This window comes from Lolium perenne, chromosome 5, assembly GCF_019359855.2.
Source record: "Lolium perenne isolate Kyuss_39 chromosome 5, Kyuss_2.0, whole genome shotgun sequence".
In the NCBI taxonomy this organism is placed as follows: Eukaryota; Viridiplantae; Streptophyta; class Magnoliopsida; order Poales; family Poaceae; genus Lolium; species Lolium perenne.
Window position 1 is genome coordinate 31,353,093 of NC_067248.2, and position 144,179 is coordinate 31,497,271.

General features: G+C 45.9%; 5 protein-coding genes, 3 long non-coding RNA genes and 1 pseudogene across 12 annotated transcripts; 5 read left to right on the forward strand and 4 right to left on the reverse strand.

Annotated features, from left to right (window-relative positions):
- Positions 1-1,320: 1,320 nt before the first annotated feature.
- On the forward strand, positions 1,321-2,928 carry LOC127298635 (uncharacterized). Its single transcript, XR_011744691.1, has 2 exons — positions 1,321-1,421; positions 1,673-2,928. It is a non-coding gene; the product is annotated as an uncharacterized lncRNA (long non-coding RNA).
- A 5,083-nt stretch (positions 2,929-8,011) lies between these two features.
- LOC127298630 (auxin-responsive protein SAUR36-like) lies at positions 8,012-8,885 on the reverse strand (annotated as a pseudogene).
- Positions 8,886-9,249: 364 nt separating this feature from the next.
- LOC127298628 (auxin-responsive protein SAUR36-like) lies at positions 9,250-10,184 on the forward strand. The gene has a single exon (XM_051328474.1). It carries the CDS (start codon positions 9,647-9,649, stop codon positions 10,106-10,108), a length of 462 nt encoding a protein of 153 aa, XP_051184434.1. The 5' UTR covers positions 9,250-9,646; the 3' UTR covers positions 10,109-10,184.
- A 4,165-nt stretch (positions 10,185-14,349) lies between these two features.
- Positions 14,350-16,162, reverse strand: LOC127298632 (auxin-responsive protein SAUR36-like). The gene has a single exon (XM_051328476.2). It carries the CDS (start codon positions 15,032-15,034, stop codon positions 14,609-14,611), a length of 426 nt encoding a protein of 141 aa, XP_051184436.1. The 5' UTR covers positions 15,035-16,162; the 3' UTR covers positions 14,350-14,608.
- A 10,292-nt stretch (positions 16,163-26,454) lies between these two features.
- LOC127298625 (protein WHAT'S THIS FACTOR 1, chloroplastic) lies at positions 26,455-40,400 on the reverse strand. Of its 5 annotated transcripts, XM_051328465.2 has the most exons (3): positions 38,425-40,400; positions 32,172-32,277; positions 26,455-26,815 (listed from the first exon to the last, which is right to left on the reverse strand). In XM_051328465.2, the coding sequence occupies exon 1, from the start codon at positions 40,343-40,345 to the stop codon at positions 38,891-38,893; it is 1,455 nt and encodes a 484-aa protein (XP_051184425.1). In that variant the 5' UTR covers positions 40,346-40,400; the 3' UTR covers positions 26,455-26,815; positions 32,172-32,277; positions 38,425-38,890. The 5 variants fall into 5 exon arrangements, with proteins under 5 accessions (XP_051184425.1, XP_051184428.1, XP_051184427.1 ...); XM_051328468.2 differs by lacking the exon at positions 32,172-32,277; XM_051328467.2 differs by lacking the exons at positions 26,455-26,815; positions 32,172-32,277 and adding an exon at positions 32,287-32,421.
- Positions 28,009-28,470, forward strand: LOC127298639 (uncharacterized). The gene is made up of 3 exons (XR_007849992.2): positions 28,009-28,095; positions 28,216-28,293; positions 28,439-28,470. It is a non-coding gene; the product is annotated as an uncharacterized lncRNA (long non-coding RNA).
- On the forward strand, positions 30,409-31,266 carry LOC127298638 (uncharacterized). The gene is made up of 3 exons (XR_007849991.1): positions 30,409-30,767; positions 30,846-30,953; positions 31,035-31,266. It is a non-coding gene; the product is annotated as an uncharacterized lncRNA (long non-coding RNA).
- An 18,988-nt stretch (positions 40,401-59,388) lies between the features above and the next one.
- Positions 59,389-65,606, reverse strand: LOC127298622 (auxin response factor 25). Its single transcript, XM_051328463.2, has 14 exons — positions 64,636-65,606; positions 64,096-64,208; positions 63,679-63,777; positions 63,508-63,564; positions 63,240-63,395; positions 63,045-63,129; positions 62,607-62,697; positions 62,354-62,518; positions 62,152-62,274; positions 62,009-62,084; positions 61,692-61,851; positions 60,470-61,599; positions 59,953-60,143; positions 59,389-59,849 (listed from the first exon to the last, which is right to left on the reverse strand). The coding sequence occupies exons 1-14, from the start codon at positions 64,670-64,672 to the stop codon at positions 59,651-59,653; spliced, it is 2,682 nt and encodes an 893-aa protein (XP_051184423.1). The 5' UTR covers positions 64,673-65,606; the 3' UTR covers positions 59,389-59,650.
- A 51,858-nt stretch (positions 65,607-117,464) lies between these two features.
- Positions 117,465-121,163, forward strand: LOC127298621 (hydroxyproline O-galactosyltransferase GALT2). Its single transcript, XM_051328462.2, has 7 exons — positions 117,465-118,407; positions 118,908-119,140; positions 119,248-119,538; positions 119,699-119,827; positions 119,920-120,093; positions 120,177-120,284; positions 120,383-121,163. The coding sequence occupies exons 1-7, from the start codon at positions 117,579-117,581 to the stop codon at positions 120,596-120,598; spliced, it is 1,980 nt and encodes a 659-aa protein (XP_051184422.1). The 5' UTR covers positions 117,465-117,578; the 3' UTR covers positions 120,599-121,163.
- Positions 121,164-144,179: the final 23,016 nt, after the last annotated feature.

Sequence of the window (144,179 nt, forward strand, 5' to 3'; positions counted from 1 at the left end):
TGTCGAGAACATGGCTATTGGCAACACGCGAGGATGGTACAGCGATGGTTCCAGATTCAAGGATTGAACAATGTCTGGCAGCACCAACAGATAGCTGGCATGTGATGCACATTGTTCATCCTTCTATCAGTCTATTCTTTGTGAAGATTCAGTCAGTCTAGCGCATGATCTGTTTTGATCTCCGACATCTCACATGGTGGCTTCTGCTGTTGAAATTTATTTCTTTTGTGTACATTAGTACATGACAAGGTGTACATTTTCAGCGTTACGCTATCTATGCACTTCTCCTGACAGATGCCTAACACTGTGATGTGCATTGTTCATGCTCCTTATCAGCCTATTCTTTGTGAAGAGTCCGTCAAAGCTGGTGTCGGTCCAACAGATGATCTGTTTCATTTCCGGCATATCACATGGTGACTGCTTGGTATTGCTTCTCATTTCTTCTAGGGTATGGGAGTACAGGAGGTGGTTTGGTCATATGCAACGAAAACCTCCAGAAGCACCACTGGAATTCTAAGGAGTATGGAAAATACGAGGGGCAGAGGACGACCAAAGTTGACATGGTCGGAGGCGGTAAAAAGAGACTTGAGGGACTGGAATGTCCCTAAAGATTTGGCTCTTGGTAGGACCGCATGGAAATCAGCGATCGATGTGCTCAAATCTTAGTTTACCTGTTCTTTTTTTCTCTCTCCTTGTTTTGATTTCCTTATGTTTCCATTGGGTTTCATATCTAGCCTACCCCAACTTGATTGGGAAAAGGCTTTGATGTCGTTGTTGTATGGGAGTACATGACTAGAAGCATAACTGTCCTGAAGTCACCTTTGTTTCCTTTCCTCTGGAAGTGGTAGGTATGTCATGTTTCCATGCTGAAGCTGATGACTCCGATAGTCTGATGTGTGTTGTGTTGACTGTTTTGCTCCAATGCATGTATTATATTTGCAATGCAAACTTTCCAGTTATTTTTTAATTTCTTAATTAGATTTTTATTTAGTCCAACATAAGAATAAATTGAGAACAGGAAACCTCTCTCTAATAATGACATGACACACATGTACTGAGTCCTGCTAGACTGCTTTAGATTTGTACAATCTGTGACTAAAACTTATAAACTGATGGTCCAAATGATAATCTGTTCCAATTCCTGAATTTGCAGATGATGGAAAAACACGTGTTATAAAGGAAGGTGGAGTGCATGCATGGAGCTGTCAGTGCGCAATCCAGGCAAGTGCAGGATCATCTAGTAGTAGTATCTAGTGTATTTTCGGTGCTTTGCTTGCAAATCAGCAGTGCATGCAGCTACTGCCATACTGACCAGTTGCAAATCAGGCACAGCGTGTGATGATATATCATCTCCAGTTCCATTAGCAAGCAACCCAAATGATTTTTTTATCATGCTGGCCTCTTACTTAGCCATTAAGAAGGTCAGTATGCCATCACATTGTGATCTCCAAATAACCATCCAAACATGCACTGCTATAGAAATCAAATCAAGGTTACATTTCTATATATCTTGGCTTGCTGCTTACACCTTCAGTTAGCATGTCATGTTCTCAGCGCATGACCGTATCTGTCCCTTGCCAACTTGTAATCCTATTTCCTACGCCATAGCTGCACCTAATAAAAATACCTTTTTTTCTCCTATTGCCTATATTAACTATCTTCACTATTCCAGGTAAACTACAGAAAACAGAGGCACTGCATCGGGGTGCATGTTCTTCAGGAGCTAAAAACAGCAATTTTCTGGCTGGATCCAACAGATGGCATTGTGCAGTGTAGTTACAAGACGTCACCATAGAGTTGAGCAACGCGGTCTCAACCTTGGCAGAGGCATTTCTCCTGAGCAAGCACATGACATACTACATCACTTGGGCATCACAATGCAATGCGATATTGCCATCGTTTGGGAATCCAAACGCCTCCTGGGACACCCTCAGGAGCTCACCGAAGATCATCGTGCTGAGATACACCAATGGTACCTCGAAGCGCCTCCCATTGGTTGTGTACACGATGCAGTGTCCCTTGACCGCTGAAGAGGTGCAACACTCTTCATCTTCTTTGGCTGTTGCAGTCAGCCTCTTTCCCCCAAGTGATGCCATCCTTTGCCACTTCTTTGCCAATTGAGGAAGTCTTTTGGCGCTGACCATGGTTGGTTCGTGATCTTGTTCTTCAGCTGTAAATTTGGAGAAGTGAGTAATCGATGGTGTAATGCTCAATTGGTGGTGGAACGACCTGATGCTGTTGAGCTTAGCCGTTTGCTTAATTTATAGCCGAGAGAAAGGACATCTTGATGGTGAAGTGTAGTTGTCGTTGGAAAAGATGGCAAGGGACAAGGCCATGGGATCAGCACATGCAGTGTTGTAGATTTGGATTAGATTGTGGTGGGCAAAATGTTCGGAGCCTGCCGGATCCAAATAGAGGTATCATCAAACCATTAGTTGGCTCGCATATCATGTCAAATTCCACATTTCAGATGTGGGTGGATTAGTTGAGAATTGAGATGTGATGTGTCAATGATCAGGGACAAGTGGCTCTGAATTGACTCGTTCATGGTTGTGACCGGTTGCCGATAACCTTCAGTCTCAGATTGGTTGTTGATCAGCCAGATGCACGCCTTTGCCTGAATCCACTTGCTCAACATTGGTTGCTGTTTCTTTGGTTGGTGGTTTGCTCTACGTCCAGCATCTCATGTTGTCTCCAGTTCACTATTGTTTCCTCCATTTTGATTTTTAAGTCAGTAAGAAAGAAGTATATGGTCTGTTTTGAAATCATAACCTAATCCTCACAAAACTGAGATTTTTATTTAGGAGCATTCAGTTTATTCGTAACTAGTTGTCATACAATTGCTAGATTTCCGGTGTCACTAGTTATTTAGCGGATATTGTTGTTTGATGGAAGTTTTCTTTCACCTAATTCCAAGCTGGTAACATATCTAAGACCCATTTGGCATGCGTACTTGAATGTATCGCCCATTCACCCTTTGCTTTTCTCTTCAGTAATACGAAAGCTCCTGTGACATTCTATAGTTCCAAAAATAGCATCACGAATTGTTTATAGTTCAAAGCAATGTGTTAACACAAATATAGTCGTATTACTGAAGCTTAGTCTCTATGTACTGTCTCTGAAATAAAAGGTTGAACTGCATATTTTTCCAGACCAGAAAGATTGCAAATCTCATCATGAATCTTTGTTCCATTTCAATTCTACTAACTTCACATTTCCATCTTCCATTGAACAAAAATGGTGCCTAGAACAAGGAATAGTAACTACTGCCATTCTTCAGAAACTAACAAATAGCTATATGCTGGCTAAGCTCTACAGATGACGCCATCATTGATAAACTATGTATTTAGACTAATACCTAACTTGTATGCATATGGTACGGTGATGTATAAACCTACCATATACCCCTTGTATCTACTATATATATACCATACCGGCCGGCCCTAAGGGTTACGGTCCTTACCCTAATTCAGTTTACCCCAACTTTCATGGTATCAGAGCGTAGGCAATAGTCTTGCGCACACGTCTTCCGCCTACCCACCGCCGCCGCTGCATCGTCTACTCGATCATTGGCGATGGCCAACTCCGGACTCTCCGTCACGGGCTCGCACAACTCTGCGTTCTCTACCTCGTCGACGGCTGCTACCGGGTCGATCACAACCAGGGGCGTCCTCATGGCGTCTCGAATCCCTCCAACACCGATCTGTCTTGACAACAAGATCACGATCCGGCTGAACGAGGGGAATTACCTCTACTGATGCACCAAGGTGGATCCGATCTTACGGACTAACCTCCTCTTTGGGTTCGTTGATGGCAGCTTACCCTGTCCCACCGCCGAGATCGCCAATCCTCAGGCGTCCGAAGACGGCGCTACCCCTACCATCGTCAACCCTCTCTACTCGCCATGGCACCAGCAGGACCAGGCGATCCTCGCGGCCATTGTTGCCTCTCTTACCGAGGGGGTGCTCGGCATGGTGATGCTCACACCGACGTCGCAGCAAGCGTGGGAAACCCTAGAGGCGAGCTTCGCTTCTCAATCCACGACGCGCGTCATGCACATCCGCACCGAGCTGGGCAAGCTCAAGAAGCACGACTTCCCCAACGCCACCGCCTACTTCAACAAGGTGAAATCTCTGTCGGATGTGCTGTCCTCTGTCGGACAGCCTCTGCAGCCAGATGAGTTCAACACTTTTCTGCTTAATGGCCTGGACAGCGAGTACGATGCCCTCGCAGATCGCGTCGGCGCTCGACCTATCAATGATCCTCTGCCGGTGCGTGATGTCTATGCGCAGCTGCTCAACACTGAGCAACGTATTGAAGCGCGCCGTCCCGAGATCAGCTCCGACAACCATCATGCGAACTACACCTCGCGCCCTGGTGGTGGTCGTGCTCCTTCTTACCAGCCTCGCCAGGAACAGCCAGCACCATACAATGCTCCTACTCCTGCGCCCAACGGTGGTCGCCCTCAAGGACAGCAGGGGCGCCCTATGGGTACTGGCGGTACCCGCCCTACCTGCCAGATCTGTTCCAAAGTTGGCCATGTTGCATCGTGCTGCTTCAAGCGGTATGACAAAAACTACCTGGGCGCTGGCAACGATGGACGCAACAAGGAACGGCAGCTCGCCGCCCTCTCTACCACGACTACGGGGTCTACACCGTCCTACCCTATCGACCCCACCTGGTACGCCGATACGGGGGCGACGGATCACCACACCAACGACCTCAACAACCTCACCATGAAGGAGCAATACCATGGCAAGGACAATGTCCAAACCGCTAATGGTACAGGCATGCACATTACACATATTGGTCAATCCAAAATTCCTACATCATCTCACTACCTACATCTTAGAAACATACTTCGTGTCCCCTCTGTTACTCGCAATCTCCTATCAGTCAAACGGTTTACATATGATAATAACATTTACTTTAAATTTCATCCATGGTACTTTCTTATTAAGGACCGGGCTTCCAGGGAGGTTATGCTTAGAGGGGGATGTCGCGGAGGTCTCTATAATCTCGACCTGTCAACAATAAAGCAAGTCTTCAGCAGTCTCAGGGTGTCACGTGATCAGTGGCACTCGCGTCTAGGACACCCAGCTACTCCTATAGTTCAGCATATCTTACACCGCCATGAGCTCCCATCCATGTCAGTCAATAAAGCTGTAGTTTGTGATGCCTGTCAGCAAGGCAAGAGTCATCAACTACCTTTTTCGCTATCCACTCGTGTAACCACTGCACCTCTTGAAATAATATATTCAGATGTATGGGGGCCTGCCCAAGTTTCTACTAGTGGTCATCAGTTTTATGTGAGTTTTATTGATGCATACAGTCGCTTTACATGGCTTTATCTCTTAAAACATAAATCTGATGTCTTTAAGGTTTTCCTTCAGTTTCAGCAACATGTTGAACGTTTACTTGGTAGGAAATCATCCATGTGCAGAGCGATTGGGGTGGTGAATATCATCGCTTGAATCAATTTTTCGCTGACATTGGTATATCACATCGTGTCTAATGTCCTCATACCCATCAACAAAATGGGACTGCTGAACGCAAACATCGACACATTGTCGAAACTGGCCTTACTCTGTTAGCTCATGCGAGTGCACCTTACCGATTTTGGAGTGATGCATTTACTACTGCTTGTTTTTTTTTATTAACAGACTTCCTAGTAAAGTTATAGATATGCAAACACCCCTTGAACGCTTGTTAGGGGAGACTCCTGATTACACATTCCTCAAGGTTTTTGGATGTGCTTGTTGGCCACATCTTAGACCATACAATAATCGCAAGCTCCAGTTTCGTTCCAAACAGTGTGTTTTTCTTGGCTATAGCTCCTTACACAAAGGTTACAAGTGTCTCCATATACCTACCAACAGAGTTTATATATCCCGCGATGTTGTGTTTGATGAGACGGTTTTTCCCTTCTCTCAAACCTCATCTTCTTCTTCTCCACCGTTGTCATCTCCACCTTCCACTAATCCCGACCAATTTGTTGATGTTGCATATACCCCATTGTTGTTAGCTAATCATGGTGCAGGATTGGGTCGTGGCGCTCGGCTTGAGTTACTCGATGACACGGATGATACATCTGGCACTCCATCGACGCCCCCTCCTCGCGGTGCGGCACCGGCTGCTGGTCCTCGCAGCCCGGACGTCGATTGCATGGGACATGCAGGCGAGGGCTCCACCTCACCCGGGCACGTCGATCGTTCGCCTGGCAGCGTTCGCCAGGCCGCTCATGGGCCGTCCTCTCCCGACGCAGCCCATACACCGGGGTCGGCTACGTCGACTACGGCTGCGACGAGTTCTCCGTCGCTTCCTCCCGCGGTGCCTACCAGCGATGGCTCTGATATACCACCGCCTGCTCCTAAGGGTGTAGTCACGCGCTTACAGCGTGGCATTCGTCAACAAAAGATTCGGAGCGATGGTACTGTTGCTTGGAACGTCACTCGGTCTTCTGATCCTACTATGCTACATACTGAACCGACTGACTACCGCCTTGCTCTCTCCTCGCCTCATTGGCGTACGGCTATGGAGCATGAGTTTACAGCACTTCAGCGCAACCAGACCTGACGACTTGTTCCTCCTCGGTCTGGCATCAACATTATTGACTGTAAGTGGGTCTTCAAGATTAAACGGAAAGCTGATGGTAATATTGACAGATATAAGGCACGCCTTGTGGCCAAAGGATTTAAACAGCGACATGGTCTTGACTATGAAGATACTTTTAGCCCTGTGGTCAAGCCTACTACCATTCGTCTGCTCTTGTCCATGGCTCTCTCCCAAGGGTGGCATCTCCGTCAGCTTGATATACAAAATGCATTTTTACATGGCATTCTTGAAGAAGAGGTATTCATGCGGCAACCTCCAGGCTTTGAAGATCCCACTCATACTGGTTATTTGTGTCGACTTGACAAGGCTCTCTATGGACTTAAGCAGGCTCCTCGTGCATGGCATGCTCGCCTTTGTTCTGTGCTTACTAACCTTGGGTTTACTCCTTCTACGGCTGATACTTCGTTATTCATTCTGAGGCGCCCTACCATCACAGTTTACCTTCTAGTCTATGTTGATGATATCATTGTGGTGAGTTCATCCACTATTGCAGCTGATCGTCTGGTGGTTCAGCTTGGGTCCTCTTTTGCTCTCACAGATCTTGGCCCGTTGCACTACTTCTTGGGTGTTGAGGTACACCGTCCGGGCCGTGGCAGTCTGTTGTTGAGCCAGAAGAAATATGCCTTGGATCTCTTACATCGTGCTGGGCTTCAGAAGTGTTGTCCAGTTTCTACTCCTATGACACCTTCTGATAAGCTCTCACTCATGGATGGATCTCCTCTATCACCACAGGATTCCACGCGTTACCGTAGCATCGTTGGAGGCCTTCAATACCTTACCATGACACGGCCAGACTTGTCTTTTGCTGTGAACAAAGTCTGTCAATACCTTCATGCTCCTCGCTGCACTCATTGGTCGGCGGTCAAACGTATACTTCGCTATGTGAAGGCTACTCTCTCACATGGTCTACTGTTGAGATCTTCTCCTACACCTGCTCCGCTCCTGTCTGCCTTTTCTGATGCTGACTGGGCTGGCAGTGTTGATGACCGTCGATCCACGGGGGGATATGCTATATTCTTTGGTGGTAATCTCGTTTCCTGGAGTGCTAGGAAACAGGCTACTGTCTCTCGCTCCAGCACAGAGTCTGAATACAAAGCGCTTGCAAATGCTACTGCTGAAATCATTTGGGTACTAGCTCTTCTGAGTCAACTTGGAATGTCATTGAAAAGTCCACCTATACTATGGTGCGACAATATTGGAGCCACCTATCTATGTTCTAACCCAGTATTTCACGCTCGCACTAAGCACATCGAGATTGATTTTCACTTTGTGCGTGAGAGGGTTGCTCAAAAGGAACTTCAGATACGGTTTATTTCTTCCAAGGATCAGTTAGCTGACATTTTTACCAAGCCGCTACATTTGCCATTGTTTGAACACCGCAAGCGCAATCTCAATCTTCATGGAACAGTTGAGATTGAGGGAGGGTGATAAACTATGTATTTAGACTAATACCTAACTTGTATGCATATGGTACGGTGATGTATAAACCTACCATATACCCCTTGTATCTACTCTATATATATGCCATACCGGCAGGCCCTAAGGGTTACGGTCCTTACCCTAATTCAGTTTACCCCAACTTTCAATCATGCCACTGTCAAAGCGGCACGGTCTTGCTATGGAGCTCAGGAATGCCCTCACAACTTCTGCGGACGCATTTCTCCTAAGCAAGCACGTGGCATACTCCATGACGGCAGCGTTGCAGGGCAGCATGATCCGGCCATCGTCGCCACCCGCGAACCCGAACTCCTCCTGAGACATCCTCAGGAGCTCGACGAAGACTGCGGTGCTGAGGTACGCAAGTGGCATCTCGAACCGGACCCTTTGAGGTGTATACTGCGCAGTGCCCCTTCGCCGCTACTGAGGTGGTCGTGCAGCACTCCTCGGCGGCTCTTTTCGCCGTTGTAGTCCGTGTGATCCTCTTCCTCCCCATGGCCGCCATCCTCTGCCACTTCTTTGCCAGCTGAGCAAGCCTCTTGGCGCTGACCATGGTTGCTTCTCTTTGTTGGCTCAAAGTTCAGAGAATTTGTATCAGGTGGTGGTATTCAGCTAGGTGTTGTAGTGGTTGGCATGTGGATGAACTTATGATAAGATGGCGGTGCTAAGCTGATAGATTTATAGGTGACAAGGGAGAGAAGCAACGTGCAGTTTAGGTGCAGCTGATCCATCCATCGTGACGAGTTGGCAAGGGACAGAGCCATGAACTCAGAACATGCAATGCTGCAAGGGTGCAGGGGGCAAGCAATGTGGATCTTGTATTTATTTTCCTGGGGCCATCAGTTTGCCACTTGTTGGGGACTATATCGACCGATACTAGTAGCATGGTCTTGGAGCCTTGGACATTACAATTGATTATCTAGGTCTTGATGGTATCCTGATGATAAGAAGCATATAGAGTGGCCCCTGAGATGGAGATATCTGGACTGACAGTTGTTCATGGATCCTGACAGGAGTTGTGACATGCAATTGCTCATGCTCCTTAGTCCTTACAGTCTACCCTTTTCTGCACATTCAGTTGCTGCCAGTCTTAGATGATTTTCCGTGTTGCCCCATGTACGTAGCAGTCCACCTGATCCGATGCGTGTATAAACACAAGGCCAATTAGTAGTCCGACTCTGAACTTCTAGCTGGGCGTCTGGCCTGCACAGCCGTGGTGATCGGTTTGCTGAGGAAATGGCACGTGGACCCCATGGGGATCTCTAGCCACAAGCACATTTCAGACATGTATGGTGCTTGAAAATCTCATCAAAATTATTCATCACGTTATCTGCAGCTAGTTGCAACAACATTGCATGCAGAGCACTCATGGCCTTGTCTCCTGCCCACCGCTCTTGCTGATAGCTACACACAACCTTCACGCATATGCACTGCCCTGAGCCCTCTCTCCCTGTTACTTCTACTATAAATCCATGCCTTGCTCAACACAAAACTCTTCATCCCATCTGCAAGCAACATCACGATCTACAATACATCTTCAGACTTTCAGAGCCAGAGTGAAATTTAGCCAACAAGGAACACATCAGACTCAACCATGATCCATCCAAAGAAGCTTGCTCAGCTGGCCAAGAAGGGCCGGCAGATGTTGTTGTCCACCGCCGGTGCCCGCCGCCGGCAGGCATCGGACATGAATGACGACGAATGCTGCAGCACAACGTCATCTGTGGTTGCCGATGAGGGCCACTGCGTGGTGTACACCGCCGACGGAGCACGGTTCGAGGTCCCTCTGGTGTACCTCGGGACGATGGTCTTCGCTGAGCTCCTGAGGATGTCCGAAGAGGAGTTTGGCTTCACTAGCGGCAGGGACGGAGGCAGGATCACGCTGCCCTGCGACGCCACAGTGATGGATTACGTCTTGTGCCTGGTCAGGAGAGAGGCCTCCGAGGAGGTTGAGAGGGCGTTCTTGAGCTCAATTGCGGGGCACTGCCGCAGCTACAGTGCTAGCTACATGGCGCCATCAATGAAATCCAGCCATCAATTTGCTCTTTGTACTTAGCTACTAGCTTAGAAACTGAATTTTGGTTAGGACCAAGAGGAGCTCTGTAGCGTCTGATGTAAAGATTTGGTTATCACAGGAAATGATACAAAGGAGACAACTTTTCTGTGAAAAATTCGTTTGTTACATCTAACATAGTTCATATAGAGTACTGAGGAAAGTACACCATGGGCTCGTGATCATGACTTGCGGGGACAGGAGGCAGTGGCTAAAAGGAGACCATTGAGATGGCTGGAAGGTGTCTGAACTTGGCAACAGCGTGGTGAAGGAGATGAGGATGGGGAGGATTAGATGAACAATAAATAAACTGATATTCCTACCTCTGACTAGAACTGTCAGATTGGGACTGCGGGTCTTAGATGGAGGTGGGTTCAGCAGTTCGTAGGTTCTCGTTAGAGGTAGCAATGGTTGTTTGCTGCCTAGGAAATGGATGCTTCAACTGTGTCGTTGCCAGAAGTGGCTGATTCTGGATCTCCATTCCTCGTGTGCTGGAGAATGCTATGCATGGGCTGGGCGGCCTCGCGTTGTCTCACCACACTCCGATGAGAATTGCAGACCAGAATAAGCCCCTAATCAGTAGCAGTATGTAGCAAAGCAAACTAATGTCTGATACATGTTTCTGATACTTGCTTTTTATCTTCTGTTCTGTAGACACTGCACAGAAATGAAATGAGCCTTGTAGTTGAACATATCGTACAGTGACATTTTTTTCACCGTTTTCTTCTAGAATGGGATCTATTCATTTTTTTATATACAAATTCAGCATCTTCTTTTGTGAAGAAACTGCAAGAGAATATTTGACAGCAGGTTTTGACTTTTGGGTTTCCAGGTTTCTGCTAGATTGACTACAGCCTTGCAAGATTGAAAACCTTACGTAAATATTTCTCTAGTGGCAGCAGGAAAAATGCCGAAGATTCCATTAACATGAAGAGAATGCACAATTTCCAAACTCTTTCTATACATGTCAAAACACTACTATACTAACAAGTACTAAACATAAAAACATTGGAAGCTGCAAACAGACACTTGTTGCCTTGTTGGTTGACACCCAGAGATTGTGCTATACAACTTGCATAGTGACATGGCATCGCCATGGAGCTCAAGAATGCCTTCTCAACCTCCACTGAAGCATTTCTCCCGAGCAAGTACATCATGTATTCCATCACCATGGCATCACAGGGCAACGTGATCCTGCCATCGCGCTGACGAAACCAAACTCCTGAGACATGCGGAGGAGCTCTCTGAAGATCAGTGTGCCAAGTTACGGTAACAGCACCTCAAAACGAGTCCCATCAGTTGTGTACATGACACAGTGACCCTTGCCTGGCACTGCCATTGAGCACCCTTGGGCTGGCAAGTTGCTTTCTGAGGGATGCCACCATTTGCCACTTCTCTGCTAGTTGAGAAATTCTCTAGTCACTAATCATGGTCAGTTCTTTCTTCTGAAAGGCGGGACTGGAGACTCTACCTGAGTTGCAATGCTTTGTTTGTCTTAGAAGATGGTGTTTGGAAGGCACTGGACCAATAATTTATAGCTGACGAGAAGTAGGAGGCCCATCTGGCACCGGCGCGGACTGCGGCAGGGAGATCCCCTCTCGCCGCAGCTCTTCGTGCTAGCGGTGGATACCTTGGGACGGCTCATCAAGCACGCTGCCGACGCCGGCATCCTGCGAGCGCTGCACACCTCCCGCCCCATCCCGGTGGTGTCCCTATATGCTGATGACGTTGTGCTTTTCTGCCACCCCTCCGCATCCGACATCAACGCCGTCAAAGCGATCCTGCAGCTCTTCGGGCAAGCGTCCGGCCTACAGGTGAACTACACCAAGAGCTCGGCGACCCTGCTCAACTGCGACGCCGAGGCTGCCGCCTTGGTCACGGACACGCTGGGTTCCCCCGTTGCGGACCTGCCACTCACCTACCTAGGGATCCCGCTAACTCTCCGACGCCCTACCAGGGCTCAGATGCTTCCCTTGGTGGAGAAAACAGCGGCCACGCTCCCCATATGAAGGCCAAGCTTATGGACCGCTCTGGCAGATTGACGATGGTAAAGGCGGTCCTGGCCGCGATCCCCATCCATCAGCTGATGGTGCTTCAGCTGCCCAAGTGCGTCCTAAGGTTGCTCGAGAAGATTCAGCGGGGTTTTCTTTGGGAGGGGCGTGCGGTGGCTAGCGGAGGCCACTGTCATGTCAATTGGTGCACCGTATGCCGGCCAATCTCTCTTGGCGGTCTCGGCGTCCAGGATAGGGAGCGGGCGGGGCTGGCCCTGAGGCTGCGCTGGCTTTGGTTTAGCAAGACTGACCAGGAGAGAGCTTGGAGTGGGCTTGACCTACAGGCCACACAGCAGAAGCAGAACCTCTTCTTCGCCTCGACGGAGATGGTGGTCGGCGATGGGCACTCCGGCTTGTTCTGGGAGGATCGCTGGATTTATGGCCGCGCCATCCGCCAGATCGCTCCCGAGCTATACGCCTGCGTCCCGAAGAGGCGTCGGAAGACGACGACCATTGCGGCGGGCCTGCATGCCCACATCTGGGCGCGTGACATTCACGGCGTCCTGGGCATCCGTGAGGTGGGACAGTACCTACTGTTGTGGAGGCAGGTGGAGTCCATCCCCCTCACAAACCAGCCTGACCAGCTACTCTGGCGTTGGATCGCAAACGGTGCTTACTCGGCGAAATCGTGCTACCTGGCCATGTTCCACGGCTCCAAAGCTTGCGCCTCTTGGAAGCTCCTTTGGAAAACCTGGGCTCCGCCTCGGGTCAAGTTCTTCCATTGGCTTGCGGCCAAGGATCGCTGCTGGACGGCGGATCACCTTCGCCGGCGGGGGCTGCAGCACCACCCTCGTTGCTTGCTCTGCGATCAAGCACCGGAGACCATGCAGCACATCCTACTAGCCTGCCCTTTCTCGAGGCAAGTTTGGTACGAGATCCTGGCTTGGCTCCGCCTTACCTGCAACCCTCCCGTCGATGAGTCCTCCTTGAACGACTGGTGGATCATCGCGCGACAGAACACGCCTAAGCCAATGCACAAGGGCCTCGCCACTATGACGCTACTGCTGCCGTGGATGATCTGGAAACAACGCAACGCTTGTGTCTTCGAGGGTGAGCGGCCCTCGGTCTCTGGCACATGCGACAAGATCCGGGCAGAAGCTACCATCTGGGCTAGGGCAGGGGCGTTAGGTCTGCGTGCCGTGCTGCCAGTAGATTGGGATGTCCACTGAGCTTATGTCATACCATGCCCTGTAACACACCTCCCTTGTGAGTTGTGATCTTGTAACACTATCCTTCTTTGCAATGAAATGAAACGCAATGTCATTGCGTTTTCTCAAAAAAAAAAAGCAGTTGATTACTGGGTAAAGGCCTATAGGGACACGGCCATGAGTCTGGTATGTGCAATGTCGCAAGCTGATCAAAGCAATGTTATTTACATTTACATGTTGCTTTGGGCCTAGCTGTTTGGTGTGTGCTGGGTACATAACCGTGCACCGCCAGTGACATGTTTAGTGGGTAAGCAGCATGAGAACCCCAGGAAAACGAGTTGAATGAGTGAGACTTAATTCTTTAGCTATTGTGCGATGATATATTGGCAGACAATCCTTGTAATTGTGATAGTGAAATCTAGCCAGCACGTTCAGTTGTCAATAGTTTTCCTTTGGCAGATGATATACTGAATTAGTTATATTTATGATTGCACTTTAATGCGTATTTTTTACATTTTGATTGGGTATGAACAGTGTCATATCTCAGTCCTGTTGATGGCCTGCCTGACTTGTAGCATTGCATGTGGAAACCACTCTTTAGTTCTTTCTCTGCACTTTCCTTTGGCCTTCTAACAGCTCCATTCCTGAAGATTGTGAATAACAGGCATGCACCAAACCTTGGACCGACACACTTCTTATTGCGTGTTTTTCTGGCGTACTACCTTCTGTGAAGTTTTATGAGTTGGAGGACATTCGGTATTCGGTATAGTTAATCATCAGTTGTTTCTATGCCAAAAAAAACTTTGTTAAACTGCTAAATAAAGCTTGTTTTGTCTTCCATCTTGTGATTTTTATCCTACTTCAATACCTCATATAGTGATGGTCTTTAAATTTTTTTCCTACAAATTCAGTTGAAAATGGCTCCTGTACCACCTGATCATTTCACAGATTCACATTTTTTGACCTTTTTAGTGGTCTGGCTTAGATGATAGGTTGGAAAGAAACTTGTGTATACTCTGTGTAGCAGGATGAAACAATCGACATCTAAAAATAGTCACAACCATTGTTGCTCCTTTGCACAGTTGTATCATGCGAACTCAAATGTAAGAGAAGAATGGCTGCAAGCCAGCAACTTCTGGTTGGCCAAAATAATACTGCTTTGTTGCTTTGATGATCACATTGCTTTACATGCAATTTTCCTTCTCCTATTGTCTGTTATCTAACTATCTTACACTATCCAGAAAACTACACAAAATTGAAGAGAGAATCAGGGTCTGTAATTCTGCATGCATGTTCTTCAGAAGCTACAAACAGAAAATTTGTTGGCTGGCTCCAACAGCCGGCACCACACTGCCGGTGTAGTGGCAAAATGTCACCATAGAGCTTAGCAGGGCATTCTTGACATCGGCGGAGGCATTTTTCCTGAGCAAGCTCATGACATACACCAGGACTGCAGCATCACAAGGCAGTGTGATCTTGCCATGGCTTGCAAAGCCAAACTCCTCCTGAGACATCTTCAGGAGCTCGCCGAAAAGCGTTGTGCTGAGGTACACCAAAGGGACCTCGAAACGCCTCCCATCGGCCGTGTACATGATGCAGTGGCCCTTGGTTGGTACAGAAGTGCAGCAACCTTCATCTTCCTTGGCTGACACTGCGAGCCTCTTCCTTCCAAGTGCTTCCACCCTTTGCCACTTCTTTGCCAATTGAGCAAGTCTCTTGGCGCCGGCCATGGTCGGTTCTCGGTCTTTGTGTTTTCAGCTGGAATTTGAGGAAGTGAGCTATGGATGTGCAGAAGGATAGAGAGGGAGAGAGATTGGCGGAATATATTGGATGTATTATTGAGCCTCATGGGCGAGTATATATAGGCGTACAGGGATCATCTTGGAGTGCAAGACAAGACACAAGATCTATCTCTATCCTAGACTACCTAAACCGTATGTATACCAAATATATCTCTAACACTCCCCCGCAGTCGTAGCGGTAGTGACGTGAACAACAGTAGCGTCACGGACGGTCAGACTGGAGATAAACCGAAGTGGACCCCAGAAGGCTGACACTCCCCCGCAGTCACAGCGGGAGCGTCGTGGACGGAGTTGCGTCGCGGATGCTTGGACTGTAGAGGAAGCTGGTGAGGCGCAGGCGAGGTGGTAGCCCTTGTGCCGATGTCGAGGGAGCCGAGAGCATGGGTGTTGCAACCTTGGTCGGGGTAGCCGCGCGAGGAGATGTCGTGGTCGATGTCGTGGTCGGGAGCCGGTGTCGAGGTAGCCACACATGAAGCCGCAAGCGCGTAGTGCGCGAGGAGAGTGACGGAGACGCGTCGAGGCAGTCGTGGAGGTTGTCGATGCCGAAGTCGATGCAGTCCGAGCCGTCGAGGACGAGGTGCTGCCCTAGTTTTGTCAGAACTAGGCGCACGTCGGGAACGAAGGCATACTCCGGTTTTGCCAGAACCGAGTACGCAAAGACGAAGTCGGCGACGCGGTCGAGGCAGTCGTAGAAGAGTCGATGCCGATGAAGACGTTGTCGAAGCCGATGAAGACGAGGCGCTGGCCCGAGCTTGCCAGGCTCGGGGACGCGTCGGGGACGAAGGCACGCGTCGGTGTTGCCAATACCGGGCGTGCGAGGGAAGGGACCATCATGGACCGCGAGGTCGTGGTGGATGGAGACGTAGAAGGCGGCGAAACCAGTGGTGACCAGGAGTGACCATGCTGGATGCCTAGACTGTAGAGGTGGTCGGCGAGGCCTGCGACGACCAGAGTGGTCATGCAGGGTACCTGTGGAGGTGCGGCGGTGGTACTCGAAGTTGGCGAGGAGGAACCCGGCGGCTTGACGTAGACCTTGCGCTGACGGTGGCGACCTGCGCCGATGGGCGGCGCGGTAGTAGCTCGGAACGTCGGTGCGCGGGGACGGCGAAGGAGACCGCATGCGGCGACGTCTCGGCCCGAGGGGCCGGCGTAGCTGCAGGGCGCGAGTCGATGCAGCGGCGGGAGGCCACCAGCAACGTACACGCCTTGGAAGGCGCGTCGGAGGCCGGTAGCATGGACCAAAGGCGGTGGCGCTGCGGCCCGAAGGGGCGACGCAGCGGCAGCCCGTAGCTCGATCGGTGGTAGGCGCGTGCTCGGGGACGTGCTTGGCGGAGACGTGCGCGCGGTCGGTTGATCAGACCGATGGCGGCGTTGTACGCGTCATGGCGTGGACGACGTGCCGCAGATTGGAGTCGTTGGCGACGTGGTCAGTGATGTCCTGGGCGATGACGACGAAGACGGACCAGCGATGGAGACCGCGCGGGCGAGACAGCCTGCTGCGTCGCACGTAGGCGTCCCGTGTGTGACGCGTGCGGCCGTGCCGCGCGGTTGATGAAGATGGCCGGTGCAGTCGACGCCAAGGTTGGAGTAGAGGCGCGTGATGACGACGGCGGTGAGCGACTCAATCCGATCTATGATCGGCAAAACCAAAAAAGAAAACGTCGGTCGAGCGACCGGCGAGCAAAAAGAAAACCAATCTACAGATTGGAAAAAAAAAGACTCGAGGGCAGCGGATCAACAGATCGGCGGACGAACCCTCATACGGGTTGCGCGGCCCCCGGAGTAGATCATGGAGATCGACCTCCCCGGGGGCGGCGCGGTGAAAGCAGCGGCGGCTAGGTTAGGATCGGCGCCGCTCTGATACCATGCAGAAGGATAGAGAGGGAGAGAGATTGGCGGAATATATTGGATGTATTATTGAGCCTCATGGGCGAGTATATATAGGCGTACAGGGATCATCTTGGAGTGCAAGACAAGACACAAGATCTATCTCTATCCTAGACTACCTAAACCGTATGTATACCAAATATATCTCTAACAGGATGTTTGAATGCTCAGTTTGTGGATGAGCTGATCGAGTGATTGTGTTGAGCTAGCTGTTTGCCGAATTTATAGGCGAGGGGAAGGACATCTTGATGGTGAACTGTGGTCGTCATTGAGAAGAGTTGGGAAGGGACAGGGCCATGAGATCTGTGCATGCAATGTTGCAGTATGATTAATTCGGATTAGATTGTGGTGGGGCCAAATATTTGGTGTGTGCCGGAGCCTATAGTTGCAACTGGTTGGCATTGGTTTGCTTTCTTATCATTTTTGGCTGCTATACCGAACCGCATTGGGGGCAAGAGGCGTGTCGAGAACATGGCTATCGGCAACACGCGAGGATGGTACAGCGATGGTTCCAGATTCAAGGATTGAACAATGTCTGGCAGCACCGACAGATAGCTGACATGTGATGCACATTGTTCATCCTTCTATCAGTCTATTCTTTGTGAAGATTCAGTCAGTCTAGCGCATGATCTGTTTTGATCTCCGACATCTCACATGGTGGCTTCTGCTGTTGAAATTTATTTCTTTTGTGTACATTAGTACATGACAAGGAGTACATTTTCAGCGTTACGCTATCTATGCACTTCTCCTGACAGATGCCTAACACTGTGATGTGCATTGTTCATGCTCCTTATCAGCCTATTCTTTGTGAAGAGTCCGTCAAAGCTGGTGTTGGTCCAACAGATGATCTGTTTCATTTCCGGCATATCACATGGTGACTGCTTGGTATTGCTTCTCATTTCTTCTAGGGTATGGGAGTACAGGAGGTGGTTTGGTCATATGCAACGAAAACCTCCAGAAGCACCACTGGAATTCTAAGGAGTATGGAAAATACGAGGGGCAGAGGACGACCAAAGTTGACATGGTCGGAGGCGGTAAAAAGAGACTTGAGGGACTGGAATGTCCCTAAAGATTTGGCTCTTGGTACGACCGCATGGAAATCAGCGATCGATGTGCTCAAATCTTAGTTTACCTGTTCTTTTTTCTCTCTCCTTGTTTTGATTTCCTTATGTTTCCGTTGGGTTTCATATCTAGCCTACCCCAACTTGATTGGGAAAAGGCTTTGATGTCGTTGTTGTATGGGAGTACATGACTAGAAGCATAACTGTCCTGAAGTCACCTTTGTTTCCTTTCCTCTGGAAGTGGTAGGTATGTCATGTTTCCATGCTGAAGCTGATGACTCCGATAGTCTGATGTGTGTTGTGTTGACTGTTTTGCTCCAATGCATGTATTATATTTGCAATGCAAACTTTCCAGTTATTTTTTTATTTCTTAATTAGATTTTTATTTAGTCCAACATAAGAATAAATTGAGAACAGGAAACCCCTCTCTAATAATGACATGACACACATGTACTGAGTCCTGCTAGACTGCTTTAGATTTGTACAATCTGTGACTAAAACTTATAAACTGATGGTCCAAATGATAATCTGTTCCAATTCCTGAATTTGCAGATGATGGAAAAACACGTGTTATAAAGGAAGGTGGAGTGCATGCATGGAGCTGTCAGTGCGCAATCCAGGCAAGTGCAGGATCATCTAGTAGTAGTATCTAGTGTATTTTCGGTGCTTTGCTTGCAAATCAGCAGTGCATGCAGCTACTGCCATACTGACCAGTTGCAAATTGGCATGTGGGCCGCATGTTAATCAGGCACAGCGTGTGATGATATATCATCTCCAGTTCCATTAGCAAGCAACCCAAATTATTTTTTATCATGCTGGCCTCTTACTTAGCCATTAAGAAGGTCAGTATGCCATCACATTGTGATCTCCAAATAACCATCCAAACATGCACTGCTATAGAAATCAAATCAAGGTTACATTTCTATATATCTTGGCTTACTGCTTACACCTTCAGTTAGCATGTCATGTTCTCAGCGCATGACCGTGTAATCCTATTTCCTATTCCATAGCTGCACCTAATAAAAATGCATACCTTTTTTTTTTTCTCCTATTGCCTATATTAACTATCTACACTATTCCAGGTAAACTACAGAAAACAGAGGCACTGCATCGGGGTGCATGTACTTCAGGAGCTAGAAACAGCAATTTTCTGGCTGGATCCAACAGATGGCATTGTGCAGTGTAGTTACAAGACGTCACCATAGAGTTGAGCAACGCGTTCTCAACCTTGGCAGAGACATTTCTCCTGAGCAAGCACATGACATACTACATCACTTGGGCATCACAATGCAATGCGATATTGCCATCGTTTGGGAATCCAAACGCCTCCGGCCTGGGACACCCTCAGGAGCTCACCGAAGATCATCGTGCTGAGATACACCAATGTTACCTCGAAGCGCCTCCCATTGGTTGTGTACACGATGCAGTGTCCCTTGACCGCTGAAGAGGTGCAACACTCTTCATCTTCTTTGGCTGTTGCAGTCAGCCTCTTCCCCCCAAGTGATGCCATCCTTTGCCACTTCTTTGCCAATTGAGGAAGTCTTTTGGCGCTGACCATGGTTGGTTCGTGATCTTGTTCTTCAGCTGTAAATTTGGAGAAGTGAGTAATCGATGGTGTAATGCTCAATTGGTGGTGGAACGACCTGATGCTGTTGAGCTTAGACGTTTGCTGAATTTATAGCCGAGAGAAAGGACATCTTGATGGTGAAGTGTAGTTGTCGTTGGAAAAGATGGCAAGGGACAAGGCCATGGGATCAGCACATGCACGAATTGTTTATAGTTCAAAGCAATGTGTTAACACAAATATAGTCGTATTACTGAAGCTTAGTCTCTATGTACTGGCTCTGAAATAAAAGGTTGAACTGCATATTTTTCCAGACCAGAAAGATTGCAAATTTCATCATGAATCTTTGTTCCATTTCAATTCTACTAACTTCACATTTCCATCTTCCATTGAACAAAAATGGTGCCTATAACAAGGAATAGTAGCTACTGCCATTCTTCAGAAACTAACAAATAGCTATATGCTGGCGAAGCTCTACAGATGACGCCATCATGCCACTGTCAAAGCGGCACGGTCTTGCTATGGAGCTCAGGGATGCCCTCACAACTTCTGCGGACGCATTTCTCCTAAGCAAGCACGTGGCATACTCCATGACGGCAGCGTTGCAGGGCAGCATGATCCGGCCATCGTTGCCACCCGCGAACCCGAACTCCTCCTGAGACATCCTCAGGAGCTCGCCGAAGACTGCGGTGCTGAGGTACGCAAGTGGCATCTCGAACCGGACCCTTTCAGAGGTGTATACCGCGCAGTGCCCCTTCGCCGCTACTTAGGTGGTCATGCAGCACTCCTCGGCGGCTCTTTTCGCCATTGTAGTCCGTGTGATACTCTTCCTCCCCATGGCTGCCATCCTCTGCCACTTCTTTGCCAGCTGAGCAAGCCTCTTGGCGCTGACCATGGTTGCTTCTCTTTGTTGGCTCAAAGTTCAGAGAATTTGTATCAGGTGGTGGTATTCAGCTAGGTGTTGTAGTGGTTGGCATGTGGATGAACTTATGATAAGATGGCGGTGCTAATCTGATAGATTTATAGGTGACAAGGGAGAGAAGCAACGTGCAGTTTAGGTGCAGCTGATCCATCCATCTTGACGAGTTGGCAAGGGACAGAGCCATGAACTCAGAACATGCAATGCTGCAAGGGTGCAGGGGGCAAGCAATGTGGATCTTGTATTTATTTTCCTGGGGCCATCAGTTTGCCACTTGTTGGGGGCTACATCGACCGATACTAGTAGCATGGTCTTGGAGCCTTGGACATTACAATTGATTATCTAGGTCTTGATGGTATCCTGATGATAAGAAGCATATAGAGTGGCCCCTGAGATGGAGATATCTGGACTGACAGTTGTTCATGGATCCTGACAGGAGTTGTGACATGCAATTGCTCATGCTCCTTAGTCCTTACAGTCTACCCTTTTCTGCACATTCAGTTGCTGCCAGTCTTGGATGATTTTCCGTGTTGCCCCATGTACGTAGCAGTCCACCTGATCCGATGCGTGTATAAGGCCATCTCCAAGATCAGGGCGACGGACGCTTAAATTGGTCGCTTGTGTCTATTTGCGTTGCTTGGTGGACACGAAAAATGACCGTTTTTGTCCATAGTCCATTTGCGCCTAGGTGCCTCCAGCAGTCCGACGCATTTGCGCGTCGGCATGAATTGAGATGGTTCAAAATAACAAAATAAACAGTTTCAACGATGTCATAATTATTACATCCAAAATTTTAAAAGTACATGAAAATAAGATGGTATTTCTCTATGCATTATCTTCATGGCCAGCCAATACCTATTGATGCTCAATCAGATCTGTTTGTAGGCGTCTGCACACGATCTCGTCGGTGATTTCTACATTCATATGCAGATAGTTCTTCTAGGATAATGTCCTAGGGATTGGCGCAACCAGCTCACCTTAAAAATCCCAGTGGTGCTCATTGCGGCCATCAGGACACTCGTTCTCAACTATCATGTTGTGCATGATCACACAACATGTCATCACCTCATGCATGGTCTACAGCAACAATGTTCTTGCCGGGTGACGGACAATTGCCCACCGAGTTTGGAGCACACCAAATCCTTGCTCCACATCTTTCCTTTCCTGCAAGACTCTTGCATCTTGGCAAACCTCCTTGTCTTCTCTGAGTTTGGATTACGGACAATTTCTACCAGTGTGGCCCAGTCAGAGTAGATGCCATCAGCAAGATAATATGGTTTGTCATATGCATTTCCATTGATCTCGTAGCTCATCTGGGGAGCTTTACCTTGCATAAGCATGTTGAAAGCCGGTGATCGGTGCAACACATTGATGTCGTTGTTGGAACTGGTCATGCCAAAGAATGAATGCCAAATCCATAAATCTTGAGATATGACAACTTCAAGAATGACAGCCTCCGCATGCCCGATCCTGCCATCCAAATGGACAGTTCTTCACAGAGCCCTGATGCACCGGCGCCTGGCTTGAATTGTACTCGTGGAGGATGGAGGTCGCAGCAGTAGCCATTGTCTGCGTCCACTGATCGGACTCCTCGTCGGAAGAGGAGTCAACGACCTCCGCGCGGAACTTGTCCAACATCTGCTACATGTCCACCTGCGTGGGTAGGAACTGTGGATCAATAGCCGCACACAATAGCACGGAAAACACGAGAAAGAAATCTACCGGCGCAATCGACCGAACAGGTCGTGGGCGGCGAGGCCGGGCGGCGCAACTAGCAAAGTTTGGCTCCCAAACAGGCGATAGGTGCGCGCCAGAGCCTACCCCGACTGAGATCTTATTCTCCGGCGCAGCGAGTACCGAGCGGACGATGTACTGCGGTGCGGCGGCGGGTGGGCTTGGGGTGGTGGCGTCGCACTAGGGCATCAAAGAAGGGGAAAACGAAGCAAATCCAAGCGATCGATTTCGCTGTCCCTGACATGCGGGACATGGTAAGAAAAAGAGAACGCTCGGCGCGATCGAGCAGCATCTGCGGAGACGCAAAACCTGACGCATATTTGGTCCAGGTTTGCGTCGCCGCGGACGGCCCGGTCACTTTGTGTCGCCTTTCTAGAGCATAGCCCAGACGCATTTTCGGTCTCCACGGGGCAAACGGTCGCGCAGTGTCCGGTTACGTCGCCCAGTTGGAGATGCCCTAAACACGACGCCAATTAGGGCATCTCCGGCGGTGCGACGCAAACGGATGCCGAGCGACCGTTTGCGTCCGCTCTGACCGAAAATGCGTCTGGGCCCTCCTCCAGCGGGGCGACGCAAAGTGACCGGGCCGTCCGCGGCGCCGCAAACCTGACCCAAATATGCGCCAGGTTTGCGTCTCCGCGGACGCTGCGCGGTCGCGGAAAGTGTCTATGTTCGTTGCATCCGGGCCCGATCGGTAGTGACTAGGTAACCATAATATTTGTTCATCACTATTGATTGGCCAAAAGGACCATCTTTACAGAGATGGTTAGTCGAGTTAACCTAAAACTACAACGGTCGTACCTACTCACCGTCGCGCGGCATACACCGGTCTCGGTTACTCGCAGTCGTGCGGCCTACTACTGGCCGCCGGAAGGGCCGGTGCCATCGTCGAAGCAGGAGCGCTTCGCGCACTCCGCGCGCCGCGCACGGCGGCGAACGGACATCTCCTCCTGGCGCCTACGGCGTTCGAGGGCCTCGGCCAGAGAGGAGTCCCACAGGACTGCCCTGGCCATAGAGCTGGCCTCCGCCGCTTGGGCCGCCGTCGCCTCCGCCTGGGCCGCCGCCTGCAACCCCGCCAGCTGGGCGTGGAAGCGGGCCCTATCCCTAGCCGCCTCCGCCACCGCTTCATCCCTGGCGGCGATAGCGCCCGCCAGCTCCCGGTTCTCCCGATCGACCCGCGCGGGAGAAGGGCCCCTCCGCTGGAGCGAGTCCAGGTCGGAGCACATGTTGCCCCGAGCCATGGCGATCGCATAGCTGTGGTCTTCCTCCTCCGCCAACCAAGCCTGACGGTGCAGGGCTTCCCCAGCAAGGGTCTCGAAGGACGCGAGCAGAACGAACTGGTCGCTGCCGCAGTCGAAGAGGCCGGGCACGGGGGGGTCGTCCGCGATGTTGTGGATGACGGCGTTCGCTGGTGGGGCCGCCGGAGGGGCCGCCATCACTGCCCGCGCCTCCGCGAGCTTCGCCCTAGGGTTGGCGAGGTCGGACATGGCGTTGGCGATCTCCGCCCTGGTCACCGCGAGGCGCCCTTCCGCGCGCTCTGCCGCTTCCGCCTCCGCCTCCGCAACCTCCGCCTCCGCCGCCGCCATCTCCGCCGCCGCCGCCTCCGCCTCCAGGTCCAGCTGCTCGGCCTGAACGCCGTCGGTGACTACCTCCTCGTTCTCATCCGGGTGGAGGTGGCGGCACATCTGAAGAATGTGTTCCCAACTACGGTTTTGGTTGGCCATGGATGGATGCTGTAGCTTGAGGTGTGCCCGTCACCGCCGCCGGTGTCCACCATATATAGCCACGGCGGGGCGGGAAATGGCGTTGCCGCGCAGGTCGTTTCCCGCACACGCGAAACACCGGCGAAACTTGCCAATGTATTGGGCGCGCGGGAACGACCGTCGTCGCGCGGGAACAGTTAATCGCCGGCGGCAGTCCTCAATGGGACGTAAAACGCCATTAACGAGCTTGACGCTGTTTCCGCTAAAAAATACGTCCGCACCGCTGGAGGTACCCCCGACGCAAACGATCGCCCTGGGCCGCATGACGTCCGCGGGCCGACGCAAACAGATATTTCGAACGTCCGAAATGCGTTGGCCGGTTGGAAATGCCCTTAGTAGTCCTACTCTGAACTTTGATCTTGGCGAAAAACGCAACAGGAGCGCCATTGGAAGGTACTTCCGAGCGCGGTACCCCGCTTCTCGGCTTCTGAACTGACTGATCACACAACGGGAAGCTGGTGAGGTACCCCGCTTCTCGGTTTCTCGGATGAGCTACAATAGCCATCTGCTACGCATGGACATCGCCAGACGAGGGAGAAGACCAGATCTCGATCATGTGTTTGCCCCTCACCAGTGGAACTTCAGAACCAGATGAGAGCATGAAGGCGACCGCCCCGCCCTCCTTTGGTGCTGCTAGTGGGAGGACCACAAAATCAACCACCAGGAGGGTCAATGTGTTAGTGTGGATGAATTCTATTCATGACCCTACGCCATAATGAAGAGGAGAAACCATCTCAAGAAGAAACCTCAAACAGTGAAACGACCAAAGTTCCTACTGCCCATGACGTTTACGAATATCGCGTCGTGCCTTAGAGCATGTCTAACAGGCCCCTTATAACTCGCCCACCCCGTAAAATTCCGGCGAGATACGGGGCAGGCGCGGTTTGGGCCGTCTAGCAGGCCCCGTATTCGGGCCGCCCCGTTTCGGCGGAATACGGGACCCAGGAAATCGGCCCCTCCGCCCCCTACTTATACCGGGCGCAGGTGCGAGTGAGGGGTTAACCCCTCACTCGCAACCCTAGCTCCGCCGTGCGCCGCCGCCTCCTCCTCCTGCTCCGGCGAGCAATTAGTCGCTCCCCCGCGCCGCATTCCACCCGCCGCCACCTGCATGGACCGCCGCCGCCGTAGTAGAGCCTCTCCGGCGAGCGGATCGAAGCGATCCCGCTCGCCGGACACCGTGGAGGAAGCCTGGCGGCTGAAGTGCAAGCTTTCCGCCGCGGGGAGCCGCCGCGCGGCGTGCCGGTACGCCGGCGCGCTGTACGTGCCGGATCCGCTCCGGGAGTACGCCGCGGGTGGGCGGTGGTACCGGCAAGACCCGCCGCTCAAGCCGATGAGCGGCGAAGCCTTCGAGAAGTGGCGCGCCAAGTGGCAGCGCGACCGCGCGGCGAAGGCGGCATGGAGGGCGACCATCGGCAGCACCAGCGGCGGTGGAAGCGGAGGCGGCGAGGAGGAAGAGGAGGCGGCGGAGGAGGACGCGGAGGCGGCGGAGGAGGACGCGGCCTACCGGCGTGCGGTGGCCGAATCCGAGGCGGATGCCGCCGAGAAAGCTCGGGCGGAGGCAGAGGAGGAGGCGGCGGCCATCGCCGCCGTGGCGGAGATGGAGGCGAAGTAGGCTGCCGCCAGGGCAGAGGAGGAGGCTGCCGCCAGGGCAGAGGAGGAGGCTGCCGCCAGGGAGCCTTTCGTGCCATTCATCATCCTCGAGTAGCTAGGATCGAGTAGATCGCTATGTATATGTATGATCCAATGAATGATCAATGAAGATGAACTATGGTTTAATTTTCCCGGGGTTTTAATTTTCAAAAATACAGGGCGAAATAAGGGGTCTGCTAGACGAAATGGTTCAGCAAGACGCACTTTTGGGATACGGGGCGAAAAACTCGCGTTATACGGGGCATAGAAATAAGGGGCCTGTTAGACCTGCTCTTAGGCCTTTCATAATGGGTTGTATGTATCTTAGTGCCCTATCCTAGGTAGTGGTATGTGTTTAGAGACAATGGCTTCAATGCATTGTATCTTAAGGATTATCTCTACATTTAATGGTTTTTGTGATATGTATGCATGTGATTGGGCTAGCCACTCTTTTTTGCATATGACTTTGTCTCTCCTCATTAACTATGGTGACACATAAACTTTTTGCCTATAATACCGTGCTAAGAACCTCCCATTATGAAAGGTCTTGGGGCCTATAAGAAACAGGCCCACGAGTCACGACTCACGAGCTGGCCGCTGGGAGTAACCATGGAAGCCAATCACTTTGATGGCCAATGATATGGTTCTGCCTAGTTCCGACTCAAGAAAAAAGGTCAGTCCAAGCAAGCAACAAAAATGTTTTTACACATTCGAAGGTGAGAGTTCCTCTTGGAAGTAGAATTTGATGGGTGACCGTCACACGTAATAAGAACGTTTCATAGGTGAAATCGTTTCATAGGTGAAATCAAAGGTGGATTCTATTAATTGCAGTACACCAGGAAACTATTTGAGCCCAATACTACACCTGTCACTCCAATTGTAGTGACTGACAAGAACAACTTGGAAGAGGAAGGGCAGGGTACTCCAAAGCGTCAGAACTGGAAGGGATGGCAACAACACAGGCTCCCAATCAGCTCGTGCAAAAACTGCAAACAATTCCCAAACAACACAAGGTGATTGTTCCAAGTGATAGTTCCAATGTGCTTAGAGACTTTGGGAAGAGGAAGGTCTTTGAAACTGTTTCCATTCCATCGCATGCCTCCTCAATGTCTGATGGAGAAGCATCTACCTCCTCTGCTCCCTTTGTTGACACTGTAAACAAAACAATCCTGAATGTGGTTAGTGAAGTTGCTCATGCTCTTGCTCCTGAAGAAATGGAATCTGAACCTTCTAACACACAAGTTGACCCTGCCTTCCGAAAGTTTGTGTGATCTCAGAAAATCTGGCAGTGACAAAGCAATGCATCTCCAGAAACAATACAGTCACCTGATGGATCCCATTATTGAAGAAAACCCTAAAGAAAATGAAATGTCAGAGGACAAGGTTGATTATGACAGTTCTTCTTCTCACAGTGAGATTCTTGGCCAGGGGATGGATAGAGGGGGACATCCTAGGATGGCTATCATGGCTCTTGCTGGTCCACGTCTTGAGGATTAACACACAGTTGTGGTTATCCCAATGGATGAGTCTCAACCTGAAGCTGGAGGCACATAGGAAGATGTTTGTTCTCAGGCGGAAGATGTTGTGGAGGATGCAGATACTGGAAGAATTAATGAAGCAAGGGCCAGTTCTCGTTTGGTGACTCAGCCCAACCGCAATATGAATGTGAATGAAAGAGCTCAAGCCAGGGCTACCTCCAGAAATCTAGAAGGTACTAATCTCAATCCCCATAAGTCTTTTTCCTTACTTGATAATGATGATATTATTGCTAGTGCATTAGAAATAGGTATAGATGCTAGTTCACTTTCCTATGAAAAAAATGATTTCTTGAAAGATCTTGAGGTAGCTAGACACAACCTTGAGTTAAAAGAAAAAAGATATTGATGTCAACAAAGTTGATAATACAGTCAATGAGATTCTTTTGCTGGGTTTTGGTGAAGAAGTTTCCGATGAAGAGGATTTTACTCCTTTTATCTTAAAAAGATCAAGAAAAAGAATGAAAGCTGCTTCCAGCACCAGATGTGACAAGGGGGAGATCTTGATGTTGGAGGAGCACAAGCAAAATCAAGTGTTGCGTCGGTGAAAGTTCACAATAACCACCCTTTGAGTGGCATTGTATCTGGATCCAGAGTGAGAAAACAAAACACTATATATCAATGATTGGTGCTAGTTTAAACTGCAGGGGTGTTGGTAAGAAGGGTATGAGTGTTTTCCTTCAAGATTTGATCAAGAACCAGATGTTGGATTTTGTGGCCTTACAAGAGACAATCAAGAAAGATTATTCTCCAACTTCCTTCAGGAAAATCGATCCATCCAACTGGTTTTGCTGGAAGTGGTCTCCTTCTGTTGGTAGAGCAGGAGGAATTCTTGGTAGTTTCAAGATCTCTAGATTTGATATCTGTGACACCATTGTTAGTAGATTCTACATAAAGGTGATTGTTTTTTATATTAAAATTCAGAAGAAATGGCTACATGTAGTGTTTTGCTTTAGTAAATCTGTTTTGCTAATTTATTCTACAACATGGTTTTGATGTGTATATTTGTTAATGTAGATAAAGAAGATGCCAAGGGAACACAACTGCGGAAGCACATGGACAATGGACAAAAACTGCATGATAAATAATCATTAGGTCTGTGACAGTGTCATGTAATGGCTCTCAAAGGACAACTTGCATCTGCCATTGCTATTGATGGGAACCATTGGATGTTTCCAGTAGCATACGGTGTATTTGTTGGATCAGAGATGGCTGATAATTGGACATGGCTTTTTTACAGGTTGCACATGGCTATTGGGTTACCCCGTGGATCATGGGCGGATCCAGCCTATTGACAAGGGGGGCAGCTGCCCCCACTCAAATCTCTAAACTCCTTGTAAAAGGTAGCTTAAATGGTGGTTTGCCCCCACTTAGGAAATGATTTTTCTTCAATAACTAAATTCTTGCCCCCTCTCATTTTTAATTCTAGCTCCGCCCTTGCCGTGGATTAGTTATATCTAGTGACGTGGGTAAAGGTATAGATGTTGCTGTTACCCAAGTTTTCACAAATGGAGTGGAGCATAGAGAGTGAATGCGGCACTTACTCGAGAACTTCATGAAAACAATTCCGTGGTGATGTCTTCCTCAAGCACTTGTGGCCAGCTTGTAGAGCGTATAGAGTACTTCGTTTTGAGCAGCATTACAATCCTATGCTTCAAGCATCTCCTGAATCCATGCAGTGGCTGGAGGACAACCACACTATGGAACTCAGGATGCAAGTGGACATGTCCGTGGACGTGCCTGCATTAGCCGCAACAGCCGCGACTGTGAATTGAAGGATTAGCAGGAATCCGCGGACAGAACGTTTGCGGACGCTGCAGGTTTGGCAGGTTATGCAGGAAGAAAAGTCCGCTCCCCATCCAAAAGAAATCTGTCCTGGGCTCCTGGAGATGGGCGACATGTCCGGCGGCCATTACCTGATTTCGACGTCGCCGCCGCCGCGCCCAGGACGCCCGAGGCCGAGGCCGCCGCCATGGCCTACGACCAGGCCGCCTCCTCCGTGCGCGGCGCCGCCGCCGTGCTCAACCACCCCGTCGACCGCGTCCAGGAGTCGACACGCTCACCAACGCCCTGGCCCAAAGCCACCGACCCCTGCGGCTCCCAGGGGTGGGCGCACGTCTCCTGCGACCGCGCCGGCCATCCCCGCCGACTTCTTCACCGCCATCCCCGCCGACTTCTTCACCGGCCTCGCCGACTTCGAGGAGATCTGCCTCGACGACAACCCGCGCCTCAACGCCTCCACGGGTGGCTGGCGCATCCCGCCCGCCCTCCCCACCTGCGCCCCCCAGCTCCGCGTCCTCCACCTCGACAACTGCAGCCTCGTTGGCCCCATCCCGCTCTCCCTCGGCGCCATGTCCGGGCTCCAGGGCCTCATGCTCGTCTACAACAACCTCACCGGCGCCATCCTGCCCACCTTCTCCTCCTCCGGGATCCAGACGCTCTGGCTCAACAACGAGTCTCTCCGGCCAGCAGCAGCGCTACGCTGCAGTGCTTGCACAGGTGTTCACTGCGGGCTATTAGCAGGACATGCAGGTTTAACAGGATATGCGTGACTGTGCCGCGAAGCCCGATTAGATAGCGCAGGTTGTCCGCGATGCCGCCAAGGCGATTTAAGCGGCGCGGACAGAGCGGGCTTGCGGATGCCCGCGTCCACCTGCACCCTGATATGGAACAGATATCAATTCTCTGAAACCAGCAACGCAGATTATATGTGGCCAATAATATTGCTGAATCCTTCAATAGTTGGATTAGAACAGAAAAGTCTCTTCCAGTCATTCCTCTTTTTGGTAAAATAAGGCAGATGATAATGGAGAAAATGGAGTTGAGAAGAATTGCTTATAAACTTTGCGGGAAAACTCTTCCTCGTGTTGTCAAGGATGAAAATGCTAAGAACCAAGGATTGCCATACGCCCACACATTTTCTAACAAAGATCATGACAACGTTGCACTTTTAGCTGAGGTTCAAGGTGTTGATAAGGACCTGCAACCATGGAGGCATGCATTGGATCTCACAAATAGAACATGCACGTGTAGGCAGTGGCAAATAACTCGTTTGCCTTCTGTACATATTATCACTAGCATGAGAAATCCCAAGATGGAAGGTTACATTGACGACTACTACTCAGTTAACATGTTCATAAAAGCATATGAAAATTGGGTGGGGCCAATGACAGATAGGCAGCAGTGGCTAAAGGTAGAAGCCGGAGGTAGACCCTAGCTTTCAATGCCCCCTATTCTAAAACGTGCAGCTGGGAGGCCAATGACAAAAAGATACAAAGGATGGGAAGGAGGAAAGGGATGTAGAATGGTCACATGCAAACGTTGCCATCAAAAGGGCCAGATGAAAAAAATTTGCAATGAGACCGTGCTTGATCCTAATGTACCTCCACCTGCACCACCTAAACCGAAGAGAGTAAGGAACAGGAGCAAGAAAGCAGTTGAAGTTCAACCACAATCTAAACAGACTGAAGCACCATCTACACACATTGAAGCATCATCTCTGGATATTCAGACTACACCTCGAAAGCCCAGGCTCCATCCATGGATATTAGTAGCCCAATGCCAAGAAGGTAATCATAAATGCATTTTTTTTTAACTAGTTTCATGCTAGCAAAAATGTTTACACCTGTCTTCATACTTTTCTGCAGCGGCAAGCGGTAATCAGATCTTGATTCTGCGACAATACAGGGAATGTGCACACCAACAAAACAACTTGTTTGTACAATTGATACCATCAATAGCCCTATGACAAGAAGGTAATCAAATATGCAAGTTCTTTTGCAATATTTACATGATGTTTGTGTCCAATGCGATTTACATGTGTGTGATTATTGCAGCCGCAAGAAACAATCGGGCTAGATGCAGCTGAGTCGAAAGTTGCTGCTCAGACTAAAGCCATGAAGAAAACAAGTCACAAGTTGGAGGTCAAAATGGCCAAAAAGTAAAGTTGAATATGGTTTGCTGTATGTAATACAGGACATATGCCCGGTCTGTTACTTTTGCTAGTTGAACTTGAACATAAACCTATGTTTTAAACTTGCCATTTTGCGGGTTGTTGTGTTGATTCTGGAACGCCATATATGTCCATGTTAATCTGCTCGGTAATGTTCAACCTGTCAATTTGTGGGCTGTGCTGAGCATTTTAAAGTGTGTTGTCAAAGTTCTTATTTTAATATGCCGATGTTGTTCGTAGTACTTCAAAATATGGTCTGGACTGGGTCAAAATGCTGGCCAATTATTATTTTGCATCCGCCGGATACGTACGGACTAACAAGGCACAGAAAAACCTTTTTTGCATTAGAAACTCATACCTGGGCCCTAAAAAACCGTTAAAGCTAAAGATGGCTGGTCCAAAATTTTAACTACCAAAAAAAACCAATCTAAACCGGACGTGGATGGTTATCCTAAGCAGAAAAAAATCAAACTTTCCGTTTTGGGTCACATGGTGTGTTCTGGCAAACATACTGCGAAATTATAATGGTACTACGCAAAGACATATTTCGGTGGTGTGTTTTGGCAAAGACCGAAAAATAACGGTGTCCGCCAGCAAATTTTCCCCAAAAAAAAACCAAACGCTGGGAAGACAACTGTTTCTAGTTTTTTACTTTTCAGTGACAACTTTGCATCCTGCCAAACCAAGCCAAAATATTTCTATTTGAATTTTTCGTCACAAGGCATGTTCCATTCTAGTGCATTCTATGAACTTAACTTTTGAGATTTCGTCATTTAGGTACATGAAAACTCATATTGAGGAAAAGAAAACACGACTTGTAAGGACAAGGAAAATGCGAGGATCTTAATTTGGAACTAAAATTTTAAGAAGAAACTAGCAAGCTTGTAGTGATAACAGCCTTATATATAGGTTCCATATTTCTTAATTACAAGCTAGGCAAGAAGATTTACACATCCCAAGCTGAAAGGTCCTTTTAGAAGTACAATTTATTGGTTGAGCATCACAAGTAACAAGAACATACCTTCCATCTTCAGCTTCACCTTCCTTACCAAAGATCCCAAGTCATGCACTAATACTTCTGGCTACTGTAGATAGCTGAGAAGAATGCCTATGTGCAATTTGTAGTCCTGATTAACAGCATGGGCAAAATCTCAAGAGAAAGCGTTGCACTTTAATTAGGGGACAAACTATTAGGTGCTTCTAGCCTTGAGGTGCTCTCCATGCTCCAAAATAACCCCATCAAAGTTGTGAAAACAAAAACCTAGTTTCGGCTATGATAGAAATTGTCAGATTTAAATGCAGCTTGTGTCTCATGAAACAAAATACATATAGATTCAAAGTGAGCAATGAATTCTGGTCCATTACTATTGTCAGCACAGGAATTTTTATTTTATGCGTGAATCAAATTTCAGTCTGAAATTTTATCTCATACAATAAACACATGTTGGGTATATGTGCACCTGATATGTTATCGGGCAGTAAGCACCGAGTGGTCAAATTTCAGTGGATCATCTGCATGTCCAAAGTGTTGAGCCTGTCTTACCGCTACTAGATGCATGAACAAATATAAAACTACATAAATATATCGTTCTTTTATGATAACTAGTAGGTGCTCTATCTGTTCATTATAGTAGAAAGCCATAAAGACATACTCAAACTCACAGTAAGAAGGGACCAGGGTTTTTTTCTTGGCCGAGATTTACGAAATCTCGCCGAAAACCAGAAATCTCGTTACCCTCCGAGAAACAACGCTACCGGCCAAAAAAAATAGGTCACATTTGAATTTATTCTTCAGAAAAACATGATTAAGTAGAATACTGACGGAACTTTATACACAAAGATTGGTCTGCTATGGTGGTTAGCCTCTCGAGGTAGGCCAGCGAGGTCGCGGGTTCAAGTTCCACTCATTAAATAGCAAAAACGTAGGATGTCCTTCAGTAAGAAGGGACAACCAGGGTTTTTTTCTCGGCCGAGTTTTCCGAAATCTCTCCGAAAACCGGAAATCTCGTTACCCTCCGAGAAACAATGCTACCGGCCAAAAAAAATCGGTTACATTTGAATTTATTCTTCAGAAAAACATGATTAAATAGAATACTGACGGAACTTTATACACAAAGATTGGTCTGCTATGGTGGTTACTGGTTAGCCTCTCGAGGTAGGAAAGCGAGGCCACGGGTTCGAGTTCCACTCATTAAATAGCAAAAACGTAGGATGAATCAAACACCCGACCTGGAGGACGAAAGGGAGATGGCCTAATCACTCAGCCTAGAAACCACTTTAGTGAAATTAGGATAGTTATTTTATTTGTTTTAAGGTTTAATTTTTTTGAATTCAAAATTTGTTTGAATTAATTCGTTCGGTAAATCACCGAGATTTCGCGGTAACCGTTAATTCCGGTGTCCTCCGGTAATTCCTGATACCTTCTATGCCAATGCATATCAAATTCATATCCTTCGTGTGCATTCACAACAAATAATGCACAACCATTTTTCTCAAAAATAATGCACAACCATGGACAATATAACTTTAAGACATAGGGGTGAATGAGAAAGAAGTTCGTCATAATTTGCTTAGGAAGCCTTGCTCCTTATAAAAGATTTATTTGGTAGCCAGTAACATGAAGTCATTGATCATGCGGTACCTTAATAGCTAAAAAAAATCCTTGGTTATGAACCTGGTCCTTAGGTAGGTCTATCATTATGTGAGCTCTATCACTACATAAAAATGATGAATATTCTTAGCTTTCTTATCTTTTCAAAAGGACGAAACTTACTGCTGATGTGAACTCTGTACCAATATCAAGGTGGTGCACATAGACAACACATAGTTATGTCCCTAGAAAGAAAAGGCGAGTTAAGTAGAGCCAACACATAGTACTATATACATAGCATTCCCCAAATAGCATTGTGCATATCTATAAGACCTAAAGGCTTGGAAGACAAAGCGCTTCTAGTTTTTACTTTTCAGCAACAACTCTGCAACCTGTCAAACCAAGTCAAGAAATTCTGTTTTTGAATAAGGTGTTACAAGGCCTGTTCCATTCCCGTGCAAATACTATGAACTTAGCTTTTGAGAGTTCATCATTTAGGTATAGGAGAACTCAATGAGGAAGATAAAACATGGCTTAGAAGCAAGGAAAACCTGAGAATTATCTGAGGACAACCATGTGAGGACCTTAACTGGAACTTAAAAATGCAGCACGGCCTTGATGCTCACGTAGAACAGCTGAGGGTGCCACACCAACAGCACATGTAGCCGGTTGGGCAGCCCAAAGTCCCCGCGGAAGTGCATGAGGTGGTCCACCAGCGTCCGCTTCTCCACCATCATCGCTCAAAACCTGCCGCACACCACATACGCACGCCGCTCAGCCATTTCGAGGCTCAGCGGGCACCTGTTCCTCGCGTCTTCAGGGAATGGCTCGCGTCTTCAGGGAATGGCTCAAAAGGGGAGACCTCGGGTAGGCTGTGGAACCACCCGAACATCGCCAGATGAGGAGTTGAGCTTGATGTCAGGTGCTGTAACCGCTACTTTGAGGACAGCGGGCACCTGTTCCTCGGAGTAAAGTGAAAGCATGCTAGCAACCTCTGAACCTGGAGGAGACCAGATCCTGGCCCCGCCATCGGATGAGAGCATGAAAGGTGATCACGCTCCTTTGGTGCTGGTGGCTGGAGCGCAGCATAATCAACCACCAGGAGAGACGCCCTTGCTGTGGATGAATTTCAATTCATGATCCCACGCCATACTGAAGCATGGAGAAACCATCTCAAGAAGGAACCTAAGCCGCCCATTAGGATCAAAGCTGGAAATCCCCATCAACTGATGTGACTAAAATGAAAATACATGGCACCTTCCAAGAGGATGAGATCGGGAGGCTGGGGGCCTATCGGCCAAGACTGCACCGAAGGCACTATTTTCGCCATGTGTGCGTGAATTCCTGAAGCTGCTTAAGCACTACAATCTGGCTATTCCAGTTGTCGACTAAATAATCTATGAATTTCAGGCGGGTGGTCTTCAGCAATTGCATTGTGCTTAAACGAGCAACTGAGACGAGCTCCTGACCTGTGACCTGTCAGGACTGGACCTCTAGTCTTCCTTCAGGCAAAGTTCCTTCTGCGCATGGCGTTAACTCAGAATTGTGACATGCCCTAGGGCCTGTAACAAACCAGCTCACGAGCTGGCTGTGTTGCGTGCCGAGAGTAACCATGGAAGTCAAGCTTTATGGCTGAAGTGCAACACTCGGCACTTCTAGCCTTGCGCTGCTCTCGGTGCTCCAAAATAACCCCGTTAAAGTTGTTGATTAAAAACACTAAGATTCAGCTATGGTACAAAATTTCAGATTTCAATTCAAGTTACGCTTCGTGAAACAAAATAAATAAAAAAGCATACATTTTCAAACTGAGTAATGAATTCTGGCCAATCACCACTGTCGGCACCAAAATTGTATTTTGTTGTTGTTGTTGTTGTTATGATTCAAATTGCAATCTGAAATCTTATGTCATGTGCGTAAATACATGCTCGGTATATGTGCACTTGATACGATATCGGGCAGTAAGAACTGAGTGGTTTCGCAGGATGCAAAGTTGTGGCTGAAAAGTAAAAACTAGAAGCAGTTTGTCTTCCAAGCGTCCTGGGTCTTATAGATATGGACAGTGATATTTGGGGAACGCTATGTATATAGCACTAGGCGATGTTGGCTCTGCTTAACTCACCTTTTCTCTCTAGGGATATAGGTACAACGTTTCCAACCTTGCATCTCCCTGTTTTGACCATCCTCAACATGACCGAATCTTCTCGTATCCACATTTCAGCTGAGCGAAGCAAGAAATGACTGGATGGCTGGTACCTCATGATGATTTGAGAGAATGCTGTAGAGATTGCCAGAAAAAAGCGGGCAAATTGGTCTGTATAATAGTGAAGCACAGGGGTAGCTGATAAGGTGGAGTAGGAGGGAAATGCACGGTGGCAGTGTCATGAGTTGGCGAGTTTGTGTTGTAGTCATGGCGATCCATCAGTAATTCCAGATGCCTTCTATGCCCATGCATATCAAATTCATATATTTAGGGTGCATTGACACAACAAATAATGCACAATTGTGGACTACATAATTGTAAGGCATCGGATTGAAATGAGGAAAAAGTTAGTCACCATTTGCTTAGGGAAGTCTTGCTTCTTATAAGAGATTTATCTGGTAGGCAGTAACATGAAGTCATTGGTCATGCGGTACGTCAATAGCTACAAATTCCTTGGTTATGAACTTCGTCCTTGGGTAGGTATGTGGCTGTGTGAGCTCTATCACTACTTCAAACAAGTGATGAATTTTCTTAGCTTTATTATATTCAAAAGGACGAAATGTACTTCTCATGTGAACTCTGTACCAGTATCAAGACGATGAACCTAGCCCACTCCTAGTTATGTCCCTACAGACAAAAGACGAGTTAAGTAGGGACGTGAATTTTGGGCTCATGGCAACCAGCCCCCCTGGAATCTCGGCGGTAGGTGGGAGCGTTGAGATCAGTGGACAATGTAGTAGGAAAATTGCCATGTAAATCGATATTGTGGCTATACGGGTTGATAAAGAAAAATACGGAGTGTGTACGCATTAAATGGGCTGGTGTGTCATGTGTCTCGTTGGTAACAATCAATGCATCTCCATACAGCCCAGGCTAAAATCTACCTAGGTCGGGCCGTCGGGAACTGATATGGATACCATCATCTTGGACAATCTGCTTCGGCGATGAGTAGGAACTAGGCAACCCGCAGATTTGTTGAGGATAATGGCCATGGGGGAGAGCAGCTCGGGAGGATTCTGACAAGGGTACAGGTGAGTGGAGCGTTGAGTTCCTGTACGTGAATCATACGACGAAGAGGATGCCTTTCGGTAGAAATTTCAACAGTGCTTTGAATGTACAGTAGTAGACAGTCTCCCGTACGCGAATCTGCTCGGACAATCTGCCTTGCCAATCTGCTCGGGCGACAAGGAGGAACTAGGAGCTAGTTTGGTTCGTGTCCACAGCTGTGTGCCTGGGCAAAACTGCTGCCTGACCTGAATTCGAAATCTGGAAAAAAATTGCTGGTCAGGAAGCCTGGACTGAATAGCGTTTGGTTGGTAGCCGGCCTGGAGCGGTATTACTTTTAAAAAAACAGCCCATCATCTCACCTAAGGAGAGCTATTCCTGTAAAAGCAAGCCCAGGCTGCTGTCTTCCACCGCCAGGCAAGCGGATTTGAATGCCTGGACCAGGCTAATGATCTCCCTGGCTTCTCTAGCCAGGCTAACAACCTTCCCTGCTGTCCCAAGCCAGGCTACCTCCTCAGGAAACTCCAGGACATGATCCAAACGAATTCCTAGCAACTCCCAGGGACGCTCCAGGCCAGGCGTGAAGTCACCAGGACACAAACCAAACTAGCTCTAGATGACTAGGCAACCACAGAATCTTCTCGGACAATCTGCTCAGGCGACGAGGAGGAACTAGGCAACGAAACGCGTCAGCTCTGGATGAGGATCTCTCAATGGCCGATAAGGAAGAAAGAGGTACATTAGTTGACAGGCTCATGTAGACTGACTTTGACCCAAGCAAATAAAGAGGGGTTGGATTTTTCAATGCTGACCGTCCATATGGAGGGTCCATGCCACATTTGACAAGGGATATACGACCACATAACGAACTGAATATTTTGGATATGAATACAGCGTATGCGTATGTATAGTGGACAGCCAGATATTGTGGATGGGCAGTTGGATACAGGGGGTTGTCGTCCCTGGGTTCTCCATCGTAATTCTCAGTTGAGTAGAGCCAACGTCGAATAGTAGTACTATAAGCACGGTCCATTTCTATAAGAGCTAAAACACTTGAAAGAGAAACTGCTTCCAGTTTTTTGAATTTTCAGCGACAACTCTGCATCCTGCCAAACCAAAGCCAAAACATTTTGTTTTGAACAAGGTGTTACAAGGCATGTTCCATCTCCGTGCAAATTACTACGAGCTTAGCTTTTGGGAGTTCATCAGGTATAAGAAAACTCTTAATGAGGAAAATAAAACATGGCTTATAAGCAAGGAAAATGCGGGAATTATCAGAGAACAATAATGCAAGGATCTTAATTTGGAGCTAAAATGTTAACAAGAAACTTTAATGCTTGTGGAGATACAAGTCTTATATACAGGATCATTCTTAATCAGGTCAGTACAAGCCAGCAAGAAGGTTTACACATCCAACGGTGAAAGTTCCTCTTATAAGTAGAATTTGATGGGTGAACGTCACAAGTAACAAGAACATACCTTCATCTTCATTATCAAAGCTCCCAAGTTATGTACTTTCTGGCTAATGCAGATAGCTGAGGAGAATGGATTTGAGCAATTTGTGGTCCTCAATAACAGCCTGGGCAAAATGATATGTTCTGAACACCCGTGAGTCCGTGACCAAACATCATGCTCGCTGCCCCAGTCCCTCTGCCACAACTTTCCTCACCCAAAACTCCTCCATGTCATCCGATTCAGCATCGTCTCCATAGTCCCCCTCGATTTCACCTCCATCACGAACCTCATTCCAGTCCTCCCCAGGGACATCATCAAATTAGTCCGCAAGCAACAAAATACCTTTCACCTTCATTATCAAAAGCTCTCAAATTATGCAATAATACTTCTGGGCATATGGCTACTGTAAATAGCTGAGAAGAATGCATTTGAGCAATCCCCAGTCTTTATCAACAGCCCAGGCAAAATTTGCCTAGCACATCGACACTCCTCACCAAACATCATGTTCACTGCCACTGTCAACCAGCCCTTGTGCCACAGCCTTCTTCACCCAAAACTCCTCCATAGCATCCGATTCGGCATCATCTTCGTCGCCCCCCTCTATCCCACCTCCATCACCCACCACATTCCAGTCCTCCCCAGCGACACTATCTTCAAACAAGTCTGCAAAATCACCATCCACCTCAGACGAAAAAACATCTGCTACATTGTCATCTCCCTCATCATCCTCATCACTATCGCCATCAACCGCAAACACACCATTCCTGTCAGCCCGCCTGATCCGCTTGCCCTCCCGGACAAGCTCCTCCAGCCGGTCCCTGCCAACGAGCAACGCATCCTCCACCAGAAGCCTCCCGTCGTCGTCGAACGCCTCCACCAGGAACACCGAATGCCGCACGCCCTTGATGCTCACGTAGAACAGCTCAGGGTGGCGCACCAGCAGCGCGTGCAGCCGGTTGGGCAGCCCGAAGTCCCTGCGGAAGTGCGTGAGGTGGTCCACCAGCGTGCGCTTCTCCACCGTCATGGCCAGCACCTCCCGCAGCACCGCGCAGGCACGGCGCTCCGCCATCTCCGGGCTGGCGTCTTGAGGCAATGGCTCGAACGGGGAGACCTCGGGCAGGCTGTGGAAGCGCAGGAGGTAGTCCCGGTGCGCGCGGCGGAGGTTGAGCCCGCGGCGAAGCGGGAGGTGCGGGAACCTCCGCGGCCGGTCGATGAGGCGGCCGGTCTGGGCGGCGGGGCGGAGCGGCGGCGGCAGCGGCGCGGGGGGCGGCGGCGGGGGGTCGGCCAGCTGGAGCGCGTGGCCGTGGAAGGCGAAGAGGTCCGGGTGGCGGGGGCAGAGCGTGGCGCGGAAGTCCATGGCGAGGCCGAGGTCGGGGGCGATGTGGGCGAGCTTGGACACCAGGAGGCTGCGGTGGGGGGTCATGAGGAGGAGGCGATGGAGCTTGGCCGCGAGGAGTGGGGCGAGGTCGGCCCCGCGCAGGGCGGCGAGGTCGGCGGCGAGCGCGTGGGCGGCGGGGGTGAGGCCGACGGCGAGGGTGGAGAGGGAGGGCGAGAGGGGGCTGGAGGTGGGGGCCTGGAAGAGGCGGAAGAGGGTCGGGTAGCGGAGCACGAAGGGGACCAGCGGGCGGCGGCGCGGGAGGCCGAGGAAGCCGCGGCAGCGGCGGAGGACGCGGAGCGGCAGGAAGCCGCGCGGCTTGGAGAGCAGCAGGGTGAGGAGCTTGCGGGCGAAGCGAAGCCGGTTCGCACGCGCCGCCTGCCGGTCCAGCGCCGGGCAGCGGACCAGCTTGGGTGGCGGCAGGGGCCTCAGGGCCGGCGCATCCGCGGCCGCCTTCGCGGCGCACCGGACGGTGGGTGTGGGGGCGGCGCTTTGGCGGTGGAGACGGCGGGGGTGGAGGGGTTGCGCGGAGAGGAAGGAGAGGGAGGAGGGCGCCATGGCGAGCCCCATGGCGGAGGGAGAGCAATGCTGGGTGAAGATAATTCTTTTTTGCCGCTGAGGATGATGCGGTGCAAATGGGGTAGTTTTCTTTTCATTCTCGATTTCTTGTTTCAAAGCACTTCGTGTTTTCAAGTTGTTTCAAAAGAAAATCGTCTTCTGAATTTTGGTTTTCTTTCGCTTATTCCTATTTAATGCTTGTTAGAGGCGCCGACGAACCGAAGAAGAGGAAGATGAGGTAAGGCGAGGTGGCGATCACCGGAGAAGGAACTCACGGTACCGAGCGCCAACGCGGCGAAATGGAGGTGAGGAAAGGCGGGGAGCTCGTTGTGGCGGACTCTTAGGGTTTAGGGTGCGTGGTGATCACCGGCGAAGCGGCGACAGAGAAAGGATGGAAGGGATACAAACTACAGAGAGACCAGTACGGCCGACCAGCGAAGGCGGCACCTCAAACAAGGCTAATAGTCTAGTATCCTCTCTAGTATTACCATCCACTTTTACTATAAACACGGTTAAAAATATATAGCCTAACCCTTTCCAACAGTTTGGACTTTTGAAAATTTTGGCTAGTGCATCAATGTAACATGGTATAAGAGCCGGCGATCTAAACCCTAATCGCCGCCGGCCCTCGCTACCACATACCGCGCTGCCATGTCGTTCTCCTCTGGCACGGCGCTCTCCTACGGCTCCAACTCTGCAGTGTCCTTGTCCAAGGGAATTCCCGACGGCGCTGCGGTCTCCATCATCCCCACCTCGTAGATCAGCCTAACAAATCATATCACGATCAAGCTCACCGGCGACAATTACCTCTACTGGCGCATGCAAGTGGTGCCGATCCTGAGGAGCAACCTCCTTTTTGGCTTCCTCGATGGAACTCTCACCCATCCTTCGGAGAGGATCCCTGATCCCGCAATGGCGAAGGATGGTGGCGCGCCCGCGACCATCCCCAATCCGCAGTGCTCTGTCTGGCATCAGCAAGATCAGGCGATACTCATCACAATTGTTTGTTCCCTCTCCGAGGTTGTTCTCGGTCTGATGATGATGGTCTCCTCATCCTAGGAGGCATGGAAAACCGATACCTTCGATCCGGATTATGAATTGTAGTATTGTAAGCTTTTTCCCTAGAATACCTAGGTTTAATCGAACCTTGGCAAGCACTGCTAAAGTGGTATGAAGGAAACGTTTACAAGACTTGCTAGTTGATTTTATCTTACGTTAGCTGACCTTTCCAGTCTGCTTTGCTTGGTGTTGTGTTCAATGGATGAAGATAGGCCAGGGTCAAGAATTCTCCGAAAATTATGCATACATATAGAAATGAAGCACAATATTGTGTAGCTCACCATGAGGGAGCAGTATCGATGCAAGGATCATGTTCAGGCAGCAAATGCAGTAGGTATGCACATTACAAATATTGGTCAATCCACACTACCTACTTCTTTACACTCATTACATCTAAAAAAATATTATTCATGTTCCATCGAAAAAAATGCTTATGATAATAATGTGTTCTTTGAATTTCACCCTTGGTATTTTCTTGCCAAGGATCGGGATTCGACAGCGGTTCTTATTAGAGGGAGATGTTGTGGCGGTCTTTATAATCTCGATGTGTCATCCATCAAGTAGGTTTTCAACAGTATCAAGGTGTCTCGTGATCAGTGGCATTCGGGCTTAGATCACCCAGCCACTCCCACAATTCAGCATATTTTACATTGTTTTGACCTTTTCTCAGTGTTAGTAAATAAAGCTATAATTTGTGATGCCTGTCAATAAGGCAAGAGTCATTCAGTTGCCATTTTCTCTTTCTACTCGTATTACTATTGCACCTCTAGAGATTATTTATTCATATGTATGGGGTCTTGCCCAAAACTCTGTTAGTGGACATCAGTTTTATGTCAGTTTTGTTGATTCATATAGTCGCTTTACTTGGGTTTACCTTCTCAAACATAAAAATGATGTGTTCTGAATTTTTCTTCAGTTTCAACAACATGTTGAACGACTTTTGGGTAGAAAGATCTTACATGTGCAATCCGATTGGGGGAGGCCAGTACCATCGCTTAAATAAATTCTTTTCTGATATTGGTATCTCGCATCGGATTTTCTGTCCTCATACTCATCAACAAAATGGTACTGCTAAAACAAAACAATGGCACACTGTTGAAACAGGGTTAACCTTACTTTCATATACCTCTGTTTTTTTTAGATTTTGGAGTGATGCTTTTTTCCACCGCATGCTTTCTCACTAATCGCCTACCTAGTCATGTTATCTCTAGGCAAACTCCAATTGAGCATCTATTTGGTGAAACTCCAGGCTACACATTCTTTAAGGTTTTTGGTTGTGCATGTTGATCTCATATACGAGACCCATATAATAAAAGAAAGCTTAAGTTTTGATCCAAGCAATGTGTCTTCCTAGGCTATAGCTCTCTTTGCAAGAGCTACAAGTGCCTCCATATCCCGACCAACCGTGATTATATACCGACCAACTCCTCCACTCCACAAATTTCTTCATCTCCTTTACATTCTGACCAATTTGTTGATGCCGCACACACTCCTTAGCTTCTTGCTAACCATGGTGTAGGTGTGGGGCGAGGCGCTCGGCTTGAACTACTGGATACAGATGATATTGCATGTTCTATCGCTGATCCAGAACAGGCACACGTCAATCATGACGATTGGTTGCATGGCCTTGGGACGCCCGCCCATGCACTGCCCGTGTGCGGCCCGCCCGAGTGTGGCTTGCTGTCTCTGGCACGGCTTGCCTCGCCTTCCCCGCTGGCACTATGCTGATAGCGGTTGACGGGCTTGATGATTCCACAGAAACTAAGCCAAAAAGATCTTGATACGTTGGGACTTCAAGTGCAGAGTGTTGTATCAAGGGAGTATCTTCCCCACAAGGGTGACTCGAGGGTTTATATCGTACTCTCGGGGAACTGGATGGAAGAGTATTATTTTCTCTCTTCTTCAAGCAATCCTGCCAGTAAAATAAATGCATTGTGTCCCCAACTTCACCGTGTGGTTGTCAAGCACTTCACCGTGTGGTTGTCAAGCACAAGGTTTCACGTAAGTAAATAACACAAGTAGAAATTAAACTAGATTAAACAACAAAGTAAAAACTGTAAAAAGGTTGATTGTTTTTGGTGATTTGGATGCAAATAAGAAAGATAAGTATTTTTGTATTTTCGGAATAAAATAGTGCAGCAAGTAGAAAACAATGTAAATGCAATATAAAGGTGTTTCTTATGATAAAAATTGGACCCGGGTTCATGGGTTCACTTTACTATTCTCTTGTAAAGTTGTGGTGGACAAAAAACAATTCATCAATGAGATATGAAGGTACAAATAATATTATATGTAAGTTCGGATTTAATATAGGCATCACGTCCTAACATAGATATGATGCAACGACACACCTCTCTTATGCTCCACAAGAATGAAACTTCATCAATCTTATATTAAGAATTAACAGAGCATAGCAATAAGTACTTTGACATGAAATTTAAATATCAAATATGCTACCTTAAACAAACAAGATCATCATTACTGTCACATGATGAACATTACACATGCATTCACTTTATCCCTAATAAGGTAGCAAAAGATAGGCAAAACCAAAAATATCTCTTGAACATATTCTCACTCTCCAATCACTAAAACCCTGCTACTCCATCTAACACACACATCACCCCACACACGCTCTTGCATAGATTTTGGATCAGAACATAAACTTAAGAACGGGGTACATAGTATGCATCTATCAATACATCTCACAAATATAATAAGATCAGATCTCATAAAACAATATCATAGAATAAGGATCCACCACATGGGTATTACAAATATGGCCATAATCATGATAGGCAGCTCATATGGCACTAAGTACTATGAAGAACATGAGAGAAATAGATCAAGCTACTGCCACAAATCCGTAGTCCAGAGGTGGACTACTCCCTCTTGATCATGGTGATGATGATGAAGATGTTGGAGAAGGTGGAGATCCCTCTGGCGGTGATCTCGACAGAGTTTCCCCTTCCAATCTTCTCTGCAGCAGCCTCTGTCTTGGTGTTTCTGTCTTTCTGCGGCGCTCTCCTCCCGAGAACTCTTCGGGGCCATATATATAGTGATCTTTAGGGAAAAATATGTTGGCTCGCGAAAGAATTAGGGCAAACAGACGCTCGAGGGTTGAACGGGGGTGGGTGGCGCGGCCTAGAAGTCTGGCCGCGCCACCTGGCCTCGTTTGGCTCTCAGGCCTCTCCAGGTGTGCTTCAAAATTCCATTGTGTTCCTCCCGATGAAAAAATAATGCTCCAAATATCTCAGGTCAATTTAACTCCGTATAGGTCCCTGAAAGTGAAAAATACGCGAAACAGGGTTTTCCTGTTCTGCAAGGTTATAAACCAAATAAATGGGATCATTGGTAAATCCCCGTAAATCAATGTAAAACATGGTATTATAATCATATATGTTGCAAATATGCGGGAATTCAGTATGATATAGGACAAAGTTCATGTATGCATTTTACATGCCTCAACATCTTCAAGCTTAACTTATGCTCGTCCCGGGCATGAAGGTGATAAAACTAACATGAACTTTGGAGTTTATAATATATAGCTTCTAAATAATCATGCAAAGTATCACAAGGTTAAATCAATCAATAATGAATAACAACAAGTAATATGAACTCATAAAGTGATAACTCTTACATTCTACATAGCATGCATAAAAGTAAATAGCATTGTAAGTAACATGAATGACAAGTACTTATGAATCATAAATCATGCTTGAGAAAATCCTATGGAATTGTTGGAAGACTTTGTGTCTTCTCTTTTTTTCAGGAATATTTCTTTTGACTCTTGAACTCAAGAAAGTAAGCAGGAAATGCATGTGCTAAACCTTCAACATAATAATAAGGATGGGGTACCAAGTATCTCATGTATAAAGATATCTATGTGGCATGAGTTTGACCTCCTATAAGTAAGTGTTGCCTCATTTTCTTGAATGCTAAGGACTACACCTCTTGTTAATTAACTCCGGGTTACCCAGACCTTTCGACATACATGTTTTAACCAAGTGTCGGTGATCAGTGAAATCCAGTTTATATCCCAACAAAATGTTGATCAGTGTACTGCACCACCGCGTAAGTGTGCGTTTGGTTGGTGGATCCATAGGGATGGGTGATGACCCACAAGTATAGGGGGTGTATCGTAGTATCTTCGATAAGTAAGAATGTCGATCCCAACGAGGAGCAGAAGGTGTTGACAAGCAGTTTTGATGAAGGATTCACTGTAAATGCTCACAGACAAGTATTCAGGGGGTTTTGATGTAACAGATGAATAAAGTACGAGTAAGTAAAAGTGCGAGAGTAATAATTGCAGCGAGTGGCCCAATCCTTTTTAGCACAAAGGACAAGCCGGTTTGTTTACTTATAATAACCAAACGTTCTCGAGGACACACGGGATTTTAGTCTAGTGCTTTCGCTACATACGGCTAATTAATCTTCATTGTTTTGATAAGTGTTGTGTGGGTGAACCTATGCTAATGTACCGCCCTTCCTAGGACTAATACATACTTGTGATTATACCCCTTGCAAGCATCCGCAACTACAAGAAAGTAATTAAGATAAATCTAACCACAGCCTTAAACTCTGAGATCCTGCTATCCCTCCTGCATCGATATACCAACGGGGGCTCAGGTTTCTGTCACTCCGGCAACCCCGCAATTGGCAAACGAGTACAAGATGCATTCACCTAGGCCCATAAAGGTGAAGTGTCGTGTAGTCGACGTTCACACGACACCACTAGAAGAATAACACCACAACTTAAATATCATAACATTGAATATTACTCAACCATACTTCACTACTAACATTTAGACTTCACCCATGTCCTCAAGAACTAAACGAACTACTCACGAGACATCATATGGAACATGATCAGAGGTGATATGATGATGAATAACAATCTGAACATAAACCTTGGTTCAATGGTTTCACTCAATAGCATCAATAACAAGTAGAAATCAACACCGGGAGAGTTTCCCCTATCAAACAATCAAGGTCAAACCCAAATTGTTACAGCGGTGACGGCGTGCAGCGGTGGAGACGGCGGTGATGATGATGAAGATGATGATGATGGTGACGGAGATGATGTCCAGCTCGATGACGGTGACGATGGCGTCGATTTCCCCCTCCGGGAGGGAATTTCCCCGGCGGATCTCAGCCTGCCGGAGAGTTCTTTTCTCTCTGGTGTTCTCCGCCCCGCAGAGGCGGCTATGGCTCTTCGCGAAGTACCCCTGGAGCTTAGGTTTTCGGGACGAAGGCGTACGCGAAGAAAAGGAGGCGAGAGGGGGTTGTGGGCCCCCTCCTCACAGGGCGGCGCGGCCAGGCCTTGGGCCGCGCCGGCCTATGGGGTGGGCCCACCTCGGGTCCCCTCGGCTCCCACTTCTGGCTCCCTTCGTCTTCTGGAAAAATAGGATTTTTCATATAATTTCCGTCAACTGTTGATCTTCCGAAATATTGCATTCTCGACGACGCTTTTTCCGGCGAGAATCCCGACTCGGTGCGCGATCCTCCAATAATCATGAAACATGCAAAATAGATGAAATAACATAAGTATTATCTCCAAATATGAAATATATCAATGAATAACAGAAAATTATGATATAAAATAGTGATGCAAATTGGACGTATCAACTCCCCCCCAAGCTTAGACTTCGCTTGTCCCCAAGCGAAACTGAACTCGGTAAACAGGACCACTTGTTTATGGAGTGAAGAGTCGATAAATCAAATACGGACAAGAAGCATCATATTCATTCACACAAGACATTCTAGTGAACAACTTCCTCATATAACTCAACTTGAAACAAGTATAAGGTAATCACAAATAAAGGTGCATAAAAAATCATAGTTGGTGATGGCAAACTTCGTTCTTGGTCAGAGAACAATTAATAGGTTATTCTTATCTATCGAGCAGCGCTCTCATGTTAAAGTTTATATGGCTCATCTTGCATACTCAATCATAATGATCATTGATAAATTTCAAAACTATATTCATTCAGATAAAACTTGTACTAAACAAGGAAGAGTAAAAGACATGATGAAGTAAATCACAATATAATGGTTTGATCACAACAACTCAAATGCTTGCTTGAGATGGAGGGAAATAGGTTTACTGACTCAACATAAAGTAAAAGACAGGCCCTTCGCAGAGGGAAGCAGGGATTAAATCGTGTGGTAGAGCTTTTTCAGTTTTGAAATCATATAAAGAGAATAAAAGTAATATTTTGAGAAGTGTTTGTTGTTGTCAACGACTGGTAGCGGGTACTCTAACCCCCTTGCCAGACAAACTCTCGAAGAGCGGCTCCCATTAAGACATTTTCATTTTGGGTGGCACCCCTTCCAACCTTACTTTCACAAACCATGGCTAACCGAATCCTCGGGTGCCTGCCAACAATCTCATACCATGAAGGAGTGCCTTTTTATTTTAGTTTTATTTAGATGACACTCCTCCCAACCTTTGCTTTCTCAAGCCATGGCTAACCGAATCCTCGGGTGCCGTCCAACAATCACATACCATGGAGGAGTGTCTATTTGTAGTATCATGAAAGTTAATTAATCGGGGCTGGGAACCCCATTGCCAGCTCTTTTTGCAAAATTATTGGATAAGTGGATGAAGCCACTAGTCCATTGGTGAAAGTTGCCCAACAAGATTGAAAGATAAAACACCACATACTTCCTCATGAGCCATAAAACATTGACACAAATAATAGATGATAAATTTTGAATTGTTTAAAGGTAGCACACGAAGTATTTACTTGGGATGGCAGGAAATATCATGAAGTAGGTAGATATGGTGGACACAAATGGCATAGGTTTGGGTTGACGTTTGGATGCACGAGAAGCATTCCCTCTCAGTACAGGTCTTTGGCTAGCAAGGTTAATTAGCAAGCACAAAAGTTGAGGGAAACAAACGAATATACATGTGATAGAAACAATCATGCATCTTTCTTGTAAGCACAAACAATTTTAACTTCAGAATAATAAGCTATGAGCTAACAAGAAAGGAAGACAATGAAACAACTATATATATTCTCTTTTCTACTTAAACCTCAAGGTGTTGTTGCTATTGACCAATGCTAAGTTTGCCAAAACCAAATAGATTTACTCAATGCTCCCAAAGTGGTACCAATACTAAAATCAAGATCAATCATATAATAGAAATTCCAAACTAAAATAAGGTGTGCAATATGTAAATGATGAGACTTCTCATTAATATTTCATAACGATAACTCACACCAAGGGATACATAGACAACCGACTAAAGGAGAGATACTTCCACACTGCAACCCATCTTATATGATAACTTCCCTACTCATGATATGACACTACTTGATAGTAAAAAGTAAAAGGTAGTGATGATGTGATACCGCGGCACTCCCCCAATCTTGGAACAAACCAAGGGGATGCCAATACCGATGATGAATTACTCCTTTGGCGATGGTGGTGATGAATTCCCGACAAGCTTCTCCACAAGCTCCTGAAGCTCATCAATCTTGTACATGAGGTTGCGGATCATCTCCGAATTGTGCTCGACGCGATTAAGAAGTATGTCCGACGGCGAGTCCCAATTCTTGGAGTTATTTCCTCACCCTTCAGCTTCAGGCTTCGTCCTTCCTGCAGTGTTAGAACGATCTATATCCCAATTGCTAGGCAATGCTGCCTTGGGAGTCCTTTCAATTTGATTATTGTAGATTAGATTGCGGAAGGGATGGTAAGTGCCTGAAGAAGATGTCTTTGGAGCTAGGTAATGACGTGGAACCCTTCCTCCGGTGCGAATTCTTGCGCTCCTGTTTGCACTAAAAGGGTTATCCACCACTTTGATGCTTGCGACGGTAGCACGCGGGTATGCGCACGAGTCTTCCTCCACTTCTTCTTCATCTTCTTTCTTGACGCTCTCGTCCACCTCTTTCCACTCGGGATCTTGAATATCTTCATCCGAAAGCCCCTTGCCCTTATTGTTGGAGGCCATGGTGCTCCTAGATTGAAAATAGATCCTGGCAGAAACAGCTCGAAACAAAACACGTCGAGAAAACGATATACGGACCTCCAGGGGTCCGGGGGATTATATAGCAGGAATTTTTATGTCATAAGGAAAGTACCAGGTCGAACCGGAGTCGGAAAGGGGCGACGAGGCGGCCAGCTCATAGGGCGGCGCGGGCCAAGGCCTGGCCGCGCCGGCCTATGGGGGCACGCCCTCGTGCGTCTCCTCCACTCCGTTTCGATCTCGTAATTTTTCATATTTTCCAAAAACAGCAAAAACATTGTTCGGAAAGTAAATCGCGAACTTTTTATTACCTGTACTGTTACCTATTCAAAGTCGAGTTCTGGCGAACTGTCAATTTGACCTTTGATGAAAGCCTCTGGTGTTTCCACTCGAATAACATCAACATCTACATTATAAGAATCACCTGAGATATAATGCTTGAGTCTTTGTCCATTCACCATTTGCGTGGCATTGCCTTGGAGAGAACTAATTTTAATTGCTCCTGAACGATACACCTCCTCAACAACATATGGCCCTTCCCATTTCGAGAGTAATTTCCCTGCAAAGAATCTGAGACGAGACCGATACAATAGGACTTTATCCCCAATATTAAACTCTCTTTTGATAATCCTTCTATCATGCCATTTCTTAACTTTCTCTTTAAAGAGTTTAGCATTTTCATAAGCTTCACTTCTCCATTCATCTAGAGAACTTAATTGCAGCAACCTCTTATTACCGGCTAGTTTAGGATCTTTGTTTAGTTCTCTAACAGCCCAATAAGCTTTGTGCTCTAGTTCTAAAGGTAAATGACAAGCTTTTCCATAAACCATTTTATAAGGTGACATTCCCATGGGGTTTTTATAAGCAGTTCTATAAGCCCATAGTGCTTCCTTCAATTTACTAGCCAAATTCTTTCTAGTTTTATTAACAGTCTTTTGCAAGATAGATTTAATTTCTCTATTTGATAGTTCTACTTGCCCACTAGTTTGAGGATGATAAGCGGAAGCAATTCTATGATTAATACCATATTTAGCAAGAGTTTTTCTAAAACCACCATGAATAAAATGAGAACCTCCATCTGTCATAATATATTTAGGAACTCCAAATCTAGGAAAAATAATGTCTAAAAGCATTCTTAAAGAGGTCTCACCATCAGCACTTTTTGTAGGTATGGCTTCCACCCATTTAGTAACATAATCAACAGCAACAAGTATATGAGTGTTACCTTCTGAAGAGGGAAAAGGTCCCATGAAGTCAAATCCCCAACAATCAAATGGTTCAATAACAAGAGTATAATTCATAGGCATTTCATTGCGTCTGGAGATATTACCAACCCTTTGACATTCATCACAAGATAAAATAAACTTCCTTGCATCTTTGAAGAGAGTTGGCCAATAAAAACCTGATTGTAGAACCTTTTGCGCGGTTCTATCTCCGGCGTGATGTCCTCCATAAACACTACCATGACATTTACTCAATATCTCTTGTTGCTCATATTCGGGAACACATCTTCGCAGAATACCATCCACTCCTTCTTTATATAAGTGTGGGTCATCCCAAAAATAATGCCTCAAGTCATAAAAGAATTTCCTCCTTTCTTTGAAAGCTGAAAAGGTTGGAGGCAAGTACTTGGAAACAATAAAGTTAGCATAATCAGCATTCCAAGGTCTTTCTCGCGAGATCATCTTTATTACAGCCAATTGTTCATTTGGAAAACTATCATTAACGAAGCAGGATCATAAGCAATATTTTCCAATCTAGACAAATTATCAAAGAACAGGATTATCAGCACCTTTCCTATCTACAATATGTAAATCAAATTCTTGCAACAGAAGTACCCATCTAATAAGCCTTGGCTTAGCATCTTTCTTTTGCATAAGGTATCTGATTGCAGCATGATCAGTATGAATAGTAACTTTTGAATCAACGATATAAGATCTAAACTTATCACAAGCAAAGACTACAGCTAACAATTCTTTTTCAGTAGTAGCATAATTTCTTTGAGCAGCATCAAGAGTTTTACTAGCATAATGAATAACATTCAGTTTTTTATCTACTCGTTGTCCAAGAACAGCGCCTACAGCAAAATCACTAGCATCACACATAATTTCAACTGGTAAGTTCCAATCAGGAGGTTCAACTATAGGGGCAGTTGTTAAAGCTTTCTTTAGAGTTTCAAAAGCTTCCTTACAATCATCATCAAAAACAAAAGGTACATCTTTTTGAAGAAGATTAGTAAGAGGCTTTGAAATCTTGGAGAAGTCTTTAATAAACCTCCTATAAAACCCAGCATGACCAAGAACACTACGAATACCTTTAACATCCCTAGGATAGGGCATCTTCTCAATGGCTTCAACTTTAGCTCTATCAACTTCAATACCTCTCTCGGAAATTTTATGCCCCAATACAATTCCTTCATTAACCATAAAGTGGCATTTCTCCCAATTAAGAACAAGGTTAGTTTCTTCACATCTCTGCAAAACTTTATCAAGGTTCCGCAAGCAATTATCAAAAGAATTTCCATAGACGGAAAAATCGTCCATGAATACCTCTACAATACTCTCACAAAAGCCATGAAAAATAGCAGACATGCATCTTTGAAAAGTAGCAGGAGCATTACATAAACCAAAGGCATACGCCTATAAGCATAAGTTCCATAGGGACAAGTGAAAGTGGTTTTCTCTTGATCTTTAGTTTTATGACAATTTGTGAAAACCCGAATAACCATCAAGAAAGCAAAAATGAGTATTTTTAGATAACCTTTCTAACATTTGATCAATAAAAGGCAAAGGGTAATGATCTTTCTTAGTAACCTTATTAACTTTTCGATAATCAATGCACATTCTATACCCTACAACTACTCTTTGAGGTATGAGCTCATCATTATCATTAGGCACAACAGTCATTCCTCCTTTCTTAGGAACACAATGCAGGACTAACCCATCTACTATCGGCAATAGGATATATAATACTAGCTTCAAGGAGTCTTAATACCTCATTTCTTACCACATCCTTCATCTTAGGAATTAGACGACGCTGAGGTTCAACAACGAGCTTCGCATCATCTGCCATATTAATGGCGTGTTGGCAAATAGAGGGAGAAATCCCCTTCAAGTCATCAAGAGTGTAGCCAATAGCACCTCGGTGTTTCTTCAGTATTTCCAATAACCTTTCTTCTTCAAACTCTAAAAGCTTAGAACTAATAATAACAGGATATATTTTCTTATCATCAATATGAGCATATTTAAGATTATCAGGCAATGGTTTTAAATCAAAGACAGGATCTTCCTTTGGTGGTGGTGTTCTACCCAGATCTTCCACCGGTAAATCATGCTTAAGAATAGGTTGACGAAGGAAAATTTCATCAAGCTCATCTCTTTCTTCCCTAAAAGCTTCACTCTCACTATTCTCCAAATGTTGCTGCAAAGGATTACTAGGAGCAAGAGCAATAGATGCACACTGTTCAACTTTAAAATCACTATTAGGCGAATCAATTTTATAAGGAGTTTTGGTAAATTTAGAGAAGTTAAACTCATAAGATTCACCAGCAAATTTAGTCAAAATTTTCTCTTTCTTGCAATCTATAATAGCTCCACAAGTATTTAAAAAAGGTCTAACAAAAATGATACGACAATATTTAGTAGCGTGAGAACCAAGTACCAAAAAGTCGGAGGATATTTAATCTTACCACATAGAACTTCCACATCTCGAACGATACCAATTGGAGAGATAGTTTATCTATTAGCCAGCCGAATAACCACATCAATATCTTCAAGTTCACAAGAACCAATTTCGTGCATAATCTCCGTGTAAAGCTCATAAGGAATAGCACTAATACTTGCACCAATATTACATAAACCATAATAACAATGATCACCAATTCTAACAGATAGCATAGGAACACTAGCTTGCTTGGACTTATTAGGATGTGAAACAATATTAGAGGCATCTTCACAGAAAATAATATGACCATCCTCCACATTTTCAGTCACAAGATCTTTAATAATTGCAACAGCAGTTTCAACTTTTATTTGTTCTTCAGGTTCAATAGGTTTCTTTTCACTTTTATGAACCGCACTATTTATAACAGAGTACTCCTTCATTTTAGCAGGGAAAGGAGTTTTTTCAATATAAGCTTCAGGAATAACATGATCAACAGTTTCCACTACAACACATTTATTTATAGACGAATCAATTTTATCTTTATACGGTTCATGATACTTATCAAAGTTCTTCTTAGGCAATTCATAATGAGAAGCAAAAGCTTTATAAAGATTTGCAGCAACTTGAGAATCAAGACCATAAGTAGCACTCATATTACGAAATTTATCAGTATCCATAAAAGCTTCAATGCATTTATAATCATAATTTATACCTGATTCTCTATCCTTGTCGTTCTCCCATCCTTCAGTATTTTCTTGGATCCGATTAAGAAGGTCCCTTTTAAACTCTTCCTTGTTGCGTGTAAATGATCCGTAACAAGAAGTATCCAGCAAGGTCTTGTCTTGAAAAGAAAGTCTTGCATAGAAATTATCAATAATAATATTACCAGGAAGCTCATGAATGGGGCATTTGAGCATTAAAGACTTCAATCTCCCCACGCTTGGGCAATACTCTCTCCTTCATGAGGCCAAAAATTATATATGCGATTCCGATCTTTGTGAATCTCACTTGGAGGATAGAACTTAGAATAAAACCAGGGCACAATATCATTCCATTCAAGAGAATCCCCATTATCCAGTAATTTATACCAATGCGCCGCTTTACCAGACAGCGATATAGAGAATAGTTTCTTCCTCACTTCATCCATAGCAATACCTGCACACTTGAATAAACCGCATAATTCATGTAAGAACAGTAAATGATCTCCTGGGTGGACAGTTCCATCCCCTGTATAACGGTTATCCACTACACGTTCAATAATTTTCATAGGTATTTTGTATGGTATTTCTTCCTTACCTGGCGCCTCATCCACTACCTTTGCAGTAGTAGTAGATTTCCCAAATAAACACTCAAGAGAAGATCTCTCCATAATGAATTATAGCGAGGCAGAAATAAAATCAGCACAAACAGTAGAAATTTCCCTTACCAATTCCACTTACCAATAGCGCTTCACTCCCCGGCAACGGCGCCAGAAAATAGTCTTGATGACCCACAAGTATAGGGGGTGTATCGTAGTATCTTCGATAAGTAAGAATGTCGATCCCAACGAGGAGCAGAAGGTGTTGACAAGCAGTTTCGATGAAGGATTCACTGTAAATGCTCACATACAAGTATTCAGGGGGTTTTGATGTAACAGATGAATAAAGTTCGAGTAAGTAAAGTGCGAGAGTAATAATTGCAGCGAGTGGCCCAATCCTTTTTAGCACAAAGGACAAGCCGGTTTGTTTACTTATAATAACCAAACGTTCTCGAGGACACACGGGATTTTAGTCTAGTGCTTTCGCTACATACGACTAATTAATCTTCATTGTTTTGATAAGTGTTGTGTGGGTGAACCTATGCTAATGTACCGCCCTTCCTAGGACTAATACATACTTGTGATTATACCCCTTGCAAGCATCCGCAACTACAAGAAAGTAATTAAGATAAATCTAACCACAGCCTTAAACTACGAGATCCTGCTATCCCTCCTGCATCGATATACCAACGGGGGCTCAGGTTTCTGTCACTCCGGCAACCCCGCAATTGGCAAACGAGTACAAGATGCATTCCCCTAGGCCCATAAAGGTGAAGTGTCGTGTAGTCGACGTTCACACGACACCACTAGAAGAATAACACCACAACTTAAATATCATAACATAGAATATTACTCAACCATACTTCACTACTAACATTTAGACTTCACCCATGTCCTCAAGAACTAAACGAACTACTCATGAGACATCATATGGAACATGATCAGAGGTGATATGATGATGAATAACAATCTGAACATAAACTTTGGTTCAATGGTTTCACTCAATAGCATCAATAACAAGTAGAAATCAACACCGGGAGAGTTTCCCCTATCAAACAATCAAGGTCAAACCCAAATTGTTACAGCGGTGACGGCGTGCAGCGGTGGAGACGGCGGTGATGATGATGAAGATGATGATGATGGTGATGGAGATGATGTCCAGCTCGATGACGGTGACGATGGCGTCGATTTCCCCCTCCGGGAGGGAATTTCCCCGGCGGATCTCAGCCTGCCGGAGAGTTCTTTTCTCTCTGGTGTTCTCCGCCCCGCAGAGGCGGCTGTGGCTCTTCGCGATGTACCCCTGGAGCTTAGGTTTTCGGGACGAAGGCGTACGCGAAGAAAAGGAGGCGAGAGGGGGCTGTGGGCCCCCTCCTCACAGGGCGGCGCGGGCAGGCCTTGGGCCGCGCCGGCCTATGGGGTGGGCCCACCTCGGGTCCCCTCGGCTCCCACTTCTGGCTCCCTTCGTCTTCTGGAAAAATAGGATTTTTCATATAATTTCCGTCAACTGTTGATCTTCCGAAATATTGCATTCTGACGGCGCTTTTTCCAGCAGAATCCTGACTCCGGTGCGCGATCCTCCAATAATCATGAAACATGCAAAATAGATGAAATAATATAAGTATTATCTCCAAATATGAAATATATCAATGAATAACAGCAAATTATGATATAAAATAGTGATGCAAATTGGACGTATCAATGAGATGGGATGGATCCATAGGGATGGGATGGGATCTTGAATGGTCCACCTTTTAGCGTTTGTTTGGTTTGAAGGGATCGGATGCGGTTAGGACAAGCTGCAATTAGCTTAGATTAGCTAACACCAATTATCTTAGAGTCGTCAATCTCAATTAGCTCCAAATTAGACAGATAAAGGAAGGTCCAATTTCCCAGAGCCGGCCATCGACAGGGACTTCCATTGACGGTCTGGGTGGTGGCCGATCTTGGACGGGATGAGGGACGTGGACAGGAGCATAGCGCCGCGACGCCGACGCCACCCCGGCGGCCCAGAAGAGAAGCGCCAGAGCCCCACGCGCAGGCCCATCCGCATCTGCGACGGCGTCGTCTCCAGTGACTCTGGTTCTGGACGATGCACAAGATGGAGCCGCACAATCCATGGGTGGCGGCCGGTCTTGGGGCCAAAGGATGGGTGGGCGAACGTCAGGGAGCTCCCGACGGGCGGGGGTGGAAGAGACTTTTTGGAGGGAGGGAGACTTCAGGTGGTCGGGCCGAGCTCAGCGGCAAGAAAGGCGAACTCAGCGGCGGAGCGATTAGATACGAGGAAGAGATATTAGGCAGCGGTCCACGTTGTTAGAAAAAAGTGGATGGAGAGGTTCGGCCGATTTTGAGGTATCGGTTGGTTCAGGATTTTCAAGGAATATTCCCTCGTGGGGATGGTCCCATCCTCATAACTTTGCAACCAAACACAACAAAAATAGGGACCATCCCATCCCATCCCTATTGCGATCCGAAACCCAGTTGTTAAGCTCCAGCTTCTCGCCCTCCAAGACTAAACTTTCACTTGCACTAGAGAAGCTTGGACAGTACCCATGATGTGCAAGATTTGCAACATGACTTTAACCGGCAATACGGTTGGTTGGATGCCATGGTGGATGGCGTAGAGCTGTGGTGGGACAAGGTACTGTACGAACTGAAAGAGCCTGGTATCTGAACAATACACTAGACCAACACAAGAATCTGCGGTAATATAATTTGGTTGCTCATTTTTGCCCACCAATTCAATGCACATGGCATGGAGGTTCAGATATGCTGCAGCATTGCCATCCTCAAAGGAACCCACCACTTGCAATATGATGCTAGCCTCTGATGAAGGTGCAGGAAACAACACAGCAGTGATGCAATGCGCCTGGTTGGATGTCGTGGTGGATGGCGTAGTCATCCTGGGTACCCGGCCATTATGTTGGAGGACGGACAGCACTGAGAAGGCAATGGCATTGGCAGAGTTGTCGGTGGCGGGAGCGCAACACCCTCCGCCATCATCATCGAGAGTGATTTCAGTGGAGACTACACCGTTAGCTTCCTTGAACGATGGCCATGGCAGGGGCTGTGTCTCGTCTCCATCTACATGAACACCCATGAAAGAAGGCGACGATGTACCGGGACATTGCTTGTGCTACGGTGAGCTCACTAGCGTTGTAGAGTTGCAGCAACTGAACAATAGGCACGAAATCTGCTGGCATGAGAACTAACGAGAACACACATGTTACGGCCATGGTGTCGAGGCTGCACTCAGCCGGAGTCGATGGCGAGGACACAAACAGCACTGGAACGGCCACTGGGTGCCTAGGCAGGCAAACCATCGAACAGGTGGCAGGCATCGATGCAACTCCGCTGATGGCTTGGCCATCGAGGGTTCCATCACTTGATGCAGCTGCAACAAGCACAGGGACGATGTCGTCGACGGTGTCCGTGTGCACCGCTGGTGCCGTCGTTGTGACGGGTGCAGACCTTGACTCGGTGCTGCCGCGGCTTGGGTCTTCCATCGAACATCTGGCGGGCGTCGGAACACCTTGCTACGCCTTGGACGGTGAGGCTCGACGCTCCCAGAAACTCTCCATTCTTGCTCCGACAGATCACACCCACCGCTCCGCCTAGATGAGACTTGGGGTGTGTTCTTGGGGTGTGTTCGGTTCCAGAATCCGGAGGAATGAGACGGAACCGTTCCGCACCTGAAGCCTGTACTCATGTTCGGTTTGGCAAAGAAACGGAACGAACGAAGTGATTCCTCGAAAGAGAATATTCCTTTAATATGCGGAACGGCCTCGTCCAGCCGAATCGGCCGGATCTCGAGAAACGGCTCGCTAATGCCGAAACTAATCCCTCTCGCGCGCTCCCTCATGTAATCTCCATCCCCTCTCTCTCCCATGGTTCTTCTCTAAGGTCAACGCCGGCGCCGGCGCCGTCCATCTCCTCCTCCGTGCTTGCCGCCATACATCTCATGCAGCCACGCGCGGCAGCGGTGATGGCCATGCGCGGTGGCGGCGACCTTGGAGCAGCGCGGCGGCCAGGACGGTGGCCATGCGAGGTGGCTCCTCTCCCGCACTCCTCCAAGGTCAACACCGAGCTCGCCGCCATGGCCGCACTCCTCCAAGCACGGCGGCCGGCGAGCAGAGGCGGCGGCCGGCCGGAGGCGAGCAGACGCAGCGGGCCGATTTGCCCTCTTCTTCTCCGATTTGATTACTAGATTAGTGCTAATTTGATTGCTAATTTTAAATTATTGCTAATTAAATTGCTAATCCTAAATTAGGGGACCGTTCCATTCCAGCTCATTTTAGCCCTACCGAACACCGGAATGGAATGGAATGGAACCGTCCGCTGACTTCGGAATGGAACCATTCCGTTCTGTCCCCTCCGGTTCTCAAACCGAACACATCCTTGGTGATCGCTGCATCGCCATTGAGTTACACACAACCCACTACCCAGCCCCGGAGGGATACACTTCGGGTGTACTTGAGGTCGTAATGGACAGATCTCTGGGATAGCTCTCAGTGAATAGATGTGTTCATAAAGGTCTTTGGTACTCATGTTTGTGAATTATCTTCCGCTGCGCCTACCAAATAGCCCCAGTGTGACTTCAACCTTTGCAAAATCGTCACGTGGTAAAGACGCCATCATGTCAAACAACCATTGTTTTGACGATGTTAGAGGATTAGCGAGAAAAACTGGGTGCAGTTAGGGACGACCCGAGGGCGATTCTAGATCGTCTCCGACGAGGGCCTGCATCTCATCCATGGAGAGGCCGGAGATGATGTTGGCAGCAACATCGGGAGATCGGCATCGTATCTTCTGCATGTATGCCGTTCACCTCCATCAAAGCAGAATCGAGAGTTGCTGCAGACGTGGTCGACGAGTTTTGAGAAGAGGCGCTGCGGCAGTGAGTTTACTTTCACAGTTCAGTTTCTGTCCATCTTCTTCAGCCGACCCAGGTCAGCACAAGGCGGCTTAACATTCTGGAGCCGTCCGGAGAGGAGCTTGATGAGGTGACTTGGACGTTGATTCAACGCTGGAATAGCAAGGCGACGCCAGTTCGAGGATATTCAGTAACTGCCTCCACTCATGATGCTGGTTCTTTACTGCCCTTCAGAGCTTACAGGCAATTACGGAGCTGAAGTAGCTATCATACAACATACTATCCATGGTCAGACTGATGCCATGCATCATCTAACTATATTATTGACTAACAAGTTCCTGGTGAAGAGAGGAATGGGTGAAACGAGCACAGGGAATGCAGGACATCACAGCGATTCGGTGATCCTATGGGTCCTGAGTGCTGGTTTAGCTCTGGATTTGAGTCTTCGTTTCAGTAGTCCAGAGGTGGTACAGAGGCGATGCTGCCGGTGAGATTCTGCAAGTCGTGGCTCCCAGAATAACCGTCGAAGGAATCCCCCTGCATCATCCTTGCTCCAGGTGCAGATAGAAGTCCTTCTCCGTTGCGGACCATCTGCTGCACCTCCTGTGGTGACAGTATCTTTATGCACCACACGCTATTCACAAACTCCCTGGGAAAGCATGGCATTAGAAGTTGTTATGCATGAATGGACATTCTAAAAGTATAGTGTACGGGTAAATACAACTCAAAGACAGGTTTTCTAGGTCCCTTACTGCCATGGGTCGTCGCCGACGAGAAGAATGTCGTTTTCTCGGTCGACGAATACAAGCTGCCAGCCTGATCTTACAGGGTCCTCCAGTTGGCCTTCAAGGCCAAACAGATGCTCGAGCTCACTACGCAGCTCGTAGTAGCTGCTGAATTTAGTGATATTGAGCGACCTTCCAGGGGACCCTGATTTGTAAACCTGTCAAAACAATAATTGAAGGAATTAGCCAGTCTATGCAGAAGAATTACGCATAACAAAGATGGATGCGCTGGTAAGAGTTTGTAGGGAAACAAGGTCATGAAAATGCACTCCTTGGTAACCTAAAATTCCATATAGCACTTTAAGTAATTGACTGATTCGTTGGAATCAGCTACTAAAATGAATTTTTTTCCTCTAAATCATCAGACCGACACAGTGGAAGAATGTCAACTAAATATTATTATTGTTTCCAAAGTTGAGAGTCGGTGGAACAATATGAATTGAAGAAATTAAAGGGATATAACACATTCGTGGGAAACACATACCTTCACAAAGGTTTCACCTTGTGATGGGTTTACACCACAAACATTATCAAGAGAACTGAAGGCTCCTGATTCTCCTAAACAACTGGAAGTTGCTAAGGTGTCTGCGGGTGGTAAATCTTCGCCACCATACCTCAACAAAGGTATGGCCATAGAAACCATTCCGCTGCCGCTGCCACCCCTGGCGCTTGCCATGCCGTCCTGGAGTGCAAATGATGATGAAAACAGCTGGTTTTCAACATTCGAGCCATAAGCCTGGACACTGGACATGTCTCTTGCTGACTGTGATGCCAGGGTTCCAGCAAAGTGGGATATATTTGTCTGGTGATTTATGTTCTCAAGCTTGGGTTGCACTGACCGAGATTCAATATGACCAAGGGGTTCCGAAGCCAACCTCTTTGAAGGCCATCCATCTGGTGACATTAATTGGTCACTTCGAGGCAAACTAACAAGGTTCGAAGCATCTTGGCCAGATAAGTTACGGAAACCATTGTGCAGATGCAATGAAGGATCATTGTTTCCTTCTAAGAGGTTCTGCTGGTAGAATGGAGATTGTGACTGTGAACCAGTTTCTGAACCAGACATGCTAGAATCTACATCAGAAATATGATGACAACTAGATGAAAGCTGCTGTTGCATCTCCTGATGAGATTGTTGTCGCATAACCTGATGGCTTTGCTGCTGCGGCAGCAATTCTTGCTGCTTTTGCAGTTGTTGAGGGTTGTGCAAATGCAGCTGCTGCAGCTGACTTTGAAGGAATCCAGAGTTACCACTGTACTGATTATGGCCGTGCTGAACAGTTTGTATGGATGACTGCTGAGTTTGATACTGCATCTGCTGTAGAACATGATTGGCATACACAGAATTCAACCCACCGTTCAGATTCTGAGTCTGTTGGAATTGCAAGAGAGCTGAAGACTGTTTCGAAGGATCCCCAGCTCTAATTTCTTCCAGTGCTGCTGCAGCCATTTGCTGGTATGTATCTGGCTTAAGACCCAGCAATGGAGTATCAGTCCGTGGCTGTAGCCATGGTGACGCTCCAAGACCCTGGAAGTTCAACGACTGAGTCCCTCTATCCCCATCTCCAAGCCACATGAGAGAAGAATAATGAGCAAAATCATCATTGTTGACACCTGCATATAGATATAGAACAGAAATCGATTAAGAAAGACTTTTTTTTTGCAGGAACCATATATACTGGTATTCCTGACATGGATCAGCCTACCATTGAACATGCCATGCATAGACGGCAGCCCTGAAGCCCATGGACGCTTCAGTCTTAAAGGAAAGGCAGTTGGATACATCGGAAAAGTGGTCAATGGCTCAATTTCCCAGAGTGAAACTCTCGGTTGTTTCTCACCAGCAGTGGACTCATCCCAGCCAACCTATAATATTACAGACCAAAATTAAGGCAATTATCGTTGATGATTAGTTCTCAGAAAACAAACCATGGAGCATGTGGCATGTGGCAATAGATTTGACAAGTCCCAGTGAATAATGAAACAAAAGAACAGCAAGTATTCTGAAATCACGACACATTACCTTCACGGAACGCCAATGTGAATTTGGCCAACGCACCGAGTCAAGATCGCCTATCGTTGTAATTGTACCCATGTATCTGAAAGAACAAACAACTTTCAGATCATAGAATTCATGGTGTTACTCGGTTTCAAATTTCAACTTACCGTCTGACACTTGACTCCTCCGTCTCAAAAAGCATTCTAAACCTCATTCCAACAGACACACGTGTGTGGTAAACAGATTTAACATACTTGGCCAGGGGAATGATAAATTCAGAAGGGCTAGACCTGATAAAAAAAAGATGTCAAATGTTAGTTACGTGTAGAAGGCAATATATTTGTTGAGTTGGGATTGTAAAGAATATACCGCGGGTTATAAAAAATAGTGAAACGGCTGTTTGTGGCTGCAGCATGAGCTGCTGCTGCAAGAAGGCCTATATGCATGCTATCACTTGATAGCACAGAAGATGGCATAATCGTCTGAGGACGAGTCGCATGACGAATCCCCAAGAGAAGTTGGTTATTATCATTCCTGGCAAACATGGAAAAGTATTTAGTGTAACACACACAGCAGCCAGGGTAAAAGCATAAACTGGGTTATAAAGTAAAGTAGCCGGTACCAGATGAATATAACAGAATCCCCTGCTACTAGCCTTTTTGCACTTACAAAGACACTCCAACCTGTAGTCAGGAGATGCCTTTTTGGCTGACCTGCATACCAAGTGCAAAGGCTAAGAGAACCAACTAAGAGTCCAAGATATACCAGAACAGAATTCAATGAATCAATAACTTTGCAAGATAGGAACTACAATAGGTGAAGGATATAGCCATTGAAACATTTTACAGAGCAATTTCCTAACCAAGCAAGAACACACTAACAGCCTTTGCTGGCAGAGAGAAATGAACAATTCTAGGGACCAAAAGAAGGCTAGAACCTTCTCATCTAAAAGTAGCAGAACATACTTTTTATTGTCCTTTTTAGGACTCTTACTGAATACTTGTTCAACAACAGAACATAATCGCCAAATGCATGTCCTGCAAATAGTTTGCATACATACCGCGGAATATGTGGCGAAATTTCCATTCGTTATCATGCAGATCCCTTGCGATCAGCTCCTGGCATGGAGGCTGCAGCGAAAAATCCTGTAGAGAATTGATCGTGTCAAATTTAAAATGAAAAAATATCACCAGCTCTTATAAATGCATTGAGCAAAAGAAACTAAATTTTAATGCAACATTTTGTGAAGACAAACCAATGGCGGGAAGACTTTCTCAGCAGAACGGCGGGGGACAGAGAAGCCACCGTGTGTGCTCGTATCACTTGCAGTCAATGTCTTGCAGAAGTAATTAGTTGGCTGCTTGCTACCAGCACCCAACTCAATTGGAAGAAAAGGCTCCTTTTGTTCTTCCTGCCATTGGAACCACATGATGAAAACATAATTATTGTGATAATTTAACAGTTTAACCTACAACCTGGTATCTGAATTCAGGCTACAACAGCAGAGGAAAGTACTTAAATACCGGGCTCAACGGCTGCAGAGTCATTTGGGCATAAACTTCATCAGTCTCCACGTCAGCCTACGTTAGCATTAAAAAATCATTTCAGGGATCCTCTTAAGAAACTACATGATGACCCCCTATTTTTTGGGGGAGAATGATGACACTCTTTTGATGTGTGAAGTGTGAACTTACATGCATGGTGACATTATGAAGCTGGCAGATCAACTGAGGCGGGAGGTTTGGATAGTTAGGGATTTGAGCATCAACCTCCTTATTAGTTGATGCGGCAACCTACACAACACGAAAAAAAAAAACACTTCTAAAACTGTACTAAGGTCACTTTAGAAAACTGTGATTGGATAAAAACCACGCAGCAAAACTGATTCTTCATATAATGACATCCTTTATATTTCACTAAAGCAATGTCTCAGTATAATCGCCAGTTCTATGATGTTTATGTGCTGCATTAGACAAATAAATAAGAACTACCTGAGCACTAAGGGCACAGGAAGAGACTATATTTTATCCTCCTTCTTTAGAAATAATATAAACAGATTTCCAGCTTATTCAAGGAAGATATCGGTGGTACAGACTAATAAACCTGCCGACCTGCTCACTGTGGCCTTGTGGAAAATAGATGACCCGGCTCCCAACCACGGGCAGAGACACAAGGGGCCCAGCGCATGCATGCCACAGCTCCGAGTTCAGGCACCTTTGTTCCCCTGAAAAGTGCCAAGCACACATGAGCCGAACAGAAACCACCAGGAAGCAAAGTTCATGTGAAGCAACTATTTGTACTGGCACAGACAAGAAGTCACAAGGGGGAGACTTAGTAAGTACTTATCAACAATAATGACATAACATGGGATTAATGAATGGAACCAAGCAATGCAAGCATTGTGCTGTGCAAGAGAGATGCAAGTATGTACTCCCTCCCTCCGGAAATAAGTGACTCAGATAAGTCTAGATTTTCCAATTCACTTATCTCCAGATAGAGGACGCGATTATCATGCACAAACAACATAAGCCAAAATTGAACTTGTCTAGCATTTCAATCCCAACAAATCAGAACATTTCACAATCTATAGTGCAACAAACAAAGCAGGTAGAAGCAGAGGTTGTGAGCCGAAACAGCTGAAGCGTGTATACCATCATTTTCCGGCTGGGACTGCGGCATCTCGGACATGGAGAGAAATAATCTCAGGCGAACAACCAACGGGGGCGCCAAGAACACCGAACTCGCCACAAGACACCAGCAACAGCTCCTCAGAGGGGCATCATGCTCCCAGCAGCAAAGCAGCCTTCCTCCTCAACAATAGCTCCTCCATCTTCTGCCGCTGATTCCTCCCACACACTTGCTTTCCCCCTTTGCTGTGAAGCAGCAGCTGCTAACCGAAGCCGGAGCCGTTGAGGCAAATCCTCGCCATCGCCGACCTCAGGGCGCCAAATCCCACGCACACCCGCGACCCGTCAATCGGGACAGAGAATCGCCCGCTCACCGATCCAATCTTCCCCACAGGAACAGGAGAAAATCAGCAAAGCAGCACAGGCGACGGGCACAGCTGGATGCTTCGAGCCGGATTACTCTGAGCACGGAGAAACCGAGGGAGGCGGCCGGACCGAGCGCATCAACCCAGGAAGCAGAAGTAGCGCGGCTTGCGAAGGCACAGCTCCCCGCTCACCGAGAACCGCGACCAGTCGCCCCCTCGAATCGCCATTGCTCGCGCCCGCTCAAGACCAGACGAGGAAGCACCACGGCGACCAGACCTCCACCTCCACTCCCTTCATCCGGGCGCCGCCTCCAACACGCGCCGGCCTCCCGGAGCTCGAGAGGGACAGCGAACCGCGGGGCGTGGCCAAATCCGGCTACGGGCCCGCGGAATGGCGCAGCATCCGCCACCGGCGACCAATCCGGGCGCCGCTGCCACGGGGCGGGAGCTGGAGCGCGGCGGAGGGCGGGAGGCGCCTCGGCGCCGGCGGAACCCTAGCGGGGGTCGCAGGCTAGGCCGCCATGGCTGGCTGGATCGAGGGAGCGGAAGCCGAGAAGTGGTGGGAATTATTTTTCTGCCTTTTTTTCCGTCTCGGGTTTTATGGGCTCGGTCGCCAAGTGCGCACAGGAGGAGGAGGTTCTTGGAGTGTGTAAAAAAACTGTGAAATGGTAGTACGGAGTAGTAGGTAATTTTGTTTTGTGAATTGCCCCTTTGAAAGAGTGTTAATCTGTTTCTGCTACTATTCTAGAAGCTTTGACTGGTTTCTTTTCATCATTTATATATATAAGGTCACAAACTCGCATTTCAGATATCCGGAAACATAACTAACTGATGAATATTCAATCACTTATGTGGAAATGATCTTGTATTTTAGCCTGATTAAACATTAAGATAGGAGTAATTTGTATCGGAAATCCATTTTGGCTCCTACATGCATATGAATCCATTGGCTAATAAATATATTTCGAGATATCAAAAAATTCTGAAAAGATGGAAGTATGTCCACGAAGTTCAGGGGAAAAGAACATTTTTGTGCGTTGTGTAAAAATACAACTTTGGTACTCTGATATGACTATCCACGGAGATTTTTTTTGTCATTTTATATAGGTCATAAAAAACGTTTCATTTACCCCAAAAGAAATTTGTGAACAAAGTATGTATAATGTAAACCTGGATATGTCTAATTTACTCTAAGTTAATTTTTGCGAATAATGTACTCTAAGTTGTGAACAAAATATGGCAATGTCCATGGTCATGGAGTTGGGTTTCAGGGGAAGAGGTGTCCTGGTGGTTTCGTCAGCTGATTAGACAAATAAGGTGTTCCGATTATTATTGATGGAAGAACACGAAAGTCGCCGAGTTTAATAGAATCGACCTAGGGTTTACATGCTATGAACTAATCTTAGTGTGCCCTCCCCATTGGCTTCTCTCGTTCTTTATATGATAGACCGGGTCCTAAAGTCTAATCTGGGTCGGTTACAAATAAGCCTATGTCAATGTGGGCTACTTGATGTGCCTTGACTTGCTCTTTACGTCATGTTCTTGGGCCTCGATGCTTCTAGATCCTCTATTTCTTTATGGGTTCCCTATGCTCCTTCATGGATCCATACTAGGGACGCCAAAGATGCGGACTCAATAAGCCATCCACATTTCAACGATTTTCTATAAGTAATTGTGCTAGATATTTCTTAAATGTGTATGCGACAACACCCAAGACATATTTTCATGGAATAAAGTATGCAACATCAATATTGTTGAATCTTGATGATCTTAAAATCGGTCAATTAAACAACCATTACATGTTGGTTAAATTTACCCTCCGAATGAGGGTGACCACTAAAGCTTGCATATTTCTGTTGCATGTATCTTAGACCTTTTCGGTTACCAAACGGTGATTTTATAGATATTTCTTTGCAAGGCACGATAATAGTTGTTTACCTTAAACCAAAGTACTCAACCAAGAAAGTGAACTCTAAATGTGAATTTAACTTATTTCTCTCTTATGTTTGTCTCTTCATATAGACAATGCCTACCATTTAGTATTCAGGGGATCGAAACATTGGCATAACACTAGTACTCGCTCCTTTTGTTTTTATTTACATGGTGTTTTAGATTTAATCAAAATCAAACTTTTCATATTTAAACTGGAAAGATAAGGCAAAACATTAACATCCAAGATATCAAATGCACACAATATGAAAATATATACTATCTGACAATTCAAGTATATAGTGTTTACATTGTAAATGTTTATATTTTTACCACAACATTTAATCAAGCTTTGCAAAGTTTGATTTTAACTAAATGTAGAACGTAAACTAATTCTTAAGGGGGGAGTAGGTGAGAGCACGATGCTACTGATTTTGTGTGTTCTTGTTTCGTGTAACTTCATATACTCTAGCCATTTGCATAGCTACGTACTCCGTACATCTTTCTCTGTCCGTTCTCAAACGACGGGACATGCATTGGTCTGAGCTTTTGGGTCATGTGTGTGGTCTGCTTCCTCCGTTTATTAATATAAAACAAAAAAAAGTTATAATTTCATTTGTCTATATTAATATGTACCTGCTCTAGTTTTAGTGTATACTAAGATACAAACTGAAGTTTCCATGCCTGCACTAGAAACTCAAACTGCACTTAGATGCAGAGATGATTTGTAGCATGAGTCGAGCAAAATATACAAGCCGAAGAAGAGCCCTGTAAAGTAGATTAAATAAGTGGCTTATTCAAGTGAAACAGCAGTAACTGCGATGAACAAAATAAGAAGGTGACGTACGGAAAATACGTTGGTGAACCTGGGAGCAAGCGCACCCTATACTAATTTTTTTTTAGTAATTCAGAGAAAGGTCAAAAAAACCAAGAGGTGAAATACTAGATTATCTTTCATTCCCAAAAGGATTCATTTTTTACTTTATTTGAAATTACTACATTTTTTGGAGTATATAGGATGCGCCTGCACCTGAGAGACAAAGTGCGGGTCAGGTAACGTACCGCTTTGATGCTTACTGAGGTACAGAAAACCAAGAGGTGTGTACAGAAAAGGGAATGTTTTTTCTTTTCTCGTAAAGGCCTACATGGTTTCATGAGCTACCTGATGTACCACAACCGTGTTTTCTAAAACACTTGTCATTACTGCACAAAAAACGCGCACTAATTGTGTACAGAGTAAGATTACATATCATGAGCTTGTTACCTTGGATTACTCTTTGATTATAGGAATGGTTCCTTTTAGCTTGCGGGGCTGCCACATCAGCTCCTTGCTTTTGCCCACCCGGAAATCAAACTTTCGCAGTGAACTTGGGAGGCCGTTCTTGGGCAGCGATTTCAGGGCACGACAGTCCCAAATCAGTAAATCTTGCAGAGAACTTGGGAGGCCGTCCTTGGGCAGCGATTTCAGGGAACATCGAATGATATATAAATATTGTAGAGAACATGGAAGGCCGTCCTTGGGCACAGGGACGGAGACAAGGGGGGCGAGGGGGCGGAGCCCCCCCCCCCTATGCTCATGATTTTCCTTTGAACACAAGTCATGACAACTCCTTATTTATGTGATTTTAGCTAGTTCTGCCCCCCCTCATACTAAGATTGCCCCCCTTATACTTCATTCCTGGTCCCTGGTGTATAGATTCATTTAATACGGTGTATATCTAGTTCACTTTGAAGTGTCTAAAATATCTTATATTTGTGAATAGACAAAATAGAAAATAAAGTTCTAATGCGCCCCGCGAGAGAAAGAATAACGCCGCGTCGGTGTTGCTTTGAAAGAAATCAACCAAACCCTAGGTCGTGTATGTGCAAATGAGAGAACCACCGTGGGCTTGTTTGGGTATGGGATGAGGGCATCTCTAGTGGTACGATCTAAACGATATTGTCGCGTCTAAGTCGGTCCACACGGCTAGGAGGATCCGCCGCGAACGCTCGGCTTAAACGGGCTGATCCATTCGGTGCGATCTAGGTTCACCAAATTTGGGGAGCCGATGCGTCTACGTGGACACGCCACAAACAGCACGCATATCCTCCCACTTGCATCACGGGCCCGCATGGAAGCGATCTAACGGCTGCATGGGAAGGGCAGTTGGTTCTATTGCCGCAGTAGAACATGCCATCGGCATACCGTGTGTGGCCACAGCCACCTCCGTCGTCGCAGCACGTGTCGTTGAAGTACCATGCGTAGCCGCAGCAGGGTCCATGTATACCGCCCACACCCCATCGAGGACGACCAAGACGAGTAGGTAGCGACGTCGGCGCGCGGGCGGGCCAGGAGCGGTAGATAGGATTTAGTAGATTTTTCGTTTACTTATTTTCTATGGAATTGTGTTTAAATGAAAATTCTTCTCAAAATTTTGCGTGCTTATTTTTTGTTTTTATTTGAATTTAATTGGTTTGTTGTTTTTGGCCAACGGCCCAGCCAAATAGTTCCAGATTGCGATGGATTTTCTGTTCCGAAGCGACCCAATTGAATGAAATCGGACCAATTTCATTGACGTTTTGGGTCGCTGGTGATCAAAATCAGTTGTTCCGAAATTACCGTTCCAGCCTCCTGCCCCCACCACAGAGACAGAGCGACCGAGGATGACACCCGCACGTGCGCGCGGGGGCAGTCCCGTCATTTCCTCGACGGCCGCTCGCTGTCGTGGTACGAGGATTCGTTCCTTTCCTCACGGGGGCCACGTGGACGAGGACCGATGCGTTTTGCGTTGCGCTGTGAGGATGGGCGCCGTCGGATGGGACATGGACGGCTGCGGCAACCTCGGTGCGGGGAACCGCTCGCACGAGTGGTGCAGTGCAGTGTGCTCCTAGTCATCCGTGCAGCACTGCAGCTCGTTCTTCGGGGGTGGGTCACTTGATAGGTCGTGCTACTACTCGCAGCAGTGATGGACCAGCAGTGAGGGCATTTCCAACCGCGCGACCCAAATGACGCGCTGGGCCGTCCATTTTGTGCCGTTTGGGTGACCAAGCGGACACCCGGACAGCGGCCCGCGTTCGCGTGTCCGTTTGGGTCGCGCGCTGCGCCCAACGCGCGGACGCATCGCAAAAAACGTACAAACAGGAAAACAAAAAAAAATACGAATTTAAACAAAATTATATTAAACATATGCCCTATTTTGGGCAAATTTGTACATAGCCCTATTTTGGGCAAATAAAACTAACAAAAGAAGCCCCTATATGGGCTTTTAAATTTAAACTAAAATTTAAACTAAAATTAAAAAACCCTCTAGGGTTTGGTCGGCGGCGCGGTGGCCGCCGGTGCGCCGCCTAGCCCCTGTGGGCGTCGGCGACGTCGTCGACTTCCCCGGGCGGCGAGGCACTGTTGTGGCTCGACCGCGCCGGGACTCCGGCCACGGAGACCACGGGAGCCTCCTCCCACGGCGAGTGGGGGTCGGAGCCACCGTGGGCTGCGGCGGCGCACGGAGCGGCGCCTCCTCTCCTCGGCGGCTGCGCCTCTCTGCCGACGGCGGCGCACAGCCTCTGGCGGCGCCGGCTGGTCCGTGCGACGCATGTCCTCTGGCGGCGGCGCTCGTCGGCGCGGCGCACGGCCTCCTCCCGCCGCGCCGCCTCCTCCTCCCGTCGCGCACGGAGGGCACAGGCGTAGAGCTCCCGACCTCCGCGTCCTCCACCTCCCGCCGCGCCGCCTCCTCCATTTCGGAGGTGCGAATGGCCGCATGGAGGTGCGGCCATTCGCCTCTCCTCCGCCGCCGAGATGATCGGGCGGCGCGGAGGTCCGGGTCCTCCTCAGGGACTCGGCTTGGGCACGATGAGGAGAGGCGGCGGTTGCGGCAATGCGCCGCCGCCGCGGCGGCCTCTCGATGTGGAGGCCGCCGCGGTTCCCTCCGGCCCGCAGCGCCGGCGGCGGGACGCCGGCTGCTGGCGGCCTCGCCGTCATTGGCTCAGGGAGCGAACCGTCGCCGGGGCCATGGCGGCGGTTTTGCTCGGGGAGTGGAGTGGGGGCCGGAGCGGAGGGCTGGATCCCTCCGGTCCCCATTTAATAGTCTCCCTAGTCCACGACAGGTGGGCCCAAGGGAGACGAGGCGTACAGGGCGCGGACGCGAGCGGACGGCGCGTGCCATCCGCGGCCACGCAAACCTAGCCCAGATTTGGGCCGGGTTTGCGTCGTTCTGGACGCCGCGGCCGTCCGCTTTTGCGGTGCGTCCCCGCGCTGGGCCGCGTTTTTGTCCGGCTCGACCCAAACGGACGCGCGGGCGCGGTTTGGGTCGCGCCGTTGGAGATGCCGTGAGTGGTTCGCATGTCGAACTGCAGCGATTAATCCGTAGGCACCCTGTTTAGGTTTCAGAAATCATGTGCAGTGCAGTAGCACCTAAATGATCATCAGATTACAAGTAGCCGTACGTGATTTGCCTCAAAAATACATGTAGTAGTAATTCTTTGGCGTAGGCCTCGCTCGCTTTATCTGTTCTCTCACTGCACGTACGACAACGCGACACGACTTGACGCTGCCACGGAGGCAGCAACATGCAGCACACAGAGACAGAGAGAGTCTGTGTTGTTTCTTCCCCGGCCGGCCTGCGCTCGCGCGTGTGCGTGGAAAGGCGACACGCCGGCCGACACGACGGGACCTCGGCCGTCCGATGTGCACACGACGGGACGCGACGGCTCCTGCTGGTTCCGGCACGTTTCGCCTGCCTGCGCGCTGCAGCGGACTGTACGTGCTGACCGACGTCCGAGGGGGCAAGGGGAGACCCAGAAGCGACGGCTCCAGCAGCCTTTTTGTTTTTCAGGTTGGACGGGTCCAGCAGCTGGGTGCAGTCAGGATGCAGAGGCCCCGTTCGGTGAGACGATGGGGCTGTAGTGGCCTGTCTACGCTCGCGAGGCCAGTTTGCTCCAGCCCAGGCGTTGATTCTTCTATCTGGAGAATCGCTACCACTAGATTGGGCCGAGTCCGTACCCCTTTGCCCATGGTCCAGTACGCGAGTATGGGTCATTTCGGCCACAGATTACCGTAGAGCCCGAAGTTTACCTCTGGAGGCGAATACTGGTCGATGTAATCCGACGACTAGAACTGTTCCAGAAACCGGTCCGATGGCCGGAATAGCCCAAGTAGTGAGGGAGCTCCCTTTTGTATCATCTGAGTTCTGCCATGTGCTTCGAGAGGTGTTTAAGAAAAAATAAACTAACATTTCTGTTAACTACTCGTGCTTATTCGTATATGAGAGGTGCTTAGTTAGTCATCTATCTAGTAGAAATAAGCACTGGTGCTTACATAAAAAAAAGGTTTATTTTTCTAAGCACTCGGCTAAGCACCTCCCATCGTACATGCCCTAAAGGTGCTCCCGTCCATTTCATGGAAACAAAATATATGGTGAACTTTTTCCCTGAAAGAGAAGAGCTCGGTATAAGAATATTAGATTTCCGCCTAGAGAGACAAATGAAAAAAAAAGAAAGGAGAACAACAATTTTAATCAATCATACCAATGGTACCCCCGAGACTCCATACACACTCACAGACAGAGCTTTTTTTTCCAGCAAACTTCAAGTTTAGGTTCTATTTTCGTATGCCTATCACATAGATAGCCGTGGAGTTGAAAATTTATGCACAATATCCAGGGTTGCAAATGTGGGTTCACGAGCCCCGCAAATCCCAATGTTTAGTAATGAAAGGATGAGATGTCGTCTAGAGTGGGTATGAATATGCGTTTGAAAAAACAATTACGGATTTGACTGTAAGAATGAAGAACTAAATTAATATTTATTTTTCAAGCCAAAAACATAAATAAGCGAGGTTTACCTAAGTGCATCAACAACAACTGAAGAACTGAAGCTAAGCAAGAAATGTACAAGATATATGTATACAACAAGTGATGAGTAAGATATAAGATATATGTATAAACACTAGTGCTTAGATAAAAAAAATAGTTTATTTTTCTAAGCACTCATCTAAGCACCTTCCATTGTACATGCCCTTATGGTGCTCCCGTCCATTTCATGCAAAAAAAATTATGGAGAACTTTTTCCCTGAAAGAGAAGAGCTCGGCATAAAAATATTAGAGTTCCGCCTAGAGACAAAGGAAAAAAAAGGAGAACAACAATTTTAATCAAGCATATGAATGGTACCCTCGGGACTCCATACACACTCACAGACAGAGCTTTTTTTCCAGCAAACTTCGAGTTTAGGTTCTATTTTCGTATGCCTATCACACATATAGCCTTGGAGTTGAAAATAAACTCGGGTATATAGATAACTAAGACATGTGGATACGAAGATAAATTCCCGTGTTCCCTTACATGAAGTAGGTTACATCACGTTGGAGAGACGTGGGTTGCCATGAAGGTCTCCTGAACACCACAAGTGCAGACCGACGTCCCGAGGGGGCAAGCGGAGACCCAGAAGCGACGGGTCACGGGTCCAGCAGCCTTTTTCTTTTTTTAGATTGGACGCAGCTGGGTGTAGTCAGGGTGCAGAGGCCCCGTTCGGTGAGACGATGGGGCTGGAGTGGCCTGTCTACGCTCGCGAGCCAGTTTGCTCCACCCCAGGCGTTGATTCTTCTATGTGGCGAATAGATCGGGCCGAGTCCGTATCCCTTCGCCCATGGTCGAGCAAGCGAATATGGCTCATTTCGGCCCTAGATTTCCGTAGACCCCGAAATCTACCTCCGGATGCATTAGGCCCTAACCCAGACTGGTCGATGTAATCCGACAACTAGAGCTGTTCCAGAAACCGGTCCGATGGCCGGAATAGCCCAAGTAGTGAGGGAGCTCCCTTTTGTATCATGTGAGTTTAGCCATGTGCATTGGGAGATGCTTCGAGAGGTGTTTATTAAGAAAAAATAAACCAACATTTCTGTTAACTACTCGTGCTTATTTGTATATGAGAGGTGCTTAGTTAGTCATCTATCTAGTATAAATAAGCACCGGTGCTTACATAAAAAAGGTTTATTTTTCTAAGCACTCGGCTAAGCACCTCCCATCGTACATGCCCTAAAGGTGCTCCCGTCCATTTCATGGGAAAAATATATATGGTGAACTTTTTCCCTGAAAGAGAAGAGCTCGGTATAAGAATATTAGATTTCCGCCTAGAGAGACAAAGGAAAAAAAAGAAAGGAGAACAACAATTTTAATCAATCATACGAATGGTACCCCCGAGACTCCATACACACTTAGAGACAAAGTTTCTTTTCAACAAACTCCAAATTTAGGTTCTATTTCCGTGTCCCTATCACATAGATAGCCGTGGAGTTGAAAATTTATGCACAATATCCAGGGTTGCATGCAAATGTGGGTTCACGAGCCCCGCAAATCCCAATGTTTAGTAATGAAAGGATGAGATGTCTTCTAGAGTGGGTGTGAATATGCGTTTGAAAAAACAATTACGGATTTGACTGTAAGAATGAAGAACTAAATTAATGTTTATTTTTCAAGCCAAAAACATAAATAAGCGAGGCTTACATAAGTGCATCAACAATAACTAAAGCTAAGCAAGAAATGTACAAGATATATATATACAACAAGTGATGAGTAAGATATAAGATATATGTATAAACACTAGTGCTTGGATGAAAAAAATAGTTTATTTTTCTAAGCACTCATCTAAGCATCTTTCATTGTACATGCCCTTATGGTGCTCCCGTCCATTTCATGCAAAAAAATTATGGAGAACTTTTTCCCTGAAAGAGAAGAGCTCGGCATAAAAATATTAGAGTTCCGCCTAGAGACAAAGGAAAAAAAAAAGAGAACAACAATTTTAATCAAGCATATGAATGGTACCCTCAGGACTCCATACACACTCACAGACAGAGCTTTTTTTCCAGCAAACTTCGAGTTTAGGTTCTATTTTTGTATGCCTATCACACATATAGCCTTGGAGTTGAAAATAAACTCGGGTATATAGATAACTAAGGCATGTGGATACGAAGATATATTCCCGTGTTCCCTTACATGAAGTAGGTTACATCACGTTGGAGAGACGTGGGTTGCCATGAAGGTCTCCTGAATGCCACAAATGCTCACATTTTTCTTCAAGCTAACTCCAACGAAGGAAGAATGCCCTTTCCTTATAGCTAGCTTTTTGTCCACTCCGGAGATGGCAAGCTGCACAACCATTTCACAAGTTCCGCGAAGGAGAAGCTCGAGCCTCTTCACAATCTTCCACGAAGAGGTCACCGAGACACTAACCTCCAAGCCAACTAGGAGGTTGACACGCGTACAGCACGCGACCATTGGGAACCCCAAGTGGAAGGTGTGATGCGTACAGCAGTAAGTTTCCCTCAGTAAAAAACCAAGGTTTATCGAACCAGTAGGAGTCAAGAAGCACGTTGAAGGTTGATGTCGGCGAAGTGTAGTGCGGCGCAACACCAGGGATTCCAGCACCAACGTGTAACCTGCACAACACAACCAAATTACTTTGCCCCAACGTGACAGTGAGGTTGTCAATCTCACCGGTCTTGCTGTAACAAAGGATTAGATGTATAGTGTGGATGATGATTGTTTGCAGAAAACAGTAGAACAAGTATTGCAGTAGATTGTATTCGATGTAAAAGAATGGACCGGGGTCCATAGTTCACTAGAGGCGTCTCTCCCATAAGATAAATAGCATGTTGGGTGAACAAATTACAGTTGGGCAATTGACAAATAAAGAGGGCATGACCATGCACATACATGATATGATGAGTATAGTGAGATTTAATTGGGCATTACGACAAAGTACATAGACCGCTATCCAGCATGCATCTATGCCTAAAAAGTCCACCTTCAGGTTATCATCCGAACCCCTTCCAGTATTAAGTTGCAAACAACAGACAATTGCATTAAGTATGGTGCGTAATGTAATCAACAACTACATCCTTAGACATAGCATCGATGTTTTATCCCTAGTGGCAACAGAACATCCACAACCTTAGAACTTTCTGTCACTGTCCCAGATTTAATGGAGGCATGAACCCACTATCGAGCATAAATACTCCCTCTTGGAGTTACTAGCAAAAACTTGGCCAGAGCCTCTACTAATAACGGAGAGCATGCAAGATCATAAACAACACATAGGTAATAGATTGATAATCAAAATAACATAGTATTCTCTATTCATCGGATCCCAACAAACACAACATGTAGCATTACAGATAGATTATCTTGATCATGTTAGGAAGCTCACAAGATCCAACAATGAAGCACAATTAGGAGAAGACGACCATATAGCTACTGCTATGGACCCATAGTCCAGGGGTGAACAACTCACTCATCACTCCGGAGGCGACCATGGCGGTGAAGAGTCCTCCGGGAGATGATTCCCCTCTCCGGCAGGGTGCCGGAGGCGATCTCCTGAATCCCCCGAGATGGGATTGGCGGCGGCGGCGTCTCTGGAAGGTTTTCCGTATCGTCGCTCTCGGTACTGGAACTATTATCGACGAAGGCTTCTTATAGTCGGAGAGGTAGGTTTAGGGGCGACGCGAGGGGCCCACACAGCAGGGCCGCGCGGCCAGGGGGTGGGCCGCGCCGCCCTGGCGTGTCGCCGCCTCGTCGCCCCACTTCGTTTCCTCCCCGGTGTTCTGGAAGCTTCGTGGAAAAATATGATCCTGGGCGTTGATTTCGTCCAATTCCGAGAATATTTCCTTACTAGGATTTCTGAAACCAAAAACAGAAAAAAGACAAGCGGCTCTTCGGCATCTCGTTAATAGGTTAGTGCCGGAAAATGCATAAATATGACATAAAGTATGCATAAAACATGTAGGTATCATCAATAAAGTGGCATGGAACATAAGAAATTATCGATACGTTGGAGACGTATCAGCATCCCCAAGCTTAGTTCCTGCTCGTCCCGAGTAGGTAAACGATAACAAAGATAATTTCTGGAGTGACATGCCATCATAATCTTGATCATACTATTGTAAGCACATGTAATGAATGCAGCGATCAAAGCAATGGTAATACAATGAGTAAACAAATGAATCATATAGCAAAGACTTTTCATGAATGGTACTTTCAAGACAAGCATCAATAAGTCTTGCATAAGAGTTAACTCATAAAGCAATAAATTCAAAGTAAAGGCATTGAAGCAACACAAAGGAAGATTAAGTTTCAGCGGTTGCTTTCAACTTGTAACATGTATATCTCATGGATATTGTCAATGTAAAGTAATATAACAAGTGCAATATGCAAGTATGTAGGAATCAATGCACAGTTCACACAATTGTTTGCTTCTTGAGGTAGAGAGAAATAGGTGAACTGACTCAACATAAAAGTAAAAGAAAGGCCCTTCGCAGAGGGAAGCATTGATTGCTATATTTGTGCTAGAGCTTTGGTTTTGAAAACAAGAAACAATTTTGTCAACGGTAGTAATAAAGCATATGCATCATGTAAATTATATCCTACAAGTTGCAAGCCTCATGCATAGTATACTAATAGTGCCCGCACCTTGTCCTAATTAGCTCGGATTATCTGGATTATCATCGCAATACATATGTTTTAACCAAGTGTCACAAAGGGGTACCTCTATGCCGCCTGTACAAAGGTCTAAGGAGAAAGCTCGCATTGGATTTCTCGCTTTTGATTATTCTCAACTTAGACATCCATACCGGGACAACATAGACAACAGATAATGGACTCCTCTTTAATGCTTAAGCATTCAACAATTATTAATTTTCTCATATGAGATTGACGATATTTGTCCAAAACTGAAACTTTCACCATGGATCATGGCTTTAGTTAGCGGCCCAATGTTCTTCTCTAACAGTATGCATGCTCTAACCATTCAACTAGTGGTAAATCTCCCTTACTTCAGACAAGACGGACATGCATAGCAACTCACATGATATTCAACAAAGAGTAGTTGATGGCGTCCCCAGGAACATAAAGTGCATAAGTACATATTCAATACCACAATAGTTTTTAGGCTATTTGTCCCATGAGCTATATATTGCAAAGATAAAGGATAGAAATTTTAAAGAAAGCACTCAAGCAATTTACTTTGGAATGGCGGAGAAATACCATGTAGTATGTAGGTATGGTGGACACAAATGGCATAGTGGTTGGCTCAAGGATTTTGGATGCATGAGAAGTATTCCCTCTCGATACAAGGTTTAGGCTAGCAAGGTTATTTGAAACAAACACAAGTATGAAGCGGTGCAGCAAAACTTACATAAAAGACATATTGTAAACATTATAAGGCTCTACACCGTCTTGTTGTTTGATACGTCTCCGACGTATCGATAATTTCTTATGTTCCATGCCACATTATTGATGATATCTACATGTTTTATGCATACTTTATGTCATATTTATGCATTTTCCGGCACTAACCTATTAACGAGATGCCGAAGAGCCGATTCTTTGTTTTCTGCTGTTTTTGGTTTCAGAAATCCTAGTAAGGAAATATTCTCGGAATTGGACGAAATCAACGCCCAGGGGCCTATTTTCACACGAAGCTTCCAGAAGACCGAAGGAGAGACGAAGTGGGGCCACGGGGCGCCGCACACTAGGGCGGCGCGGCCCAGGGGGGCCCGCGCGGCCCTAGCGTGTGGGGCCCCCGTGACGCCCCCTGACCTGCCCTTCCGCCTACTTATAGCCTTCGCCGCGAAACCTCCATTACCGAGAGCCACGATACGGAAAACCTTCCAGAGACGCCGCCGCCGCCAATCCCATCTCGGGGGATTCAGGAGATCGCCTCCGGCACCCTGCCGGAGAGGGAATCATCTCCCGGAGGACTCTTCACCGCCATGGTCGCCTCCAGAGTGATGAGTGAGTAGTTCACCCCTGGACTATGGGTCCATAGCAGTAGCTAGATGGTCGTCTTCTCCTAATTGTGCTTCATTGTCGGGTCTTGTGAGCTGCCTAATATGATCAAGATCATCTATCTGTAATGATATATGTTGTGTTTGTTGGGATCCGATGGATAGAGAATACTATGTTATGTTGATTATCAATCTATTACCTATGTGTTGTTTATGATCTTGCATGCTCTCCGTTATTAGTAGAGGCTCTGGCCAAGTTTTTACTCTTAACTCCAAGAGGGAGTATTTATGCTCGATAGTGGGTTCATGCCTCCATTAAATGCAGGACGGTGACGAGAAAGTTCTAAGGTTGTGGATGTGTTGTTGCCACTAGGGATAAAACATCGATGCTATGTCCGAGGATGTAGTTGTTGATTACATTACGCACCATACTTAATGCAATTGTCTGTTGTTTGCAACTTAATACTGGAAGGGGTTCGGATGATAACCTGAAGGTGGACTTTTTAGGCATAGATGCATGCTGGATAGCGGTCTATGTACTTTGTCGTAATGCCCAATTAAATCTCACTATACTCATCATATCATGTATGTGCATGGTCATGCCCTCTCTATTTGTCAATTGCCCAACTGTAATTTGTTCACCCAACATGCTACTTATCTTATGGGAGAGACACCTCTAGTGAACTGTGGACCCCGGTCCATTCTTTTAATCGAATACAATCTACTACAATACTTGTTCTACTGTTTTCTGCAAACAATCATCATCCACACTATACATCTAATCCTTTGTTACAGCAAGCCGGTGAGATTGACAACCTCAGCATTTCGTTGGGCGAAGTACTTTGGTTGTGTTGTGCGAGGTTCCACGTTGGCGCCGGAATCCCTGGTGTTGCGCCGCACTACATCTCGCCGCCATCAACCTTCAACGTGCTTCTTGGCTCCTCTTGGTTCGATAAACCTTGGTTTCTTACTGAGGGAAAACTTGCCGCTGTACGCATCACACCTTCCTCTTGGGGTTCCCAACGGACGCGTGCTGTACGCGTATCAAGCAGATTTTCTGGCGCCGTTGCCGGGGAGATCAAGACACGCTGCAAGGGGAGTCTCCACATCCAATCTCTTTACTTTGTTTTTGTCTTGCTTTATTTTATTTACTACTTTGTTTGCTGCATTACATCAAAATACAAAAAAATTAGTTGCTAGCTGATGTCTACGGGAGCTTCTATTTTTGTAGACAGTGTTGGGCCTCCAAGAGCAGAGGGTTGTAGAACAGCAGCAAGTTTCCCTTAAGTGGATCACCCAAGGTTTATCGATCTCAGGGAGGAAGAGGTCAAAGATATCCCTCTCAAGCAACCGTGCGATCACAATGCAAGAAGTCTCTTGTGTCCCCAACACACCTAATACACTTGTCAGATGTATAGGTGCACTAGTTCGGCGAAGAGATAGTGAGATGCAAGTAATATGGATGAGTATGAGTGGTAATAGCAATCTGAATAAAATATGATAGCGAGTAAACATGCAACAAAACAGTAAACAAACGGAGATTCGATGCTTGGAAGCAAGGCCCAGGGATCCTGCTTTCACTAGTGGACACTCTCAACAATGATCACATAATAGGACTACTCTACACCCTCTTGTTGGATGATGAACACCACTAATTGTGTAGGATTACACGAACCCTCAATGCCGGAGTTAACAAGCTCCACAATATTCAATGTTCATATTTAAATAACCTTAGAGTGCAAGATAGATCAACACAATCAAACCAAGTACTAACATAGCATGCACACTGCTACCATCACACTATGAAAGGAGGAATAGGTCACATCAATACCATCATAGTAATAGTTAACTTCATACTCCACAAGAGATCACAATCATAGCATATACCAAGTACTTCATGATGCACACACTGCCAACATTACATCATGGAGGAGGAATAGACTACTTTAATAACATCACTAGAGTAGCACATAGATGATATTCAACTAGATCACATAAAGAGAGAGATGAACCACATAGCTACAGCAGAGCCCTCAGCCCCGGGGGTGAATTACTCCCTCCTCATCATGGAGACAGCGATGGCGGTGAAGATGGCGGTGGAGACGGCGGTGGAGATGGCTCCGGGGGCAATTCCCCATCCCGGCGGTGTGCCGGAACAGAGACTTCTGTCCCCCTGAATTGGAGTTTCGCGATGGCGGCGGCTCTGGATGGTTTTCTCTGGTTTCGTCGAACTGGGTCAATGTTTTAGGTCAGGGATGACTAAATAGGCGAAGAGGCGGAGTCGGAGGGGCCACGGGGTGCCCACACACTAGGGGGGCGCGCCCCCTGGGTCGCGCCGCCCTGTGGGGTGGGCCCCCCTGGCTCCCCTCTGGCCTTTCTCCGGTGCTCTGGAAGCTTCCGGGAATTCTAAGATCTTCGGTGTTGATTTCGTCTGATTCCGAAAATATTTCCTTACTAGGATTTCTGACACCAAAAACAGCAGAAAACAACAACTGGCCCTTCGGCATCTCGTCAATAGGTTAGTTCCGGAAAACGCATAAAAATGATATAAAGTGTGAACAAAACATGTAGGTATTGTCATAAAACAAGCATGGAACATCAGAAATTATAGATACGTTGGAGACGTATCAGCATCCCCAAGCTTAGTTCCTACTCGTCCTCGAGTAGGTAAACGATAAAAGATAATTTCTGAGGTGACATGCTACCAACATGATCTTAATCATACTATTGTAAAGCATATGAGATGAATGCAGCGATTCAAAGCAATGTTAATGCAATGAGTAAACAATTGAATCATATAGCAAAGACTTTTCATGAATAATACTTTCAAGACAAGCATCAATAAGTCTTGCATAAGAGTTAACTCATAAAGCAATAAATTCAAAGTAGAAGCATTGAAGCAACACAAAGGAATATTAAGTTTCAGCGGTTGCTTTCAACTTGTAATATGTATATCTCATGGATAGTTGTCAATGTAAAGTAATATAATAAGTGCAATATGCAAGTATGTAGGAATCAATGCACAGTTAACACAAGTGTTTGCTTCTAAGATAGAGAGAAATGGGTAAACTGACTCAACATAAAAGTAGAAGAAAGGCCCTTCGCAGAGGGAAGCATTGATTGCTATTTTTGTGCTAGAGCTTTGATTTTGAAAACAAGAAACAATTTTGTCAACGGTAGTAATAAAGCATATGTGTTATGTAAATTATATCTTACAAGTTGCAAGCCTCATGCATAGTATACTAATAGTGCCCGCACCTTGTCCTAATTAGCTCGGATTACCTGGATTATCATCGCAATGCACATGTTTTAACCAAGTGTCACAAAGGGGTACCTCTATGCACTTTGTACAAAGGTCTAAGGAGAAAGCTCGCATTGGATTTCTCGCTATTGATTATTCTCAACTTAGACATCCATACCGGGACAACATAGACAACAGATAATGGACTCCTCTTTTATGCATAAGCATTCAAAAACAATTAATTTTCTCATATGAGATTGAGGATATTTGTCCAAAACCGAAACTTCCACCATGGATCATGGCTTTAGTTAGCGGCCCAATGTTCTTCTCTAACATTATGCATGCTCTAACCATTCTAGCGGTAAATCTCCCTTACTTCAGACAAGACGGACATGCATAGCAACTCACATGATATTCAACAAAGAGTAGTTGATGGCGTCCCCAGGAACATGGTTATCGCACAACAAGCAACTTAATAAGAGATAAAGTGCATAAGTACATATTCAATACCACAATAGTTTTTAGGCTATTTGTCCCATGATCTATATATTGCAAAGATGAAGAATGGAAATTTAAAGGTAGCACTCAAGCAATTTACTTTGGAATGGCGGAGAAATACCATGTAGTAGGTAGGTATGGTGGACACAAATGGCATAGTGGTTGGCTCAAGGATTTTGGATGCATGAGAAGTATTCCCTCTCGATACAAGGTTTAGGCTAGCAAGGTTATTTGGAACAAACACAAGTATGAAGCGGTGCAGCAAAACTCACATAAAAGACATATTGTAAACATTATAAGACTCTACACCGTGTTCCCTGTTGTTCAAACTCTTACTAGAAATTATCTAGACCTTAGAGAGACCAATTATGCAAACCAAATTTAGCAAGCTCTATGTATTTCTTCATTAATAGGTGCAAAGTATATGATGCAAGAGCTTAAACATGAGCACAACAATTGCCAAGTATCAAATTATTCAAGACATTCTACCAATTACTACATGTAGCATTTCCCGTTTCCAACCATATAACAATTTAACGAAGCAGTTTCAACCTTCGCCATGTGTTATCACCAGAATTTGACCGAGTCAGAGGTGGGCCACGATTGAGATAGACCTGAAGATATACATGGAAGGAAAAACAAGAATTGGCCTTATACACGAAGTTGGGCTGAATTGCCCATGTATCTGTAATATAGTAGATCGCATCTTAGATTAAAAGTTAGAGTTTTACTCGTGCACGGTTAGGTGCACGTCCGAATTAGAAAGTCCCTTGGACTATAAATATGTATCTAGGGTTTATGGAATAAACAACAACTCACGTTCAACCCAAAACAAACCAATCTCGGCGCATCGCCAACTCCTTCGTCTCGAGGGTTTCTACCAGGTAAGCGACATGCTGCCTAGATCGCATCTTGCGATCTAGGCAGCACAAGCTCCACGTTGTTCATGCGTTGCTCGTACTGAAGCGTCTTTGATGGCGAGCAACGTAGTTATCATAGATGTGTTAGGGTTAGCATAGCTCTTCGTATAACATGCTTACGTAGTGCAACCCTTGCATGTCTAGCCGCCCTCACATCTGTCTCAGGTGTGGGGGCGGCACCCCGCTTGATCATTATTTAGTAGATCTGATCCGTTACGATTGCTCCTTGTTCTGCAAGGATTAGTTTAATATCTGCAATAGTTAGGCCTTACAAAGGGGGGGAGGATCCAGCGGCACGTAGGGTGGCGTTCGCAAGTCCTAAACAGGATGTTCCGAGGATCAACTTCATGTTGGTTTTTAGGCCTTGTTTAGGATCGGCTTACGATCACCGTGCGTGGCCGCGAGGCCCAACCTGGAGTAGGATGATCCGATTATGCGGTGAAAACCCTAAATCGTCGTAGATCTCATTAGCTTTATCTTGATCAAGCAGGATCACCATATATTCATGCACCCCGTACGAATCATGGGTGGATCGGCTCTTTGAGCCGATTCACGAGATAACCTTTGAGAGCCGATCGAGGCTCGTATTTAATGTTTACGTGTATGCCATGCAGAAACTAAGCGAGGCATCCCCATCACCTTCCTGACCAGGTATAGGTCAGGTGGCACGCCTTGCACTTCGCATCGCCGCGTGTGACCAGAAGAGCATTGCGGGCCGTCGCTCGGAGGGGTCTCAGCCAGCCGCAGCTCTAGGCTCTTCCCGGCTCTACAGTGTTGACAAGCCGCTGCCCGCCGGTGGGTTTTGGCAGTCAACACATTCTGGCACGCTCGGTGGGACAATCATCTACATCAACCACATCGCCATCTACATCTGCGATGGCGGACGGCACGCCAGTCACCTACGAGGAGCTGCCTGACGAGCTCAAGAAGAGATATGACGAGATCAAGGTCACCCTCGAAGCCGACCTCATCGGCTCTTTTCGAAGAACCCGTTCCCATGGCATCGAGATGGAAGGGATTCTCACCGCAAGGTGCACTCGATGGGATAGATCTCTCTGCCCCGTCGGAGGAACGCACCGGGGGCTGCGGCAGAGATCAACTACTTGGTGGCTCACTCGCTACGCCGCCACTCGAAAACTTGGTCAACGTGTTGGAGCGTCTCGCTCTGCGCGTGATCCGGAGATCATGAGCCACCGGTACTCGCCGTCGGGACCAGCTCTCGGGACGCATCAAGGAGAGTTGCCACTCCGATCCGTCCACCGCTGCCATATGCGTTGGCGGCACCGGCTGAAGTGCCGGCTACACCGGCATTCGTCGTCTACAAGATCGGTGGTGATCCTAGTGACTACCGGTTCTTGGCTGAGGCGCCTAAGGAGATCCCTCAAGGATACGCGTGTACGTATGTGCCGGATTGTGGCAACGGCCACTCTCAAACCAGGCCACAACGTCGGGGACTCCGGCGCAAACGGGAGGAACGTCGGCAACGAGCTTGAGAAGCGACGTGGCTAACTAAGTACGCCACCCCGACGAAACTCCCGAGCCCAGCTCCTGCGGTTGGCTCGAGCTGGAAAAGCAAACATGGCTGGCTAAGTACGCCACCCCGGCGAATCTTCGTAGTGCAACTCCCGCAGCCGGCCTGACGGATCAGATCGGTACCATGCGAGAGACCGATTCGGCATGGTGCCGAAGAGAAGGGCAATCGGCTATTCCAAGCCGTACCCCGATGAGTACGAGATGATCCCGCTGCCACCTAAATATCGGCTCCACGACTTCTCCAAATTCGGTGGATCAGATGGCTCCACTCCATCGAGCACGTCGGCCGATATTTGGCGCAACTAGGACCGGCTTCGATGTCGGATCAGCTACGCGTGAGGCTCTTTTCACGGTCCCTCACGGGATCGGCTTTTGGATGGTACACCTCTTTGCCAGCAAACTCCATCCGGTCTTGGAAGCAATTGGAAGAACAGTTCCATATGCAATACCATTCGAAGCTTCCGAGTCTAGCATTGCCGATCTAGCACAACTACGTCGAAGCGCGGAGAAACGGTGACAGAGTACATCCGGCGCTTCAGAATCTTAGGAACCGATGTTATTCGGTTCGTATAAGCTGAAAAGGAAGCGATCGAGTTGGCGTAGCTGGCCTTGCAACACAGCTCAAGGACATGGCCTCCCAAGCAGATTATCCCTGTTGGCGCACATGGTTCGAAACTATCGGCATATGAACAGGCGCCACCCGGACACTGTACCAAGACAAGTTCAAGCGTGCGATAGTCCTGGTCGATGCGAGAGGAAGACGAAGTTCTGCGGGAGACCAAGAAGTAGAAGTGGCTGAGTGGACTCGGGAGGAACCCCCATATCCTGCCAAATGGGTAAAGCCACCGGGGCCGCCGAGGGGATTTGATTTTGACGTGACCAAGACTGAACAAATCTTCGACCTCCTGCTCAAGGAGAAAGCTTGAGTTGACGATTCCTGAAGGTCTCAAGTTCCCCACGGCGCAAGAGCTGAACGGAAAGCCATCTTGCAAATTCCACAACTCGCTCTCCCATGCCACCAACGACTGCAGGGTGTGGCGTCGGCACATCCAAGCGGCGATAGAGAAGGGCGCCTAATTTTCAACCGATGCGCCATGAAGGTCGACACCCAACCCTTCCCCGCCGTTAACATGGTGGAAGTCACCTACCCCGAGGTTGCCAGCCAGGTCCCTCATTCAGCATCAACATGGTAGGACACAGGAACCACTCAGCAAAGATGGAGATGAGGGCAGCTGCTCTCATAGCAAGGACACGAGAGGAAGCCGCTCCACGCGATCGGCTCCATCATGATGGCAAGCGCTACGTCACAGAGGGAGAGGTGAAGAATATAAGATATCAACGACCTCTCTCTGATCACCTCCTCAACAAATATGTGAGTCAGTACGACCAACGCCGACGGTCCAACTATGATGATGAAGGAGATCATCTGGCTAGAGAAGCCAGAAGACATCGTCGGCAGGATCGCGATGAGGAGGAGCACGAGCGCCGTGCCACGGACACGTCAAGGGAGCAAGATGACAACGCCAGACACTGGGACTGCCCTTTCTTCAGACACTGCTGGGATTCAGGAATGAGCCGATTGCCCACAATCGGCAATTGCCCAGAATGCAACAAGAAGAAGAAGGAGGCAGCCAATGTGTCTGTGTTCGAGCGCTTAGGGCCTCTCCCGCCACAAAGCAAACGTGCTGAGTCCCCTCGATGGGCAGGTCTTGAGGATTCCGAAGACGAGGGACCAGAAGAAGAAGACATGTACCACCGTCCAAGGTGGTGCCCTGACGGACTCAGCCGTTCACAAAAACGCAGGGTTCAGCGGTTGCGCGGCCTGGAGGAAGCCGAAAGGTTATACCTGCATACGCTAAGGAAGGCACGGCCTGATCTGGCTGCAAAGGTTCAGCGAGCCCTGGATAAAGAGGGTCGTCCGCGGAGAATGGAGTGGCGTCCCAAACAAAGGAGAGCCGATGATGAAACATCGGCTGGCACGAACATGGTGTTCATCCTCCCTTCGGAGTTCAGTGCTCCAGGTTTAGATGAGACATCCGTGGCATAACTTGACTGCGGCCCACGGCCGGTTATCTTTGAGAAGCCACGAGAAAAGAGCTACAGGCATCTGAAGGCCCTGTACTTACGAGGATATATCGATGGGAGGCCTGTAAACAAGATGCTGGTGGACACCGGAGCGGCAGTTAACATCATGCCGTACTCTATGCTACGTCGGCTGGGACGCTCTAGCTCAGATCTAATCAAGACCAACGTGACATTGAGCGATTTCAACGGCCAAGCGTCTGAAGCACAAGGAGTTCTGAACGTGGATTTGACCGTAGGAAGAAAAACTATCCCTACAACGTTCTTCATCGTCGATAGCACGAGCAGTTATGCTGTGCTGCTAGGAAGAGATTGGATCCACGCCAACTGTTGTATTCCCTCCACGATGCACCAATGCATAATACAGTGGGATGGAGATGAGGTAGAGGTCGTCCAGGCCGATGACTCAGCCGAAGTTTCAACAGCTGGCATGAACGCATGGGAAGCAGCAGGCCAAGAACCCCTCTCAGGCATCAACTTGGATGACTGCGAGCGCATCGATGTGACAAAGGGAAGGGTTAAGCTGGTTTTATCCACTAGCCTGACCATGTAGTTGAAGCAAAACGATGTGCAATTTGGTGAGGCTGATCCTTGTGATCGGCCCCAAAAGTCTATGAAGGGATATTACAGAACCTTCAGTCAGCGCTCCAATCATTGTGGAGGCCGGTCCCAGCAATCGGCCAAATTTATCCTCACCACATGTTCTGCTTGTGTTCGCCCTTGACCCTATCAGGAGCCGACGTGCGAATTACAGAGCCGATATCTGCCATTCTTTGACAGCTTCGGCTCGGGGGGCACCTAAATATGGGAGCAGATGCAGGGGTACATGTGTGCAATGAAATACTGGGGGCCGATAGGAGAAAATCGGCCAGTAAAATTTTTTTACAGCCGATGCAAGGGCATCGACTTTAGAATTGAGAAATAGCCGATGCGCAGCCATCGACTCTAGTGGAATTATGCGATGTCTATCGAGCCTCCACCAAATCCAGGCCAGCAGTGGTGCCTTCTGTTGCTTCGAGGGAATAAACGATGGAAATTTCTTCAGCTGCTTCGAGCCGATCCGGGTTCCTGAACCTTTTTGTCAAGGATTTCCAATCTTTGGGACTAGTTCAGCTGAAACGGAAGGTTATCGGCTGTCTGAGGAAAAAAGAGGATCAGCTTTGGCGCATTCTCTCTGACATTATCGCCTCGAGTAAGGCTCGGGGGGCAGCAGGCTCGAGTAAGGCTCGGGGCGACAGGCACAGTGTATGCTCTGTTTTACTCTGTTTAAAGAGCCGATGGGGATACCATCGGCTGCTCCTTCATTGCAACCTTCTTCACAATGATGAGTACTGAAGAGGATTATTGGATTTGGTTGGAAAAGTTCAAAGATTTCCCTGAAGATCCTGCATTTTCCACCAGATTTAGAAAATCATCAGTTGAAGAAGGGAAAGGTGAATTTCAAAGAACCGATGCGGTGCTATCGGCTCAATACGCATTGGCAAAGGGGACGAATCGGCAAGGTCAGTAGAAGAGGGAATCGGCTCAATTAAACTCAGAAGAAATCGGCAAAATCAAATTGGGGAAAAGTTCTTCATTGATAGGCGAGATTTCTTACATAAAGAGCTAATTGCTCTCAAAAGGAAATACTAGGGGATACATTGCCCCATCTACTACTGCCGGCCCTATTCTAGAGGTCCTATCTACGGGCCATCACTGCCCTCGTCGTCGCCGTCGTCGCCGCTGTCGGCGCTGCTCCCGGCGGGCTCGTCGTCGCTCCAGTGGCCGCCGACCGGGCCCTCGTTGTCTTCATCTTCTTCGTCAGCGTCGTCCTCATCGCTGTCGAAGTCGCTAAGGTTGCCCGGCCAAGGGCAGAACCGCTTGGCCGGCGGCTCGTCGGAGGAGCTGTCATCGTCGTCCTCCTCCTCCTCTTCCTCTTCCTCCACCCCCTCGGAGGAGGTGAAGTCATCCCAGGAGAAGCGATCGTCATCGCTCTCCTCCTCCGATTCCCCGTTGGCGAGGAAGCGGAGGTCGCTCTCCCCGTCCGTCGAGGACTGGTCGTCCTCGGACCAGATGGAGAAGTCATGGTCTGACTCCTCCCCGGCCGCAATGGCGCGGCGGATGTTCGCCGCGTGGACCTCTGCTGGGTTGTACTCCGGCGTCGGCTCACGGGATGTGGAGGACTGGCTGGAAGGATCCGATGGAGCAGAGGAGGAAGAAGACATGGTGGCAGGAGGGCTTTTGGAGTGCTAATGCGAAGAAGATGCAGAGGAGAACTGTTCGTGGTGGTTAAATAAAATGGGATATAGTGGAAATTCAATGCCACAGCAGTTTCCGAGGAAGTGGTGCCTAAAGAAAAAAAAACTGCCAGGTCACGCGGAGAAGTTGAGAAGGCAGGGCATCATGATGAAGGATACTGCAACGGTTCTGCCACGACATGACCCGACGAAGGAAAACAGAGTGATTTTGGAATTACCAATTCCAAAACCAGGGGGGCATGTGTTATCACCAGAATTTGACCGAGTCAGAGGTGGGCCACGATTGAGATAGACCTGAAGATATACATGGAAGGAAAAACAAGAATTGGCCTTATACACGAAGTTGGGCTGAATTGCCCATGTATCTGTAATATAGTAGATCGCATCTTAGATTAAAAGTTAGAGTTTTACTCGTGCACGGTTAGGTGCACGTCCGAATTAGAAAGTCCCTTGGACTATAAATATGTATCTAGGGTTTATGGAATAAACAACAACTCACGTTCAACCCAAAACAAACCAATCTCGGCGCATCGCCAACTCCTTCGTCTCGAGGGTTTCTACCAGGTAAGCGACATGCTGCCTAGATCGCATCTTGCGATCTAGGCAGCACAAGCTCCACGTTGTTCATGCGTTGCTCGTACTGAAGCGTCTTTGATGGCGAGCAACGTAGTTATCATAGATGTGTTAGGGTTAGCATAGCTCTTCGTATAACATGCTTACGTAGTGCAACCCTTGCATGTCTAGCCGCCCTCACATCTGTCTCAGGTGTGGGGGCGGCACCCCGCTTGATCATTATTTAGTAGATCTGATCCGTTACGATTGCTCCTTGTTCTGCAAGGATTAGTTTAATATCTGCAATAGTTAGGCCTTACAAAGGGGGGGAGGATCCAGCGGCACGTAGGGTGGCGTTCGCAAGTCCTAAACAGGATGTTCCGAGGATCAACTTCATGTTGGTTTTTAGGCCTTGTTTAGGATCGGCTTACGATCACCGTGCGTGGCCGCGAGGCCCAACCTGGAGTAGGATGATCCGATTATGCGGTGAAAACCCTAAATCGTCGTAGATCTCATTAGCTTTATCTTGATCAAGCAGGATCACCATATATTCGTGCACCCCGTACGAATCATGGGTGGATCGGCTCTTTGAGCCGATTCATAGGATAACCTGAGAGCCGATCGAGGCTCGTATTTAATGTTTACGTGTATGCCATGCAGGAAACTAAGCGAGGCATCCCCATCACCTTCCTGACCAGGTATAGGTCAGGTGGCACGCCCTTGCACTTCGCATCGCCGCGTGTGACCAGAAGAGCATTGCGGGCCGTCGCTCGGAGGGGTCTCAGCCAGCCGCAGCTCTAGGCTCTTCCCGGCTCTACAGTGTTGACAAGCCGCTGCCCGCCGGTGGGTTTTGGCAGTCAACACCATGAACATTACAAGTAAAGCTATGAACACATGTGTTCATATGAACCAGTGGAGCGTGTCTCTCTCCCACACAAGCATTTATTCAAACAAAAACAAAAACAAAAGCACACAGACGCTCCAAGTAAAGTACATAAGATGTGACCGAATAAAAATATAGTTTCAAGAGAAGGAACCTGATAATTTGTCGATGAAGAAGGGGATGCCTTGGGCATCCCCAAGCTTAGATGCTTGAGTCTTCTTGAAATATGCAGGGATGAACCACCGGGACATCCCCAAGCTTAGACTTTTCACTCTTCTTGATCGTAGTATATCATCCTCCTCTCTTGACCCTTGAAAACTTCCTCCACACCAAAATCGAAACAAACTCATTAGAGGGTTAGTGCATAATCAAAATTCACATGTTCAGAGGTGACACAATCATTCTTAACACTTCTGGACATTGCTCAAAACTTCTGAAAGTTAATGGAACAAAGAAATCCATCCAACATAGCAAAAGAGGCAATGCGAAATAAAAGGCAGAATCTGTCAAAACAGAACAGTCCGTAAAGACGAATTTCTAAGAGGCACCAGACTTGCTCAAATGAAAATGCTCAAATTGAATGAAAGTTGCGTACATATCTGAGGATCACTCAAGTAAATTGGCATAATTTTCTGAGTTACCTACAGAGAATTAGGCCCAGATTCGTGATAGCAAGAAATCTGTTTCTGCGCAGTAATCCAAATCTAGTATGAACCTTACTATCAAAGACTTTACTTGGCAACAAATGCAATAAAATAAGATAAGGAGAGGTTGCTACAGTAGTAACAACTTCCAATACACAAATATAAAACAAAATTGCTGTAGTAAAATAGACACATGGGTTATCTCCCAAGAAGTTCTTTCTTTATAGCCATCAAGATGGGCTCAGCAGTTTAAATGATGCACTCGCAAGAAATAGTATTTGAAGCAAAAGAGAGCATCAAGAGGCAAATTCAAAACAAATTTAAGTCTAACATGCTTCCTATGCATAGGAATCTTGTAAATAAACAAGTTCATGAAGAGCAAAGTGACAAGCATAGGAAGACAAAACAAGTGTAGCTTCAAAAATTTCAGCACATAGAGAGGTGTTTTAGTAACATGAAAATTTCTACAACCATATTTTCCTCTCTCATAATAACTTTCAGTAGCATCATGAGCAAACTCAACAATATAACTATCACATAAAGCATTCTTATCATGAGTCTCATGCATAAAATTATTACTCTCCACATAAGCATAATCAATTTTATTAGTATTTGTAGTGGGAGCAAATTCAACAAAGTAGCTATCATTATTATTCTCATCATCAAATATAGGAGGCATATTGTAATCATAATCAAATTTATCCTCCATAACAGGCGGCACCAAAAGACTACTATCATTATAATCATCATAAATAGGAGGCAAAGTATCATCAAAGAAGATTTCCTCCTCAATGCCCGGGGGACTAAAAAGATCATGCTCATCAAAACCAGCTTCCCCAAGCTTAGAATTTTCCATATCATTAGCAAAAATGGTGTTCAAAGTATTCATACTAATATGTTCCATGGGTTTTTTAATTTTCGGATCAAACCATCCATGTCTTAAATCAGGAAATAGAATAAGAAGCTCATTGTTGTCCATTATGCCTTACTAGTGTAAACAAGAAACAAAAAGATGCAATTGCAGGATCTAAAGGAAATAGCTTCGAGCACACACACAATGGCGCCAGAAAAGTACTTAGTTACCCGGAACCGGAGTATGAGTGCCTTTTACCTTTCCTCCCCGGCAACGGCGCCAGAAAAGTGCTTGATGTCTACGGGAGCTGCTATTCTTGTAGACAGTGTTGGGCCTCCAAGAGCAGAGGGTTGTAGAACAGCAGCAAGTTTCCATTAAGTGGATCACCCAAGGTTTATCGATCTCAGGGAGGAAGAGGTCAAAGATATCCCTCTCAAGCAACCGTGAGATCACAATGCAAGAAGTCTCTTGTGTCCCCAACACACCTAATACACTTGTCAGATGTATAGGTGCACTAGTTCGGCGAAGAGATAGTGAGATGCAAGTAATATGGATGAGTATGAGTGGTAATAGCAATCTGAATAAAATATGGCAGCGAGTAAACATGCAACAAAACAGTAAACAAACGGAGATTCGATGCTTGGAAGCAAGGCCCAGGGATCCTGCTTTCACTAGTGGACACTCTCAACAATGATCACATAATAGGACTACTCTACACCCTCTTGTTGGATGATGAACACCACTAATTGTGTAGGATTACACGAACCCTCAATGACGGAGTTAACAAGCTCCACAATATTCAATGTTCATATTTAAATAACCTTAGAGTGCAAGATAGATCAACACAATCAAACCAAGTACTAACATAGCATGCACACTGCTACCATCACACTATGAAAGGAGGAATAGATCACATCAATACCATCATAGTAATAGTTAACTTCATACTCCACAAGAGATCACAATCATAGCATATACCAAGTACTTCATGATGCACACACTGCCAACATTACATCATGGAGGAGGAATAGACTACTTTAATAACATCACTAGAGTAGCACATAGATGATATTCAACTAGATCACATAAAGAGAGAGATGAACCACATAGCTACAGCGGAGCCCTCAGCCCCGGGGGTGAATGATACGTCTCCGACGTATCGATAATTTCTTATGTTCCATGCCACATTATTGATGTTATCTACATGTTTTATGCACACTTTATGTCATATTCGTGCATTTTCTGGAACTAACCTATTAACAAGATGCCGAAGTGCCGATTCTTTGTTTTCTGCTGTTTTTGGTTTCAGAAATCCTAGTAAGGAAATATTCTCGGAATTGGACGAAATCAACGCCCAGGGGCCTATTTTGCCACGAAGCTTCCAGAAGTCCGAAGACGAAACGAAGTGGGGCCACGGGGTGCCCAAACCCTAGGGCGGCGCGGCCCACCCCTTGGCCGCGCCGGCCTATGGTGTGGGGCCCCTGTGCCCCCTCCTGACTTGCCCTTCCGCCTACTTAAAGCCTCCGTGACGAAAACCCCAGTACCGAGAGCCACGATACGGAAAACCTTCCAGAGACGCCGCCAACGCCGATCCCATCTCGGGGGATCCAGGAGATCGCCTCCGGCACCCTGCCGGAGAGGGGAATCATCTCCCGGAGGACTCTACACCGCCATGGTCGCCTCCGGAGTGATGTGTGAGTAGTCTACCCCTGGACTATGGGTCCATAGCAGTAGCTAGATGGTTGTCTTCTCCCCATTGTGCTATCATTGTCGGATCTTGTGAGCTGCCTAACATGATCAAGATCATCTATCTGTAATTCTATATGTTGCGTTTGTTGGGATCCGATGAATAGAGAATACTTGTTATGTTGATTATCAAAGCTATGTCTATGTGTTGTTTATGATCTTGCATGCTCTCCGTTATTAGTAGATGCTCTGGCCAAGTTGATGCTAGTAACTCCAAGAGGGAGTATTTATGCTCGATAGTGGGTTCATGTCTCCGTGAATCTGGAGGGGTGACAAGAACCTCTAAGGTTATGGATGTGCTGTTGCCACTAGGGATAAAACATTGGTGCTATGTTCAAGGATGTAGTCACTAGTTACATTACGCGCAATACTTAATGCAATTGTCTGTTGTTAGCAACTTAATACTGGAGGGGGTTCGGATGATAACCTGAAGGTGGACTTTTTAGGCATAGATGCAGTTGGATGGCGGTCTATGTACTTTGTCGTAATGCCCAATTAAATCTCACTATACTCATCATGATATGTATGTGCATGGTCATGCCCTCTTTATTTGTCAATTGCCCAACTGTAATTTGTTCACCCAACATGCTGTTTGTCTTATGGGAGAGACACCTCTAGTGAACTTGTGGACCCCGGTCCAATTCTCTTTCTTGAAATACAATCTCTTGCAATACTTTGTTCTCTTTTTTTACGCAAACAATCATCTTCCACACAATACGGTTAATCCTTTGTTACAGCAAGCCAGTGAGATTGACAACCTCATTGTTTCGTTGGGGCAAAGTACTTTGGTTGTGTTGTGCAGGTTCCACGTTGGCGCCGGAATCCCTGGTGTTGCGCCGCACTACATCCCGCCGCCATCAACCTTCAACGTGCTTCTTGGCTCCTCCTGGTTCGATAAACCTTGGTTTCTTTCTGAGGGAAAACTTGCTGCTGTGCACATCATACCTTCCTCTTGGGGTTCCCAACGAACGTGTGAGTTACACGCCATCAAGCTAAATTTCTGGCGCCGTTGCCGGGGAGATCAAGACACGCTGCAAGGGGAGTCTCCACTTCTCAATCTCTTTACTTTGTTTTTGTCTTGCTTAGTTTTATTTACTACTTTGTTTGCTGCACTAAATCAAAATACAAAAAAATTAGTTGCTAGTTTTACTTTATTTGCTATCTTGTTTGCTATATCAAAAACACAAAAAATTAGTTTACTTGCATTTACTTTATCTAGTTTGCTTTATTTACTATTGCTAAAATGGCCAACCCTTAAAATACTAAGTTGTGTGACTTCACAACCACAAATAATAATGATTTCTTATGCACACCTATTGCTCCACCTGCTACTACAGCAGAATTCTTTGAAATTAAACCTGCTTTACTGAATCTTGTTATGCGAGAGCAATTTTCTGGTATTAGTTCTGATGATGCTGCTGCCCATCTTAATAATTTTGTTGAATTATGTGAAATGCAAAAGTATAAGGATGTAGATGGTGACATTATAAAATTAAAATTGTTTCCTTTCTCATTAAGAGGAAGAGCTAAAGATTGGTTGCTATCTTTGCCTAAGAATAGTATTGATTCATGGACTAAATGCAAGGATGCTTTTATTGGTAGATATTATCCCCCTGCTAAAATTATATCTTTGAGGAGTAGCATAATGAATTTTAAACAATTAGATACTGAACATGTTGCTCAAGCTTGGGAAAGAATGAAATCTCTGGTTAAAAATTGCCCAACCCATGGACTGACTACTTGGATGATCATCCAAACCTTCTATGCAGGACAAAAATTTTCTTCGCGGAATTTATTGGATTCAGCTGCTGGAGGTACCTTTATGTCCATCACTCTTGGTGAAGCAACAAAGCTTCTTGATAATATGATGATCAATTACTCTGAATGGCACACGGAAAGAGCTCCGCAAGGTAAGAAGGTAAATTCTGTCGAAGAAACCTCTTCCTTGAGTGATAAGATTGATGCTATTATGTCTATGCTTGTGAATGATAGGACTAATATTGATCCTAATAATGTTCCATTAGCTTCATTGGTTGCACAAGAAGAACATGTTGATGTAAACTTCATTAAAAATAGTAATTTCAACAACAATGCTTACCGGAACAATTCTAGTAACAACTATAGGCCATATCCTTATAATAATGGCAACGGCTATGGTAATTCTTATGGGAATTCTTACAACAATAATAGGAGTTCACCCCCTGTACTTGAAGCCATGCTTAAAGAATTTATTAGTACACAAACTGCTTTTAACAAATCTGTTGAAGAAAAGCTTGGGAAAATTGATATACTTGCTTCTAAAGTCGATAGTCTTGCTGCTGATGTTGATCTTTTGAAATTGAAAGTTATGCCTAATGAAAATCATCATAATAAAATTGTTACTACAGCAAATGCCATCCAAGTTAGAATTAATGAGAATATAAGATTAATGGCTGAACTGCGTGCTAGGTGGGATAGAGAAGAAAATGAAAAACTAGCTAAAGAGAAGAATGTAGCTAAAGTTTGGACTATTACCACCACTTGTAATGCTAATGCTACACATGTTGCTGCACCTCCTACTAATAATAATAAAAGAATTGGTGTTAGCAATGTTTCCACTTCTAATGCAAAGCGCGAGAAACTGCCCTAAATCGCTAAAACTAAACTCATGATAAAGCTGCTGAAATTTTTTTCAACATTGGGGATGATGATCCCATTGCTTTAGATTATAATGGTTTGAATTTTGATGATTGCCACATCTCTGAAGTTATAAAGTTCTTGCAAAAACTTGCTAAAAGTCCTAATGCTAGTGCTATAAATTTGGCTTTTACACATCATATTACAAATGCTCTCATAAAAGCTAGAGAAGAGAAACTAGAGCGCGAAGCCTCTATTCCCAAAAAGCTAGAGGATGGTTGGGAGCCCATCATTAAGATGAAGGTTAAAGATTTTGATTGTAATGCTTTATGTGATCTTGGTGCAAGTATTTCTGTTATGCCTAAGAAAATTTATGATATGCTTGACTTGCCACCATTTGAAAAATTGTTATTTGGATGTTAATCTTGCTGATCATTCTACAAAGAAACCTTTGGGTAAAGTTGATAATGTTCGCATTACCGTTAACAATAACCTTGTCCCCGTTGATTTTGTTGTCTTGGATATTGAATGCAATGCATCTTGTCCCATTATATTGGGAAGACCTTTTCTTGAATCGTTGGTGCTATCATTGATATGAAGGAAGGTAATATAAAATATCAATTTCCTCTCAAGAAAGGTATGGAACACTTCCCTAGAAAGAGAATGAAGTTACCTTTTGATTCTATCATTAGAACAAATTATGATGTTGACACTTCGTCTCTCGATAATACTTGATGCACACTTTCTGCGCCTAGCTGAAAGGCGTTAAAGAAAAGCGCTTATGGGAGACAACCCATGTTTTTACCTACAGTACTTTGTTTTTATTTTGTGTCTTGGAAGTTGTTTACTACTGTAGCAACCTCTCCTTATCTTAGTTTAGTGTTTTGTTGTGCCAAGTAAAGTCTTTGATAGTAAAGTAAGTACTAGATTTGGATTACTGCGCAGTTCCAGATTTCTTTGCTGTCACGAATCTGGGTCTACCTCCCTGTAGGTAGCTCAGAAAATTAAGCCAATCTACGTGCATGATCCTCAGATATGTACGCAACTTTCATTCAATTTGAGCATTTTCATTTGAGCAAGTCTGGTGCCATTTTAAAATTCGTCAATACGAACTGTTCTGTTTTGATAGATTCTGCCTTTTATTTCGCATTGCCTCTTTTGCTATGTTGGATGAATTTCTTTGATCCATTAATGTCCAGTAGCATTATGCAATGTCCAGAAGTGTTAAGAATGATTGTGTCACCTCTGAATATGTTAATTTTTATTGTGCACTAACCCTCTAATGAGTTGTTTCGAGTTTGGTGTGGAGGAAGTTTTCAAGGATCAAGAGAGGAGTATGATGCAACATGATCAAGGAGAGTGAAAGCTCTAAGCTTGGGGATGCCCCGGTGGTTCACCCCTGCATATTCTAAGAAGACTCAAGCGTCTAAGCTTGGGGATGCCCAAGGCATCCCCTTCTTCATCGACAACATTATCAGGTTCCTCCCCTGAAACTATATTTTTATTCCATCACATCTTATGTGCTTTGCTTGGAGCGTCGGTTTGTTTTTGTTTTTGTTTTGTTTGAATAAAATGGATCCTAGCATTTACTTTATGGGAGAGAGACACGCTCCGCTGTAGCATATGGACAAGTATGTCCTTAGTTTCTACTCATAGTATTCATGGCGAAGTTTCTTCTTCGTTAAATTGTTATATGGTTGGAATTGGAAAATGATACATGTAGTAATTGCTATTAATGTCTTGGGTAATGTGATACTTGGCAATTGTTGTGCTCATGATTAAGCTCTTGCATCATATGCTTTGCACCCATTAATGAAGAAATACATAGAGCATGCTAAAATTTGGTTTGCATATTTGGTTTCTCTAAGGTCTAGATAATTTCTAGTATTGAGTTTGAACAACAAGGAAGACGGTGTAGAGTCTTATAATGTTTTCAATATGTCTTTTATGTGAGTTTTGCTGCACCGGTTCATCCTTGTGTTTGTTTCAAATAAGCCTTGCTAGCCTAAACCTTGTATCGAGAGGGAATACTTCTCATGCATCCAAAATACTTGAGCCAACCACTATGCCATTTGTGTCCACCATACCTACCTACTACATGGTATTTTCCGCCATTCCAAAGTAAATTGCTTGAGTGCTACCTTTAAAATTCCATCATTCACCTTTGCAATATATAGCTCATGGGACAAATAGCTTAAAAACTATTGTGATATTGAATATGTAATTATGCACTTTATCTCTTATTAAGTTGCTTGTTGTGCGATAACCATGTTCACTGGGGACGCTATCAACTATTCATTGTTGAATTTCATGTGAGTTGCTATGCATGTCCGTCTTGTCTGAAGTAAGAGAGATCTACCACCTTATGGTTAAGCATGCATATTGTTAGAGAAGAGCATTGGGCCGCTAACTAAAGCCATGATCCATGGTGGAAGTTTCAGTTTTGGACATACATCCTCAATCTCAAATGAGAAAATTATTAATTGTTGTTACATGCTTATGCATAAAAGAGGAGTCCATTATCTGTTGTCTATGTTGTCCCGGTATGGATGTCTAAGTTGAAGAATAATCAATAGCGAGAAATCCAATGCGAGCTTTCTCCTTAGACCTTTGTACAGGCGGCATAGAGGTACCCCTTTGTGACACTTGGTCAAAACATGTGCATTGTGATGATCCGGTAGTCTAAGCTAATTAGGACAAGGTGCGGGCACTATTAGTACACTATGCATGAGGCTTGCAACTTGTAAGATATAATTTACATGATACATATGCTTTATTACTACCGTTGACAAAATTGTTTCATGTTTTCAAAATCAAAGCTCTAGCACAAATATAGCAATCGATGCTTTTTCCTCTATGGAGGACCATTCTTTTACTTTCAATGTTGAGTCAGTTCACCTATTTCTCTCCACCTCAAGAAGCAAACACTTGTGTGAACTGTGCATTGATTCCTACATATTTGCATATTGCACTTATTATATTACTCTATGTTGACAATATCCATGAGATATACATGTTACAAGTTGAAAGCAACCGCTGAAACTTAATCTTCTTTTGTGTTGCTTCAATGCCTTTACTTTGAATTATTGCTTTATGAGTTAACTCTTATGCAAGACTTATTGATGCTTGTCTTGAAGTGCTATTCATGAAAAGTCTTTGCTTTATGATTCACTTGTTTACTCATGTCATATACATTGTTTTGATCGCTGCATTCACTACATATGCTTTACAAATAGTATGATCAAGATTATGATGGCATGTCACTCCAGAAATTATACGTGTTATCGTTTTACTCGCTGGGACGAGCAGAACTAAGCTTGGGGATGCTGATACGTCTCCGACGTATCGATAATTTCTTATGTTCCATGCCACATTATTGATGTTATCTACATGTTTTATGCACACTTTATGTCATATTCGTGCATTTTGGAACTAACCTATTAACAAGATGTTTGAAGTGCCGATTCTTTGTTTTATAACTGTTTTTGGTTTCAGAAATCCTAGTAAGGAAATATTCTCGGAATTGGACGAAATCAACGCCCAGGGGCCTATTTTGCCACGAAGCTTCCAGAAGTCCGAAGACGAAACGAAGTGGGGCCACGGGGTGCCCAAACCCTAGGGCGGCGCGGCCCACCCCTTGGCCGCGCCGGCCTAGTGTGTGGGGCCCCTGTGCCCCCTCCTGACTTGCCCTTCCGCCTACTTAAAGCCTCCGTGACGAAAACCCCAGTACCGAGAGCCACGATACGGAAAACCTTCCAGAGACGCCGCCAACGCCGATCCCATCTCGGGGGATCCAGGAGATCGCCTCCGGCACCCTGCCGGAGAGGGGAATCATCTCCCGGAGGACTCTACACCGCCATGGTCGCCTCCGGAGTGATGTGTGAGTAGTCTACCCCTGGACTATGGGTCCATAGCAGTAGCTAGATGGTTGTCTTCTCCCCATTGTGCTATCATTGTCGGATCTTGTGAGCTACCTAACATGATCAAGATCATCTATCTGTAATTCTATATGTTGCGTTTGTTGGGATCCGATGAATAGAGAATACTTGTTATGTTGATTATCAAAGCTATGTCTATGTGTTGTTTATGATCTTGCATGCTCTCCGTTATTAGTAGATGCTCTGGCCAAGTTGATGCTAGTAACTCCAAGAGGGAGTATTTATGCTCGATAGTGGGTTCATGTCTCCGTGAATCTGGAGGGGTGACAAGAACCTCTAAGGTTATGGATGTGCTGTTGCCACTAGGGATAAAACATTGGTGCTATGTTCAAGGATGTAGTCACTAGTTACATTACGCGCAATACTTAATGCAATTGTCTGTTGTTAGCAACTTAATACTGGAGGGGGTTCGGATGATAACCTGAAGGTGGACTTTTTAGGCATAGATGCAGTTGGATGGCGGTCTATGTACTTTGTCGTAATGCCCAATTAAATCTCACTATACTCATCATGATATGTATGTGCATGGTCATGCCCTCTTTATTTGTCAATTGCCCAACTGTAATTTGTTCACCCAACATGCTGTTTGTCTTATGGGAGAGACACCTCTAGTGAACTGTGGACCCCGGTCCAATTCTCTTTACTGAAATACAATCTCTTGCACATCGTTGTTCTACCGTTTTTACGCAAACAATCATCTTCCACACAATACGGTTAATCCTTTGTTACAGCAAGCCAGTGAGATTGACAACCTCACTGTTTCGTTGGGGCAAAGTACTTTGGTTGTGTTGTGCAGGTTCCACGTTGGCGCCGGAATCCCTGGTGTTGCGCCGCACTACATCCCGCCGCCATCAACCTTCAACGTGCTTCTTGGCTCCTCCTGGTTCGATAAACCTTGGTTTCTTTCTGAGGGAAAACTTGCTGCTGTGCACATCATACCTTCCTCTTGGGGTTCCCAACGAACGTGTGAGTTACACGCCATCAGTGAATTACTCCCTCCTCATCATGGAGACAGCGATGGCGGTGAAGATGGCGGTGGAGACGGCGGTGGAGATGGCTCCGGGGGCAATTCCCCGTCCCGGCGGCGTGCCGGAACAGAGACTTTTGTCCCCCGAATTGGAGTTTCGCGATGGTGGCGGCTCTGGATGGTTTTCTCTGGTTTCGTCGAACTGGGTCGATGTTTTAGGTCAGGGACGACTAAATAGGCGAAGAGGCGGAGTCGGAGGGGCCACGGGGTGCCCACACTAGGGGGGCGCGCCCCCTGGGCCGCGCCGCCCTGTGGGGTGGGGCCCCCTGGCTCCCCTCCGGCCTTTCTCCGGTGCTCTGGAAGCTTCCGGGAATTCTAAGATCTTCGGTGTTGATTTCGTCCGATTCCGAAAATATTTCCTTATTAGGATTTCTAAAACCAAAAACAGCAGAAAACAGCAACTGGCCCTTCGGCATCTCGTCAATAGGTTAGTTCCGGAAAACGCATAAAAATGATATAAAGTGTGAACAAAACATGTAGGTATTGTCATAAAACAAGCATGGAACATCAGAAATTATAGATACGTTGGAGACGTATCACTAGCTTTACTTTATTTACTGTTTTGCACCCTATATAAAAAACACAAAAAAATTAGTTACTTGCATTTACTTTATCTAGTTCGCTTTATTTACTGTTGCTAAAATGGGTACTCCTGAAAATACTAAGTTGTGTGACTTCACAACCACAAATAATAATGATTTCTTATGCACACCTATTGCTCCACCTGCTACTACATCAGAATTCTTTGAAATTAAACCTGCTTTACTGAATCTTGTTATGAGAGAGCAATTTTCTGGTGTTAGTTCTGATGATGCTGCTGCCCATCTCAATAATTTTGTTGAATTGTGTGAAATGCAAAAATATAAGGATGTAGATGGTGACATTATAAAATTAAAATTGTTCCCTTTCTCATTAAGAGGAAGAGCAAAAGATTGGTTGCTATCTCTGCCTAAGAATAGTATTGATTCATGGACTAAATGCAAGGATGCTTTTATTGGTAGATATTATCCCCCTGCTAAAATTATATCTTTGAGAAGTAGCATAATGAATTTTAAACAATTGGATAATGAGCATGTTGCACAAGCATGGGAAAGAATGAAATCTTTGGTTAAAAATTGCCCAACCCATGGACTGACTACTTGGATGATCATCCAAACCTTTTATGCAGGTCTGAATTTTTCTTCGTGGAACCTATTGGATTCAGCTGCTGGAGGTACCTTTACGTCCATCACTCTAGGTGACGCAACAAAGCTTCTTGATAATATGATGATTAATTACTCTGAATGGCACACGGAAAGAGCTCCACAAGGTAAGAAGGTAAATTCTGTCGAAGAAACCTCTTCCTTGAGTGATAAGATTGATGCTATTATGTCTATGCTTGTGAATGGTAGGAAAAATGTTGATCCTAATAATGTTCCGTTAGCTTCATTGGTTGCTCAAAAAGAACATGTTGATGTGAATTTCATTAAAAATAACAATTATAATAATTCTAGGCCATATCCTGCTAATGGTAACTCTTAAGGTAGATATGCTTCACCTAATGAGGAAAAGATGTTAGAAATTGAAAGATCCACCAAGAGCTTTATGCAATCACAATATGAGAAAAATAAATTGTTTACTAAAACTATGAATGAGCAATCTACCTTGTTGAAGAATATAGGAAATCAAATTGAAAATCTGAATATGGAGATTTCTGGGTTGCAAACTAAACTTGCAAATGCTGAAAACCGAATCTCATACATGTCTGCATCACAATCTTCTTTAATTAATAAAATGGCTGCTAAACCTGAGGATATAGATAATAAAATTGTTACTACAGCAAATGCCATCCAAGTTAGAATTAATGAGAATATAAGATTGATGGCCGAATTGCGTGCTAGGTGGGAGAAAGAAGAAAATGATAAAGAAGACAATATAGCTAAAGTTTGGACTATTACCACCACTAATAATGCTAATGCTCCACATGTTGCTGCACCTCCTACTATTAATGGTAAAAGAATTGGTGTTGGCAATGTTTCCACTTCTAATGCAAAGCGCGAAAAACTGCCTGAAACTGCTAAAACTGCTGAAACTGCGTGTGATAAAGCTGCTGATTTTTTCCAACATTGGGGATGATGATCCCATTGCTTTAGATTATAATGGTTTAGATTTTGATGATTGCCATATCTCTGAAGTTATAAAGTTCTTACAAAAACTTGCTAAGAGTCCTAATGCTAGTGCTATAAATTTGGCTTTCACAAAACATATTACAAATGCTCTCATAAAAGCTAGAGAAGAGAAACTAGAACGCGAAACTTCTATTCCTAGGAAGCTAGAGGATGGTTGGGAGCTCATTATTAAGATGAAGGTCAATGACTTTGATTGTAATGCTTTATGTGATCTTGGTGCAAGTATTTCTGTTATGCCTAAGAAAATCTATAATATGCTTGACTTGCCACCACTGAAAAATTATTATTTGGATGTTAATCTGTTGCTGCCAAAACCCACCGGCGGGCAGCGACGGGCAACACAGTAGAGCCGGGAACAACCTAGGGCTGCGGCTGACCGAGGTCCCTCCGAGCGACGGCCCGCAAAGCCTTCTGGTACACACGTCCGATGCTGATGCAAGGGCGTGCCACCTGACCTATACCTGGTCAGGAAGGTGATGGAGATGCCTCGCTTAGTTTCCTGCATGGCATACACGTAAACATTAAATACGAGCCTCGATCGGCTCTCAGGTTATCCTGTGAATCGGCTCAAAGAGCCGATCCACCCATGATTCGTACGAGGTGCACGAATATATGGTGGTCCTGCTTGATCAAGATAAAGCTAATGAGATCTACGACGATTTAGGGTTTTCACCGCATAATCGGATCATCCTACTCAGGATTGGGCCTCGCGGCCACGCACGGTGATCGTAAGCCGATCCTAGACAAGGCCTAAAAACCAACACGAGGTTGATCCCCGGAACATCCTGTCTAGGACTAGCGAACGACACCCTACGTGCCGCTGGATCCTCCAGCCCTTTGTAAGGCCTAACTATTGCAGATATTAAACTAATCCTTGTAGAACAAGGAGCAACCGTAACGGATCAGATCTACTAAATAATGATCAAGCGGGGTGCCGCCCCCACACCTAAGATAGGTGTGAGGGCGGCTAGACATGCAAGGGTTGCACTACGATAGCATGTTACGCGAAGAACAATGCTAACCCTAACACATCTATGATAACTACGTTGCTCGCCATCAAAAAGGCTTCAGTACGAGCAACGCATGAACAACGTGAAGCTTGTGCTGCCTAGATCAGCATGTTGCTTATCGGTAGAAACCCTCGAGACGAAGGAGTTGGCGATGCGCCGAGATTGATTTGTTGGTTGAACGTTGGTTGTTGTTTATTCCATAAACCCTAGATACATATTTATAGTCCAGGGGACTTTCTAACTTAGACGTGCACCTAACCGTGCACGGGTAAAATTCTAACTAACCGACACGTATCCTAATATGTTACAGATACAAAGGCAAACTAGCCCAAACTCAGCATAACAGGCCGATTCACGTAATTCTTCCATGTATATTCTTCAAGTCCATCTTGATCGCGGCCCACCTCTGGCTCGGTCAAATTCTGGTGATAACACATGCCCCCCTGGTTTTGGAATTGGTAATTCCAAAATCACTCTGCTTTTCCTTCGTCGGGTCATGTCGTGGCAGAACCGTTGCAGTATCCGTCATCATGATGCCTTGCCTTCTCAACTTCTCCGCGTGACCTGGCAGTTTTTCTTTTTCTTTTAGGCACCACTTCCTCGGAAACTGCTTTGGCATTGAATTTCCACTATATCCCCTTTTATTTAACCGCTCCGCACAGTTTATTTCCGCATCTTCTTCGCATTAGCACTCCAAAAGCCCTCCTGTGCCACCATGTCTTCTTCTTCCTCTGCCTCATCGGATCTTTCCACCCAGTCCTCTTCCTCCCGCGAGCCGACGCCGGAACCGAACCCGGCGGAGGTCCACGCAGCCAACACCCGCCGCGCCATTGAGGCCGGGGAGGAGTCTAGCCATGACTTCTCCATCTGGTCGGAGGACGACAAGTCCCTGACCGACGGGGAAAGCGACCTCCGCTTCCTCGCCAGCGGAGAAACGGAGGAGGAGAGCGACGACGATCGCTTCTCCTGCGACTTCACCTCTCCCGAGGAGGTGGAGGAGGAAGAAGAGGAGGAGGAGGAGGACGACACCTCCTCCGACGAGCCGCCGGCCAAGCGATTCTGCCCCTGGCCGGGGAACCTCAGCGACTTCGACAGCGACGACGACGACGCTGACGAAGAGGACGAGGACAATGAGGGCCCGGTCGGCGGCCATTGGAGCGACGACGAGCCCGCCGAGAGCAGCGCCGACAGCGGCGACGACGGCGACGACGAGGGCAGCGACGGCCCGTAGATAGGACCTCTAGTATAGGACCAGTAGTAGTAGATGGGGCAATGTATCCCTTAGTACTTCCTTTTGAGAGCAATCAGCTCTTTATGTAAGAAATCTATCAATGAAGAACTTTCCCCAATTTGATCTTGCCGATTTCCTTTGAGTTTAATTTAGCCGATTTCTTCTCATACTGATCTTGCCGATTTGTCCCCTTTGCCAATGCGTAATGAGCCGATAGCAACGCATCGGTCCTTTAAAATTCACCCTTCCATTCTTCAACTGATGATTTTTGAAATCTGGTGGATAATGTAGAATCTTCAGAGAAGCCTTTGAATTCTTCCAACCAAACCTAATGGTCTTCTTTAACACTCATCATTTGTGAAGAAGGTTGCGATGCAAGACCAGCCGATGGCACCCCAATCGGCTCTTAAACAGAGCATCCACCAGGCCTGCTGCCCCCCGAGCCTTACTCGAGGCGAGAATGTCAGAGAGGACGCACCTTAGAAAGCCGATATACCCCTTCTGTCAACACAGCTGAACTAGTACCAAAGGTTGAGAATCCTCGACAAGAAGGTTCAGGGACCCGGATCGGCTCAAAGCAGCTGAAGAAGTTCTCATTGTTTTACCCCCTCGAAGAAGCAGAGGGCCCCACAGCTGAACTGGATTTGGTGGAGATCCGGTAAACCTCGTGTAATTGCACTAGAGTCGATGGCTGCGCATCGGCTTTGTTTCTTAGTTCTAAAGTCGATGCCCTTGCATCGGCTGTAAAATTTTTTTTTTTACTGGCCGATTTTTCCTAATCGGCCCCCAATGTTCCACTGCACACATGTTTACACATGTTTACCTGCACATGTTCATCTGACTATATGCCCCCCCGAGCCGAATCTGCCAGGTGACTGCAGATATCGGCTTTGTGGTTAGCCAAGGCACTGTACTTGTACGTCGGCTTTGCGAGGATTCGTGCTGACTTCCATCCGCCGACGTTGCCGCTGCTCAGTAGATCGATGTTGAACACAAGCAGAACATGTGGTGAAGATAATTTTGGCCGATTGCTGGAATCGGCCTCCATATCGATTGAAGCGCTGACTGAAGGTTCTGTAATGCCCCTTCATAGATTTTTGGGGCCGATCACAAGGATCAGCCTCGCCACGTTTGCTCATCACGTTGCTTCAGCTACATGGTCAGGCCAGTGGATAAAACCAGCTTAACCCTTCCCTTCGTCACGTCGATGCGCTCGCAGTCGTCCAAATTGATACCTGAGAGGGGTTCTTGGCCTGCTGCTTCCCATGCGTTCATGCCAGCCGTTGAAATTTCGGCTGAGTCATCGGCCTGGACGACCTCTACCTCATCTCCATCCCACTGTATTATGCATTGGTGCATCGTGGAGGGAATGCAGCAGTTGGCGTGGATCCAATCTCTTCCTAGCAGAACAGCATAAGTGCTCGTGCTATCGACAATGAAGAACGTTGTAGGGATAGTTTTCCTTCCTACGGTCAGATCCACGTTCAGAACACCTTGTGCGTCAGACGCTTGGCCGTTGAAATCGCTCAATGTCACGTTGGTCTTGATTAGATCTGAGCTAGAGCGACCCAGCCGACGTAGCATAGAGTACGGCATGATGTTGACTGCCGCTCCGGTGTCCACCAGCATCTTATTTACAGGCCTCCCATCGATATAACCTCGCAAGTACAGGGCCTTCAGATGTCTGTAGCTCCTTTCTCGTGGCTTCTCAAAGATAACCGGCTGTGGGCCGCAATCAAGTTGTGCCACAGGCGCCTCGTCTAATCCTGGAGCACTGAACTCCGAAGGGAGGATGAACACCATGTTTGTACCAGCCGATGTTTCATCATCGGCTCTCCTTTGCTTGGGACGCCACTCCATTTTCCGTGGACGACCCTCTTCGTCCAGGGTTCGCTGAACTTTCGCAGCCAGATCAGGTCGTGCCTTCCTTAACGTATGCAAGTATAACCTTTCGGCTTCCTCCAGACCGCGCAATCGCTGAACCCTGCGCTTTTGTGAACGGCTGAGTCCATCAGGGCACCACCTTGGCCGGTGGTACCTGTCTTCTTCTTCTTGTCCCTCGTCTTCTGAATCCTCGAGATCTGCCCACCGAGGGGACTCAGCGCGTTTGCTTTGTGGCGGGAGAGGCCCTAAGCACTTGAACACGGACACATTGGCTGCCTCCTTCTTCTTCTGGTTGCATTCTGGGCAATTGCCGATTGTGGGCAATCAGCTCATTCCTGAATCCCAGCAGTGTCTGAAGAAGGGGCAGTCCCAGTGCCTGTCGTTGTCGTCTTGCTCCCTTGATTTTTCTGTGGCACGGCGCTCGTGCTCCTCCTCATCGCGATCATGCCGACGATGTCTTCTGGCTTCTCTAGCCAGACGATCTCTTTCATCATCATCGCTGGATCGTCGGCGTCGGTCATACTGACTCACATACTTGTTGAGGAGGTGATCAGAGAGGGGTCGCTGATATCTTATGTTCCTCACTTCTCCCTCTGTGACGTAGCGCTTGCCATCATGACGGAGCCGATCGCGTGGAGCGGCCTCCTCTGTGTCCTTGCTATGAGAGCAGCTGCCCTCGTCTCCATCTTTGCCAGAGTGATGCCCAGGTCCTACCATGTTGATGCTGAACGAGGATCCTGGCTGGCAACCTTCAGGGTAAGTGCATTCCACCATGTTAACGGCGGGGAAGGGCTGGGTGTCGACCTTCATGGCGTACTGGTTGAAAATCAGACGCCCCTTTTCTATCGCCGCTTGGATGTGCTGACGCCATACCCTGCAGTCGTTGGTAGCATGGGAGAGCGAGTTATGCCATTTGCAGTATGGCTTTCCGTTCAGCTCTTGCACCGTGGGGAATTTGAGACCTTCGGGAATCGTCAACTGCTTCTCCTTGAGCAGGAGGTCGAAGATTTGCTCAGTTTTGGTCACGTCAAAATCAAACCCCCGGGGCGGGCCTGGTGGCTTTACCCATTTGCAGGACACGGGGGTTCCTCCCCGAGTCCATTCAGCCACTGCTACCTCTTGATCTCCCGCAGAAACTTCTTCTTCCTCCGCATCGACCAGACTACCGCACGCTTGAATTTGTCCCTGCACAGTCCGGTGGCGCTGTTCATATGCCGACAGCTTCTGAACCATGTGCGCCGGTGAGGGATAGTCTCGTTTGGGAGGCCATGTCCTTGAGCGGTGTTGCGAGGCCCGCTACTGCCAACTCGACTGCTTCCTTTTCAGTTATACGAACCGAATAACATCGGTTCCTAAGATTCCTGAAGCGCTGGATGTATTCTATCACAGTTTCTCCACGCTTCTGACGTAATTGTGCTAGATCGGCAATGCCGGACTCGGAAGCCTCTGAATGGTACTGCATATGGAACTGTTCTTCCAACTGCTTCCAAGTCCGGATGGAGTCTGGTGGCAACGAGGTGTACCACCCGAAAGCCGATCCCGTGAGGGACTGTGAGAAGAGCCTCACGCGTAGCTGATCCGACACTGAGGCCGGTCCTAGTTGTGCCAAATATCGGCCTACGTGCTCGATGGAGCTGGAACCATCTGATCCACTGAATTTGGAGAAATCAGGGAGCCGATATTTAGGTGGTAGCGGGATCATCTCGTAGTCGTCGGGGTACGGCTTGGAATAGCCGATTGCCCTCCTTTTCGGCACTATGCCGAACTGATCTCTCGCATGGTACCGATCTGATCCGCCGTGTCGGCTGCAGGAGTTGAACTCGAAGATTCGCCGGGTGGCGTACTTAGCCAGCCATGTTTGCTTTTCCAGCTCGAGCCAACCGCAGGAGCTGAGCTCGGAGGTTCGTCGGGGTGGCGTACTTAGTAAGCCACGTCGCTTCTCAAGATCTGTTGTCGACGTCCCTCCCGTTTTCCCGTAAGTCCCCGATGTTGTGGCCTGGTTTGTGAGCGCCCGCCACCGCAATCTGGCACATACGTGCACGTGTACCCGTGAGGGATCTCCTTAGGCGCCTCAGGCAAGAACTGGTAGTCACTAGGGTCACCACCGATCTTGTAGACGACGAATGCCGGTGAAGCCGGCACTTCTGGTGCTGCCAACGCAAATGGCAACGGTGGACGGGACTGGAGTGGCAACTCTCCTTGATGCATCCCGAGAGCTGGTCCTGACGGCGAGTACTGGTGCCTCATGATCTCCTGGATCACGCGAAGAGCGACACGCTCCAACGTGTTGACCAGGTTCTCAGAGTGGCGGTGTAGCGAGTGAGCCACCAGGTAGTTGATCTCCTGCCGCAGGACCTGGTGCGTTCTTCCGATGGGGGCGTAGAGGTCTATCCCATCTAGTGCACCATTAGGCGAGAACCCCTTCCACCTGATGCCATGTGAACGGGTTCTGTGGAAAGAGCCGATGAGGTCGGCTTCGAGGATGACTTTGATCTCGTCATACTTCTTCTTGAGCTCGTCGGTCAGATCCTCGTACGTGACTGGCGTGCCGTCCGCCATCTCAGATGTAGATGGCGATGTGGTTGATGTAGAAGCTTGTCCCACCGGGCGTGCCAGAATGTGTTGCTGCCAAAACCCACCGGCGGGCAGCGACGGGCAACACAGTAGAGCCGGGAACAACCTAGGGCTGCGGCTGACCGAGATCCCTCCGAGCGACGGCCCGCAAAGCCTTCTGGTACACACGTCCGATGCTGATGCAAGGGCGTGCCACCTGACCTATACCTGGTCAGGAAGGTGATGGAGATGCCTCGCTTAGTTTCCTGCATGGCATACATGTAAACATTAAATACGAGCCTCGATCGGCTCTCAGGTTATCCTGTGAATCGGCTCAAAGAGCCGATCCACCCATGATTCGTACGAGGTGCACGAATATATGGTGGTCCTGCTTGATCAAGATAAAGCTAATGAGATCTACGACGATTTAGGGTTTTCACCGCATAATCGGATCATCCTACTCAGGATTGGGCCTCGCGGCCACGCACGGTGATCGTAAGCCGATCCTAGACAAGGCCTAAAAACCAACACGAGGTTGATCCCCGGAACATCCTGTCTAGGACTAGCGAACGACACCCTACGTGCCGCTGGATCCTCCAGCCCTTTGTAAGGCCTAACTATTGCAGATATTAAACTAATCCTTGTAGAACAAGGAGCAACCGTAACGGATCAGATCTACTAAATAATGATCAAGCGGGGTGCCGCCCCCACACCTAAGATAGGTGTGAGGGCGGCTAGACATGCAAGGGTTGCACTACGATAGCATGTTACGCGAAGAACAATGCTAACCCTAACACATCTATGATAACTACGTTGCTCGCCATCAAAAAGGCTTCAGTACGAGCAACGCATGAACAACGTGAAGCTTGTGCTGCCTAGATCGCAAGATGCGATCTAGGCAGCATGTTGCTTACCGGTAGAAACCCTCGAGACGAAGGAGTTGGCGATGCGCCGAGATTGATTTGTTGGTTGAACGTTGGTTGTTGTTTATTCCATAAACCCTAGATACATATTTATAGTCCAGGGGACTTTCTAACTTAGACGTGCACCTAACCGTGCACGGGTAAAATTCTAACTAACCGACACGTATCCTAATATATTACAGATACAAAGGCAAACTAGCCCAAACTCAGCATAACAGGCCGATTCACGTAATTCTTCCATGTATATTCTTCAAGTCCATCTTGATCGCGGCCCACCTCTGGCTCGGTCAAATTCTGGTGATAACATAATCTTGCTGATAACTCTACAAAGAGACCTTTGGGGAGAGTTGATAATGTTTGCATTACCGTTAACAATAACCTTGTCCCCGTTGATTTTGTTGTCTTGGATATTGAATGCAATGCATCTTGTCCCATTATATTGGGAAGACCTTTTCTTCGAACTGTTGGTGCTATCATTGATATAAAGGAAGGTAATATTAAATATCAATTTCCTCTCAAGAAAGGTATGGAACACTTCCCTAGAAACAGAATGAAGTTAACTTTTGATTCTATCATTAGAACAAATTATGATGTTGATACTTCGTCTCTTGATAATACTTGATATATACTTTCTGCGCCTAGCTGAAAGACGTTAAAGAAAAGCGCTTATGGGAGACAACCCATGATTTTACTACAGTACCTTTATTTTATATTTGAGTCTTGGAAGTTGTTACTACTGTATTAACCTCTCCTTATCTTAGTTTTGTGCATTGTTGTGCCAAGTAAAGTCGTTGATAGTAAGGTTCATACTAGATTTGGATTACTGCGCAGAAACAGATTTCTTTGCTGTCACAAATCTGGGCCTAATTCTCTGTAGGTAACTCAGAAAATTATGCCAATTTACGTGAGTGATCCTCAGATATGCACGCTACTTTCATTTAATTTGAGCATTTTCATTTGAGCAAGTCTGGTGCCTCAATAAAATTCGTCTTTACGAACTGTTCTGTTTTGACAGATTCTGCCTTTTATTTCGCATTGCCTGTTTCGCTATGCTTGATGGATTTTTCGATTCCATTAATTTCCAGTAGCTTTGTGAAATGTCCAGAAGTGTTAAGAATGATTATGTCACCTCTGAACATGTAATTTTTTTATTGTGCACTAACCCTCTAATGAGTTGTTTTGAGTTTGGTGTGGAGGAAGTTTTCAAGGATCAAGAGAGGAGGATGATACAATATGATCAAGGAGAGTGAAAGCTCTAAGCTTGGGGATGCCCCGGTGGTTCACCCCTGCATATTTCAAGAAGACTCAAGCGTCTAAGCTTGGGGATGCCCAAGGCATCCCCTTCTTCATCGATAACATTATCAGGTTCCTCTAGTGAAACTATTTTTATTCCATCACATCTTATGTATTTTGCTTGGAGCGTTTGTTTGTTTTTGTTTTTTGTTTTGTTTGAATAAAATGGATCCTAGCATTCATTGTGTGGGAGAGAGACACGCTCCGCTGTTGCATATGGACAAATATGTTCTTAGGCTTTACTCATAGTATTCATGGCGAAGGTTGAATCTTCTTCGTTAAATTGTTATATGGTTGGAATCGGGAAATGCTACATGTAGTAACTGGTAGAATGTCTTGAATAATTTGATACTTGGCAATTGTTGTGCTCATGTTTAAGCTCTTGCATCATATACTTTGCACCTATTAATGAAGAAATACATAGAGCTTGCTAAAATTTGGTTTGCATAATTGGTCTCTCTAAGGTCTAGATAATTTCTAGTATCGATTTTCCCAAGCTTTTCTTCAACAGATTTGTTAAAAGCAGTTTGTGTACTAATAAATTCTTTAAACATGGCTTCAAGTCCAGGGGGTGTGTTCCTATTATTGTTGTAAGAATTCTCATAAGAATTACCATAGCCGTTGCCATTATTATAACGATATGGCCTATAGTTTTTACTAGAATTGTTCCGATAATCATTATTGTTGAAATTATTATTCTTAATGAAGTTTACATCAACATGTTCTTCTTGAGCAACCAATGAAGTTAACGGAACATTATTAGCATCAACATTAGTCCTACCATTCACAAGCATAGACATAATAGCATCAATCTTATCACTCAAGGAGGAGGTTTCTTCGACAGAATTTACCTTCTTACCTTGTGGAGCTCTTTCCGTGTGCCACTCAGAGTAATTAATCATCATATTATCAAGAAGCTTTGTTGCGTCGCCTAGAGTGATGGACATAAAGGTACCTCCAGCAGCTGAATCCAATAGGTTCCGCGAAGAAAAATTCAGTCCTGCATAAAAGGTTTGGATGATCATCCAAGTAGTCAGTCCATGGGTTAGGCAGTTTTTAACCAAAGATTTCATTCTTTCCCATGCTTGTGCAACATGCTCATTATCCAATTGTTTAAAATTCATTATGCTACTTCTCAAAGATATAATTTTAGCAGGAGGATAATATCTACCAATAAAAGCATCCTTGCATTTAGTCCATGAATCAATACTATTTTTAGGCAGAGATAGCAACCAATCTTTAGCTCTTCCTCTTAGTGAGAAAGGAAACAATTTTAATTTTATAATGTCACCATCTACATCCTTATACTTTTGCATTTCACATAATTCAACAAAATTATTAAGATGGGCAGCAACATCATCAGAACTAACACCAGAAAATTGCTCTCTCATAACAAGATTCAAGAAAGGTGTTTAATTTCAAAGAATTCTGCTGTAGTAGCAGGTGGAGCAATAGGTGTGCATAAGAAATCATTATTATTTGTGGTTGTGAAGTCACACAACTTAGTATTTTCAGGAGTACCCATTTTAGCAACAGTAAATAAAGCAAACTAGATAAAGTAAATGCAAGTAACTAATTTTTTTCTGTTTTTAATATGGCAAAACAAGATAGCAAATAAAGTAAAACTAGCAACTAATTTTTTTGTATTTTGATTTAATGCAGCAAACAAAGTAGTAAATAAAATAAAGCAAGACAAAAACAAAGTAAAGAGATTGGAAGTGGAGACTCCCCTTGCAGCGTGTCTTGATCTCCCCGGCAACGGCGCCAGAAATTTAGCTTGACACGCGTACAGCACGCGACCGTTGGGAACCCCAAGTGGAAGGTGTGATGCGTACAACAGTAAGTTTCCCTCAGTAAGAAACCAAGGTTTATCGAACCAGTAGGAGTCAAGAAGCACGTTGAAGGTTGATGGCGGCGAAGTGTAGTGCGGCGCAACACCAGGGATTCCGGCGCCAACGTGGAACCTGCACAACACAACCAAATTACTTTGCCCCAACGTGACAGTGAGGTTGTCAATCTCACTGGTCTTGCTGTAACAAAGGATTAGATGTATAGTGTGGATGATGATTGTTTGCAGAAAACAGTAGAACAAGTATTGCAGTAGATTGTATTCGATGTAAAAGAATGGACCGGGGTCCACAGTTCACTAGAGGCGTCTCTCCCATAAGATAAATAGCATGTTGGGTGAAAAAATTACAGTTGGGCAATTGACAAATAAAGAGGGCATGACCATGCACATACGTGATATGATGAGTATAGTGAGATTTAATTGGGCATTACGACAAAGTACATAGACCGCTATCCAGCATGCATCTATGCCTAAAAAGTCCACCTTCAGGTTATCATCCGAACCCCTTCCAGTATTAAGTTGCAAACAATAGACAATTGCATTAAGTATGGTGCGTAATGTAATCAACAACTACATCCTTAGACATAGCATCGATGTTTTATCCCTAGTGCCAACAACACATCCACAACCTTAGAACTTTCTGTCACTGTCCCAGATTTAATGGAGGCATGAACCCACTATCGAGCATAAATACTCCCTCTTGGAGTTACTAGCAAAAACTTGGCCAGAGCCTCTACTAATAACGGAGAGCATGCAAGATCATAAACAACACATAGGTAATAGATTGATAATCAAAATAACATAGTATTCTCTATTCATCGGATCCCAACAAACACAACATGTACCATTACAGACAGATGATCTTGATCATGTTAGGCAGCTCACAAGATCCAACAATGAAGCACAATTAGGAGAAGACGACCATCTAGCTACTGCTATGGACCCATAGTCCAGGGGTGAACTACTCACTCATCACTCCGGAGGCGACCATGGCGGTGAAGAGTCCTCCGGGAGATGATTCCCCTCTCCGGCAGGGTGCCGGAGGCGATCTCCTGAATCCCCCGAGATGGGATTGGCGGCGGCGGCGTCTCTGGAAGGTTTTCCGTATCGTGGCTCTCGATACTGGAACTATTATCGATGAAGGCTTCTTATAGTCGGAGAGGTAGGTTTAGGGGCGACGCGAGGGGCCCACACAGCAGAGCCGCGCGGCCAGGGGGTGGGCCGCGCCGCCCTGGCGTGTCGCCGCCTCGTCGCCGCACTTCGTTTCCTCCCCGGTGTTCTGGAAGCTTCGTGGAAAAATAAGATCCTGGGCATTGATTTCGTCCAATTCCGAGAATATTTCCTTACTAGGATTTCTGAAACCAAAAACAGCAGAAAACAGCAACTGGCTCTTCGGCATCTCGTTAATAGGTTAGTGCCGGAAAATGCATAAATATGACATAAAGTATGCATAAAACATGTAGGTATCATCAATAAAGTGGCATGGAACATAAGAAATTATCGATACATTGGAGACGTATCAGAGGTCACCCTCCACGAGTAACAAGCTCACGGTCTCTACTCGAAAAAAATCGTAATGGAGAGCTCAACATTGCGCAAGGATGCAAAGTAAAAACACCAAAGGTGTTTAATTCTTCACACTCAAATCCCACCAAACTAACTCCAAGATGTAGATCTAATGGGTTTGCCTCACTTAGAGGATAGATTGATTGGTGGAGATTGTAGATCTAGATCTCCTCTTCTAATACCCTCAAAGAGATGCAAAAATCATTAGAGGGAAGGAAGAGGGGGCAAGTTTTTCAAGGTTCAACATTGAAGTATGAGAGAGAGAGAGTAATGGTTGACATTTCCTCAATGAGGAATTCTTCAAGCATATGATCTTAAGGATGTGCTTCATTAAGGAACATCTTTAAAACTCCATTATCACCAAATGGACGACAAGCTTCAAGCATATAATCTTTTAGAGATGCTCATCTTGAACTTGTCTTCTCAACCTTGATATGATCACCACTTGATGTCATCATCTCATGGGCTACATGAGATCTTACTTTAGATGCATGCCCATGGCAAGAAAAGTAACCCACATAAGCAGTACAAAGACACACATATAATGGGCTAGTTCACAAAGCATAATTGAAAAACTTACCGTACCACAAGATCACATGATCTCATGTAGTACAATCTTTATGCTTCATGTGTTAACCAACTTAAATCAATCTCCAGTGTTGGTAAATGTTCTATGTCCTCATCATCTATCGTAATAGTTTGAGGTACATAAAGAACTCTTCATTTGATTGCATGCTCTAAACCTTGGTCAACCATAATTCAACTCGTAATACTGTCATGCCTGCCAAGGGCCATATCTTGAATTCTTATCTTGAAATTAAAATTTCAAGAGCTTGATCATATCATATTCTTCTCTTCAAATTGATGATCTTGAGGACAATATTCAAGGTATATCTTTATCTTCATGACATCCATAATTGATTCCAACATATGGCCTTCAAGTAATCCCTATGAAATAAAAACATTACTTTATATAGATTATCATAAATTATCAAATTCAAACATAGGGACAATGTAAGTACAAATTATACTAGATGTCCCGATTCTACATCTACCTAGTTTGCATTACTTGGACTCCATTCCGCCGCGCTAACGGCGGTACTTGCAGGCCTAACAATATCCCAATGTACTACTACTACATGCAGAGAATTTCAACTCAATATTGCGTTATGTACCTAACATTCACAATGGTCTTGACAATTTGTATTGTTTTCTTTGTTTTCGTGAACATTAACGTGATTTATTCCACCCACAGTATATGCCAAACATTGCAAGTTGGTCGTTTGGTGTGATATGTGAGTTCTCTAATTGACAACGTTCTAAACTACTAGTATGTCATAGTACTCCCAACTATCACACTAAAGTTTCTGTGATAAGAGTAGCAGTAAGTCGTAACCACCCAATACACTAAATGTTTTGCAATAAGAGTTAACACCCATAATAAATCGATGTTAGTAGTAGTACTAACTTAAGAATGAAGCTAGCATCCGAATTAACTCCAAGTAAAAACATACTCTTAACTAAAACCACACAAGTAACCTCACTATCTCGCAAGTAATCCCTCCAGCTCAGCACCAACAACCACCATCACTTTCCCTTCAGTTCCCCGGCTCGCTCCTCCCGGGTACCAGACCCGGCAACCCGCTCCCCTCGCCGGCGCGTCCGCCGCCGCCGCCATGAAGCGCGCGCGAAGCTCTGAGGCCTTCCTTGGTGGCAGAGTGCGCGCGCGCCGCCGCCTGGCGCCCCTCCTCGCCTTGGCGGCCTTCGCATACCTCCTCTTCGTGTCCGTCAAGCTCGCCGGCCTCGGCGGCTGGGACGACGTCAGCCCCCCGGACGCCACTTCCACCGCAAGCCGCGATTCTCTGCTGCATCGCGGGCCCCTCGAACCGGCGCCCCGCGGCAGGCGAGCTGCTGCTGCGGCCACCGTGGCGGCAGGGTACGGCCGCATCACCGGGGAGATCCTCCGGCGCCACGAGGCTCTCGGCGGCTCGAGGAGGCGGTGGGGCCTGCGGGGCAACTTCTCCGAGCTCGAGCGCATGGCTGCGGAGGCGTGGGCGCGCGGGGCCGAGGCGTGGGAGGAGGCCGCCGCGTTCTCGGGCGACGTGGACTCCATCCTCTCGGGCGACGGCGGGTCGGGCGACTGCCCCGGCTCGCTCGCGCTTGGCGGCGGCAAGCGCGAGACGGCCGCGCTCCTGCCGTGCGGGCTGGCGGTGGGGTCGGCGGTGACGCTGGTGGGGACGGCGCGCGCGGCGCGGGCGGAGTACGTGGAGGCGCTGGAGCGGAGCGGGAATGGGAACGGGACGGTCATGGTGGCACAGTTCGCGGTGGAGCTGCGCGGCCTGCGCGCCTCCGGCGGCGAGGACCCGCCCAGGATCCTCCACCTCAACCCGCGGCTGCAAGGCGACTGGAGCCGCCGCCCCGTGCTGGAGATGAACACCTGCTTCCGGATGCAGTGGGGCAAGGCGCAGCGATGCGACGGCACCCCCTCCAAGGACGACGACCGTGGTGCGTGCACTCCACCCATTCTATTGCTTCCCATTTAGTGTATGTACTCGAGCAGTCGAGCTTGCCTACATTCTGCTCTGGACACCAGGACAACGCAGCATTGCTGGTTCGGTAACTACAAGTAGTCCGTATGGATCATTGATAGGCATCCGAATTTGTGTTCATGTCAATCGCGTACTAGTTATTTTGACTGTCTGTAGATTGCAATAATAATCTTTGCTCGTTTACAATTGGACCAGCTGATACTAGATGAGAGAAAAGGGGATTTTGTTTGTAACTGCAGCATTGTTATTATATCCATAATTTTTCACATCTTCCACATACTATTGTAATGTACTGCCTGGGTCATGTTCTACCAGTCTATCTCCCAGAATGTTTTATGTTATTGCATTTTTGCTATACTAAGCTTCTGTGTTTTCCTTTTTGAAATGGTGTAAACACAGGCTCAGCATCAGTTGACATAGTCTATATGTTTGCTGACAGTTCTGTTAACTTTGCAGTGGATGGGTTCCCAAAATGCGAGAAATGGGAGCGGAGAGGCACGGTTGATTCAAAAGAAATGAAGTCAGCCTCATGGTTCAACAGGTTCATCGGCCGAGCAAAGAAACCAGAAATGAGCTGGCCGTACCCATTTTTAGAGGGGAAGATGTTTGTTCTCACCATCCAAGCTGGCGTTGAAGGATACCATATCAACGTGGGAGGTCGTCATGTTGCCTCATTTCCTCATAGGATGGTAAGATATTCCGTTCATATTACAAGTATTTTATTCTGTCATATAGGAATACATATATTGTACAGTTCTGCTGTACTGACTACTGTTTCTTTATCAATCGTTATCAGGGATTCACTCTCGAAGATGCAACTGGTTTAGCTGTAACAGGTGGCGTAGATGTTCACTCGGTCTATGCGACCTCTCTTCCGAAGGCCCATCCCAGTTTTTCTCTCCAAAATGTCTTGGAAATGTCCGATAAGTGGAAGGCTCGCCCTGTGCCAGAGGAACCAATTCAACTTTTTATCGGCATTCTCTCTGCTACAAACCATTTCGCTGAGCGGATGGCTATAAGGAAAACCTGGATGCAGTTTCCTGCCATTCAATTGGGAAATGTGATTGCTCGATTCTTTGTTGCGCTGGTACGATAAGTTCATATGTTTTTTAAAACCACCGAGCCCCTTTCGTCGATGCATGATAAGCTACAGTTTGGTCCTCATATACATTTTATTGTAGTTCTAGCTTGTTCAAATAATTCTGAAATAACGGTAACACCACTATGGGACCTCTTTGCTTCTGTAGAGCCATAGAAAAGAGATAAATGCAGCACTGAAGAAGGAAGCAGAATATTTTGGAGACATTGTCATACTGCCATTTATCGATCGGTATGAATTGGTGGTTCTCAAAACGGTCGCGATATGTCAGTACGGGGTAAGCCATGCTACGGTTATTCACATGTTACTTAGCTCTGGGCAATGTTCCATTCTCGTATGTTTTATTCACCGTACGGTTTTTGTATGCAGGTACAAAATGTTACTGCAGAGTATATCATGAAGTGCGACGACGACACCTTCGTGAGGCTGGATACAGTGCTGCAGCAGATCTCTACCTTCAACAGAACCCTGCCTCTTTATCTCGGGAACCTGAATCTCTTACACAGGCCTCTCAGATACGGTAAATGGGCCGTGACATTCGAGGTACGGTGGACTTCATACAATGCGAGTTCATAGATCCCAACATGCCCTTGTCAATTCCTCACAACACAGGGCATCTCCTGCAGGAATGGCCAGAACTTGTGTATCCCCCGTATGCCAACGGACCTGGTTATGTGATTTCTGCCAACATTGCCAGAGACATTGCGTCCCGCCACGCGAACCAGTCCCTAAGGGTAAGATCTATCTTTGCTCTTACCGAACCGCGGCATCCCTTACCCTACCATACATATCATCATCGTCCCTAACGGCCATGATCTGCTGCTGCTGGCAGCTGTTCAAGATGGAGGATGTGAGCATGGGCATGTGGGTCGAGGACTACAACACCACCACCACATCAGCTCCTGTGCAGTACGTTCACAGCTGGAGGTTCTGCCAGTACGGCTGCGTGGACAACTACTTCACGGCACACTACCAGTCCCCAAGGCAGATGCTGTGCCTCTGGGAGAAATTGTCGTTAGGCCACCCACAGTGTTGCAACTACAGATGACACGGCGTTGTTCATCATCAAGGCTTATTCACCGGGACAACTGACTGTCGATCTTATTAAGCTAGGCGACATCCATCAATCCCACTGCCGCAGTGTTGTTATACAAGAACACTGGGCCAACAGGACGCTGATCAGGCCAGGTCTCCCATCACCCTTAACATGAGTTCCTTACAGCTGCTCTATTGACTGACGGCGGAAGAGACCACTGAGCTAACAATTATATCGGTGCACAAACAAGATACACAATCAGCTTGATTCAGCTGCTTTGATCACCTCCTGGAGCTCATACATTGGATGCATGAATGAATCTAGTCTAGTGATAGTATCGTAATACTAGTATACATGTGTTAGTCACTGAAGATGAATGCAAACATTAGGGGCCAAAATTAGCTGCTTGTAATGTACATGGCCGACTCGTTTTGTAAGTCTGTTGTGTCTTGTAGAGGGAGCTGATATCACATTGATATTGCTGTCCTGTGTCGGACTGGCAAATCTAGTACAAAACCTCATTTAAAAAGGTCAATGCAGATTGCAACGGACGCAGTAGCACATGCGTGCCCGAGAACCCAGATCTTGATTGATGGCCAGTCAAAGGATTGTTTGATCAAACTTCAGCCTCGGGTTTGAGGTTTTAATGCCGTGTGTGTGACTGTGACTGTGTCTTTCTCTGGCTGAGACGGCATATTGTTTCAATATCAGAACGTGCGTGTTGATATAGAGATGCCTGAGGTGGCTTCATACCATATACTACCTCTGGTCGCTAAAAATTGACGCGCCTACTCGAGTACATGCCTAGGCCTCCATTTGTTAAATCCAACCGGAGGGAGTATATCTTTGAATTTCACAAAGCTTCCCCCGCCCAAAAAAAAGCCTTCACAACACCCGCAGCGACGCCCGGACCTGGCTGACCATGGAACCCTATGCCAGGGACCACGCCTGTAACACATGGCTATTGCATGGCTTTGTCTAGCGGCAGAGACCAACGGAAAAAACACGTGTGTTGCCCATTGTCAAGTGCTAGATCAGTTATATGGATAACTGACAATGGAGGCGCGGAAACTGAAGATGGTGCGGTTAAGAGTTGACTCAAAGGAGCGGTAAAATAATTTGCAGTTTTGCCTAAATTGCGGATCTGCTTGGGTCATATTTTTTGCCAAAACCTCATAGTAGTTGTTATTTTGTGGTTTTCACTGGGATAAACTACATGCCTATAGTTAGCATTAAATGTGCGACAACATACACATTCAACAAGGTTGACTCCCACCAAGATTATTAACTTGATTTTGTGGACCCTAAATGTGGATTTAGTCTCTCTCTAATCTCTTCACCTGTCCTCCATATCATCATTGTCATATGCGACACTATAGGTATGATGCTAGTGAGTATTTTTACGATTTATTTGACGGAAATACATTTGTACACCCAAGCATGGGTGTGGGTGTTACCGGAGCCGTTGGATGCTTCGAGATTCGGACAAAGATGCTAGGTGTGAGAAGTTATTTTGCTCTTTTTCCCTCTTTTCTGTAAAAACGATGGGTCCTTAAACAGTAGCAGAAAGCCACCAGACACGGATTTGACTCCACCATCCCGCTGTTGTGTCTCCCCTCTCACCCGACACAGGCCGGCAGCAGCCGCTCCTCCCGATTCCATTCTCGTCCACCATCATCTCTCAACCGGAGCAGCACCATGTCGCGGTCTACCCTGCGCAGCAGCATCAGCGGCGCCGGATTCGGGGACAGCGGCGGAAGCGCCGGAGCTGTAGGATGCGGCGGCAGGTGCGGCTCCGCCGCAGGATGGGGCAGCGGGGGCGGATGCAGCGGCTGGTGCGGCTCCACCGGAGGATGCGGTGGCGGGTGCGGCTCCGCTGGAGGATGCGGCGGCTGGTGCAGCTCCACCGGAGGATGCGGCGACAGGTGCGGCTCCGCCGGAGGATGCGGCGGTGGAGGACGCTACAGCGTCGACGGTTGCGGCCATCGATGCAGCACCGGAGGTGGTTGCGGCAGCGACAGCTGCTGCGGCGACGCATCGACCCATTGATGCACAGGTGGTGGTTGCAGCGGAGGATGCACGAAGAAGAGGATTCAGAGCATATTCAGAGTAAAAAATGCACAGGTGGTGGTCGCATATTTGTTCTCAGATCGGTCTTGGGGATTCATGTTACGAAGCAGACGAAGAATACAACCACACCCATGCTTGGGTGTACAAAATCCACACTCTTTATTTGATATAAATTAATTGCATATAAAATCCAACGTTATTTTCTAGTCATTTGCATAGGCCATAACAACTTCACTTCCCCTGGGAGACAGATCTTTAGTTTCGTGTGCCTTGAACTCATAATTCAGTGAAGTTTTCTTGTTTATCATTCTTGTGATAAAAGTAGTTCACCCTATAGAAATAACATTTAATTCAGCGCTGGTTCCTTAAAGAAGCTAGTAAAGCCTTGAGCTGCGGTACGTTCCATGCCTGAGTGAGCATAGACTGCATTTACCACGGTCCTTTATCCTCTCGTTTTATGGTGTCTCTTACGCAATAACCGAGTGAATGGATGGCCGATGACACGATGACACCTGTAGTGATGCACTGACTGATGACCCACAAGTATAGGGGGTGTATCGTAGTATCTTCGATAAGTAAGAATGTCGATCCCAACGAGGAGCAAAAGGTGTTGACAAGCAGTTTCGATGAAGGATTCACTGTAAATGCTCACAGACAAGTATTCAGGGGGTTTTGATGTAACAGATGAATAAAGTACGAGTAAGTAAAGTGCGAGAGTAACAATTGCAGCGAGTGGCCCAATCCTTTTTAGCACAAAGGACAAGCCGGTTTGTTTACTTATAATGACCAAGCGTTCCTGAGGATACACCGGATTTTAGTCTAGTGCTTTCGCTACATACGGCTAATTAATCTTCATTGTTTTGATAAGTGTTGTGTGGGTGAACCTATGCTAATGTACCAATCTTCCTAGAACTAATACATACTTGTGATTATACCCCTTGCAAGCATCCGCAACTACAAGAAAGTAATTAAGATAAATCTAACCACAGCCTTAAACTCTGAGATCCTGCTATCCCTCCTGCATCGATATACCAACGGGGGCTCAGGTTTCTGTCACTCCGGCAACCGCGCAATTGGCAAACGAGTACAAGATGCATTCCCCTAGGCCCATAAAGGTGAAGTGTCGTGTAGTCGACGTTCACACGACACCACTAGAAGAATAACACCACAGCTTAAATATCATAACATTGAATATTACTCAACCATACTTCACTACTAACATTTAGACTTCACCCATGTCCTCAAGAACTAAACGAACTACTCACGAGACATCATATGGAACATGATCAGAGGTGATATGATGAATAACAATCTGAACATAAACCTTGGTTCAACGGTTTCACTCAATAGCATCAATAACAAGTAGAAATCAACACCGGGAGAGTTTCCCCTATCAAACAATCAAGATCAAACCCAAATTGCTACAGCGGTGACGATGTGCAACGGTGGAGACGGCGGTGATGATGATGAAGAAGATGATGATGATGGTGGAGATGATGTCCAACTCGATGGCGGTGACGATGGCGTCGATTTCCCCCTCCGGGAGGGAATTTCCCCGGCGGATCTCACCCTGCCGGAGAGCTCTTTTCTCTCTGGTGTTCTCCGCCTCGCAGAGGCGGCTGTGACTCTTCGCGACCTATCCCCTGGAGCTTAGGTTTTCGGGACGAAGACGTTCGCGAAGAAAAAGAGGCGAGAGGGGGCTGTGGGCCCCCCTCCTCACAGGGCGGCGCGGCCAGGCCTTGGGCCGCGCCGGCCTATGAGGTGGGCCCACCTCGGGTCCCCTCGGCTCCCCCTTCTGGCTCCCTTCGTCTTCTGGAAAAATAGGATTTTTCATATAATTTCCATCAGCTATTGATCTTCCGAAATTTTGCATTCTGACAACGCTTTTTCCAGCAGAATCCTGACTCCGGTGCGCGATCCTCCAATAATCATGAATCGTGCAAAATAGATGAAATAACATGAGTATCATCTCCAAATATTAAATATATCAATGAATAACAGCAAATTATGATATAAAATAGTGATGCAAATTGGACGTATCAACTCCCCCAAGCTTAGACTTCGCTTGTCCCCAAGCGAAACTGAACTCGGTAAACAGGACCACATGTTTATGGAGTGAAGAGTCGATAAATAAAATACGGACAAGAAGCATCATATTCATTCACACAAGGCATTCTAGTAAACAAATTCCTCATATAATTCAACTTGAAACAAGTATAAGGTAATCACAAATAAAAGTGCATAAGAAATCTTAGTTGGTGATGGCAAACTTCGTTCTTGGTCAAAGAACAGTTAACAAGTTATACTTATCTATCGAGCAGCGCTCTTATGTTAAAGTTTATATGGCACAACTTGCATACTCAATCATAATAATCTCCTCATGATCATTGATAACTTTCAAAGCTATATTCATTCAGATAAAACTTGTACTAAACAAGGAAAAGTAAAAGACATGATGAGGTAAATCACAATATAGTAGTTTGATCACAACAACTCAAATGCTTGCTTAAGATGGAGGGAAATAGGTTTACTGACTCAACATAAAGTAAAAGACAGGCCCTTCGCAGAGGGAAACAGGGATTAAATCATGTGCTAGAGCTTTTTCAGTTTTGAAATCATATAAAGAGAATAAAAGTAATATTTTGAGAGGTGTTTGTTGTTGTCAACGACTGGTAGCGGGTACTCTAACCCCCTTGCCAGACAAACCTTCAAAGAACGGCTCCCATTTTATTTTTATTTTTGTGTGGCACTCCTTCCAACCTTTCTTTCACAAACCATGGCTAACCGAATCCTCGGGTGCCTGCCAACAATCTCATACCATGAAGGAGTGCCTTTTTATTTTAGTTTTATTATGATGACACTCCCCCAACCTTTGCTTACACAAGCCATGGCTAACCGAATCTTCGGGTGCCGTCCATCAATCACATACCATGGAGGAGTGTCTATTTAGGTTAATTAATTTGGGACTGGGAATCCCAATGCCAGCTCTTTTTGCAAAATTATTGGATAAGCGGATGAAGCCACTAGTCCATTGGTGAAAGTTGCCCAACAAGATTGAAAGATAAAACACCACATACTTCCTCATGAGCTATAAAACATTGACACAAACGAGAGATAGTAAATTTTGAATTATTTAAAGGTAGCACACGAAGTATTTACTTGGAATGGCAGGAAATACCATGTAGTAGGTAGTTATGGTGGACACAAATGACATAGGTTTGGGTTAAGGTTTGGATGCACGAGAAGTATTCCCTCTCAGTACAGGTCTTTGGCTAGCAAGGTTAATTAGCAAGCATAAGAGTCTAGGGAAACAAACAAATATACACGTGATAGAAACAATCATGCATCTTTCTTGTAAGCACAAACAAATTTAACTTCAGAATAATAAGCTATGAGCTAACAAGAAAGGAAGACAATGAAACAACTACATGTATTTCTCTCTTCTACTTAAACCTCAAAGTGTTGTTGCTATTGACCAATGCTAAGTTTGCCAAAACCAAATAGATTTATTCAATGCTCCCAAAGTGATACCAATACTAATAACAAGATCAATCATATAATAAGGATTGCAAACTAAAATAAGATGTGCAATATGTAAATGATAAGACTTCTCATTAATATTCCATAACGATAACTCACACCAAGGGATACATAGACAACCAACTAAAGGAGAGATACTTCCACACTGCAACCCATCTTATATGATAACTTCCCTACTCATGATATGACACTACTTGATAGTAAAAAGTAAAAGGTAGTGATGATGTGATACCGCGGCACTCCCCCAAGCTTGGAACAAACCAAGGGGATGCCAATACCGATGATGAATTACTCCTTCGGCGATGGTGGTGATGAATTCCTCCCGCGCTTCTTACAGATCTCCTTCAGCTTCAGTTTCTCAGTTTGGCAATTCTGCACTAAGACTCGAAGAGATTCATTGTTATCTGAAGTTGGCGGTGGCGACCTTGTGATGGGAATCGAATAATATTCCAGCATTCTACGGAGTCGGTAATTCTCCTCCTGGAGTATCTCCACTTCTCTTCTTAGAGCCCGGTATTGATCACAAAACTCATCGGTAGTCCGTAGAGCTTCTTCCAACACGGGGAAAGAGTCGAGGCTAAGAGCAGGTGGTAAGGGTCCCTGCAAGTTATGAGAAAAAGAACGTCGAGTGTCAACAGATCCCACCAAGATTTGCTTACTCCCAACGGCTTGTTGCTCTTGTTTTGATGACACCCTTTTCACTTCTTCCTCCGAAAGCCCCTTGCCCTTGTTGTTGGAGGCCATGGTGCTCCTAGATTGAGAACAAATCCTGGCAGAAACAACTCGAAACAAAACACGTCGAGAAAACGATATACGGACCTCCAGGGGTCCGGGGGATTATATAGCAGGAATTTGTATGTCATAAGGAAAGTACCAGGTCGAACCAGAGTCAGAAAGAGGCGACGAGGCGGCCAGCTCATAGGGCGGCGCGGCCTGGCTGGGGCCCGCGCCGGCCTATGGGGGCACGCCCTCGTGCGTCTCCTCCACTCCGTTTCGATCTCGTAATTTTTCATATTTTCCAAAAACAGCAAAAATATTGTTCGGAAAGTAAATCGCGAATTGTATATTACCAGTACTGTTACCTATTCAAAGTCGGGTTCTGGCGGACTGTCAATTTGACCTTTGATGAAAGCCTCCGGTGTTTCCACTCGAATAACATCAACATCTACATTATAAGAATCACCTGAGATATAATGCTTGAGTCTTTGTCCATTCACCACTTGTGTGGCATTGCCTTGGAGAGAGCTAATTTTAATTGCTCCTGAACGATACACCTCCTCAACAACATATGGTCCTTCCCATTTCGAGAGTAATTTCCCTGCAAAGAATCTGAGACGAGACCGATACAATAGGACTTTATCCCCAATATTAAATTCTCTTTTGATAATCCTTCCATCATGCCATTTTTTAACTTTCTCTTTAAAGAGTTTAGCATTTTCATAAGCTTCACTTCTCCATTCATCTAGAGAACTCAATTGCAGCAACCTCTTATTACCAGCTAGTTTAGGATCTTTATTTAATTCTCTAACAGCCCAATAAGTTTTGTGCTCTAGTTCTAAAGGTAAATGACAAGCTTTTCCATAAACCATTTTATAAGGTGACATTCCCATGGGATTTTTATAAGCAGTTCTATAAGCCCATAGTGCTTCCTTCAATTTACTAGCCCAATTCTTTCTAGTTTTATTAACAGTCTTTTGCAAGATAGATTTAATTTCTCTATTTGATAGTTCTACTTGCCCACTAGTTTGAGGATGATAAGCGGAAGCAATTCTATGATTAATACCATATTTAGCAAGAGTTTTTCTAAAACCACCATGAATAAAATGAGAACCTCCATCAGTCATAATATATCTAGGAACTCCAAATCTAGGAAAAATAATATCTAAAAGCATCTTTAAAGAGGTCTCACCATCAGCACTTTTTGTAGGTATGGCCTCCACCCATTTAGTAACATAATCAACAACAACAAGTATATGAGTGTTACCTTCTGAAGAGGGAAAAGGTCCCATGAAGTCAAATCCCCAACAATCAAACGGTTCAATAACAAGAGTATAATTCATAGGCATTTCATTGCGTTTGGAGATATTACCAACCCTTTGGCATTCATCACAAGATAAAATAAACTTCCTTGCATCTTTGAAGAGAGTTGGCCAATAAAAACCTGATTGTAGAACCTTTTGCGCGGTTCTATCTCCGGCATGATGTCCTCCATAAGCACTACCATGACATTTACTCAATATCTCTTGCTGTTCATATTCGGGAACACATCTTCTCAGAATACCATCCACTCCTTCTTTATATAAGTGTGGGTCATCCCAGAAATAATGCCTCAAGTCATAAAAGAATTTCCTCCTTTGCTGAGCTGAAAAGGTTGGAGGCAAGTACTTGGAAACAATAAAGTTAGCATAATCAGCATACCAAGGACTGTCTCGCGAGCTCACCTTTATTACAGCCAATTGTTCATTTGGAAAACTATCATTAACAGGAACAGGATCATAAGCAATATTTTCCAATCTAGACAAGTTATCAGCAACAGGATTATCAGCACCTTTCCTATCTACAATATGTAAATCAAATTCTTGCAATAGAAGTACCCATCTAATAAGCCTTGGCTTAGCATCTTTCTTTTGCATAAGGTATCTGATTGCAGCATGATCAGTATGTATAGTAACTTTTGAATCAACAATATAAGATCTAAACTTATCACAAGCAAAGACTACAGCTAACAATTCTTTTTCAGTAGTAGCATAATTTCTTTGAGCAGCATCAAGGGTTTTACTAGCATAATGAATAACATTCAATTTTTTATTTACTCGCTGTCCAAGAACAGCGCCTACAACAAAATCACTAGCATCACACATAATTTCAAATGGTAAGTTCCAATCAGGAGGTTCAACTATAGGAGCAGTTGTTAAGGCTTTCTTTAGAGTTTCAAAAGCTTCCTTACAATCATCATCAAAAACAAAAAGGTACATCTTTTTGAAGAAGATTAGTAAGAGGCTTTGAAATCTTGGAGAAGTCTTTAATAAACCTCCTATAAAACCCAGCATGACCAAGAACACTACGAATACCTTTAACATCCCTAGGATAGGGCATCTTCTCAATTGCTTCAACTTTAGCTCTATCAACTTCAATACCTCTCTCGGAAATTTTATGTCCCAATACAATTCCTTCATTAACCATAAAGTGGCATTTCTCCCAATTAAGAACAAGGTTAGTTTCTTCACATCTCTGCAAAACTTTATCAAGGTTCTGCAAGCAATTATCAAAAGAATTCCCATAGACAGAAAAATCATCCATGAATACCTCTACAATACTCTCGCAAAAGCCATGAAAAATAGCAGACATGCATCTTTGAAAAGTAGCAGGAGCATTACATAAACCAAAAGGCATGCGTCTATAAGCATAAGTTCCATAGGGACAAGTGAAAGTGGTTTTCTCTTGATCTTTAGTTTTAACAGCAATTTGTGAAAACCCAGAATAACCATCAAGAAAGCAAAAGTGAGTATTCTTAGACAACCTTTCTAACATTTGATCAATAAAAGGCAAAGGGTAATGATCTTTCTTAGTAACTTTATTAACTTTTCGATAATCAATGCACATTCTATACCCTACAACTACTCTTTGAGGTATGAGCTCATCATTATCATTAGGCACAACAGTCATCCCTCCTTTCTTAGGAACACAATGCACAGGACTAACCCATCTACTATCAGCAATAGGATATATAATACCAGCTTCAAGAAGTCTTAATACCTCATTTCTTACCACATCCTTCATCTTAGGAATTAGACGACGCTGAGGTTCAACAACAGGCTTCGCATCATCTTCCATATTAATGGCATGTTGGCAAATAGAGGGAGAAATCCCCTTCAAGTCATCCAGAGTGTAGCCAATAGCACCTCGGTGTTTCTTCAATATTTCCAATAACCTTTCTTCTTCAAACTCTGAAAGCTTAGAACTAATAATAACAGGATATATTTTCTTATCATCAATATGAGCATATTTAAGATTATCAGGCAATGGTTTTAAATCAAAGACAGGATCTTCCTTTGGTGGCGGTGTTGTACCGAGATCTTCTACCGGTAAATCATGCTTAAGAATAGGTTGACGAAGGAAAATTTCATCAAGCTCATCTCTTTCTTCCCTAAAAACTTCACTCTCACTATTCTCCAAATGTTGCTGCAAGGGATTATTAGGAGCAAGAGCAATAGATGCACACTGTTCAACTCTAAAATCATTATTAGGCAAATCAGCTTTATAAGGAGTTTTGGTAAATTTAGAGAAGTTAAACTCATAAGATTCACCAGCAAATTTAGTCAAAATTTTCTCTTTCTTGCAATCTATAATAGCTCCACAAGTATTTAGAAAAGGTCTACCAAAAATGATAGGACAATATTTACTAGCAGCAGAACCAAGTACCAAAAAGTCAGCAGGATATTTAATCTTACCGCATAGAACTTCCACATCTCGAACAATACCAATTGGAGAGATAATTTCTCTATTAGCCAGCCAAATAACCACATCAATATCTTCAAGTTCACAAGAACCAATTTCGTGCATAATCTCCGTGTAAAGCTCATAAGGAATAGCACTAATACTTGCACCAATATCACATAAACCATAATAACAATGATCTCCAATTCTAACAGATATCATAGGAACACTAGCTTTCTTAGACTTATTAGGATGTGAAACAATATTAGAAACATCTTCACAGAAAATAATATGACCATCCTCCACATTTTCGGTCACAAGATCTTTAACTATTGCAACATCAGGTTCAACTTTTATTTGTTCTTCAGGTTCTATAGGTTTCTTTTCACTTTTATGAACCGCACTATTTATAACAGAGTACTCCTTCATTTTAGCAGGGAAAGGAGTTTTTTCAATATAAGCTTCAGGAATAGCATGATCAACAGTTTCAACTACAACACATTTATTAATAGATGAATCAATTTTATCTTTATACGGTTCATGATACTTATCAAAATTCTTCTTAGGCAATTCATAATGAGAGGCAAAAGCTTTATAAAGATTTGCAGCAACTTGAGAATCAAGACCATAAGTAGCACTCGTATTACGAAATTTATCAGTATCCATAAAAGCTTCAATGCATTTATAATCATAATTTATACCTGATTCTCTATCTTTGTCGTTCTCCCATCCTTCAGTATTTTCCTGGATCCGATTAAGAAGGTCCCTTTTAAACTCTTCCTTGTTGCGCGTAAATGATCCAGAACAAGAAGTATCCAGCAAGGTCTTGTCTTCAAAAGAAAGTCTTGCATAGAAATTATCAATAATAACATTACCAGGAAGCTCATGAATGGGGCATTTGAGCATTAAAGACTTCAATCTCCCCCACGCTTGGGCAATACTCTCTCCATCATGAGGCCAAAAATTATATATGCGGTTCCGATCCTTGTGAATTTCACTTGGAGGATAGAACTTAGAATAAAACCGGGGCACAATATCATTCCATTCAAGAGAATCCCGATTATCCAGTAATTTATACCAATGCGCCGCTTTACTAGACAGCGATATAGAGAATAGTTTCTTCCTCACTTCATCCATAGCAATACCTGCACACTTGAATAAACCGCATAATTCATGTAAGAACAGTAAATGATCTCCAGGGTGGACAGTTCCATCACCTGTATAACGGCTATCCACTACACGTTCAATAATTTTCATAGGTATTTCGTATGGTATCTCTTCCTCACCTGGCGCCTCATCCACTACCTTTGCAGTAGTAGCGGATTTTCCAAATAAAAACTCAAGAGAAGATCTCTCCATAATGAATTATGGCAGCAGACAGAAATAAAATCAGCACAAACAGTAGAAATTTCCCCTACCAATTCCACTTACCAATAACGCTTCACTCCCCGGCAACGGCGCCAGAAAATAGTCTTAATGACCCACAAGTATAGGGGGTGTATCGTAGTATCTTCGATAAGTAAGAATGTCGATCCCAACGAGGGGCAGAAGGTGTTGACAAGCAGTTTCGATGAAGGATTCAGTGTAAATGCTCACAGACAAGTATTCAGGGGGTTTTGATGTAACAGATGAATAAAGTACGAGTAAGTAAAGTGCGAGAGTAACAATTGCAGTGAGTGGCCCAATCCTTTTTAGCACAAAGGACAAGCCGGTTTGTTTACTTATAATGACCAAGCGTTCCTGAGGACACACGGGATTTTAGTCTAGTGCTTTCGCTACATACGGCTAATTAATCTTCATTGTTTTGATAAGTGTTGTGTGGGTGAACCTATGCTAATGTACCACCCTTCCTAGGACTAATACATACTTGTGATTATACCCCTTGCAAGCATCCGCAACTACAAGAAAGTAATTAAGATAAATCTAACCACAGCCTTAAACTCTGAGATCCTGCTATCCCTCCTGCATCGATATACCAACGGGGGCTCAGGTTTCTGTCACTCCGGCAACCCCGCAATTGGCAAACGAGTACAAGATGCATTCCCCTAGGCCCATAAAGGTGAAGTGTCGTGTAGTCGACGTTCACACGACACCACTAGAAGAATAACACCACAACTTAAATATCATAACATTGAATATTACTCAACCATACTTCACTACTAACATTTAGACTTCACCCATGTCCTCAAGAACTAAACGAACTACTCACGAGACATCATATGGAACATGATCAGAGGTGATATGATGAATAACAATCTGAACATAAACCTTGGTTCAACGGTTTCACTCAATAGCATCAATAACAAGTAGAAATCAACACCGGGAGAGTTTCCCCTATCAAACAATCAAGATCAAACCCAAATTGCTACAGCGGTGACGATGTGCAGCGGTGGAGACGGCGGTGATGATGATGAAGATGATGATGATGATGATGGTGGAGATGATGTCCAACTCGATGGCGGTGACGATGACGTCGATTTCCCCCTCCGGGAGGGAATTTCCCCGGCGGATCTCAGCCTGCCGGAGAGCTCTTTTCTCTCTGGTGTTCTCCGCCTCGTAGAGGCGGCTGTGACTCTTCGCGACCTATCCCCTGGAGCTTAGGTTTTTGGGACGAAGACGTTCGCGAAGAAAAAGAGGCGAGAGGGGGCTGTGGGCCCCCTCCTCACAGGGCGGCGCGGCCAGGCCTTGGGCCGCGCCGGCCTATGAGGTGGGCCCACCTCGGGTCCCCTCGGCTCCCCCTTCTGGCTCCCTTCGTCTTCTGGAAAAATAGGATTTTTCATATAATTTCCGTCAGCTGTTGATCTTCCGAAATATTGCATTCTGACGGCGCTTTTTCCAGCAGAATCCTGACTCCGGTGCGCGATCCTCCAATAATCATGAATCATGCAAAATAGATGAAATAACATAAGTATCATCTCCAAATATGAAATATATCAATGAATAACAGCAAATTATGATATAAAATAGTGATGAAAATTGGACGTATCACTGACGCATGAATTTGTTACCCTCATCTAGTCCAGTCCTCTGACACGTATCACAACGTGGGCCTCTAGATCCTCCTCGTGGGATGGGCCTTCTCTCCAGCTGCGGCCTGGTGGCGACAGTCAAATTGTGAAGTGATACGCGTACAGCAAGCGACCTGGGAACCCCAAGAGGAAGGTGTGATGCGTACAGCAGCAAGTTTTCCCTCAGTAAGAAACCAAGGTTTATCGAACCAGTAGGAGCCAAGAAGCACGTTGAAGGTTGATGGCGACGAGATGAAGTGCGGCGCAACACCAGGGATTCCGGCGCCAACGTGGAACCTGCACAACACAACCAAAGTACTTTGTCCCAACGTAACAGTGAGGTTGTCAATCTCACCGGCTTGCTGTAACTAAGGATTAGATGTATAGTGTGGATGATGATTGTTTGCAGAAAACAGTAGAACAAGTATTGCAGTAGATTGTATTCGATGTAAAGAATGGACCGGGGTCCACAGTTCACTAGAGGCGTCTCTCCCATAAGATAAATAGCATGTTGGGTGAACAAATTACAGTTGGGCAATTGACAAATAAAGAGGGCATGACCATGCACATACATGATATGATGAGTATAGTGATATTTAATTGGGCATTACGACAAAGTACATAGACCGCTATCCAACATGCATCTATGCCTAAAAAGTCCACCTTCAGGTTATCATCCGAACCCCTTCCAGTATTAAGTTGCAAACAACAGACAATTGCATTAAGTATGGTGCGTAATGTAATCAACAACTACATCCTCGGACATAGCATCGATGTTTTATCCCTAGTGGCAATAGCACATCCACAACCTTAGAACTTTCTGTCACTGTCCCAGATTTAATGGAGGCATGAACACACTATCGAGCATAAATACTCCCTCTTGGAGTTACTAGCAAAAACTTGGCCAGAGCCCCTACTAATAACGGAGAGCATGCAAGATCATAAACAACACATAGTTAATAGATTGATAATCAACATAACATAGTATTCTCTATCCATCGGATCCCAACAAACACAACATATAGCATTACAGATAGATGATCTTGATCATGTTAGGCAGCTCACAAGACCCGACAATGAAGCACAATTAGGAGAAGACGACCATCTAGCTACTGCTATGGACCCATAGTCCAGGGGTGAACTACTCACTCATCACTCCGGAGGCGACCATGGCGGTGAAGAGTCCTCCGAGAGATGATTCCCCTCTCCGGCAGGGTGCCGGAGGCGATCTCCTGAATCCCCCGAGATGGGATTGGCAGCGGCAACATCTCTGGAAGGTTTTCCGTATCGTGGCTCTCAGTATTGGGGGTTTCGCGATGAAGGCTTTAAGTAGGCGGAGGAGATAGGTCAGGGGCCTGACAGGGGGGCCACACACTAGGGCGGCGCGGGCCCCCCTTGGCCGCGCCGCCTTAGTGTGTCGGTGCCCCGTGGCCCCACTTCGTGACTCCTTCGGTCTTCTGGAAGCTTCGTGTGAAAATAGGCCCCTGGGCGTTGATTTCGTCCAATTCCGAGAATATTTCCTTACTACGATTTCTGAAACCAAAAACAGCAGAAAACGGCAACTGGCTCTTCGGCATCTTGTTAATAGGTTAGTGCCGGAAAATGCATAAATATGACATAAAGTATGCATAAAACATGTAGATATCATCAATAATGTGGCATGGAACATAAGAAATTATCGATACGTCGGAGACGTATCAGCATCCCCAAGCTTAGTTCCTGCTCGTCCCGAGTAGGTAAAAGATAACAAAGATAATTTTTGGAGTGACATGCCATCATAACCTTGATCATACTATTGTAAGCACATGTAATGAATGCAGCGATCAAAACAATGGTAAATGACATGAGTAAACAAATGAATCATATAGCAAAGACTTTTCATGAATAGTACTTTCAAGACAAGCATCAATAAGTCTTGCATAAGAGTTAACTCATAAAGCAATAATTCAAAGTAAAGGTATTGAAGCAACACAAAGGAAGATTAAGTTTCAGCGGTTGCTTTCAACTTGTAACATGTATATCTCATGGATATTGTCAATGTAAAGTAATATAACAAGTGCAATATGCAAGTATGTAGGAATCAATGCACAGTTCACACAAGTGTTTGCTTCTTGAGATGGAGAGAAATAGGTGAACTGACTCAACATAAAAGTAAAAGAAAGGCCCTTCGCAGAGGGAAGCATTGATTGCTATATTTGTGCTAGAGCTTTGATTTTGAAAACAAGAAACAATTTTGTCAACGGTAGTAATAAAGCATATGTGTCATGTAAATTATATCCTACAAGTTGCAAGCCTCATGCATAGTACACTAATAGTGCCCGCACCTTGTCCTAATTAGCTCGGATTACCTGGATTATCACCGCAATACATATGTTTTAACCAAGTGTCACAAAGGGGTGCCTCTATGCCACCTGTACAAAAGGTCTAAGGAGAAAGCTCGCATTGGATTTCTCGCTTTTGATTATTCTCAACTTAGACATCCATACCGGGACAACATAGACAACAGATAATGGACTCCTCTTTAATGCTTAAGCATTCAACAATTATTAATTTTCTCATATGAGATTGAGGATATTTGTCCAAAACTGAAACTTCCACCATGGATCATGGCTTTAGTTAGCGGCCCAATGTTCTTCTCTAACAGTATGCATGATCAAACCATTCAACTCATGGTAAATCTCCCTTACTTCAGACAAGACGGACATGCATAGCAACTCACATGATATTCAACAAAGGGTAGTTGATGGCGTCCCCAGGAACATAGTTATCGCACAACAAGCAACTTAATAAGAGATAAAGTGCATAACTACATATTCAATACCACAATAGTTTTTAAGCTATTTGTCCCATGAGCTATGTATTGCAAAGGTAGAGGATAGAAATTTAAAGGTAGCACTCAAGCAATTTACTTTGGAATGGCGGAGAAATACCATGTAGTAGGTAGGTATGGTGGACACAAATGGCATAGTGGTTGGCTCAAGGATTTTGGATGCATGAGAAGTATTGCCTCTCGAGACAAGGTTTAGGCTAGCAAGGTTATTTGAAACAAACACAAGGATGAACTGGTGCAGCAAAACTCACATAAAATACATATTGTAAACATTATAAGACTCTACACCGTCTTCCTTGTTGTTCAAACACTTTACTAGAAATTATCTAGACCTTAGAGAGACCAATTATGCAAACCAAATTTTAGCAAGATCTATGTATTTCTTCATTAATAGGTGCAAAGTATATGATGCAAGAGCTTAAACATGAGCACAACAATTGCCAAGTATCAAATTATTCAAGACATTCTACCAATTGCTACATGTAGCATTTCCCGATTCCAACCATATAACAATTTAACGAAGAAGATTCAACCTTCGCCATGAACATTATGAGTAAAGCCTAAGGACATATTTGTCCATATGCAACAGCGGAGCGTGTCTCTCTCCCACACAATGAATGCTAGGATCCATTTTATTCAAACAAAAACAAAAACAAACAGACGCTCCAAGCAAAGTGCATAAGATGTGATGGAATAAAAATATAGTTTCACTAGAGGAACCTGATAATGTTGTCGATGAAGAAGGGGATGCCTTGGGCATCCCTGTAACATCCCAAGTTTCAATAAAATGAACAAGAGAGAGAGTTCAAGAATCCAAAATTCAGAGCCAACCAAAAACTTTTCTCATCATATAGGACTATGCATATTAGCTCACTTTATTAATTTATTTGAATGTGCTTTTGCCATGATGCTTGTTTGTGTGTTACTCTCATTCTAAAACCCTAGCCATGATCCCTTGATCAACCAAAGTCAAATAAAAATGAAATAGAAAGAAATTCTAAAAATCCACTTCACACTCACATAAGGCCTATGCCATTTTTACAAATCTTTGATCTAGGCCAATTTGGTTTGCACCATTACTTGTAAATGGTTACTAAACACTTATTAACACCTTTGAAATCAAGCCAACTCAATTCAAAACAAATTTGAATCAAAATGGAGCTCACATATGATTATGGTCATATGTGCCATTTTTACCCTGATACCCACTTTGAGCCCCTGGATTTTCACTTTTCACTTCTACACTTGGTCAAACTTTTTCACCTCATCCAAGAAACATCAAGCACTTCAACTTTGCCCAAAACCACCACCCCAAATTCATTACCAATTTCAAATGAGAGGCAAGCAAAGTTGGAACAAACTCACATATGCAAGATCATATGCAAAATGTGATTTTGCATCTCAATTCCATTTTGACCACCACCACCACCAAAATGCTCCATTTAACATATGTTTGCAACCCACCAAAAAGTTTTGCAAAATTCAAAAATTAATTTCTTGCGGGCATTCTATCAAACACCTTGTCAGGTGGTGAAAAATTGAGCCCATACCTCATTTTGACTTTGGACTTGGTCCAACCTAGCCCTCTCTGCACTTCTGGAGCACACTATCACCTCACTGCACCCTCTCATCCACTTGCCCTCACCTGTGCTTGACCACATTGACCAGAGCATGCCATGCCGTGGCATGGCATGTCCATCTCATGCCATCTCCTCACCTGGTCACCTCTGGCCTGCACCGCCATGCCATTTCTCTTCCTCACCCTCACCCGACCCTGCCCAGCCCTTGACTCGACGAAGCCATGCCTCGGAGACGCCAGAACACGCGCGCCCAGTGGCGCCCAGAACGCGTCCATGCCGCGCCAGAGCGCGCATGGCGCCAACCCTGGATACGCCTGGGCGTGACGACGCCCACGGCCTCGCATCACTTCGACCCCTCCTCTCAGCACCAGTCGACGCACGACGGCTCACTGGACCGCCTGGACACGCCCACTAGCCCGCGGGAATGTCAGCCGTGACGACCACGACGATGCCTGCCCGCCATGGCCCGAGCACTCCCATCAAGCGCGCCAGCGCCACAGAGCCTCTGCGGAGCCACGATCACGCTCGTCACCTTCGCCAGTGCACCAGCAACACGCCGAGCCCATCACTTGCCCCTTGGCGCCCTTGGAACGACGACGCCGTCGACGACTGCCGCTCCGCCCCACTGCCACCTCGCGCCGCTATAAAAGGAGGACGCCTCTTCTCAAATTAAGCACACCGTTCGCTTCTCCTCCTCACACCACCCCTCCTCGACCTCTCCATTCACTCGATTCACCCCCACACCGCCCCAATCGCCAGCTCGTCACCGCCGCCAGTACACGGAGCCCGCCGACGAAGGAGGCCACCCCTGGAGGCGAGACTGCTACAGGCTGCTTCCGCTACCTCGCCAACGTCTTCGCCGCGCTTCGCCGACCCTCGCCGCACCGCCGGTGAGCCGTCGACCCCCTGCTGTCACCGCCAGTACTCGCCCTTCTCGCCGGAGACGACGACGTCTGTCGTTCGTCCGATCCCTTTCTAATCCAACCGCTCACTTTTCACCTTACCGTTTCGCTGTTAAATAGACGCTGACGCGTGGACCCCATGCTGTCAGGCGGCCCGCTGCGCTGGACGCAGTACTGGGCCGGCCCATTTCCCTTTTTCTCTGCAGCCCAGCTATTTTCCGCGCGAGCCCACGGTTTGAATTCAAATTTGGAAATTAGAAAAATACACTAATCTGTTGCAAACTTTGAAATTCAATAGGGATAAATCTACTCGGCCAAATTTTACAAACTTGATATTGTTGGAAAGCTTAGGATTTTATCTACACAATGACACTGGATAGAACCCTAGATCTATTGTAGAATTAAAGTGACAAAATAAACAAGGCAGGGACTTTTCTGCTTTATAATAATTCTTAAAAATCAACCATAAATGATTTTCAATTAATTCCACCTCCAATAATTCACATTTCACTTATACTAATTGTTTCTATAAAAATATGTCATGCCTACTTTGAATGATCATGGCTTAGTTGATTTAAATGACTTTATGGCTATTTCTAGTCAAAGATATTGTCCAAAACTATTAAGAAATCTTATGAGAGAGTTTCTCTCATTTAAATCTTGTCACCACCATTTCCAAATGAAGTAGAGACTCTGGTCATTTAGGTCTCATAGGAAATGTTGGTGATATTAACTCTTTGTTATGCTAGAATTAAATTGTATGAGGTGCTCACCTCATTTAAATCATTTTCTCCAAATGATAAGTGTGAAGAGGTTGACTTGGGTCAACCTAGGTCACAAATTATGCATAAGAGAAATTAAATCTTAATAAGATAATGAGAGGAAATTATTTCTCTGAATAATGCAAAGTAATATTTAAGTCTAGTATGAGAGGAAATTTTTTTTTCTTAAATAATAAGAAAAACACATACACCAACTTAATAATAATATGTGATGCTAGTTTAAGTGTGTGAACCATGTTTGTGCCTAGTTTAGTAAATTAGTTTGGTGTGATGATTGTGTACCCCGTATTCGTATTTTAGACGCTAGTACCGAGGAGTACCAGGAGGAGGAGGAGGTCTACTTCCAAGAAGAAGAAGACCACTTTGACCAGTTTCCCAACCAAGGCAAGATAATACTCTTGCAAAGTGCAAAGCTCACCATGAGCAAAGCATTACCCCATTTACTTTATGCTTATGATCCTATTTCCCAGTTTTACTTTACAAGCTTTATTTACCTTTGTTTTATCAAAGTACTTCTTGATTTATGATTTACCTGGTTAGTATTGAGTTAGTACAAGAGTATCAAACTTAGCCTAGAAGCAAAGCAAATACTTAGCACCCCTCATACATAGTTGCTAGTGCTAAATTAAAAATGACTACTCTAGATGGGAACATGTGTTGATGAAATGATGATGGTGAAAACCTTGGAATGATGAGTCATTTCCATTGAAAGATTTTGAAGGTGAATATGACACTGAAATTGACTTGGTGATTCTGGCTAAAAACTGATGACTGAGTTGGATGCGATACCTTACCAATATTAAGTACCCCCACAATACCTGATTATGGGTAGGGCTTAGCTGGAAATTTATGTGTCTTAGTATGGGTTCCCTCTGACACACATCATAGGGGTTATGCTTGAGGCTGCCTCCGTTGTTGAGAAATGATGTGAATTGAGGTGAATTGTACGGCCAAGCCCTGTGCAGTTCCCGGGTTAACAGTTGGTTTTCACCGGGAGGCCAAGCTCATGGGGAGAGGTGCCTATACTAGGGTGTGTAAGTGAAAGGTTAACGGTTGATGATCCGCGTACTGAGTTACGATTATTCGGGGTTTTATCCCTGACGGATGTAATCAAATGTTGTGGCACAAGTGTGCAACCTCTGCAGAGTGTAGAACTATTCGAATAGCCGCGTCCGCGGATATGGACAATTGGAAAGGCCATTCTGTTTCCGTCATCAGAATTTATATCTATGTGACTGGTGTTTTTGACTGGAACTTGAACGGTGACTTTGAATTTGAATCACAACCGAGTTGTGGGAATGACACTAATGTTCCCACTTGAGTTAGTTAGCACATGAGGAGTTGTTTACTAAAATGCTTATCAAATAAAATTGGCTTTATGCAAATAAACTTAGAGCTTAGAACACCATTAATAGCAATGTTAGTACTTACATTAGTATTAGATTGCGAGTACATAACGTACTCACGGCTTTGTCCCTGGCTATTCAAATGGCCAGAATATGAAGCCGAGCAGCAGTACGAGGATGACGATCAGCAGGACGTCTACCACAACTAGGAGCTTTTAACGTCAAGCGTTGGCCTGTGGACTAGAGAGTCCTTGTATCTTACGCTTCCGCTATGAACTTGTGTTTGTTCGTTGATCATTAGATCAACTATTTGTGTAATATGGATCATGTGATTCCAATTTGTAAGACATTATGGTTTGTAATGAATGATGACTGTGATACTTAACTATTATGCCTCGCAACAACAATTTCCTGGGATTGCGATGTATGACATAATAGGCATCCGGACTTTAAAAATCCGGGTGTTGACAAGTTGGTATCAGAGCCATTGTTTGACCTTAGGAGACCCTAGTTAGAAATGGACGTTCTGAAAATTTAGTTTCAAAAAGGAATGAAGTATTTCTGAAAATTTAAGTCTTTGTCTTCTCCTTGAGTTCTTTGGAAAAACAAGAAGTCATGCTCTTCCTTAGAAATATAACTAAAATTTTGCCACACTTGTTCACGTCTCTAACTTAATCCTTTACTTCACTTTCAGATGGAGCCCGTGAACACGAAGTTTTACCAGCTTGGGAATGGGGGAAGCTTGATCTTCGAGCACGACCTCAACGCCCTTTCCGACCACCTTGGTCGCCCGCACCCGGAGTTCCACGGAGCCCAGATCGCGAACCAGCCAGGAGGCGAACTGCAGTGGATCATCACTGCGGATTTGAGGGGCAAGATGGAGCCTCCCACTTCTGAGAGGATCCTCTTCTCCTTCATGGAGAGCAACTGGCTGGACGGACTTGCCCGCGCCCTTCAGGAGGGACTCGCACGCTTGTGCGGGATGAGCGGGGAGGCACTCAAGCACCCTCGCTTTTCTCACCTCGTGAGGCGTAACTCTGCTGGGGAACCCATGGACATGTCATCCCACCCGGAGCTGAAGCACCATGTGGAGCATCTCGACTTCATGCTGTACCACACGCAGCAGGATCTCGACCACTCCCGTGAGTACGCCAACCAGACTCATGCCCGCATCATCGAGCAAGGAGACACCATCAAGATGCTCGCCAACGACCGCAGGACCCTCCGCCAGCAGCGGGCGAAGAGGGATGCCACCATCACTCGCCTCCGCGCGAAGATAGCCGCACTCGAGGCCACTGTCAAGGCCCAGGAGGAGCAGATGAAGAAGATGGAGGAAGATGGAGAAGACATTCAGGGAGGAAGCAACTACCTGAGTGACGACAACGACTTCGAGGAGGATGAGAACACCGAGGGGGAAGACTACGACTTCCTGGACGACGAAGAGGATGACCACACCCCCATCGATGTTGATGAGGATGAGGAGTAGTTCACTTATGCACTATCGTAGGTGTGAGTTGTATCCCGCCCCATGTATCATAGCTTGGAGAAGAAGGGTTCTTAAAACCCTTAGTGTGTTAGCTTGTAATGTGTGTTGTTTGCTATGAAGGAATGTATGTTTGTATCATCATGAAAAGACTTCAAGTTTTACGCTTTTGAACTTAAACACAAAACAAGCCATAGAAAATTTCCCCCTTATCTCATGATCAATCTCAATGCTCAGATGGCCCCTCCAACTCGCAACGCGAATCAAGACGCTATGATGCAGATGTTGCAAGTTATGCTGGAAGATAGAGAAGCAGAAAGAGCTGAAAGGCAAGCCAACATTGCAGCACTTCAACAGCTTGCGAACAACAATCAAGGCCACCATGATCATCCAGGATCCAAGCTCAAGAACTTCCAGAATACCAACCCGCCAGTTTTCAGCAAGACTGAGGAACCACTTGATGCAGATGATTGGCTCCAAACTATGGAGAACAATCTAGAAGTAGCTGGAGTTGAAGAGAATGAGAAAGTGCTGTTTGCCACGCACTACTTAGCCGGACCAGCAAGAGCTTGGTGGACAAGCACCCGCACCATGAACGCGGGACAGTTTATCACTTGGACTGATTTCAAGCTCAAATTCAGCAAGTACCATGTGCCCCCGGGTCTGATAAAGAAGATGAGAGATGAGTTCCGTGAACTGAAGCAAGGCCGGATGTCCGTGGTGGAATACCGCGACAAGTTTCTCACACTGTCAAGGTACGCCCCGGATGAGACCGACACTACAGAGAAGAGGAAGGAAAGGTTCCTGAACGGACTGCATGATGATATGCAGACTGTGTTGATCAACATCCCCTTTGCCGACCTCGAAGCCCTTGTTGACTCCGCCATCCAAATGGAAGGCAAACTGCACCAAGCCAGTGAGAACCGCAAGCGCCGCATGATGAACCAGAGTGGATCAAGCCACCCCCAGAAATATCGCCCTAGCTCCAGCGGAGGTTTCACTCCGAGGAACAACAAGCCACCAATGCAGAACTCGCGCCCCAGTTATCAGAACCGGAGTGGAGGAAACCCGAGGCCAGGAGGCCACTACAACAACAACACCAACAACAACTACAACCGCGCTCCGCCGAGAGCCCCCAACCACAACAACAGCAACAACAACACCAACACCGCACCAAGGACCGGGAGCAATGCAATCCCCGTCGCGAACAAGCAGGACAAGACCACCATCACTTGCTATGAGTGTGGTGTAGTGGGGCATTACTCCAATGAGTGTCCCAAGAGGCTCGCCAAGCTCGCAGGCAACCCCGCACCACCAGCTCAGCAGCAACGCCGTGTCTCCACCGGCAAGAAGTTCGCCCCCAATAACCCGCACAACCGCGGAGGTCGCCTCTACCACATGAATGCTGAGGAAGCCCAGGAAGCACCTGACGTGGTGCTGGGTATGTTCTCTGTTAACTCAATACCAGCAAGAGTGTTGTTTGATTCTGGAGCATCGCATTCGTTCGTTACAGAAGATTTTGTGTGCACTAGTAAGATTCAACCAATCAGCTTGAAACATGTCATGGTAGTTCAAATACCGGGATCAACAACTAAAGCTAGAAAATTTTGCAAAG

Coding starts and splice junctions, on each gene's coding strand:
- LOC127298622 (XM_051328463.2), bottom strand. CDS start 64,672: ATGTCCGAGATGCCGCAGTCCCAGCCGGAAAATGATG. Junction 62,085..62,151: donor GAGGAGTCAAGTGTCAGACG/GTAAGTTGAAAT, acceptor TTGTTCTTTCAG/ATACATGGGTACAATTACAA. Junction 61,600..61,691: donor TATGCATGGCATGTTCAATG/GTAGGCTGATCC, acceptor ATCTATATGCAG/GTGTCAACAATGATGATTTT.
- LOC127298628 (XM_051328474.1), top strand. CDS start 9,647: ATGATCCATCCAAAGAAGCTTGCTCAGCTGGCCAAGAAGGGCCGGCAG.
- LOC127298625 (XM_051328468.2), bottom strand. CDS start 40,345: ATGGGGCTCGCCATGGCGCCCTCCTCCCTCTCCTTCCTCTCCGCGCAA.
- LOC127298632 (XM_051328476.2), bottom strand. CDS start 15,034: ATGGCCGGCGCCAAGAGACTTGCTCAATTGGCAAAGAAGTGGCAAAGG.
- LOC127298621 (XM_051328462.2), top strand. CDS start 117,579: ATGAAGCGCGCGCGAAGCTCTGAGGCCTTCCTTGGTGGCAGAGTGCGC. Junction 119,141..119,247: donor CCTCATTTCCTCATAGGATG/GTAAGATATTCC, acceptor AATCGTTATCAG/GGATTCACTCTCGAAGATGC. Junction 120,094..120,176: donor AATGGGCCGTGACATTCGAG/GTACGGTGGACT, acceptor CATCTCCTGCAG/GAATGGCCAGAACTTGTGTA.